This window comes from Pygocentrus nattereri, chromosome 27 (genome assembly GCF_015220715.1).
Source record: "Pygocentrus nattereri isolate fPygNat1 chromosome 27, fPygNat1.pri, whole genome shotgun sequence".
In the NCBI taxonomy this organism is placed as follows: Eukaryota; Metazoa; Chordata; class Actinopteri; order Characiformes; family Serrasalmidae; genus Pygocentrus; species Pygocentrus nattereri.
Genome location: NC_051237.1, coordinates 16834834 through 16941955, shown reverse-complemented (window position 1 = coordinate 16941955; position 107122 = coordinate 16834834). Strand labels below are relative to the sequence as shown.

General features: G+C 41.0%; 1 protein-coding gene across 1 annotated transcript; it reads left to right on the top strand.

Moving 5' to 3' along the window:
* Window positions 1–62503: 62503 nt before the first annotated feature.
* Window positions 62504–106678, top strand: shisa9b (shisa family member 9b). Its single transcript, XM_017719027.2, has 4 exons — window positions 62504–63015; window positions 64827–64948; window positions 97312–97458; window positions 101981–106678. The coding sequence occupies exons 1-4, from the start codon at window positions 62504–62506 to the stop codon at window positions 102376–102378; spliced, it is 1179 nt and encodes a 392-aa protein (XP_017574516.1). The 3' UTR covers window positions 102379–106678.
* The last annotated feature ends 444 nt before the right edge of the window (window positions 106679–107122 follow it).

Sequence of the window (107122 nt, the reverse complement as noted above, 5' to 3'; positions counted from 1 at the left end):
ATTAATGGCCTAGGAACATATATACAGTACTGGACAAAAGTCAGAAACAGAACTTCATTTATTAAATTTCCAGTTAAAACCACCAACAAGTATGAGTTATTCATTTTCTGCAGATGTTTCTGAGGAGATTATGTAGCACAGAACACGATCACCCTGCATAAAGAAGGGGGAAAGTAATGAAATAAACAGGATTTTCCAAAACTAGAGTGCATACAATTTCAATAATTAAAAGAATTAGAGAAAATGGGGCTCCTAACAACTGCGCAAGTGGACCACCAAAAATTTCACCATCAGGTGCAAACAGTACCTAAAGCTTTCATCTTTGAGAGAGAGGAGAAAATCAATCCACTACTGCTCCAGATCTGAGAACAGCCACAGTTGTTTCTGTCTGTCCTTCCACTGTGACAGGACAACTCAGCACTATGGGTTTGAAAGGATGTGTAGATGTCAAGAAGCCCTTAAAGGGCAATAGACTTTAAAAAATAAAAAAAACAAAATTTGCAAATCAAGCAAAGCAGCTGCTGGTGTTCTTACAACAATGGACTGACCACCCCAGAGTCCCAACCTCAACATCTTTGAATGCGTTTGGAATTATTTGGATTGTAATGCAACCAACTTCTAAGACTGAACTTGAGGAATATCCCTGCAGATTCCTTTGAAAATTTGAAAGCAAGTCACCTGAAAAGAATGAAAGCTGTAAAGCAGTAAAGGGTGGGCAAGCTATTTAGTTGTTGAGGCTTTGGTGTAATTTTCTGTTAAACATATGCTTTCTACTTTTTTTCTTGATACAAATTTAAACAAATGAATGATGGTCTCTGAGCTTTGCACAGTACCGGGTAGATCAGACTGCAGATAATTGTAGACCTGACTAACCAGGGCCCTGCCTGAATGGGGGGCCTTCCAAAAGCCTCCCAGATTAATTGTAAATACTGACTATCCATGAATACATGAATATAAATACAAATTCCGGGAAAGCTCATTGTTTAGCTGCTTCACACACAGCCTGTCTTTGGTATTCTTAACTAACTACAGATGCATCATTGGTCTGCTTTAGGGTGCCACTGTAGCAAATCAGTTCACCCAGTTGGTCTTTCATAGCCTTGCAACTGCCCAAGATACACCTAAAAAACTTCACAATATGCCACATCATACTTGTAAATCAGACAACTTGCCCAGTTTCCCACAAGATTAGTGGAGAGAGTGAATTGTTACTCATTTCTCAAACTGAGGACAGAAGAAACGTGTCACTAATGTGTGTAATAGCACATTAGCAAAACAGAAAAGAACATTTCCAGAAGAAGAAATGTTGAACAAACATTTTGCTGGCACTGAAGCATCAGCGCTGCTATCACGAGTGAGTTAGCAGCTGGTCAACACCGCAGTAGCCTGCCAACATGGGACCCCTGCATACCAGGGGGTATTTCGCACACTGGCTGTAACCTTATTTTAACATTACTTACCTCTATTTTTAGTTGTTTTAGGCTACTATTTGTCAAATCATCTCAGTATATTGGCAGATAATTTAGCTTGTTTAAAAAACATGCTGGAACCCAACAAAATTATCTGCCAGCATAGTCAAATCCTTTTACTTGATAAGATAAATAATAATCACAAACAATATTAACAGATAAGTGAACAGATAAGTGAAATAATCTTAAAAATAGGCTTGCAACAGTCTAAAAATCAGAAGCATTAGATATATACCAGATTTAAGGTCATTTCACTTGTCAAAATATCATTTTTGCAGTCAAAGCAAAAGCAGTGAAACCTCCCATATTGATTTTTAGCTGTTTTACCCTTAAATGCAGACCAACCAACCGCATAAAGAAATACAACATAATAAACACATTTTCTTCTTTTGTGTTAGAGTGTCAGGTTTAGAGTTAGAGATGTTCATTTCAAATTAATACTCATTTAATGTTAAGCAAGCAAAGCATCTACTGATACACTTTATCAAAATTAAGTGGTACTAAAACAGGAGGCCCAGTTTCTCAGAAGTGTGTTCACGACAGCTGATCTAGTGTGAGGTGTGTACTGTATCATCTAATGATCTTTGTTTACTCAAGTTTTACTATCTCAGCAACTGATCTGTATGTTATGTAACTGCGTAAACTCACAGTATGTTTTTTTCTTTACCCGATTTTCTCTCCATTTTAGTCGTCTCCAATTTCACCCACTACTTAGGACTCCCCCAGTTACACGATACTACCTATGCTGGGAGGGTGAAGACTAACACAGGCTTCCTCTGAGACCTGTGAAACCAGCCACGGCCTCTTTTCGAATTGTCGCTCACGCGACATCACGTTACATTACATAACACATCTGTTACGTCAGCTAACAGACGCCTGCACTGACTAACATTGCGTTGAGTGATGGGGGGGGGGGGGGGGGTGGGGGGTCAGGGGGGCCATCCTACCCACCCAGAGAGAGTGAGGCTACTTGTGCTCTCTTGGACTCCCGGCTACGGACGGCTGTAGCATCACCAGGGATCGAACTCACAATCTCCTGATAGAGCCAACGCTTAGACGGTTGCGCCACTCGGGATCTGTTACAGCATGTTTAATATCTTTGCACCTTATTCTCTGTCTGTATAATTGATCGTATTTATCGTTTCTAGCTTAATTTTTTGTTTGCACACGATGTCTGCACGTTTGCACTTTGTACTTTTTGCTCCTTGTTGCACCGAGATGTTCCTGGAGGAACTTAATTTCACTCCACTGTGTACTTGCACATAGATAGAATGACAATAAAAGCCTCTTGACTTGACTTGCCTTGACTTGACTGTGCTGTGAAGCTGTATTCTGAGGTGCTGATGGATGCATTGTAACTGATATGGCTAGTACAAAGAAATGAACACTTCTCACAAAGCAACATGCACTCTACTGCACCTCTAGCATAGCCATTCTACAAATGCGTCCTGTCATGGCTTTGAACTGCAACAGACTGGGATCTAGTTCTCCTGCACAGCATCCTCCTGCCTGATTCAGCTCACTGCCTTCAGGTCTCCCCGACAATCATATCAGCCCAAAACACATGACGATACCGTTCCTTGAAATTTCAGAGGGTCATGGCACAGTGTTATTCTGGCAGCTGTAAATATATTTTAGTGGCTGTAATGTCATGCTGTTCTGCATCTGTTTGATTGCAATCAGAGAAATGAATAGGGGCAAGTAGATGTTTCAGAAGGTTAGGACATTATGGAGGATATTAATTTGGCAAGTGAATAATCAGGAAAGTTTTTGAAAGTTTTCAAAAAATGAGGAAAAGCCAATGAGCTGTTTTGCTTAGGAGCATGCTGCTTCATTTAAGGAATGTTGCTAAATGGTGCTATATTGGCTCTCATTTTTTAGAAAAACTTGCAAACTTCAAATATCTGGCCTACACACTAAGATAAAGGTCTACCAAGTGGTTTAGAAGTATGCCCTGGTCAAAATGAATGTTGTGTTGCATGTAGTTTTGCTACAATAATAGTCATGTCATGCGATGTCATGTTATGGTAATGTTGGTACCCCACACTGCCAGATTAACCCCTTAAATGGACTGGGCCCAAAGTTTTATTACACACATCTATATCCTAGGAATAGCTCATCCAGTTTGCACTGAAGTCTGTGTAATTACAGAATAACAAGCCATACATAATCACACAATTAGTATGCAATAAGCCTGAGATTCCCTGTGGTTAAAAAGTGTATATATTAATATTTAAATAGAGGAAAGTAGTGAAAAATAAATAAATGGAAAAATCAATTGAAAGTCATTTTTAAAAGGGGAAAGGTTTTTGGGTGTTTTTGCACTTGTTCAAAATCCTAGTTACGGCCATGGCCACTGGAATGCCAGGGGGCGAGTGGACATTTGACCTGCCACTTTTCAAGGTATGAGGGCAATGACCCCTCATTTTTTGATTGAGTTTAGGACACTGCAATGGAGCAGCAGCTCATTAATTACATTTTTACTGTGGCGATAAAAAAGCATGGTTTGATATCACAGTGCGTAAAATTGGCCTAATGTCAGTTTCAGTACTTCTTACTGCTACTTTGCGAAATTAAGTCTTGATGCTTTCCAGAGATGTTAGTTAGCAAAGTCGGCTCTCTGAGCTGAACCCAGTGAAACATGCATGAGCCCATCTTCTCACTCTAATACATGCCATGAAAGGCCTATACACAGAAAGTGACATTCTCAGAAAGAATAGCCAACAGCTCCTTGATTTTTAAATAATGTAGAGAATATGCACTGAATGAGCCATGCACGCATGGAGGGTAGGTTTTTATAGTATCATGACCTTTCCACTCATAAAACTCCAAAAAAAAACCCCCAAAAACAAAGGTTTCTCAGAAACATTCAATTTTGCCCAGTTATCTACTTGTCTTTGTACTTCCCAGCAATATATATGCTTCCGTTCACTAATGAACCTCCTGGTAATTTCCCAGGCGTTGTAATATATCTCATGCACACAGATTACTTTGTCAACTTTACCAGGATTTTTGACGTGAACTTAATTATTTGATAATGCATGGTTTATGAATAGATTCATTGGTTTATAACTATGACATATGCTATATGTAGTGCTGAGAAAGTTAGACTTGGCCTATTTGTCTTTTGTCAGTTACACAGTCAGTAGTAGTGCCTTATTTTGCCCCACCACCAACTTGTTGCCTCTAGTGGTGACGTCAGAGACACTCATTAAACCATGAGCTCTAGAGGTCGTGGCACAATGGACCTTACATTGGTTAAAGTAACACATCACATGTGTCAACAGGAAGCAGTGATAATAATGGCAGAGTTGCAGAATCTACAATGCTGCCTCAGCCTCTGCCGCTGTTCTTGACCGATGCAGTGTGGCAGTTTCTGAACAAGTGTGAGCATGCATTGGGCTTGGAGTTCAAGTCATTAACAGCGTTTGCTTTGTTGAAGTAGTACTGCATGACAATCATCATTTTAGACTTAGATTAATTGGATTATTTTCATTAAAATATAACCACGTTGACTGCACTGAGATCACATTACTCAACAAGCATAAAAGGCAGAATTAACATTCTCTTTCTGTACAAAAGGGTTCAGTTTCTTACCTTCCTTGTGAGTGTCACACAATGACAAAAAAGGGTCTATCGCATGATGAGTCTCATAGAGGCATCATACTAGGCAATAGCTAATCATCTTCAAACTCTCGATTCAGAGCAGTATTATATTTCTGAGTCAGAGGCATTCAAATGGCATTTCTGCTCAAACAATGGCTAAAACTACAACCCATACAGGGCTCCCAGCTTCTGATTCCCTTCCTGACTGGGAATCAGGTCCAAATCCTACCCTCTCTCTGGGTGCTGAGAGGCTACTGTCATGTTTGGGGTGGAATAAAGCAGTACAGTGGCTCCCATTTCAGTTGTAAAGAAGGAGGATCAGTCTGTCCACAGAGCATCAGAGAGTGCATGAAATCAGCATTCTGTAAGACCAACTCTTCTGCAATTTGCCATCAAAACCTCTTTTGGCTGGCTTTTGGAACCGTATAAGACAATAACTTGTTTACTCTCCTAATGGTCTCTCTGTGCAGAAGAACGGGGGGAGTGTGGGTACTTTCTGCTGGATGCTGGGAAACAAGCAGTTGCTAAGGAAATTTAGGTCAGTCTGACAGACTGGCTTTGAGACGATCTCATGCTCATGCTGTAGTTTTTGGAACATGCCCTTTAGAGTCGGAGGAATTCTGAGCAAAATAAGAGTGAATTGAAATGTTTGGGGGAAATATGATATGATGTCTGACAACAGTAGCATACAGACATGATGCTACATTCATAAATGCTTCTGGACTTCAGCATATGGAAAAAATACATAGGAAAATATAGGAAAAAAATTCTGGTACGGACACTCACACAGTTATTTCACTCAAAAATAGCTCTTCAGGGACCACCAGTGGGCCTGAGGTTTTATTATACATTTCTATACCCTAAGAATAGCTCAGTTTGCCTCGAAGTCCCTGTAGTTACTGAATAATAAGCCTCAGTATATAATCAGCCTGGGATTTTAAGGGGCTAAAGAATCACTCACTGAATGGTTCTTTAGGGAACCAAAACTGGCTCACTTTGTGGTATTTCTCCAACAAACCCTTTTTTATTTTTATTTTAAACAATCATGATGTTTGTTATATTCAAGCTTTGCATATATTGTAGCTCTACTCTAATTTCATTAAGCTTTGTTTAGAAACAAAATGGTTAAATACTAAAATTCAGCAGAAATTACATAAGAAAGAAGAAGAAGAGTCCCACAACGGGGAAATTTCACCTCCGCATTTAACCCATCTGTGAAGTGAAACACCACATACACACTAGTGAGCACACACACACTAGGGGGCAGTGAGCACACTTGCCCAGAGCGGTGGGCAGCCCAATCCACAGCGCCCGGGGAGCAGTTGGGGGTTAGGTGTCTTGCTCAAGGACACCTCAGTCATGTGCTGTCGGCTCTGGGGATCGAACCGGCGACCTTCCGGTCACAAGGCTGGATCCCTAACCTCCAGCCCACGACTGAAGTGATTAATTATCCAATCATTTTTGCTGTGGTATCTAGGCAGATATAGCCAAGCAAGCTTTTCTATTTGTTGAGACTTCAGAAGCCAAAACACATTAAATTAGCCACCAACATTATAAGGAACTGGCCGTTGAATCAAACAATTATGTTTTGATTTCCAGCAGGTAGGACCAGTTTTGTGACAAAAAAGTCACTCTAGGCTGACTGCAAATATGAGTGGTAGACGGACTGATGCTTTTCAGTCAGATGTCAGAAATGAAAAACAGCAGCAGCTGTAAGCCAGAGCTCTTTATAGAACTGCTTAGTTAAAATACATGTTATACGTCTGTTACATGCTTCAAATGTTACTCTAGAATGGTAGCCTGCTTAAGACCAACATGCTAGAATCATATACTAGAATCAAATATAGGCACTAGCAGAAATGATCATTATCATAGAGGTCTTTTTTCCTTGTTTTTGATGTTTTGATGTTTATGTTCCCAGTGGAAGGCCTAAGTCGCACACTGTCATGGCTGAAGCTGACAGGAAATCACAGTGTAATTAAGCATGAACGTCAGAAATGAGCACTTGGGACAGGTAAGTACATCAGTGCTTCCAGCTAATTTGGCCCCATTGAGATCCATTGTTTGGCATCTAGCTCTTACATGGAGTGGGACAAGCAGTGTGGGAAAGCAGGTCATGAAAATGCTTTTCACAAGGACATTCCTAACATGGCCTTCTCGCCCATGGTTATTCAGACTAGTTTTCAGACGTCACCATGACAACCTCTCCCCATCTACTGGCCTTCTGAATGTTCCAAATAGCAACAGAAAAGAAATTTTGTCAGCTGAAAATAAGAAACCTTTGCACATCCAATGTTATTACTGATCCCATTTGTAATTTCCACTAAAATAAATGCCATGGCAACGCTTGCAGCCCCTCAATTTGGAGGTTTGTGATTTGAATTTCTAACCCGTCTGCGTTTGAAAAGCTCTGCGACTGCAACTAGATGTCAGCTACAACTAGATATCAAAGCTGGTAATCAAACCCACAGGCCCATTTTTGCACCCCTCAAAAAGCAAAGAAAGCAACTTCCTGTCACACATCATGACGAATAACCACAGAGAAATCAATAAAGCATTACAAGCAAAGTAAGGATTAGTCTGCAGGCAAATTCCTGCTATGTTTCAGCGTCTGCCTCTCCTGAATACCCAAGCCCACACCTTGCCGATGTTTTTAAGGAACTGCTTTTACTGCAGCATTAGTGAGGAGACAATTCAGCCTTAGGAAACAATGGGCGAGTGCTGTTGTTATCAAAGATCCTGGCACTCAGAGGAACAAAAGCCTGTTGCAGAGGCTCTCCACTTGCGGGGCCACGTGGGCCGAACACCCACTCACGCCCGGGATGTGTCATGCATGCTGAGCACCCATCTCTCAGCAGTCTTTTTAGCGAACAGAGCAGTCGTCATCTCAATCATCCTCTACATACATGCCTGGCCCAGCCTCCTACTGCTCCAAAAGCCTCGGATTGCGCAACAAAAACATGCGAGAGCATACAAGCCCTCCAACGCCACCTCTCTTTGTTGAAGAAACACTTCACAACAAAATGCTAACGTGGCTAACAATGAACGAATGCCAAGAGGATAAGGTTAGCATGATCTCATTTGCTAGCTGTCTCCCTGTTAAGCTTTTGTTCATTCAGCAGGTTCCAAGTAGGACACTACTTTAATCTGATCATGTCTGGTTGCGAACATCAAAGAATGAGATTACAAAATCTCATTTTGTAATTACGTTACGCAACAAGAGCAGTGGGTAAACTCAGGCAACCATCTAAAAGCTGGCATTAGCTCAGCAGACAGGCCAACCCAAAGCAGTTTGGATAACAAGTTCAGCAACATGTCAGCAATGCCAAATGGAGGTTAAAATGAAGGCGAATCTTATCTAAGGGAACAACAGAGAGAAGACAGCTCAGAAAAACACCCAACCATAAGGCGGAGGCTGAGAGGTTGTATTAATATTACAGCTGAATGGATTCAGATTGTAATTCTGTTCCAGAACATTAACTCTTACGTCTTTGCAGGGAGCTGAAGTAAAAGAAAAGATTCAGTTAACAAGTTCACGTGGCCTGAGTCCAGAGTAGTGGGCTTAGTTTCACAATAACAGCTTGACTGCCATGACACATAACACACTGCAGCATCTAAAATTTGCATCCACAGTTTTAGACTGCCTTACGAAAGTTTAAAATGTTTTGTGAGCGAAGCGCGTCTAACGGATACACCCTTAGCTGTGCTTTTCACTGACATTTGAGGGCCGTTTGAGTCTGGAACTCTATAATGTTCACTTTATTTATTTTGTTGGGGCAGTTGACGATTGATGTTACCAAATAAATGGCGGTTTGTAGGCGGTGCTTGCAGGTGCACTGCAGGTGGAGCAAATCTGGGGATCTCCATGACCTGTGATGATTGGCACCTTGTGCGAGGGAGGAAGCAACATGATGGACAGCCTGTTTAGGGTGAGGTGGCTCGTGGCTTTGATGTATGACTGTATCTGAGGAAAAATGTGTATGATTTTAGGAAGGAGAATTTGTGCTGCCTCTGGGTGGAATCTGCTTTGGGCTAGAAGTCTGGAGCTCGTCTGGATGAACACGAGAAAGGACTGAGAGATCAGCGAGGAACAGGGAAGGGAAGGAGGATGGTGGAAAATGGAAGATGGAGATGGAAACTTAGACTGGAATGAGCAGGAATTTCTGGCATGCTATCTTTCCAAAGTCAAGTCCATAAAAACTGCACATTCATGTTCTTTATTGTTCTCCTCCCCCCATTCTTCCCCAAGAATTCTCCCCCAAATCTCCTGAAAGTCAGTTTTTTGTGTTGGGCTTTGTGGATTTATCTTGAGTTGTTGAGTTGAACTGTGTGGTTTTTTTTTTTTTTAATATAGCCAAAAACAAGCAATGTAGAAATGAGCTCAAGCATTAAATGTAAATTTCCCAAAACTAAACAAACAGCCTGTAATGCCTGTGTAGCGACTATCACTGTTTAATGCAGGAGTAATTACCATTTCTTTCACCATGAATAAAATTGCAGGAGCTTAACAGAGTGTGCTACTTTTTAGTTAACATTTACACAGCGTCATTTTATACATTATATGGACAAACGTATTGGGACACCTACAGCCTACACCTACAGAAGCTTTTATGACATCTCATTCTAAATCAATAGGCATTTATATAGAGTTGGTCCCCTTTTTGCAGCCATAACAGCTTCCACTCTACTAGGAAGCTTTACACAAGATTTTGGAGTGTGCTTGTGGGTATTTCTGCCCATTTATCATGTGACAGTGCCACATTTAAAGTCACTGAGCTCATCAGCATGACTCATTCTAGTGCCAGTGTTTGTCTATTGTGACTGCAAGGCTGTGTGCTTAATTTTATCCACCTGTTAGCAATGGGTGTGGCCGAAAGACCTGAGTTCAGTAATTTGGTAGGATGTCCCAATACTTTTGTCCATACAGTGTATATCGAGTAAGTTGTAGAATATGTTATGATACAGCTTTACAGATTGTTGCATAACTATATTGACGGGTGAACAAGGTAACAGATCTTCTAAAAGAGCTGCTGAATCCAATCTGGGAGTTGCTGGATCAAGATCCAGCTTTTTCCAGCGTTAACTAAGCTCTGTTTTCATGGTTTTGGGCTCCACCCTTGATTAATACTGCTACCGTATGACGTTCAGACATGTTCCAAATAGAAAAGGTAATCCGGCACTTTCAAATCCACAGAGCAGTCATATCGATAGCCTTATGTTCTGATTTATGTACTCATTTTAAAAACCCATGGGGAAGAGGGGGATATTTAATATAGATAAGGAAGCATTCCCTCTATGCAAGAGAGGAAAAGAAAGGAAGGTGGGAGGTAAGAAAGAGTAGAAAATTCTGCACACACATTGCATATTTTTTCACAGCGGGTGTTCTGAGCTCAAAGAACAGCTTGTGTGCACATGGAAATGGGTCTCAAAACCTGTTAATTTGCTTTGCAATCCAGATTGCCTCATCACTTAATAGTCTTTAATTACAGTACACTCTGTGAAATTAACTAAAGAAAAAACTCTCTTATAGCAATCTTGTTGACTCAACAATCCAGACAAGCGAGCTGTAGTGGTAAATACACTCTAAACACTACGTCACATCTTCATATTTATTTCAGAGAAAGACTTTAATGTGCTGCAGTGGGTGAGTCAGCATGGGATGCTGTTAGTGCTCATTAATAATTGGCTAAACAAATGTAATATTTCAGAATAAATGTACAAAATGTCATTTGCTGGTGAAGATTGGTGAAACGACATTGTTATTAATGGGATAGTTGCTAAATTTCTTGTCATCAAAAGCAAATGTGTTACATGTGCTAATGCATGGATTTTCCAGCAAACCAAAAAAAAACAACAAAAAAAAAACTGAGCTTTACAAAATTTCACTCAGTATTTTAAAGTTTGGCTTTTGTGGCCTACACAAAGCCTCTTGACGATGCAACCCAACAAAGTGGAGCCAGCGATAAAGAGGTCAGGTGAACCTGAAGAGAAATGGGAAACAATTTCATGCGATAGAAATGGAATATGAACTAGGTGATCACGGGTGAAAGCAATTCCACCCCCGCCCCACCTTCCCCCCATGATAACAGCCGCTGGAGAGGGCTCACAAATGGCCGCCTCCGGGCCTCTGGGTTGAGCGAGGATGAGCCTCCCACATCAGCCTTATATAAAATCCAGCCTGCCTGTCAGAGGCAGGGATCTCACGCTGTTAAATGAAATCTGAGGCTTCCATTACAGTGAGGAAATTAGCTCGCTGGGGCTAATTCCAGTCCAGCAAAGCTAGGCCCATTTCACGCCTTTTTGTTACCCTGATTCCAGCGTGTTTAAGAATGCACTTGGAAAAAAAAATGTAGGAGGTGTTTCCTTCAGCAAGTTTCCTGATTGATGCATGAGATTTGGCCATGAAAGAGAAGCGCCTGACCCTCACCAGACAGAGAATCCATCACTGCCTCCTGATGTTAATAATCTGTCACGAAGCAAGAATCCAGCGATGGGCTCAGGAAACGATGCTCTGAATAGGAAGTGTCACCAGTCAGTCTTTCCCGCCGATTCCGGCATCCTGCCAGACAAGACAGGTCCATTGTCGGAGTCGGAGAAGCCGGAAAGGTCAGCTAATGCGAGCGGCTTTGGGAGACTGAGGGGTAGGGGAGTAATGGAGCAGTGGAGTGTCAGTGTGGGGGGAGCAATTTCGGGCAAGTGAAAATACCACCGACATGTGAAAAGATGAACAGAGACAACCCCCCCCTTTATTTTGTCGCCTCCTACTTGAAATTTGGAGCATTTGGCACAGAGACAGGGAGGGAAGGTGAGGTGAGGGAAACAGCATGATACAACATGAGACATTTTCAGAGAAGCCAGAAAAGGAGAGGAAGGCAGGGGAAATAGAGAAGCTGAAGAAGATGGAATGGTTGAGAATTAGGGAAAGGGAGGCAAGAGAAGTTGAAAAAGGTGGAGATATATAGACTTCAAGGTGGTGCATGTTTGGAAATATGCAAATTTGAATGGGTAGAAATGTAATTTTATCAATGTTTGAATAATGTGGGTGTGAATTATATGATGACATTTGTTTGGCACTTTGCTGGGAAATTTGTCATTTTGCGGCCTAACTACACCCAGTATTGAAGCAGCACAGTGTCACCTGGGGCAGTAGGGGGTTAACCACCCTGCCCAAGGGCACAACGGCATATACCTAGTCAGTTCTCGGATTTGAACCCTTAACCAATGATCAGAGTAAAATAGTCCCACGCGAGTTATAAGACTATTCTGCTTTCATCAGATCTTACATTGAGAAAGAACTAATAACTTTTGCAGAATACTGTCATAGCAACTGCCTCATTCTACGCTCTTTGCGAGCCCATGGGAGGGCACTTTGACCCCACATCCTAGAACCAATACTTGCGATAATGTTTATTTATTTTTACTAAATATTTCATCTTTAGGATCATTATCATACTTGTTAAATGTGATCTAGCAGATTAGTCACTCCTTTACATAGCTCAAAGTATCTGAAATACATATTAGCTAGCATCCTCAGCACTTTTTTGTGTATTTTTCACCAGGTGTCGGGTTTGGCTGGCATTTTGTTTGGGTTTGGGGTTTTGGTTTAATCAGCAAGTTGGACAAGCTGCCTTTAGTTTGAAGTTAATTAGTATTTCTTTTGGAGTTAGTTTGGGCTTTGTTTGTTGTTTTGGCCTTGGCCAAAGTCTGACCGGTGTTTGCACTGTGAATTTGTATAACTCACTTTGAATTTGCTGTTAAAAACTGTCTCATTATTACACACGACCCACATGTTCACAAAGCTTTCATGGTAGTATTGTAACCAAATTTCCAGTTCATAGAACCAGGCATGACACTAGGACGAGCTCTATGGAGGAAGTATTCAGTAAAGCTCACTCTGCTGCCATTGGAAGCTGTCATTTACAACTCCACAGCCAACAACAGCAGTTAGGTATTCACCACACAGAAATTCAGATTGCTGAAGTCCCTAAAGTCTGAACCCACTGAACCTCAGCTTGTGCACATGTACCAGTTTATCCTGGCATGGCATGTTCTGTTGAACCTCAAGATCTCAAGATTCAATATTCAAGAGTTTATTGTTGCATGCACAGAGACTAAGACAGTGACGATGCTCACTCTGCACCACCTGGACTACAAGTTTACTGTATAAACATGTATGAAGTAAATAAATAAATAAATAAATAAGCTTTGCAAAACTGAGAGCAGTGATCCATCTCAAGCAGGTCATATTTGGGTTTCAAAGGTAGCAGGGCCAGGCAGGTCTGGTTGGCCGTGCCCATGCAGCTGACCAGGCCTGATCCTCCAAAACAAAAATAAGTCCATGTCCTTTCAGTGAGTTGATCAGCCCTCATTAAGTCAGCTACCCTTGTCATCACAAGAATGGGCTGATGCACAGATACATTGAATCTACAATGACCCTTATTCAGTCCTGCATCTGACCATGGCATATACTCAAGGGCTAACAGTGTTAGCCTCTAGTGACTGCAACTAGAGACCAAGCCCCTGTGGTGGGCTAACAATTGTGCTGACATGCAAGTTGCTAGAAACTCCTTTCACATCTAGTCTGTGTGGCTAAACGAGAAGTAAAAGTAAAAGAGAAGTGTTTTCTACGCTTACATTTCTTGCACTGTACAGACACACAGCTGGACATGTGGATGCCATCTGTCTTCACTGAACCCACACTGCACCTATCTGTGAGACAATTTCCATATCCAGACCCATATGCCTGACACATATACTCTCCATGGGGGGACCTTCTCTCTGAGAACCTGCCTGTAGCTAACTTGCCTGTCTATTACCCCACAACCATCTGGTGCCCACCAACACATATAGACCCCAGCAAATCCTGAATCCTCAAAGGAGCTACATTCTTGAGTAGCTGTAAGAGGAGTGACAGTGACTACACATGGAGTACACACTGGGGAAACTAGTTGACTCTGGACAGGCGTACTATGCATGGCTGTAATTAGCCATTAGGACACCAAGGTTCAGATCCCGCTAGTTTTAGAGATTGAATTGGGAAACAATGCCATTATTATAATGCAGTATCCAGGGGTGAAGCCTTGACTACACAATCAAATAGGAGATAGAATATTTGCTATGCCAGATATTTCAAGATAATGAAATTTGATTTGTTTTCTTTGAGTATATTATGGCAATGCAGAAAATCACAAAATACACCAAATCTAATCACTGCTTAACACAGTTGCTATCCATCATTACCTCAAGCCTTCAGTTTGTTATCAGCACCCATCATGTTTACAGGAGTAATGTTCCTCAGAAAGGTGTTATGTGTGATTGAGTGTGGCAAAAGTGAGGAGACACACAATAAGGAGTGACTGGATCTCAGTTGACCTCAACGGCTGGACTTCAGCCACAGAAATAACGGCCCACTCTGTTTGTCTCTAAATGGGATACTATGTTACCCAGAGCAATTTAGATTTCTTGAAATGTTCAAGTATGCTGCACACATGCTATAGGCTAATATATGACATCGCTGAGATATTAACGCAAAGTTTATGAGGGTAATAACATATTATGCTTATCAAATGCAAACACAATTTATGTCATAATTACCACTCACAATGTTGTTGGCTAAATCAGCAAGCTTTAGTCTAGTTCCAGTATTTGCTCAGTTTGGGCTACCATCACTAAAGTTGGCTATATTAGTGATTACAGGAGCAGTTATAGTTGTATTGGGTTACCTACTAATAACAGACTACAACCAGTATGGGAAAATTCACTGTTAACTGGAATACTGATGGCATAGTGTCATGTAACATAATAATCCTGTAGTAATGTGTGTTTGAGGACTAAAATGCCCCTATATGAACATATATTTTTATACAATATTGTGCGAAAGTCTTAGGCACCAAAGACACATTTTCAAAATCTATTTCAATATCTATTTATTATTCTATATATATATATGTGTGTGTGTGTGTGTGTGTGTGTGTGTGTGTGTGTGTGTGTGTGTGTGTGTGTAAATAATAAATAGTGATTTTCTGGATGTTGGCGTGTTTGTGTGTTTGTTTAACCATTTCCATGCCTCTTCTCGAGGAAGCCCAGTATTATATGTAGTTATAAAGCAGCTCCTGGTTTGACCAATCAGTGCTCAGTAAATTGAGCTCATGATGTCACTGATGATATTAACGAGTCTCTGTGGCGGCTGTGAAGGTGTCAAGAAAAAATGGACCCAAGAAATTCTTTGCTTTGATGCCTAAAACTTTCGTACAGTACTGTATATTTGAAAGAACCTATATTTAAATTTAAATTTCAAATATATTGCAATCCATGTATTTCTGAATTTATTAACCAAATATATTTTAAGATGCATTTATTTTAAAATATGACACTTAGAAATGTATGATAGAAAATAAATGAATCTAAATGTATTCATCAAATACATTTGAAAATATATGAAATTAGCTAAAATACTTGTCTAATGCATTTTACTGGTCGGAATACATTTTCAAATGAATTTGTATTCCATGCATATACTCATATACTCATATACTCATATACTCATATACACATAATGATTGATGCAATGCAAAACAGAAGTCAATGTATTTAGATCTGTAACCTTTGTTAAAACTATGTACAATTGAAAAAGATTTTACAATGAAAAATATATTCAAGAAATCCATTCTTAGCCATTTTCATAAACTTCACAAATATATTTGATAAATACATATAGACTATATATATATTTCCATATAGAGCAAAAGAGAAAAACTGGTAAGCAGAGAGACACAGAGAGAGAAAGAGAGAGAGAGAGAGAAAGAGAGAGAGAGATAGAGAGAGAGAGAGAGAGAGAGAGAGAGAGAGAGAGAGAAGGAAAGGGGTAAATTAAATAAAATCAATGTGAAACTATCACCTGGTTTACTTTAACATGTATTTTCAGATGAAATAGTGTTAATTAAACAGTTTTAATCAGGATAACTGGAGTCAAATCAGTTGAAACAATAATATACATCATAGAGGAAAGGAGTGATAGAAAAGGAACAATAATAAGGGCAAATGATAACTGTGGATGATTAAAAAGGATTGGCAAAATAAAAAACTGAATGAGAAATTGACCGTTGGTTTAATACGCTTATCTGGCCGTTCTGAGATTTAGGACACTTTTTTGCAAAATTGACCTCACTAAAATTTTGGTCCTATATGGCCCTAGGACACATGTGTCAGGCCTCATGGGCCACTGCAGACTTCAGCACACTGCCTCATTAAACCCACCTGATTCAGCTCATCAGCTAAATAGCAAGGCCTTCATGAACTGAATTCATCACATTAGATGAGAGTAAACAGCATTTTGGCCCAGAAGCTCCCCAGTTTGATATGCCTGGTTTAGGACCGTGCAAAATTTCTATTAGACTGATAGAATAACTGGTCCAGAAGGCTGGCGAGCAGTGGGCACCCGATCAAAGCAGACGAAGCAACAGCATCAGACCGCACAGGATGGGCAGTTGTTCAGCTCAGCAAAGAGAGATGTTTCTTTCTTAGAGCCAGCTAAATGTGGGAAACCCAAATTCGGGAACTGTTTTATGTTTATTTTTTTGTGATTGTGATCGTGAGCTTTAAACCACCAAACACTAAATATTTTCAAATGAATATATTATATGTAAATAAATGAATTGATCTTAAGAAAAATGTCCGATAACATTGCGCAGATATTAATAGTTCGAATGCACATGGTTGTGGCTTCCTTTTTACATTTCCACACTTGTGAGAGTTGGGTTGCCTGTAACAGGGGAAAAAGAGGAATTATTTCAGGTGCCCAGCTACTAGCAGGGATACTCCCTTAACAGAAGACAGCAGTGATGCCCAAATCAAAATTGGAGCCAAAGCAGTCCAGAGCTCTGGCACCTTTGGTTCATGTGAACACTCCCCCCTCCTCAGGTTCAATTGTTTTTAAAGCTGCAGTTTAGGTGGTACATCTTCCTCCTCTCATTTGCTGATTTTCACAATCAAGTACACAATAAATCCCCCTGCTGTTTCACAAATTTGCTAAATAATTGTGTTCATAATGCCTCAACATTCAAGTAGCGTAGAATACTTGCTGTTATATATGCTGGTCAGTCAATTTGCATATTCAAATACAATTTGTGACAGACTTTTTCAGGGGACCAGGCCTATATCTGGAACTAGAGGTGTGAATCTTCCATTTAATCCATCAGTCACTGGTTTTTGACTTGATTTCAAAATGATTTTTGTGAATTAAGATCGATTCAATTTGATTTCATACACAAAACACTAACATTTGTCATTGATTCAAGCACCTTTAAGAATTATTACATTGAATCACAAGTGTTGATATGATGAACTTACAGACTTTCATTAAAATTTCTCAGGCAAATACTGTACCGTTCAAAATACTTCAGTAATATTTATTAATACAAGAGTGATTCCAAAAGAGCATGCTCTAAATTGCCTGGACAGAGGCTATACTTATACAATATAAGTATGCCCAAATCAATATGGGAGTCAAGGCAGACCGGAGCTCTGGCACCTTTGGTTCATGTGAGCACTCCCTGCTCTTCAGGCTCAGTTGTATTTCTAAAGCTGCACTTTAGGTGGTACATACATGTCTGTGTGGCATAGAAAAAAAAAGAATTTGATATGCACTTTTCTTCTACTTCATTCTTACATCATCAGCAAAAAACAGTCTCACTGCTGTGGTTGAACAACTGTGCTTTTAGCTAACTTCACTACTTTCTATTCATGTCAGCACTATGTCATTATTAGTTAGTTACACTACAGAGCATTCACACAGAGTGTTACTTTGCCGAAGTCTGACTAAATTAAATTAAAAGCAGAGTAGATAGCTGCTGGTTGGTTTATGATCAAGTGGTGTTTCTATTTCTTACGCTTCCTCCATAAATTGCATCCAGAGTTAGCTTATGGATGCTGCCTGAGCCTCTCATGCAGTGTGGGACTGAAGGAGAAAATCATATTCAATATTCAGCATTTCTTTTTTACAATCAATGCGGTTGCATTGGGATGAATTACCAATGACGCATCGAGACAACGAATGACTCGGTAAACCATTATGTGAGACACATAGAAAGCATAATGTGTCAGAAATAATACAGAGCAAACTAAAAGACAGGCAGAAAGGGAAAAAAATTTCAAAAGAGCAAGCCAAATCCCTGATTGATGTGCCTGTCAATAATAGTCCCCAGCACCTGGGATGTGCTGTCCTCTGGATGAGGCTGGATTAGCACTGCAGTCTTTCAGAACCACTGCCTGGAGTTTTCTGGCGCCGAAAACTAAGAGTGATGAAGGAAGTGGCTGCAAACAGATGGCAGGCTATCCAGATCCCTGTGGACCCCCTGATCCTTTTCAATTCCGCCTCGGAAAACCTCAATATGCACAAACCACGTTAAGGTGGAGAGACACAGGAATTATTGTTTTACAACTGATTGGCTCAGTAACAAAGGATTTACAATGTGTAGCCCTGATGGCAGGAAAAGAAAGAAACAAAGCATTGATGAGTTTGTGGGCTATGGCAAAGTTATTTAAAAGTGGTTTATGATGCAGGAAAATAAAGAACCGACAGTTTAATCATATATTTTTGGACTCTGCCTGGGCATTTGGTGTTAAGCTTAGAAATTAGGCAGAGCGGCCAGCAGCTCATGCTTCAGTTATTTTGCAGCTAAATGTAATTAGCACTGCAACGTTACGGCGACTTAATCAGAGCAAGATTGAAGTAATTACTTGATGCAGTTCCAGCATAAACATCCACGCAAAAACATGACAAAGGCCTTTCTGTAATTTTGTGATCTCAGCAAAACTGTTGGAGCAAAAGAAAGAAAAACCCTGCATATAACTGCTTTTTCTCAAATCGTCTGCAACTAATGCGCATGTCATTTCCGTTCTAGAGTAACATCGAAACAAGGCTGCAACGGGGCTGTACAAGTCAATTTGATTGAAAGGGTGCACATGAGGTGAATTACAATGAAGACAGAAAAGGGAGGTCTTTGTTATGAAGCCAATTTAGCATCAGCCAGTACATGTGGAGCATAGCGAAATTACAGCCTGTGCTGATTAGTTATTGTCATCTGCAAGGTGAGAAAACGGAGAGGTAGTGCAGCACTAACAGTGTGTGACACCGGTTAAGTTGAAGCTGACAGTCCAAAATGAGCCATGCGCACGGGAGCACACTCCTTGTGAGGCCAGATGGGGGATGGTAACATGGTCATGTTTGTATTTCACCTTGCAGACACGCAAATAAATCAAATCTGTCACTCCTGTGTGGTGGGAACATTTCTTCACTACGTTGCTAACCCAAAGGGAAGACAGATGGAGTATGGACAGACCCTGGTGTGAGGATTGGACCTTGGTAACTGCTGAAGCCTATAAAAAGATGGCATATGTTAAAAATGCTGGTGCATAGGACTGAACAGCTTGGGGCAAATGTGCACTATGTGGCCAAAAGTGTGTGGATACCTGACCATCACGCATAAATGAGCTTATTGGACATCCCATTCCAAAGCCATGGGCATTAATATGGAGTTGCCCCTGACCCTGTGTAATAGCCTCCATTCTTCTGGGAAGGCTTTCCACAAGGTCAGGCACTGATGGGCCTTGCTCACAATTGATGTTCCAGTTCAACCCAAAGGTGTTCAGTGGAGTTGAGGTCAGGGCTCTGCGCAGGCCTCTGGAGTTCCTCCACACTGAACTTGTCAAACCACGTCTTAATGGACTGGTGAAACTGTTATGATGAAACAGGAAAAGGGCCTTCCCCAAACTGGTGCCACAAAGCAATAACAATGTCTTTGTATGCTGTAGTATTTATACTATCCTTCACTGGAAGAGGCTGAGCCTCAACCATGAGAAACAGCCGCAGACCATTATCCCTCCTCCACCAAACATTGCTATTTCACTGCTCCAGTGGCAGTGTGTTTTACACCACACCAGTAGACACTTGGCATTGCACATGGAAATGCATTTCAAAAAGCTCTGTTCTTATCCTGATGTTGCTTCCAGAGGCAGTTTGTAACTCTGTAGTGAATGATGCATTAGAAGATTTGTACAATATGCGCTGCAGTACTCAGTGGCCTTGCTCTGTAAGTTTTGGTAAGAAAATTGTTGTCGGACTTTCCATACTTTCCATTTCTATCCACATGTATAACTTGTGAATACCAATGACAGTATTTGCATAATGTCAGCAGTATTGCCAAACAGTTCACTGCCTTTTTTTGGATAAAATTCTGTACAACATGTTAGGAGCATGCCGTTTAGCTACTTTCATTCACAAACTGGCAGCTTGCCATGCTGAGATGCACAGCTTGCTTCAGTGAAGGAGGGACGACTCGAATAAAGTTCTGATAAAAGTACACATTTGCTGTATCCATGCACCGTGTGTATGTTTTTAAGAAGAAGTCCTTGAAAAGTGCCTCGAGGAGCTTTGATGGTAAATCACGTAACAGGACTTCAGACGTTCACTCAGGGAAGAGTCCCGGGTTTACATGTTCAAAAGGCTTGTCAGTACAAGGACGGAGATGTCACATGAGACATCTGTGAAACTGAATGAAACAGATAGTCACTCCTTTGAGCATGTAAAAGTCCAAGTTAAAAGGGTCCATGTCATGGAAAATAAAGTTTTCCTCACTTTTGTGAAAGAAATTAGTGTGATATGTTTCAAGGTTCAAAACATGCCATCCGTGCCCGAGTCCATACATTCTATCATCATATATTCATCGTTATTTAAAATGAATTAAGACTTGTTTTCATTACATAAAACAACACAAAGGGAAGAAGTGGCCCTAGGTGCAAAGTTTGTACAATGTAAGAAAAAAATATAGGCCCTGTTATCAAGAAGACGTTAAGCAAGCATTGCTAATGCACTGTTCGTAGACGGCGTCTGTTCCCAAGATCACCTTTACAATCAAGCACAATTTATGTCTGAGAAGGGGACTCTCCGTTGCTATTGTGTGCAATCCATCAAAAGTTAATGAACTAAATTGACAGCATTAAATGGATAATAATTCTTAATAGAGGCCCGTTTTATGAATGTCTTTCCTCCATAAAGGGCTAGCAAGTGATCCTTCTCTGCTTTCTATAAGATTACGACATTACACACCACATTATTCGTGTTTCAAGAGCAGGCCTCTATACCTTGAATATATAACCATACCCTCTGATTAGTCACTCATGAGTTATCCATAGCTTGCTTGCAAACCCCACGTGCTATTTAATAGGTCATTAATGAATGACAGCAGTCCCACTCAGATCAAATGAGATGAATGCATAATGAACTTTCGAAGCTCTTTACTTACCGTCATCATGCAGGGCTTGTCCGCTGGGCTTCAAACCCGCCCTTTCATCTCTTCATTAGGAGGAGCTGGTCACAGCTTTGAGGAAAAGCAAGAGCAAACCAACATTCTCCTCAGAGATGGGAGTAAGCTTCTAACATGTGGATCAGAATTCCGCATGGTGGAGAGTCTTGAAGAGGCAGGGATGGTGCACATACTGAAATTCTGAGTTTTGCAGGAGGGACGTGATAGCTCATGTTTTTCAAACATCAAAGGGGCCAGGGGTGCACTGAGATGGAATCAAAATGCTAGATCTCTGTCTCAGGTGAAGCCATGTATAGCTGGGGGCTCTGTTTTCCCCAGGTCTATACCACTTGGTGTCGTTGCTGAATTTTTGGCCCAAAAAATGAACTCTCTTTTTGTTTCTAAATCAAACCAACAATCACAGGGAGTGTTAATGTCTTGCACAGACTTTCTTCTGAAAATGCCTGGAGATACCAAAAGTATTCGCTCATCTGCCTTCACATGCATATGAAATTGAGTGACATTCCATTCTTAATCCATAGGGTTTAATATGATGTCGGCCCACCCTTTGCAGCTATAACAGCTTCAACTCTTCTGGGAAGGCTCTCTACAAGGGTTTGGAGTGTGTTTATGGGAATTTTTGACAGTTCTTCCAGAAGTGCATTTGTGAGTTCAGACACTGATGTTGGACGAGAAGGCCTGGCTCACATTCTCCACTCTAATTCATCCAAAAGGTGTTCTATTGGGTTGAGGTCAGGACTCTGTGCAGGCCAGTGAAGTTCTTCCACACTAAACTCACTCATCCAGGTCTTTATGGACCTGCTTTGTGCACTGGTGTGCAGTCATGTTGGAACAGGAAGGGGCCGTCCCCAGACTGTTCCCACAAAGTTTGGAGCATGAAATTGTCCAAAATCTCTTGGTGCTGAAACATTAAGAGTTCCTTTCACTGGAACTAAGGGATGGAGCCCAACTTCTGAAAAACAAACCCACACCATAATCCCCCCTCCACCAAACTTTACACTTGCAGTCAGACAAGTACCGTCTCCTGGCAATTGCCAAACCCAAACTCGTTCATTGGATTGCCAGATGGAGAAGCATGATCCGTCACTACAGAGAACACGTCTCCATGGATGCAGCTGCTCAACCATGGAAACTCATTCCATGAAGCTCTCCACGCTGTTCTTGAGCTGATCTGAAGGCCACATGAAGTTTGAAGGTCTGTTTATTGGTGACCTCTGCGCACTATGCGTCTCAGCATCTGCTGACCCTGCTCTGTCATTTTACGTGAACTACCACTTTGTGGCTGAGTTGCTGTCGTTACCAATCACTTCCATTTTGTTATAATCCCACTGACAATTGGCTGTGGAATATTTAGTAGTGAGGAAATTTCACGACTGTTGCACAGGTGGCGTCTGATCACGGTACCATGCTGGAATTCACTGAGCTCCTGAGAGCGACCCGTTCTTTCACTAATGTCTGTAGAAGCAGTCTGCAGGCCTAGGGGCTCGGCTTTATACACCTGTGGTTCCATTGGAACACCTGTACTTAATGATTTGCATGGGTGAGTGAATACTTTTGGAAATATGGTGTACATTTTATCCCAAATTGACCCATGGTATACACGAAAACAGCCTCTGCAAGAGATTCTGAATGCTGTCTCCCTTCTCATCAGTGCAAATAAATGACCACTTTATGGCTCTTTCCGTTAGAAAAATGTTCTCTTTTCTGTCTTGATCAAAGTGGAGCCCCTGAGAGTCTTACCTCAGAGGTTCCTTCACATCCTGAAGACTAATAGAGCCTTGAAGATGATGAAAGAATACCTGCTTTCCAGCAGACCCACCTCCCTCTTTAACATTCCCCAAGGTTGTGTGTAGCCTACAGACACAACCAACTACAGAGAGAGCTGAGTTCAGTCACGTGAAAGGTCCAACCTGAGACCAAGCTTTAATCTGCTCCAGCCACATTTACCAAGAGTAACGGCTGCCCAAGGCGGCCTGCTGATCCGCTTTGGAGCACGCCTGTGGTTATAAAGCCATGCTCTGTGATTTAGAGCCATACGCAAATCTCCATACACTGGTTGGCACTTCCCAGGTTCCAGGTTTGTTTTTAATTCGCCAAAAAGGTTTGGCATGCTAGTCTTGCAACCATGGATAAGACCCAAGGGCCACAGTTGGAGGAACATTAACTAGATTAATCCTTATATATGGTAGCATTGAAAAAGCAGGGTACAGTATTGTATGAAGTAGGTGAAAGTTAGGGAAAGAGGCCATACACAATGTTTCTTTCAAAGGGTTAACAGTACAAGGATTATTCATGCCTTTGCACAAGAGGGAGTTTGATTCTACAGGAACGTGCTGTTTAAATGATTTCTTTCTTGAGATCAATTGATTAGTTTATGCGGTCCATAAGTAATTAAACCAATCACAAAAAAGCAGCTTGGTTATAAGCTATAAGCATTTTCAATACTCCTCAAACAGCAATAACTATGTGCACTGTGTCAGTGTATTCAAAAACATCCGTCCATGTTTTTTTTTAAGTCTCCACCCTGGAGAGCTTTTCTCTCAAAATCTCAGTTTTCAGTGACCTAGAATGCTGTTTTTGTGGGGGCAGGAGGCCAAAACACAGGGAAAGAAAGCACAGTCTCAGAAGAAAAACATTCATGTCCATGTCGACAAACAGGTCTGAGCACATTAGCGCAGCAGCAAAGAATATGATTTAGTCGTTTAGCAGTTTAGACAAAAATGCAGCTCATTCCTTCTTCCAACAGTCTTTTATTTTGCTAAACCTAAACAGAGCTCAGTGTGACGCAGACAACGACATGCTGACTTTAACTGTCTTTGACCACAGGTCACTGCGGTTAACTCACCATGCTGAGCATTTGACGTTTTGTGCCGTTTCTCTGGATCCACTCACATGACAGTAACCCTGCCGTCAAATGAGTTTTACACATCTTGCCAAAGAGACGTTTTCTCAGACTTTTCACGCAAGTCACGCAAAATCCTGTACTGCGGGGACTGCCATCTGTATATTCTTTCTTTCACTGAAATGTATCTTGAAGTATCTTAAGAGGATGTAAGCGAATGATCTACTGTTGTCATCTTATTCTCATTGGTATAAAGTTGATTGTGTATTTGAGGTTTAAACTTGGAGCGTGACCTCCTTTTTGAGCCTGTGTGTGATGTCAATGTACAAAAGACATGACATGGTGCAATAAATGTCCTCGAAACCTGACTCCAACTCCCACTCTGACAAAGGTAAACAGATCTACAAATCAATTTCAAACCCACTGATTAATAATAGCTTAGCAAAGAAGCTAGCTACTTAGCATTAACAGCATCCCCAGACTTCAGGACATCTCGTCAGCAAGCAGCAATTACAGTGCCGGAATTTACAGTCTAAAGGTTTGTGTAGCTGACTCCCTTGTGCGGGCTACATTTGTTTTCTGCTGTTTGCTGCAGCAAAGGTAATGAAAGGGTTTGAGGGAGATGAATTAGAGTCAAAGTATTCTTTTGCTTTCCAAAATGTGGTGAAGTAAATGTGCCAGTCGATGGGAACATTTACGCTCAACTGAACTCAAATATAAAATATATAATATAAAGTATTTCTACTTTCACTACTTTACAGTGCTGGATACAGTAAAAGTGATTTGTTTTCATAAAGACAAGAAAATCCTTAATGGTCTGAGAATTGTTTGGAACCTTTTCATGTGGGCCCTGTTCCCTCCACCCCCCCCCCCCCACCCCCCCCCCCCCACCCCCCAAAATGGAACTATACAGCACAGACAGAGCCAAATGCACCTTTGCCGAGTGTAATGACAGAGCTAAGGGAATTGGCCAGCAGCCACTGCTCCTTCAGGCTGTCTCCGTTCAGCTGAACCAGAGCCCAGGCAGACACAAGAGACAAATAACCACCCATCTGATCAAAGGCGTGTTGTTTTCGGAGAGTAGAGTGCTTGGCTCCAAACTCCCAACTGTTTGTTGAGAGCTACTTTAACGAGTGAGCAGATAAAGGTGACCCTCTGACATTGAGCTCAGTGACTCCCCCCCCCCACTTGTTCCCTTGCTTTTCCCAGCTCGCCAAAATGCTTACCATTGAGAACCACAGGTGTTACACGACAGCAGAGCTGCACTCCTTATTTGGGATTTCAAACAGAAACCTGGAAAAAGCAATTTACACTCAATTGAACTCCTGCCTAGTACATACACTGGTCTTCTTGACAACATTTCTCCTAGAGATTGCCAAAGATAAAGAGAGGGAGATGGTTCTTTCAGCAGCAGTGACTGATTGCAGTCAACGAGAGAAGAGTTGACACATTGGTGACGTTTGACCACAGCTTGGCTGCAATCTGCTGTGATGGAATCACTGGAAGACAGGATTGAGAAAAAGCACAGGGATTTTGCTGCTTTATCACCCCCATGCTTCAACATTGCAGATAGATTGTACAAATATGTACATATTTCTACTTGTATTATTCTACTGAATTGGTTCAGAGTTAAAAAGACATTTTAGGCTTTAAAGTCCTTTTGAGGGACCCTGTACCTTAAATGTGTTTACTTTATTAAAACAAATGATTGAACAAAGAAAGGGATTTTTGGAAAAACACCATTGAGTTTTATGGGTTAGGGTTAGGAACAGCCACCTCTTAATAGAAAGCACCCTGTAAATGATAAATTTGTATATATTTAGCTTATTACTCTCTATTAATGCAGTGGGTTTAAACAGATTATAAGATATTCCTTGTAAATATCTAAGATATGAATGCTTGTTTTTTTTAATTACTTTTTAACTGTGTTACTGCAGTTTGAACTAATTCAGTAGAATGGTCCATATATGGCTGGTGGGGTGGAGGAGTTGGTCTAAACTAAAAATGTCACTGATGCACTAATGTGTAGTAAAGCATTTTTCCCACTGCACAAAGTAGAGAAACCTTTGGCACCAGTACTAAAAGTTCCAGTTTAATGGTTTTTATTATGTGCTGAAGATTGGTACTAATAGGTCCTAATGGTCTTTTTAGCATCTGTGTCTTGGTCTTGCTGCTATAACTGTTACCATGTAAGGAGGTCTTCAAATACGGGCTCCGTACATACATGTATGAGTGAGAGAAACAGGTTTTCCATATTCATACTATGTAAACAGTGTATTTAGTGTCTTTAATATTGTATGCCAGTTTCAAACATGCATGCCTTTTCAGGCAGAACACCTCTTTTTTGAGCTTGAAACCTGATATAAAAGACTATTACAGATGTAAACATTATTGATAAATTTCAAATTTCAGGAATTTTTTTCAACTTCACTCATTTTCTGTAGATTAGCAGTGAAATATGAGAACTCTGGAATAATGAGCATATTTGCATTGTTTCTAGTCACAAGCCCCACAAACAACTGCCATAGTCCATGTGTCTGAGGTCAGGGCCTCTATTGTTTGGATGATGGAAATAATGTGGTTTCCCAGTGCATCAGGGGTGGCTTGGGTCAATTTGTTTTTGCATTACTGGACCAAGATAAGACATAGGTGTGAAAGAAGATCAGGTCTTGAGAATGAGAATAGCCAATTTGGGCTGCAAGTGCTGGACCTGTTGTGTCACGGTCAGCTGGCAGGAAATGGGCCAGAAGCAGGACAGCAATTTAGTGCTAGTTGGTTAGGTTGTCAATCAAATTCATTTCAGAGCAGTTAACAACAGCTGATTTAAAAATCCAGTAAATCGATTCAGGGTCTGCAGATGATGACCTTTGGACCAGAAGAATTTGGGGAGAGTTTCAGAAGGGGCGTGTCCTCGTTTGTGGCAGATATTGTCAAAATCCAGCGCCAAAGTTGTTCCCAGATTTGTATCCTCATTGCGAGATCACATTTGACCCCGCCAGTGGTGGACAGTAAGTAAGTAACTGTAATTCGTTACTGTACTTAAGTAGTTTTTTCTACTGTACTTTACTGAAATATTTTGGGTGACTTTTTAATTTCACTCCACTGCATGTCAAAGTCAAATATTTGATGTTTTACTCAACTACATTATGCAAAATCTATTGTTCTTTTTGGTTTATGTGTGTAAAAAGGTAACGTGTCAAGATGAAAGAAGCGCAAAGCCAGAGCACCAATCAGGGCCCAGCGGTCACTTTGTAGAGCTGGTTTTGACCTGTTGGTCATACCGACCCAGTGCAGCATGCGGTTCAACGTCAGCGCAGCAGCGTAAAACTTTGGGAGAGTCTGTTCAACATAAATGATGAACTAACCTAACTTTGTGTAAATAGAGCACAATATAGAAATATGTCCACATATACAGTCGAGACTGACGCGGCTTTTTTCTGAATTTCTACAAACACCATTTCATTTTATAGTAAATTAGTTTGGGCTGGTTTATGTTTATGAACAGAGGCCTACAGATCAACATAGTAAAGGAGCTCATCTGTGATCCTGAGTTTAAAGCCAGTTTTTATTCAACTTAAACTTGATCCTTAACTAAGTTGGAAATAAATCTTAAACCAAAAATTGTTTGCAAAAGGTTATTTCAGACCCACTAATGGAAACTGTTTGCCTTCAGTGTTTTGTGCTTCTGATCATTTTAATAGACGTCAGTGTAGCTAATTAATGACGTTCTATTAAAAGACTGGTTTACCAAGAGAGACGCTGGAGGACTTTCACCTGAAATGAGTTCATGAAGCCAGTCTGGTTATAAAATGATAACAGGACATCAGAGCCAGAATTAATTTTTCAGTACTTTCACTTTTGATACTTAAGTACATTTGAAGGTAAATACTTTAGTACTTTTACTCAAGTGGAGGTCTAAAGGGAGGAACTTCTACCTTTACTGGAGGAATATTTTACCTTGCTTCATCCACCACTGGACCCCATAAACTAGGGCATGGGCTGTGATGGGTATCATACTAGTACCACTTTCCATAAATAGAAAAGTTACTTGCTTCAGATAAAAGCAGCTGCTAAACTACTGAGTGGAATTAATTTTTTTAATAACACTCCAGCTGTGGGACCATTAGGGACCAAAACAATTAAACATGTTTTTCAGAATACACAGAGGCACATGCACATTAGCAAACATGAGCATACTTCTCTGACAGACTGCATTGCACTGGGGAGAAAAATAATATAGCTTACAGATGTTCAACATTAAACTTCAGTCACATGTTTCCCTTTGATCCAATGTCCATTTAAGCCTGCTGGGTTTGGAGCTCTCCTGTAAGTTCCTCGGACTCCGCTACAAGCTCAAATAAATTCTGCAGGAGTTCATTTAATACTGGTGACGTTGCTATGAATCTTAAACAGATAATGATTTTTACTGTGTTTTTGGCAGAGCAGCTTCACGCTTTAATTAAGATACCATAAGTCACACCAGCGTCGCCATGAAATCAAACACCTGAAGCTGCAGTCGTAGCATGCACTACGATTTGCTGAAAGCCTCTGAGCCAAAACAGTTCTCTCATTATGCTGAAGATCAAAACAAACTTTGCATTGCAGTAATTTTACAAATATGTTTCATACACATCTGTGCTAAAAAAAGAAAAAAATATTAGAAATAAATTGGTTGGCAGTGCTCACTGAAACATTTTTAAGCAGTGTTAAAAAAAAAACAACCAAAAAAACATCCAAGGTGGATGGCAGGCTCTAATGACTTGTTCTGAACTGCAGCTATTTTGTTTTAATCACAGGAAAAAATTATTTTCAGAAATCTCTCTTCTTGCCCATACAGAACAAAATACATTATTAGATATTTTTCAATGAAAAACACATAAGGATCATTACTCTGAACTGGTTACTATAAGAATCATTAAACTGAACTAGTTCAAAGAGTTGAAAACACATCTCAGACTGATCATCTTTTAACTGACTTTAGACTAAAAGCCTTTTGCTTTGAATGACGCTACACCTTAACCGTGTTTATTTTAATAAAATAACAAATTTAATGGCAATAACAAATGAATCATAATAATTGGGTAAAACTGTCACTATTGAAACATTTGGTAAAGTTTCAGTAGTGACTTTTTCAGTTGTGACCATTTTGAGCATAAAACCGTCAAACCTACAACTTTGAAAAGCTGAAAAATATTTTTCATTAAAACACAGAAAATGGCTAAATTGCAGAAATATGTGTTTTGGTTGTGACAATTCTTAATGTTACACATTTGTTTTTGCACTTTGGAACACATTTACTTCAAAACAATGGGATCTCCTTGCTCAATTTGTGGCCATGAGTGACAGGGATGCAGCCTCACTTCCTGCTCTAAGATTTCTGCCCTGGAGAATTTCAAGTGCTATTATTCAGAAACGGAAGCATTTAGGAGCAACAAAATCTCAGCCACAAAGTGGTAGACCACGCAAACTCACAGAGCAGGGTCAGAGTGTGTAAAAGATTGCCTATCCTCCGTTAGACCACTTACTACAGCATTCCAGCTCAAAAACTGTGCGTCCGGAGCTTCATGAAATGGGTTTCCATGGCTGAGCAGCAGCACCCAAGCCTAAGCTCACTATACTCAATGATAAGCATCAGCTGGAGTGTGAAGCATGCTGCCACTGGACTCTGGAGTGATTAATCACACTTCACTATCTGGCAATCTGGTGGATGTATCTGGGTTTTGCAGATGCCAAGAGAACACTACCAACAGCAAGGTTTCGGGATGGATAATGGTCTGCTTTTCAGGGTTTAGGCTAGGCCCAGTAATTTCAGTGAAGGATATTGCCAACACTACAGCATACAAAGACATTTTAGACAATTATACGCTTCCAACTTTGCTCTGACCTCAATCCCATTGGACACCTTGAAAAATTGGAAAATTGACTGAGATCCAAATCTTCTCGTCCAACATCAATGTCTGACCTCACTTTTTGTTTGAATGAGCACAAAGTTTCACACTCCAAAATGTGGAAAGCCTTCCTAGAAGAGTGGATGGGGTGGCGCAGCTGCATATTAATGTACATGTTTTTGGATGGGTTGCCCAACAAGGTTATTTATGTGTAATGGTCAGGTGTCCACATACTTTTGGCCATATTGTGTGTCTATGATTATTTTCACATCACAGTTTTCTTTTTAAACACATTCATCCATTTGGATGTGGTTGTTTCAATTCCATTCATGATCAGATAGGACCAAAGCCATCTGCTAGCCCTACACCAAAACTAAACTCTACTTACCTCCCACACGCTCTCCACCTTTTGTGTCTCTCTGGGCCACTGTGCATTTAATATCAGTGAGATATCAAGATAAAAGGCACCGCTGTGCCATAGCCATCATAAATCTCCTGTTCACAGGGGATTTGAAGACCATATTGACCTATTAAGTTCAAACAGACATCAGTCATCCATTACTAATGAATAGCTCTATGACAAGGTACTCTGACTAGGCCCATCTCATGCAGTGGTTAATCTATATTGATGATATGTATCTTTGGGAATAACATCTCACCAGTGGTGTAGTCTCGTCTGGAGAGGTGTGTACACTGTGATCTGATCATGATGAGAAAGACAGGTCTCTCTAGGTACTTAAATAGCCTACCTTGGGAGCCTACCTTTGTATCAAAGGCCCTATGTTCTCTAGATCCTGTACTCCAGGGGTCCTTTCTTGCTAGAATTCCTTGTTTCCAGGGCTGTTAATTCCCTTAATCCCTCAAACATGACTCTTATATGATAGATCGTACCTTGAAATGATACATGAAGGAAACCTATGAAATGGTTCCTGAGGTCACCAAAGCTAATACAGCTTAATGCAAACCATTTTTGAGAAGTCAGAGCATATACAGTTTTCTGAATAATTACTTCGTCATGTTAGTGTAAGGCATTGTTGCTAACCAGCAAGCCAGAGGAGTAAAGCAACAAACTTACATCAGCGGTGATGTAGAATACATGTATAAGAGATTATACATATAAAAAAGTAGTTTTTGAATGTAGAAAATGACAAATGATCATAGCTTTTACATATTAAGTACTGAACAAAATGCATCAAATAGCAATTATTTCTGGGCAAATTCTGCTCCTGAAATCTATATTTATATTGACTCAATCCATCGCTGCTCCAAGGGGTCACTTCAGCTAACAGTAATGGAATAGTCTCAGGACGTCATTCGGGATTTCCTAAAGGGAAACGGTGAGGACAAACTGACGAGGGCATTTTAAAAGCAATGTTAAAAGGGAGATTAGAAAGTGTCATTAAGGTTTTGCATCGGTAACAATTTACAATTTTGGTAATACTGTGATATTTAAATCATGAGGAAAAACACTAACCAGTGAACAGATTCCCATTCTTGCTCATGGAAATGGTCAATCAGAGTGTATTTAACCAAGGAATGTATGTGGAAGCAGCATGTACATAAACACAATTTCATTTTTAAATATACCTGAGGTGTATATATATATATATATATATATATATATATATATGTGGCTTTATTATTCATGTTGACAGAACGTGATTGATGAGACAATGTGGGGGTGAAAGGTCATGGGATGTGGGGTAAGGCCATTGGATTTTCCTAATGAGTTGTTTCCTAGGAATTTTTAATGAGGCAACATAGGACTCAATGAATATAGGTCTGTCATCATAAATTACAAACACAGGCCATGGAGAACATATAGGAAATATAGGACATGTTCCTAGAAATTTCAGAGTATTAAAAGGCCCTGGGTAGGGTTGAGAGCGCTTTTGTATAGAACTCTGACATGCTGACCCTTTCAGCCCTGTAAAAACCAAAAGTATAAATGGTAAAACTTTTATTTTTGTAAGGTAAAAGCATTCTCTGTAGTTATTTCTAATTTGTAATACCTGTAATACCATTGCAGAAACACCCTGAAGGTTCTGTGTTCCCTTTGTTAGCCAGCTTGATTTGAAATGGCGGAGAGGTTTATTACCATGGCAATTCAGAACTGAGTTACTTTCTTGTGTTAAAGGGCCCAAGAGATGGACAACCACAATTCTGTTGGATTTCTGATATAAAGGCAAATTAAGAAATATGTAAACATGGTCCAAATTTCATATCATAACATTCACTAGTCTGTCTATACAGTCCATATATGGAAATTACACTGCCTGTTTTTTATTAATTGAATCTCAAAATGCTCCCTGCTCCCACTGCATATGTCATAAAACTATACTATACTATACGATACTATACTATACTATACTATACTATACTATACTATACGATACTATACTATACGATACGATACGATACGATACGATACGATACAATACTATACTATACGATACTATACTATACTATACTATACTATACTATACTATACTATACTATTTCAACACTCAATAGTGCACTAAATATTAGCTGGAGAGTCGTACAGCTCATGGCTGAATATAAATCACTTTTTGTTTGACATGTGATCCACTATCTGAGTGTAGAAGCCTTTATTTCGTGACCTACATAGTGCACAACAGAGGGAGTAAGGAGTCATTTGGGATTCAGCTATTGTTTCTGTAATGTCACAAGAACCAATTCATTTATGTATATCTGCCTATTCAGCCTACAGCAGTTTAGCTCCACCTGTTCACATTGAAGTTCAGATCATTCATGTATTTTTGCTACATAAAATCTACTGAAAAAAATGTACTGTATTGGCCCAAATGTGAACCTCTTTCCTAACATTACGCATTTTAAGTAAGTATGTTCAAATGTTCAAATATGTTCAAATCCAAGTGGTTCTCCTACAGTGGTACATGTGTGTGTGTGTCACATAGACTAGACTTCCCACCAGTGTGAACATGCTCCTCTAATCCAGCCCTCTCACAGCATACTGCTTCACCCCTGGTTTTGCACCTGATTTGACTGCACCAGGGGAGAGTGGAGAAGTCTTCATCAGCGAGATCTGTTCTAGCTCAAGCTCTCCCCCTCTGGTACGCGTGTGGACTCACGCAGTCTGAGAATCACATTCCGTTTCCTTTTTCAATTACCAGGCCTGGCGAGAGAGGACTAGTGGAGGCCAGCTCTGATGATGTGGTTTGGCAGCTCAATCACAGCCGATTGGGAGCGCCCAGGCGCGGGCTGTATGCCAGATGAAACGCAGGCAATGATTTTCTCAAACGCTCTGGTTATGGCCAAGAAAATGGAGAAAAGAGAACTGGACAACTTGGCCTTTTTTTGACATTTACGCCAAGCAAGGGAAAAGTGAAGGGGCAGAATATAACTGCAAGAGAAACTGAGAGAAAAAGAGAGAGCGAGAGAATCGAATTTAATTTCAAAGGGGTGGCAAATTCAAACATCAGCTCTCACAGTCCACTCAGTGCCTGTCATGATTAAAACCCTGTCAATCAAGCACCAAAATAATCACTCCTGCACCATGAAATGCTGCAATTCTGCACATGATTACTGCAACAATTGTCTGGAGCCCTGGATTTGAGGATGCAAACACTAGTCTCTTCCATTTACCTGCTGACTATTGATCATACAACGTGGCAAATCGAGTACTATAAATATGCCTGAAAAGCCTGAATACCTGGTGCTCTGACAAGGCTTTTGTGATGTTTGCTCAGAGGGATGGCAACCTTGACACACAAGAGGGAAATAGCACATCAAATAATAATCTTTGAGCAGAATAGCAATGGGAACAGAGGCTTGGGGAAAGGTGTGCATTGCAGAATACATTAGCACTGAGATATTGTGTCTACATGGTTTCCACACAATTTCTTTGATTAGAGGTTTCATAGGCACCTGCAGAATGAAGTAACACTCCTCCACCACATGTTTTTCAGTGTACATAATGAAATATAAGGTCTTCTAAGGGAATTTACTCTGTTTATTTTATTGAAACTAGTTTTTAAGTGGGTATTACAGAGGGCTGTACAGGTAACTTGTTTGCAAAGAACAACAGGGATTAGCTACACTTTGTCTGAAGTTGAGGTTGATTATGGTCTGATAGTGTTCTTCTATCTTCCTCAGTTCAGCAAGAAACACTGCAACAGAGCAATGACTTCTAAACTTTTAGCACTAAACCTCTGATAAACAACAGCAATGTAAATAGGGAATCATAAAGCATTGCCCTTCTGTACCATGAAGAATTCCTTAAACATGGTATTAAGGGGCAGTCGTGGGCTGGAGGTTAGGGATCTGGCCCTGTGCCCGGAAGGTTGCCGGTTTGATCCCCAGAGCCGACAGTCCATGACTGAGGTGTCCTTGAGCAAGACACCTAACCCCCAACTGCTCCCTGGACACCGTGGATAGGGCTGCCCACCGTTCCGGGCAAGTGTGCTCACTGCCCCCTAGTGTATGTGTTCACTAGTGTGTATGTGGTGTTTCACTTCACGGATGGGTTAAATGCGGAGGTGGAATTTCCCCGTTGTGGGACTAATAAAGTATCACTTAACTTAAGAAGGGTCTTTAGGATAGCTGAGCATACTTACATTCTAATAATTGGGGGTGGAGGGATAAGGAGAAGAAACAACCTCTCCCTGGTTTTTTGTATGATATGACATGGTTAATCATACTTAAAGCTGCTCTATGCATGATTTTTTTTCCTTAAGGAAAGAAGCAGCATTACAGAATCAGGCAGAAAAGAAAAACACTCTGAAATATGGTGTAGGTGAGCTATTGTGAGTCTCCCTTTAAAACCTGAAATAAAGATTTAAGAGTCAGAGGTGACAAGTTGGATTTCGGGTGAGTTTAACGGACCACATCATATGCCACTACATATTAACATCCCATGCAAAGGCTCAGAAAGAAGGTCTGGCTCGATGTTTAAGTCTAAAATGCGAAATCAACATTACACTGAAAAGAACATGATGATAAAAGCACATCATTGACATACGTCCTCTGAAGAAACATCCTTCACCAAGATCTTTTTGAATATGCTTTCAATGTGCTTACAGTCATCAGATTCATTTCCTTGGGGAAGAGGTCTGAACCACAGCCCACGGTACAAATTTTATTCTACATGTTGCATACATTTCACATTTCAACCAGCGAGGTTTCCAAATCCCCAAAACTTAAGTAGTGTACTTTTAATATGACTAGGGATATGAGGTTTTAGCACAAGTTCTGCTAGGGAGACTCCAAAGCCACATCACTCATTACTTAGACCTATCACAGGTTTTCACCTGTCTTGAAAGTGACTCGACTGACTTTTGCTTTCAGATGCTGACGTTTCATTATTTTGATTCATATAGTCAACATGTCTCAGTCCAAAATTCTGAGATTGCATGTTTCTGACTCTGACAATGAGCTTGTTACCCTGTCTCCACTGAGATCTACATGGAGAAGTGTGCATATTCATGCCTGGGACTCTGCCTGGTCTCCTTTGCCATCTGGACCTTTTGGGTGGTCACAGCATTCCAGTTAGAAGCAGTTTGTCAAGGGATTCTCTCCTCCTTTCCACTGTTAATACTTTGGGCTGCCTGCTCCTCCTTTTGGCTATTAATAGCAGGAGCAGTGATGTAAATTGGAGAGGGCAGCCCAAAGTATTAACAGCCAAAAGGAGGAGCAGGAGCAATGATGTCAATCTGCGGCACATGCTCAGCTTACGAGAGCTGGAAGTAAATGGTCGGTGAAGTCTTTCTCTCCATGCCACTTAAAGAGGTCCTGCATGTTTCCTGCTCCTCAACTTACCCCCTCCATGCTCCCTGCCTCCAGTCTCTCAGGCGCTGACTGTCCTGGATCTCCAACTTATTCAACTTGTCCAGGATCTGCATTTTAGCCCTGCCTCAAGGAGTGGTCTGCTTTTGTATTTGGATCTCCCCAGCCCTCTGTCTGCTCTGCTGCATCCACCTTCATTTCTGCTCCCTCTGCTGCACTGCTTCCGAGTGCCTCTGCTGTCTCGACCCCATCTGCCTCCACTGCTGTGCCTCTGCAGGCCTTGGGTAGGCTTTTTGTTCCCCCTGCCATAGTCGCTGTTTCATCTCGCGTGCTATTTGATATCCTTCAGGGACATTCATTTGGCTTCTCTGCTTCTCCCCTCTCTGTCATTCAGCAAATGGTTGATTGTGGTGACATTTCTGTTTTTCTTAAAACATCCGATCCTCGGCTTCAGTGCAACCTCTCTTTTGGGGAATCTGTTACTGCCTTTGGTGTCTGTAGGGACGTTTTGTGCCAAGGTCATCCTGAATGTAGGAAGGTACTGGACTTTAGCTAGCTGTATGTAACTTAAGCCAGTATCATGGCAGTACGCATTTCTATGAGTATCACAAGGCTTTTTTGGCAAAGTCTGCCAATACTTTTCCCTCTATAACTCCAGACTGGGCTAGTCTGTCAGGGACACTGAATTGCTGGTTTGCCACTTCAGTGGCTGTCAGCATGCTGGCTTGTGCTGTTTGTAGTTCTTACAGTCTCTCCTCTGCCCTCTGCCCTCTGCCCTAGTACCTATATTGCTGTAGCTGTACCTGCTGTCCATGGTGCTGAAACTCTTTTGCAAGTAGCCTCATCAAAATTCTGTTTGTCCTCGTCGCTTTTGTCCAGCAGGGTGGGGAAAGGCCCCTCTGTCAAAGAAATTTTGATTGGCCATCTATTCACACCTGTTCTGTCCTCCTATCTTTTCTTCTTATTTTGTGAATTATTTGCTCACTGGGCTCTTGCAGGGGTTTTGGGTTCATGTCTGTCTTCTTCCTACGTTTGAGCCTAGTGTAGTTTCTTTTCTCTTGGCCAAGGAGGTTGGTAAAGGTTATTTACTCGGCCCTTTTAAATCCCCTCCTGTTGCTCTTTTTCATGTTAATTCTATTGGTGTCGCTATTTACAAATATTCTGGCACTCCATTCGGATCTTGTTGCTGTTGTTGACAAATGCATTCCTCTTCAGCCCTTTCCTTGTATTATGCTCCTGTTGATAACGCCATTTGGTTCATTAAGGCGGCAGGTCACAGAGCTCTGCTGGCTAAGGCTGATATAAGGGACACTTTTTAAATTCTGAATATTCACCCATTGGACTGGCCTCTACTTTGCATGGAGTGGAAATCTATGTTTTATTTTGCCATTAGACTTACGTTTAGCTGCAAAAGTAGCCCTTGTATTTTTGAATGTCTTTCCTTGAAAGGCTTTGTGTTGGATCCTGTACAAAATCTGTAAATTGCCTTTAAATCTGCATATCTTGGATGATTTTTTTGCTCATAGACTTCCCGTCTTATCTTTGCTCCATGCTGGTTGTACTCAAATGTGTCTGTGCAATTTAGGCTTACCTCTCTCTCCTGAGAAAACCATTGGTCCTTTACCACTCTCTCTGCATCATTTTGGATACTGTTAGGTTGTGTCTCTGCCAATCACAAGCTTGCAAGAATTAGATCTATTTTATGGGCTTTTCTCTTGTCTTTGTCTATCTCTAAGTGTGACAGTCTCTCTTTTCTTGGCCATCTCAATTGTGCCATGCGCATCATTCCCCAGGGGTTGTTCTTTTATTTATAGTTTGCTCCTTCTTGCTCACTCGGAAGGTAATTTGCATGATGTCGTGGCCCTTGACGATAACTGCTGATCCAAGCTACGGTTCTGGTCTTGGCTCCTCGTGCAGTGGAACAGCATCTCTATGTTTTACTCTGACGTGGTTGGTGGACTCTCTTGCTTTGTTTACTGATGCCACTCCCTCTGTTGGTTTTAGGGGTACTTCCAAAGGTAATGGTTCATGGAGAAATGGCCAGGTGAATTCTGAATCTGCCCTTGGATCTGCTTCTTCCACACTCACAAATTTATCCCATTGTCATTGCTAATGTTCTGTAGGGTGAGGCTTGGTCACTGAAAGATATTATATTGGTATATGTTCATTTCACCTTTTTGTTATTTTTGCTGCATTATGAAAAGAAAAATGTGACAAAGGAGACCCTGAACTGTTGAGCAGCTAAAATCACATATCAAGCGAAAAACAGGAAAACATTTCACTTTCAAATCTACAGCAATTGGTCTCCGCAGCTCCAAAATGCTTATCCATGGTTTTCTACTATCCTCATCGGCAGTTGCCATGACGTCTTAACAGTTCCTCTAGAATGGGCTAAACTTCTGTGTAATGCTTTTCACTGAGAGTAATTACGATGCCATTGATCTATCTCAAAAGCACAGAAACATTATGTGCTACCGAAAGCTTAAAATGATGTTGGAAAATAAATGCTACGAACACAAAGGCAAGCACAGATCAGATTGTCAGTGTCTGAGGAAGATGAGGCCGAAAAAGCATGGCTAGCAGCACTGAATTTAAACCCCCCATCTGAAATATTCCTGTGAATGAAGAATGCATACCTGATGGTATTTTAGTCAGCCTACAAAATACCTTGCTACTACAGTGCTAATACGGCTACTGTGGCAACATAACCAATTATGATGATTCTCAGAGTAAATGCATCTTAGCTCGCTGTGCATTCTACAGAGAGATTCACTCGAAAGAGGCCTCAAATATTCTGTAATAACTCTCTCTAGGATGAAGCAATCTGAACCAAACAATATGCATTGTGCTCCTCAGTATATGGAGCTTTGAACAAGCTGGGATGGCCCTGCGTCAGAATCATGAGGTTGGCCCCGGACAGCCATCATGACGTTTAACCTCCATTTGCAACTTCTGGGTGGATGCGGGGGGCACCCCTTTCTATGTCTGGCCAAAAACAGAAATCACTTCCAGCATTGCATGTAAAGCAATTGATTACACATTTGTCAAAGTATGTAGTGTATTTTTTGGTTCAGATTGCTTCATCCGAATGGGAGATACAACAGAATATTCGGGGCCTCTTTCGAGTGAATCTCCCTGTAGTTTAATTTAAAATCCCTTACTCACTTTCCACAAAACAGCAGCAACGTGGCTAAAAGATTAGCCTGGACCAGCACTGCAGGACCATCCTGCTGTCTCTAGTACACCTTTGTTTTGAACCTTAACCCATGCTGAGTAGTTAGGTTTCCCGATGGACTGGCCTGGCTATACCTCAGCTTGAGAAATGTGAACTGTTTGCAAATGTAGCGCAGAACCCTTCTAATTTTATTGCTGTGTAGATAATTATAAGCTTCTGCGCTTTTATCATTTCTCAGCTCCTTGTCTTCTTCACCTTCAGAAAAACACAAGGTAGCTGATAATGTCAACATACATCACGTCTAGCCAGAGTTTCATATCATCAACCCAGACTTGGGAACAGGTTCAGTGGATGAGGAACAGACTGGGAGACACCATTTACAGTTCTTATTAAACATTCTTATAATGATGATGCCACTGTGAACCAGCTGCCATCTTCTTGTATCCCAAAAGCGAAACCTAGCAAGCTACACAGTTTAATAACTGGCTAATGATAAATCTCTTTAGCCTTGAAGCTAATCCGTACACTATCAGTTTTTAATAGCAAACGTATACCAGAGATCGTGCCAATTCTCGATCCAAAGACGCACAAAGCGTAATGGTAAATGTTGTTCTCTAGGAAAACCGTGGATAGAGTGTTGTTAAAGGAAGAGTTGGTGCAACACCACAGTAAATATGCGCCTGTCATTTTTTGAATCGTTCTGCTGGCATCAAATTCAAAATGGATATATGTTTTTTGAAAAACAATAACTTTTCTAAATGAAAAAACTAAAATGTCCACATTTTATTTGTTGTTGCTGTATTAGAGTTAGATTTTTTTGCAGATGCACAATGTCCCAAATTATTTGGAAATGGAGTTATAAGTTTGAGTTTGAGTGACATAAAAACAATGCATTCAAAATAGGCTCTTTCTGCAGCATGGATTCCCTGTTGTCACGATTGGCCCCTCCTGTCCTGTCCATGTGTTCTTATTTTGTTTTGGTTTAGTCCACGTGTTCTTTGTCTTGGTTTCCTAGTCCGGCCCCTTGTTTTGTGACTCTGCCCCTGATTGTCGCCACCTGCTTTCTGCCTGTCCCTCGTTATCCCTGTATTTTACAAGCCCCGTGTTTGCCCTTTGTATTCTCTGGTCTTTGTGTTGTTTGATTGTGTTGGGTGTATTGGATGTATTGGGTGTATTGAGTGTATTGGGTGTATTAGGTGTATTAGGTGTATTAGGTGTGTTGGGTGTATTGGGTGTATTGGATGTATTGGGTGTATTGGATGTATTGGGTGTATTGGGTGTATTGGGTGTATTGGGTGTATTAGGTGTATTGGGTGTATTGGGTGTATTGGGTGTATTGGGTGTGTTGGGTGTGTTGGGTGTATTGGATGTATTGGGTGTGCTGGGTGTATTGTATTCTCGTGGTGTTTGGTTCTTGTTTGAGGTTCTGTGCTCATTTTGTCATGTCTGTCCCTCCTGTTCTCTGTATTGGCTGTTTGAACCTGGACCGTTTTGACCGTGACCCTGGATTTGCCCTTAATAAAAGTCGCTTATCTCACCGTATGCGTCCGCCTCCTCGCTCCCCGGCATTACACCTATATGGACTATTTGGACTGGGTAGTGAATGGTATGTTATGAGATCATAAAAAAGTGAGAGAAATGTAGTTTTTCATCAAAAGAGCTCCTTAAAGCTACACCCCTCTGTACCTATGGAATTATAGGACTGAATACTATCCATCACAAGCAACAGATTTTGACCAGATGTAGGTGTGGTACTTAACCTCTTTAATATATTATTTAAGAGTAGAATATGCAGTTTTGTGTCTGCATGACCTGGAAAAAGAAATCCACAATGTTGGAATCAGTCCTCCCATGTGGGGAAGCTTCATGTAAAAACGGTCAGGTTAGAAGCCGGTTGTTGTCTTTTAACAAAGTGAATAACCACAGAAATGTGATAAGGCTGGATTTACCTTCTTCCATTGCCCAAAGAACATGCAGCCACAAGCAACATACATGTTCCACCCTCGTTAATTCCACGTACTGAATTCAGATCCCAGTGTTTCCAGTGTGGAGGTCTAGATGGCTATGATCTGTATGAATCATCAAACTCACTGAACAGAGGTACCTTTCATTCAAACCCACAGCTATGAGCTCTGCGGTGTCCATGACCCATGATGTCCGTGCTTGCTGTCAAAGCAATTGATATGGTTGTACAGTCCTTCTGAGACCCTGTAAAATTAATTGTTTTATCTTGAACAGGCAGATGGTAAAGAAATGTTGGATATGGGAATTGAGGACCAATTGCAATTTGCTGTGTTTTCTGCCTCCTCTGTCACACAATCCCCTTCAATGTCACTGTTGTTCTGTGAGGCTTAGCGTAAGCTCGCTAGGTCAATGCTATAGCTTAAACAGACATAACACACTCATCTTTTACGCCTATAAAGGGGATTTTTTTTTGTTACGCTGAAAGCATTGGCAGTCACTTTCCCCAGCCCCAACTAAGTCTAAGACTAGGCTAAAAACAAATTACAGTGTTTATTCCCAATTGGTATTGTTTTCTAGTCCAGGATTAGACCTAAATCCATGACCAGAAATCCAACCATCTGCAGTATATGTCAGTATTAAAGTTGTACATAGCCTCAGTCTTTCATAACTCCAGATTTCAGCTAGGAAACACTGGCTTATACAATGGGAGTTCACCATCAGGGCATCCTAGTAAAACAAGACAAAAACTTGATTTTATGCATGACAAATCAATTCTAGTATTTGTCCTATGAAAATCTGGACTCACCATTCACCTTTTCAGAAAAATACCTTGTACTTTCACTCACCACTATGAGGTCCACTATACGAGTGTACAATGATCACAAAGAGGGATAACACCCCCTCTAAAACACCCCCTCAAATTCCTCTAGGGCGTGCTCTGTTGACACTTAGAATACAGTCAATAACACATGAAACAATCATTGTGAAGCATTAATAGTAGCTCATATTTATTCTTCAAAAATGATTTATAGTGTTTTTAAAATAATATTTGATTTAGTTTTTTTTTCTGATGCACAAAAATCAATTCATGAAATTAAAAGACTTTGTTTGAAAACATTAACACAAGGGATTTGGCTTGTTTACCAACAGAATATGATATGAGTTTTATTTACTAAGCCTGACCAGCTGTTTGCAGTTTGATGTTAAAAAATGCAAAGGAGATTCCCGGTGCATATGTAGGTCACAGCACAAAAATATCAGAATGACTAGTTGTTCAGATGTTTTCTACATTGTATTAGGAAAACTGGAGACTAAACTGTAAGCTAAGACAGACATGCACTTCAGAAACACTTATTCTGCCGGAGGCTTGTTGGAATAGCTGTGGACGTTGCTCAGTGGTGAGTCCATGAATTTGTGCATTTTTAATGTTATTGTTGTTTGCTGTGGATAACAAGTATCCTTTTCACATGCTTTGAACTGGCTATGAGAGCACATTGTTTAACTTGAGTACAAATCTGAGAGCTCATCGTTTCTCAAACATCACTGCTAGGTCTTTCCATATCACTTTTACTTTAGCTTTATGGTTGCAACTGAATAAAAGAGGCCATGTACAGCTGCTAGCAACCATTTATGAACTTTTATCACATGCAGAGTGATATCTTCTAAAGCTAATGTATAGTCTGGTTTAATTGAACTTTTATTAGGTCAAATTTTCAGCCATGCTAACTCACATTACATCAATGGTCTTGTGACCGGCTTGATATTCATTGTAGAGTGTGGACTGTTGACCCTCTACTTTGAGTTCACCCTCAGTTTGTTCCCACCCTAGAAACGTCTATGTTTCCACCTACACGGTAAATTCTCATGGTTGTACCCCTGACGTTCTCAAGATGAGCCAAGACCCACAACAAACTGAACCAGGGTTCACTTGGAAACACACTGAGACTGATTTTTTTTGGACCATGGTCAATTTATTAAATGTGTCCACCGAAATACAATCCAAATTAAAGATTTTTTAAAGTTTGATTATTCCACACCAAGCAAGGTAGGAATGAAAGCATCCTCAGTAAGGGTGCGGGAAAAGCTTGATTCTTAGATGCATCGCGATGCAGACATGAACGATTCTGAATCATGATTTTCTTTTTTTTTTCTTTTTTTTTAACCTGTCATGTCTGGCCATTTTTGCAATCGGAATGGTAATCCGAATGTACTGATGTACCAAACATATTTGTTTTCACAAGAAAAAGCTCTATAGGTTACTAAAGCCTATTCTTGTTAAAGTTTGTATTTTATTTGTTTGGCCAGGCCTGACAGGCAATAAAAAAGAGGACAGGAAAGAAAGAGAAGAAGGGAGGAGAGAGAAAAAAAATAAAATAAAAAAAAAAAAATCATAATAATGATAATTAAGTAAGTAAATAAATAAATAGAAAAAAATAATAATAAAAAATAAATAAATAAAAAAAGAGAAAAAACAAATAAAATAAGTAAATAAACAGACAACTAAATAAAAATAAATAGATAAATAAGTAAGTAAATAAAAAAAAAAAAAGAGGGGAAAAAAAACAATTATACAGATATACATACATATACATATTCACATATACATATACATATATACACCCAGACATAATTCTACTATTTGCTGCTACATACATACACATGTTTACATATCTATACATATGCCTCTATACATATACACCCACCCACCACACACAATTCTACTGTTTGCAGCAATGTGTATATGTGTGTATATGCGTTCACGTGTCATGTGTCATGGAATGTGCTCAGCAATGAGGGCAAGAAGCCGCAACCATGCCCCCGTGGTCCAGAGACAGATAGGGAAGGACCCGGGGGACCCGGACCATCCACAGCCCATTAGGAACTCAGGAGACCTGAGGCCACATGCTCCGACGGCCACCGCGTGCACGCCCCAGAGGACGAAGAATGGAGGCCCCAGACAGAGCGCCCACAGACAAAGGGCAAGTGACCGGAGAGCCAGAGGCAATGAGCAGCCCACCCCCCCGGCAGGCCAACATCCCCAGCATGAGCCGAGCATGCGGCCCCCGAGGGCCCAGGCGCCCGAGACCGGCCGACCCCCGGCAGGACCCCCCCCCCCCATGCCAGAGAGGCCCAAACCACCCTCAGGAAAACAACCGCCAAGGGAGCAGGGCAGGGACCACGCCAAGATGTCCAGCCATGCACCCAGGGACCCACAGGACACCCATACCCCGGGGGGGGGGGGAGTCGGCAAGCAGCGGGGAGCGGTGGGGAGGGGTAACTCCACACACACATGTTCTCATGCACCCACACACACCCACACCCACACTCGCACACACCAGTCACCCACTCATGCATACACACGGAACATACATGGACTCACAGTGTCGGCGGGCGGACACCAGCACGGGTCAGCGGTAACCCAGGGAGGCAGCCACCCCGGCCCCGAATGACCGGCCGGTCCCCCCACCAGGCAGGGTGCACCAAACCGGGGTGTGAGAGGACCCGCCCACCCACCACCCCCACCCCCCCCAAAACACCCCCCCCCCCCCCCCCCCCCCCCCCCCCCCCCCCCCCCCCCCCCCCCCCCCCCCCCCCCCCCCCCCCCCCCCCCCACTCAATATGTGTGAGAAATGAAAAGAATGTGTGTGAGCTACAGTGCAATTAAAATTGGAGGGACAGAGGCAATGTAGTACTGAATAACAGCACACTGCCACACTGCCCCCCAAGGCCCTCAATGTCTAATGTGTAAATAAAATTGAGGGGCAGGTAGCAGTGAGCAGATAAGTGAGGTCACATCAGCAGCGCCACCCACCATCCACTGAGTGACACCTGCCCCCCCAAAGCCCTGTGTGTACTGTACTGTGTCATGAAATGTGTCATTGTAAGGGGGGAAAAAAGGGGAGGAGTGGGACATCACGCATCACAGCGAGCAGAGCCAGGTAGGTGGCCCTACTCACTGCAGCATGGGCCCCCCTCCCCCAGAACCCCCATGTGTAGTGTGATGTTTGACTGAGTGGGAGGAGGGGAAGGGTCAGGATAAGAAAGACCGAGAGGAGGAGGAACCACCCCTCACTAGGCACCCCGGTTTCCTACACCCGGCCGCGGCGCAGGGAAGGCCGGCCCTTGGCCCGAAGCGGCCACGCCCCCAGGACACCACCGCGCTCCAGGCTGGCGCCACACAGCTGACACAGCACAAAACATACACACCCACACGCACACAAGAGACAACAATTATCACACATACACATACTCACGATTACAATACACATACTCACAATTACAATACACATACTCACAATGACAATACAAACACAAACAACACACACCCACACGCACACAAGAGACAACAATTATCACACATACACATACTCACAATTACAATACACATACTCACAATTACAATACAAACACATACAAACACACACATATACATACCAACACAAACACACTCACCCGCACAAACTTCACACACACCCAAATACACGCAAACACAGTGGTCCTGGGTCCAGAACCAACCGGCCCTATGTGGTTGTCCCCCTACTTGAATCATGATTTTCTAAATATTTAATTCATACCGTAATGTTGACGTGTAAAAAGCGGAACTTGGAAGTGGGTAAGGACAACGCCGGGACAGTCTGTGGCGGCACATAACAAAAACACAGCTGGATGAGCGAGAAATCCGGCCAGCTCCCTGTGCATTAAAGCCAGGTTAGGTCAGGAGTCACAACACAAATGTTAAGAAGAGACATTTTGTCCTTTCAACAAAAATCAAACCACCTTGGGAGCCACAACATTTAACGCCCAGTATGTCTCAGTCTGTGCTAAAGTCCTAGGATAGGCTAAAAAATATATCCAAAAAATATATACAGCTTCTTATATAATGTCTCTCATCGTTTGGCTGTTACGAGGCTGAAGTCACTTCTCATTCTCCAGATTCTTGTTTGAATGAGGCACTGTATGTAAATGCGGCACCATTTAAGCTGGAACGGGGGAATTCGAAAGAGAAGCAACTTCATCTTCGCAACTTTTTACTGTTTGACAGTGTCTTGTTGCAGATTTAACGTACCAGGAAACCAACTGCGCTGCTCATAAATGCAAACAAGTCCATTCATCTCCAAATGTTCATCTTTTCACAGCTACTAGTGAGGTGAGACTTCACTGCTATGTGACCTGCAGTCTTCTTAGTCATTGAGAACCAGGGCTTTCACGCCATGGTGCAAACTTTGGAGCTGAGATTCAGCGTCCAGTCTTGGAAACATTTTACTTACACAGTGACCCCTGACTCTCTACAACGAGACCAAAACCAAGGTTATAAAGTCACTAGGTAGGACGGCTGCGTGGACATCGACTGCCACTGGATCTTGGGTCACCCTAACTGTATCAGAGATTAGTGACAGCAGCGTCTCAAGCAAGAGCAGAGAATGAGAGCCTTCTAGATCACTTCCATTTGATTTGTTAATAAAAGATATTGGAAGAAAATGCATTATGGATCATTACAAACACTTTGCTTTAAAACTACTGAGTCCTCACACTGCGGGAAAATAGAAATCCTGTATAGAAAAATCCTGTATCGAATCGAATCGTGAGGTGTCTAAAGATTCCCACCCCTAATCCTCAGTGTACAATGGTATCTCTTTCTTGCAGTGTTGCACAGTTTAGCATTTCTCCTGCTGATATCCAAGATCGACTTATAAGGGGTCCGGAAGTTTGTCTGAATTGAAATAGGTTCTAAACATACAGGATGGTGCCATGTATGGAAGAGTTCTCCTTTACACCAGCCCTTTCAACTGAAAATACTCTTCCGTGGGAGGCAGCGAGATATCCTGACATTATCTTATCGCTCTGAATCACAGTTGGGGCTCCTCGTCACAGCACAGGGAGCGTCACCCAGCTAGCGTAACGAGGGCTCTCGTCACACTCCACATGGCTGAGGACGCGGGGCAGCCAGCCCTGACAGAACAGACTGCAACACGAGGGATGCCAAAGGGTGTGAAGAGCTTACGCTGCCAAACAGCCAGTGACCTCACCCTGCTGCTCTGTGCTGCACATGCTGCATTTATGGCGGGTGACGTGTGGGTGTGCATGTGTGGTGGTGGTGGTAATCGGGAGGCATGTTGGATGGTCAAGTCCATTCGGGTTTTGCGTCAGTTGCAAGCTGAAAATAACATTCCACTCAGTGGAGTCAGGCCAAAAAGACTACAATCACTGTAAACGGTTAAGATTAGAATTTTGTTCTCCGGGAAGGCACGGAAAAGAGCAGTAAAAGCTGGCAAAGCTCTGCAGCAATATTTCGCTTCATGTTCAAACCTTTATATACAAAATCAGTAACCTTTGATTAATCGTGGCACATGTACAATTTCAATCACAATCAGAACCAACCTGACTTGTATTTCCTACGCAGCTTGTTAATGGGCCCCAAATGGTTCCCTCTTATCTCTTTTGTTCTCTCTCTCTCTCTCTCTCTCTCTCTCTCTCTCTCTCTCTCTCTCTCTCTCTCTCTCATTCTCTCTCATATGAAGGAGCTGAGTGTGGTTGGAGTGGCTCACTGAATCACTCTTCTTCTCCAGGCTCAATGAGGAGGTTGATTTACGCTCTCCCCTGGGATGCCCTCCTTATCCGCCTCTTGAATGCTAAGCAGGAGCTGAGCTTTTTCCCCTGATTTAATGGATTTATGTTCTGTAGGTTTCACATGGCATCATGTTGTTTTACAGAAGAGGGCAAAATGGACTCAAAAGGTAAAAGTGCATTTGGCTTCAAGCTGAGTTACAGTGTGACACACCAAGACCAGTTTCATTTAGTGATGGTGGCTCCTGGGGTCATGTAGCATTAGTTCATAGCCTTAGGTGGAAAACCTGTGACAAGAATCAGTCTTGAGTTAATGTATCCTCCATCTCTATTAAAATCTACAACTGGTACTGACATAAAACCTTGAAGGTAAAGATCTAGTCAGCAGATGCAGGCCAGTTTTGGTGGCACCCTCATTTCTAGTTGTTTTGGGGCCTGATGTGAAGGACAACCATGAGAAATTTGGGGCTGCATTGGTGGGAATGTAGACTTATTAGTGTGGGACAAACTGGATGAAAATTCTAAAACCATCTAGATGGAGCTCAAAACTGGTGGTGATGGTGCGCTCGTCAACATTGTCAAATGAATAACAAACCTGCGGATGTAATGCAAGCATGCAGCATGCAGGTCACATGTGCTGAGAACACATTTCATGTGGTAAAAAGATACATTACCTTTTGCAAGGCAAAAACATTTCCCTTAGATAAAGATAAATATTTACATTGTTATTGTACTCCTGACATTACAACAACACTGACTTGAGAAACTTGGGGCAGGTTTGAGAGGAGACCTACTCTTGTTAATAGGAGATCCAGCACCACAAGTTGAACAGGTTCTCCCTATGTCTCCCTAACCCTAACCCTAACCCTAACCCTAACTCTTTATGGAAAAATGTCTGGCCCTGCGAGACTACATTTCTACAAGCCCCAGTCATCTGAAGTTCCACCACATCTTTGTAAAACTAAAGAGAAGCAGGGCTGGGTTTCCCAAAGGTTTCTCAGCATGAAGATGATTCTCAAATGGTAGACTAAGTGTCTACCAATTACGAAGGTCTTAACGCTAAGATGCTTTTGGAAAACTGGTCACTGTTCAGTTCCATGCTTGATGAAGGATGTAAGGGTCCTTGTCAGGTTTTTGTGGTTGTTTGAGTCACTAAGAAAATGACTGGCTTATATTTGAAATGGGTCCCCACCATTTCGGAGGTGATACTGTAGCATGGAAGTCTTCATCCTTTGAAGTCATTGTCCCTGCTCTTTCACAGTAAACATTGAAATCCAGTTTACACAGTGCAGGGAGCATTATACTAGCTTCAAACAGAGCCCTTCTTTTGGTGTGGAGTAACTCTCTGACCTCAGCTTTAGCCTTTTCTTTCATTATTATTGAATTATTATCACATTCATTCAAACATTGCAGATTTTTTTTTGTTTGTTTGTTAGTATGTTTCTTGAGATGCTGTGCTAAAAGCAGTTTCTCAGGGCTGCTTTCTCTTTACTGAACTAAACGGTAAATGTCTGTGTTTTGTCTCAGACAAATCTCTTTCAAGTTTTTCAAACCTCACTTTAGTCAGCAAACCAGACACCCACTCATTCATCTATAATGCTCAAAGGTAGATTGTTTTGCACTACTAATGCTTAGCCTGAGCTGAACCACACTATGAGTTTGTGATAAGCAGCTACGCTGGCCTTTTCCCTATTAGCCAGTAAGGCAAATTCAGTTATTCTAGTGTACTAGTGTCAACAGATACATGACTTAATACACAAGGATCTGATTGTGACTGGTGGAACTTTGGTTATTCTTTCAATATGGTAGATTTTCAGACAATCAAATCACTCAAAAAAAATAAGATTTAGGTTAGTTTTCGGCTGGCCGTCATGCTTCTGTCCCACAAACCAAAACGGTCAGGCTTTTAAGACCCGGAATTGCTACAAGTAATCTCCTCATGAAATTGAGCGTGGAACTAAGGAGGGACACATCAGCTCCATGTCCAGTGAAACAAGTAAACCTGGCCTTGTTATGTCTTTGTTGTAGTTTAATTCAATAAGAAAACTTTTAAATGAGTCACAATTTCAATTATTCAAACAGACATGATGGTTTTAAAAAAAATTAAATGGTACATTTTGAAATAAATAAATACATTTCTCATATGCAAATTATCCTCTGTCAACTAGAGGGCAGTGGAGAGGGTATGTCTAATGTTTTGGTCAGAACTTTATTTGTTTAGTCCAAAAAAGGAAGCACAGAAAGACTACTGCTGCTGACTAAAGGCTACCACAAGTCAGAAGAGAAGCTCCACACTACCATAGCATTTCCTCAGCCTTATAGGAAGGAGAGCAGAAAAGCACAGATAAAGCTCAAGTCCATTTTATACTCTACTCATATAGATTTAATGAAATGTAATAGTTTGTTTCATATAAGGATTTTGTACAGACACCCTTCTTGGTGTAAATTTCAAGCCACTTCCTTCTATTATGGACTTGAGGTCTGGCTCTGAGTTCAGTACAGTACAGAAATAGAAAAATGTTGAGTCCTGGCACTTAACATTTGTGGCATCTGTTCTTTTTGTTTATTTATTTTTTATTTTTCATTTCATAATGCGGCAAATGTTATTAGTGGGTGACTCTTTTAATACGGAGCCATGCTGTAACATGTACAGAATGTGGTTTGGCATCATGCTGCCGAAATACGCAAGGCCTTCCCTGAAAAAGACGTTGTCTGGATGGTAGCATATGTTGCCAAAACCTGTATATGTCATTCAGCATTAATGGTGCCTTCACAGATGTGCACATCACCCATGCCATATGTACTAATGCCCCCCTATACCATCATGAATACTGGCTTTTCAACTGTTAACACTGCACTGATAACAAGCTGGGAGGTCTTTACTGTGGAGGATGCAGTGTCCATTATTTCCAAAAAGAAACTCAAATTTTGATTCATCTGACCACAGGACACTTTTACACTTTGCCTCGGTCCATTTTAAATGAGCTTGGGCCCAGAGAAGTTGGCTGGAATTTTCTGGATCCTGTTTATATACGGTTTCTTCTTTGCATGACACAGCTTTCAGTTGCATTTGTGGATTGCACAGCGAACTGTGTCCACAGACAATGATTTCTGGAACCGTTCCTGAGCCCATGCCGTGAGTACAGAATTACACTATATTTCCAAAAGTATTCACTCACCCATGCAAATCATTGCATTCAGCTGTTCCAATCACTTCCATGCTTCTTTGCTTCTGAGAGACTCTGCCTCTACAAAATGTTCTTTTTATACCCAGTCATGTGAGTTAGTTGCTGATTGCTCCTCCAGCTGTTTTTTATTAGTACCACTTACTTTTCCAGCCTTTTGTGGCCCCTATCCCAACTTTTTTGAGATGCGTTGCTGCCATCAAGTTTTAAATGAGTTAAGTTTTCCACAAAGGGTAAAATGTCTCACTTTCAACATCTGATGTGTGTTCTGTGTTGTACTTTAAATAAAATATGAGTCTATGAGATTTGAAAATCATTGCATTCTGTTCTTATTTACTTTTTTTTTTTTTTTTTTACATTTTACACAGCGTCATGACTTTTTAAAAAAAAATCGTGTTGCAAATAACACACACACACACACACACCCACACCCACACCCACACACACACACCCACACACACACCCACACCCACACACACACACACAAACACATACAAACACACACACAGTCTAAGCCACTTATCCTCATGGGGCACAGGGGGAACTGGAGCCTATCCCAGTGGCCAGTGGATGGAAGGCAGGAAACACCCTGGACAGGTCGCCAGTCCGTGGCAGGCCAGACAGACAGACAGACATTCACATTCACACACACACACACACACACACATGGGAGTGAAATATAACTGAAGTTAAAACCTCTATTAAATACATGCTGGTGGTTTGAACAAGACTACTGTTACTGAAGGAGGCCCGAGTTTGATGAAGATTTAGTTGTAAAAGCTATGGATATGGCAAATTTACACTGATCTAAAATCACAGATATCATTGGTAACGCTGGATGAAAGAACCAGACACTCGCAACTGTGATATAAACCATAAGCGGACAATCCAGAAGAGCAGAGTTACCACCTGCCCAGGTAAAAATCAAAAGAGCAAAACATGGTACATCATATCAGCCAAAAAAAAACCAATTTTACAAAGATTTGTAAAAACATCTGAAAAACAACAAAAGCTAGCCTAGTCACAAATAAATGAGAAAGGCTCAGTACACACTGGTAAAATAGATGCAAAACCTGGCCATGAATGAAACTAACATAGGTATATATACAAGAGGTAACAGGTAACAACAAGTAGAATTCCAGTGACTGAGATTTGATGGCTGATGGATGATTGGTTGTCTTGGTCACATGACTGACTGATGCCTCCTGGGAGTTCATCTGAGAGCTGGGAAGCTTGACAGGTATTCGCTCAAATTATAGCATTTCCCCTGGGTAAAACTAATCCAGCCCAAATATGGCTTAAGAGTTGTGATTACAGACCTGACAAAATGATGAGAACATTATGTCATACATTTTAATATGGTGACAGTTTTCACTAAGGCAAACAAGGCAAGAGGTCCATACATTCATTTTCAGGTGGCCACAGAAATCCTACTCGTACCTCTGATATGTGTTAATAAAAAATTGGATATAAACTGAAAATAGTGCAACATTTTTATGGAAGGTCAAAACTTTCTAACCATAAATTTTACCGTTAACAACCCTGATAAAAAAACAGCATGGCTGGTCACCAGCAAAACCACATGTTGTGTTTCGGATACTGACATAGCCATGCTGGGTGACCAGCTATACCAGTACTAGACCAGCAAAAAACAAACGATTTTTTTTCGGTAGAGAAACTTGACTGAGATTTCTGTCATCAAAACAATCTTGGAATTGTGGGATTGTGGTGAAAACCACAGCATAAGGCTGTTCAAAACGACCGTTAAGCAAGCGAGATGTTTCTGCATGGAGCTGTGTGTGTGTGTGTGTGTGTGTGTGTGTGTGTGTGTGTGTGTGTGTGTGTGGAGAGCGGAGCAGTCGTAGTCTTTAGTCTCTTTGGTCGGCCTGTGTGATCAGGAGGCACCAGCTGTGCTCTCAGTTTCACTGCTCTAAACAAACTTTAGATGGGCAGAATCCCCAGAGAGCGAACAAACTATTTACAGCCCATCTTTAAAGACACAAAGAGTGAAAAAAGAGCCACGATTCCCCTGACAGCCAATTGTAAATAAAAAAGAGTAGCGTTCCGCGGCTCGGACGAGCTTCAAACGCACAAAAAAATGAGCAAGATTTCTCAGGTGGCAGATGGTGCTTTCAAAAAGCAAGCGCTCGAAATTTGAGATTAAAGTCGCCGCTCTAAAAATAAACGATCTGTGTCACAAATCCGTGCTTGTCAAGACCATGATGTTGATAATAAAAGACTAAAGAAATGAGTAATTAGTTGTTGAGGAAGCAAAGTGGGTCCAATGAGAGATGATGTTTGGGGGAGTGTGGAGGGGTAAAGCATTAAAGCACTGTCAATCTGTTTCAAGCTCAAGGAAACCACTCTGATGATGCTTCGGCACCAGTATTCCAAATATTCACTGATAGCTGTGCTGGTTGTAATTTTGCTCCTTAATATTGAGTTACTCTTCATTCATGTCATCGAGAAGAATTCTTTTTGTACCACGTGAAAATGCTATGGACACTTGCGGACACCTTTGCTCATTAGATGTGATGTTTCAGCTGGAGGTATCACCGCACAAAATTTGTCTCATTGACCCCAGAATACAGTTCAAAAAGCTTTAAAGAGAATCGATCATGCTGTGATGCTCTAAAGTGACAAATAACATACTCCACTGTATGGGATGAGTGCACAACATATGAATGTGTTGTAGATGGTTCTATATAAAACCATTTTAAAATATATAACACCAAAAGTGTTTTCTATTGTTACCATGTCAAGCTTGTAATAATAGAAAGAACCCTTTTTGGTCCTATATAGAACCCTTTTCAAAAAGGTTCTATACAGAACAATCACCATCAATCTGAAGACCTTCACGATGCAAAGAACCCTTTAATCATGCAAAGGGTTCTTTGAGGACCATCATTTTTAAATGTGTAGGAAGATTCTAGTATTCTAGTAGAACCAGGAGTTTCACAAAAGGGCAAATTTCAGTAATTCACGGAGGATGAAGTGTTTCTGAAATGACCTCAGATACTCTGAAAATTTCCTCCTGGGCATAAACATTAGCTTTAAGCACACAATAAAAGTAACAACATGTATTAGCTTCTATTATACAATTTTACCATAAATCTGCTAATATTATTCTTAATCATTATTTAATCTTTGTTTCTAGGGACTTTTATTTTCTTATCAAAATTTACCTGAAACTCTATGTTCCTATGGCCTAAGCTTGCCATACATTTGATATTGTTACAAAGACACATATTCCAATATTAAATGTAAATCAATGAATTGGATTTTGGACATGCTACTTTCATAGATTCCTTTATTAAACTGCACTTTGGTTATAAATTTTACCAAGTAAGAAAGAATAGGCTGGATTGACATGTTTTTACTTATGATTTTATTTGAACTTAACAACACCGCAAAACACCAGTGCTGCCATTTGTACTAACAACGGAATCATCTTCAGGAGCATCTACGTTCCATTTTAATTCTGTTTTTTTTTTTTATCAGTATGCTTATTAGTTTTTTACACCACTATATCACATTTATATATATCATAGATACAGCAGTACAAACATTTTAATACAGTTTTAACTTGCCCTCACTATTCCCCATTGTCATGATTGGCCCCTCCCAGTTATCCATGTGCTTGTGTTTTGGTCTTCCATGAGCTTTTGTTTACGTGTCAATGTGCTTTCGTTTATCTTCCCAGTCCAGCCCCCTTGGTTTCAGACTCTGCCCCTGGTTGTTACCACCTGTGTTTTCCACCTGTGTCCTGTTATCCCTTGTTATCTCTGCTGTATTTAAGCCGTGTGTTTTTCCTAGTTGTTTGTTGGTCTTTGTATCGTTTGTACTGTTTGATGTATTGTGTATGGTATTGTTTGGTATTTGTTATTCCGGCCGCCATAGTATGTTTCAGTCTGTGTTTATTTTGTTATGTCTGTACCCCAATCTCTCTGTGTTGGCTACCTGACCCTGGACCGCCTGGACCCTGAGTATGGATTTGCCCATAATAAATCTCGCTTGTTTTCACACATGTCCGCCTCCTCATCGCTCCACAATGTTACACCCATGCTGTCTTAAAGGAGCAATTTTTAGGCATTAATATGGAGTTGGTATCCCCTTGCAGCTATTACAGTTTCTACTCTTCTGGGAAGGCTTTCTACAAGAGTTTGGAGTGTGTTTGTGGGAATTTTTGCCCATTCATCCAGAAGAGAATTTGTAAGGTCAGTCACTCATGTAGTGAGGGCCTGGCTCACAATACCCTTTCTAGTTCATCCCAGAGGTGTTTGATGGGGTTGCGGTCAGGACTCTGTGCAGGCCAGTCAAATTCTTCCACACCAAACTCATCCAACCATGTCTTTATGGACCTTGCATAACGCACTGGAGCACAGTCATGCTGGAACAGAAAAGGGTCTTCCCCAAACTGTTTCCACAAAGTTGGAAGCACACAATTGTCCAAAATGTCTTGGTATGATGAAGCATTGAGATTTCCCTTCACTGGAACTAAGGGGTCTAGGCCCACCCCTGAAAAACAAACCCATAGAATTATCCCTCCTCCACTAAACTTTACACTTGGCACAATGCAGTCAGGCAGGTAATGTTCTCCTGGCATTTGCCAAACCATGTCTCGTCCATCAGATTGCCAGAAAAAGAAATGTGGTTTGTCACTCCACAGAATATGTTTCCAGTGCTCCATCTGACCCTTGACCTCATGCTTGGTGATGTAAGGTTTGCATGCACTTGCTCAGGAATGGAAGGCAATACTGTGAAGCTTCATTGCTGATGTTGATGCCAGCAGAGGTTTGGAACTCTAGTTATTGAGTCAGCAGAGTGGTCATGACTTTTATGCACTATGTTTAATGCAATCAAACCCCACCATGCACAGCAGACACAGAAAATCATGTACCCTGCTGTTCTGGACACTCGAGTGAAGAGAGGTGCTGAGCTGTCAACTGATCACCATCTGGTGGTGAGTTGGATCAGATGGCATGGAAGACTGATGGTCAGACCCGGTGGGCCCAAGTGAATAGTGAGGGTGTGCTTGGAATGATTGTCAGAGGCCCCTGTTCGGAATGGTTTCAACTCCCACCTCCAGGAGAGCTTTTCTCATGTCCCAGAGGAGGTAGGGGACATGGAGTCTGAATGGACCCTGTTCAAAACCTCCATTGTGGAAGCTGCCAGGCATAGCTGTGGCCAAAAGCTTGTGGGTGCCTGTCAGGGCGGTAACCCAAGAACCTCTTGGTGGCCACCGCTGGTGAGGGAGGCTGTCAAGCTGAAGAAAGAGCTATATATTGTCGGTCGTTGGAAGGAGCAACTCCTTAATCCGGGAGACATGCCCCCTCACGGGAATCAGGACCAGAGGCTTCTGGTGTGTCAAGTTCCATTTCCCTGATGGAGGTCACTGAAGTAGTTGGTAAGCTCCTCAGTGGCAAGCCACTGGGGTTGGATGAGATTCGTCCAGAGATGCTTAAGGCTTTGGATATTGTGGGGCTGTCATGGCTAAGATGCCTCTGCAATATTGCATGGACCGCAGGAACAGTACCCTTGGACTGGCAGACTGGGGTGGTGGTCCTTATTTTTAAAAAGGGGGAGCAGAGGGTGTGTGCCAACTATCAGGGTATCACACTACACAGCCTCCCTGGGAAGGTCTATGCCAATGTGCTGGAAAGGAGACTCCAACCGATAGTTGAATCTCAGATTGAGGAGGAACAATGTAGATTCCATCCTGGCCATGAAACAATAAACCAGCTTTTCACCCTCTCACAGATTGTTGCCAACCCAGTCTACATGTGTTTTGTGGTCTTGGAAAGACTTATGACCATGTTTCATAGATATCTTTTGGGAGGTCCTCCGGGGGTATGGGGTGCCGGGGCTACTACTCCATCCAATCTCTGTACTCCTGGAGTGACAGCTGTGTAGCATTGGGTTGTGCCCTATCTCCATGGTTGCGCCAGGGTTGTGCCCTATCTCCACTCCTGTTCGTGATATTCATGGACAGAGTGTCAGGGCATAGCCGGGGTCAGGAGGGCATTATGTGTGGAGGCTGGAGGGTGACGTCTCTGCTATTTGCAGATGATGTTGTTTTTTTGGCTGAATCACATAGATGCATCCAGCACTCACTGGAGCAGTTTGCAGCTAAGTGTGAAGCGGTTGGTATGTGGGTCTGCACCTCCAAGTCTGAGTCCATGGTCTTAGCCTGGAAAAGGATGGCCTGCCCACTCCAGGTAAGGGGAAAGGACTTGCCCCAGGTGGAGGAGTGTAAGGATCTTGGGGTCTTGTTTATGAGTGATGGGAAGAGGGATCGTGAGATCAACTGCAGGCTGGGACAGGCGGCAGCAGTAATGCGGTCACTGTACCGGACTGTAGTGGTGAAGAGGGAGCTGAGCCAAAAGGCAAAGCTCTCTGTTTACCGGTCGGTCTAATCCTGACCCTCACCTATGGTCATGAGCTGTGGATAATGACTTAACGAACAAGATTGCGAATGCAAGCGGCGGAAATGAGCTTTCTTCATAGGGTGGTGGGCTACACTCTATTTGATAGAGTGAGGAGCTCGTTCATCTGGGAGGAGCTCAGAGTAGAGCTGCTACTCCTCTGCATTGAGAGGAACCAGCTGAAGTGATTCTCGCATCTGATCCGGATGCCCCCTGGATGCCTCCCAGTGGGGGTGTACCAGGCACGGCCACAAGACCCTGGGGTCGTCCTAGGAGGGATTATATCTCCAAGTTGGCCTGGGAGTGGCTTGGGGTCCCTGGGAATGAGCTGGAGGAAGTTGCGGCAGACAGGGTCGTCTTGCATTCTCTGCTCTCTCAACTGCTACCATGACTCTATCTGGACTAGCAGTTAATGATGATGATGATGATGATGATGATGATGATGATGAACAAAAGTTAGCTACTAAAAGTTGGCTACTACAGTTAGCATGTTTACCAGCCAGCCATTTCTTTTGTTATACCACTTTGCACTTCAAGAGGTGACAGTGAATCACTGTAATGTTGAGTCTGTTATCAGTCCAATAAGTCCAAGAAACTAACTGCGACAGCATAGAAAAGAAGCGACATAAAGAGGCAAAACAAGAGTTAAAGCTGACATTGCTTTTGCCTACTTGAGACATCTCTAGACAAAACCTGCTCATGAATCTTCACTATTTGATGCAACAAAGTTTGCTACAAACAAGTTTGTTACTTTACTCAGTTAGTTAGCAAGTTAAGGACTACACAGCTACCAACAAAAGACAAAGTGCACCGTGCCTTAACTAGACAAAGCAAATCGTCACAAGGATCTGTATTTGACACTCTGACTTGTCAAAAAATTATGTGCATTACAAACTATGTTTAGCTAGATAAAAAGCTTACTAAGGCTACCCTAGCTGAAGGAGAGAGCATTTCAATTGCAAAATGTACTCATCCCCTGGATGTCCTTTGGTGACGCCATGACTCTAAACATAACCCTAGGGGCTCTTTCAGTGTTTTCCTTAATGTATCAGGACTTTCTAGTGTGACAACTATTACATGTGCTGTGAGAAATGTGAATATAAAATATGAGCTGTGTAGCATATTCAGTTCTAGTGGTTATTGTACTTGTAGTCCATCAGGTAATTATAATACTATAGAATTAATCAAAATTTTGTAAACAAAGAGCATTGTAATGTGCAAAATTTTCAGTTTGCAGCTGTAATGTCATTTGTAAAGCCACTGACAATTTAAGATTTTACTGTTTACATGCTGAAAAAAGTTAGTCAGCCCAACTATGTCTTTGGATTCACTGGCTGTGGCACCCTTTCCTGTGCCTACTGTCTTTGCTATCTTTTTGCCTATGTCTCTTTTTAGAATGAACTCACTAAGCTAAAACTCATATTAAATAAAGTTGAGTCTTATTGTTCTGTATTTTTAGTTTTGCTACTTGAATTGACCTCTTTTAGGGGTAATCTGAATTATTGTGGAGAAAAATGTTTCTACCAGAAAGACTCTAGAGATGAACGCCAGACAAGGAAAACAAATCTTTGACAGAGGGACCATTTCCTGCCTGACTGAATGAAGATGACTAGGGTAAAACGGGATTCTTGCAAAAGCTACAAAAATACTGCACAAAACTGACGAAGGGGCAAGCTTATAATTTACAGTTTCAGTACCATGGACAGCGGGTACAGCTGCAGCAGCATAGGTTCTAGGGCAGAGGAGTGTTTGGTTAGTGTAGTGGTTAACACCTCTGCCTTCTACACTGTAGACTAGGGTTCAATCCCCCACCAGGGTAAGCCCCCTACACTACAAGAGTCCTTGGGCAAGACTCCTAACACCACCTTGGCCTACCTGTGTAAAATGATCCAATTGTAAGTCGCTCTGGATAAGAGCGTCAGCCAAATGCCATAAATGTAAATGTAAATGTAGGAATGACCGTAAAAAATACAAACAGCACAAACTTGCACTGCCAAAGCAGCGAACCAACAATTCAGTGTCCGGGACAGAGCAGTCCAATCTGGAGTTGAAGAGGGAAATGTACAAGGCTGACTTACCTGAAAAAGCCTTGTGATACTCAGAAAAAAAAAGCATACGGCCTAATGCTGGCTAAAGTACACCATCATAGACAAATACAGGTCCACGCTCAGGTCTCTACGCTCAGAATAGACTTGGCACAACACATTCCTATAGATGCCCAATGCAACACCAAACTCCTCAAAAAAGAGCTTGTGCTCAAGCTGAGGATCGGACGTTTTATTGGAAACATTACCACAATCAAACATTTGCCGATTGATAGCTGGAAAGAGGAGAAGCAGAGAAGCCAAATGAATGTCCTTACCCTGAAGGATATCAGACTACATGCGAAATGAAACAGTGTCCACTGCAGGGGGGAGGAAAGGCCTACCCAAGGCTTGCACAGGCACAGCAGTGGAGAGACTGAAGGACGGCAGAGTTGAGACAGCAGAGGTACGAGGAAAGAGCACAGCAGGAGCCACAGAAAAAGCAGAAGCCAGAGCAGAAGCAGCAAAGGAAGCAGAGGGGCCAGGGAGAGCCAAAAGTGCTCCTGATTCACTTGAAACAGGTGGAGATCCAAGGCAGTCGGAACCTGAGAGACCAGAGGCAGGGAGCATGGAAGGGTGGGGAGCAGAGGAGCAGGAGATCTGCAAGACCTCTATGCCTGGTTAGGAGAGGAGGACATTGCACTGCATCCTTCTAGCTTTTGTGGACTGTGTAGGTATCATGGAAACAACTGGAGCAACACTGTCAATAGAAATGAGAGGGCAGCCCAACATAATAACAGCCAGGAGGAGGATCATTCCTCAACATTCCTTGCTGCTAACTGGAATGCTGTGATCACCCAGAAGCTCCTAAATCCTCACAAACAACCACGAAGACAAGGGAAATTCCCAGGCATGAATACGAGCACTCCTCGTAGGAGCAGAGTCATATAAAGGGCGGAGATAATATAGAGCCCTGGGAACATAGTTACACATTGTGAGGAGCAGAGGTTCAGTGAATCAGAAACGGTAATTCAGTCTGGAATTTTTATTGTCAGACTATGGGTTTCACAGTCATCCTGTGCGATTTGCTCTAAGCAAAAGTACACAGGGGCCCCCACGAGCCAAGGGCTCCATGAAAATGCAAATAAGATATACTGTAAATGTAAGCTACTCTGAAATGTGTATACATTTCAAAAATAACTATTATTTGTGATCATTTTCATTAATATCAGTGCAGTGGTAATAATGGACTACTCCATGCTTTTACATGATGACATAACTGTGTAAAGACAGGCTGACAAGAACAAGGCCATTAACCAATAATCTACATAATGGAGAGGAGGTTCTTCAGTGTGATTTTCTGGGTGTTGGGAGAGAAATGAAAACACAGCAAAATAATTGTTTCTATACACTCTGAAAGCTATAATGCTATTATCTGTTGCAAGTTACTGTTGCAATTTCTCCTCTCTAAATATAATGAGTGTTACTTGTTACGTCCTGAATAGTCTCAATTCTAATTACTTCTGTGATGCTCTGTACCAACTTATCTCTTTGTATGGGCAGATAATTGTCCTTGTTCCAAACATTATTTCTTAAAAGAATGAAATTGTCTGCCGGTGTGGTAAGAGCATTTCATTTAATAAAATGATTCGAGTAGGCAATGTCTGGAAATAAGTTAAATAATCCTAATCCCAGAATGAGATTGACTAGTTTTATGATGTGGATTTATATACAGTAGATATTATTGTTTGCAGTGTAGATGCTCGGGAGCCCAGATTCTTAGCTTAATTTAAAAATATGTAACCTGGGGGTCCCATTCCTGTTGTTTGCCCAGAGGCCTGCAATCACTAAATCCGCCCTTGATAATCACCGATCTTGTTGGTAACCAATTAAATGACAGAGCCTTCCCAAGTGAAACTAATCCAGCTCAAGCAGGGCTTTTGATTTTGTAACTAGCAGAATAAAAGTGCTTGATATAAAAAGGTGTTCTTTTCATGCTCTGTTCTATGTGGCCAATTGAGACCTACACTCCTAAAAGAGATGGCTCATCCTGGGTTCTTTGGTAAAGATAATGGTTCCATGTAGAACCAAGAACACTTAAAGGACCATTTGCATGCTTTAAGTGTTCTTTGCATGGTGGAAAGGTTCTTCAGATTAATGGACAATGTTGTATATGTTTCTACATAGAACTACTTTTGAAAAGGGTTCTATATAACACATAGGGTTCTGCTATTGTTATGATGTCAAGCTTAGAAGGACTCTTTTTGGTGCTGTATTAAAACATGTCCAATAATGTCCTACGTAAAACCATATACGACGCGTTGTTCGTCGATCTGAAGAACCATTTCACCATGTAAAGAAGTTTTAAGCGATTCTATATCAAATGGTTCTAAAAAGAACGGTTTCATTTACTAAAGAACGCTTGAAGAATATTTTTTTCAGAGTGAAAGTGCTAAATCTTACTTTGGAGGCAGGTTTTTTCAGGGGCTAATTCTGATCTAACCTGTCACCTTGTGATATGCATGGATTACGCCTAAAACAAGCCTGACGAAACAAACCTTTTCAGACTGACCATCCAGAATCAGAAGCGCTCTGCTGGACACTGTAAAGTGAACTTATGGTCGGATTATTAGAGGAACAGCCTTTCGTTAAAGGGCAACACGTTTATTTAAGACTGAATACACCGCTTACGCACACATACGAGCGTTGTGGGTGCGTGTGTGCGCGTGTGTTTCTCGCTTTTCTCCAACTCGCACCTACCCACACTCGGGTCTCTCTCCTCCTCTGTCAGCATTACGCATTCGGTGAGATGTTCAGTGTGAGTGTTTTTCCCACCCGTATTCAGACAGGCCCCACCTCCCCTGCCCAGGATTGGCTGGTTCCTCGTCGCGCTGGCGAGATTGTTTGTGAGTACGGACCGCTAGCCAATCCTCTTGCGCGGGGGGCGGGGCTTGTCTGAATGCGGGTGGGAAACAATAACGCGCCACAGAGCGCTGGAGCGCACAACGAGCGAGTGGCGCCGAGCGAAGGGATGCGGGCGTGTGGAGTTCGGCTTCACCTGTGACTCGAGCGAAGCCGTTTTTCAGCGCTGCCTCGTCGGAGAGCCGAGTATTTGATATCCGAGCATTCGACAGTCGAAGTGTTAACCAAACATGCCAACAGCGGCGCATGGCGCTGGTCCACTCGTGGCGAGCGAGCCTCGCGCCACTTCATGAGCTCCGTTCCAGTCCAACGTTGAAGGCGCGCGAAGAGGACGCGGAGGTGAGGAGAGGATGAAAAGCGCGGGGCTGCTGCTCGGCTACTTTCTGATGAAAGTTCTGGTGTGCGACGCGGGCGGAGAGCCCGGTAAGAGTCCGGACGGTCCGCTCATGGCTTCGGGCTCCAACGAGTCCAGGGACGGGAGGAACGGAGCGCCCGACGAGCCGCACATTGAGGACAGGTGCCGCGGCTATTACGACGTGATGGGTCAGTGGGACCCGCCGTTCGTGTGCCGCACAGGCAGCTACGTGTACTGCTGCGGCACCTGTGGCTTCCGCTTCTGCTGCGAATTCAAAACCTCGCGGCTCGACCAGACCACCTGCAAGAACTACGACACCCCGCCGTGGTCCATGACGGGCAGACCGCCGCCCAAAAAGAACGACCCCACGCACGACCCCACCAAGGATAAAACCAACATGATCGTCTATGTCATATGTGGAGTAGTCGCTATCATGGCCCTGGTTGGAATTTTCACCAAACTCGGGCTGGAGAAGGCGCATCGACCTCACAGGGAAAACATGTCCAGGTACGTGTGACCCAGTAACAGCGCACTCTTGTCTTAGGCTTGACCTCAGGCTGTAGTGGAACAAGAAAGAAAGGACACAGTGCTTGGGTTCCTGCAGGTGGCCAAGAGTGCTGGAAAAGGTGGGGGGCTTGGTTGGGTCAGAATCCGTTCACCATCCATGGGATTCTTTTCACTGATGGAACACGCCTGCACTGCGCGAGCCGCTACAGTAAAAGACAGCTCGTCGGTCATTTCTGATTTCTGCTCTGAGGTTGTGTATATCGGTGTCAGATCAAGTAACCTAGATCTTAATTGGCACATGAAGTTGCCCTGAGCCTCAGCATATGTGTGTCAGCATCTGAACTTTTTCCCCAATTCCACAAATAGGTCATTGCTTGAGATGTAAACAGAGATGGCGAGAACACACACACACACACACACACACACACACACACACACACACACACACACTGTGGCGAATGCAACATAGCCACTGGCCTGCCAACATCTGCAGCTAAATCAAACGTTAAATTTGTTCCGATAGCCGATGGGTTCAAATCTAATTTTCGGGAAAGTTTGGCATGAAAACCTGCTTGAGATTAGGGATGCACCGATATGGGAATCGTAGGCCGACGCTGACCTTTTCCATGTTCATGTTTAAAAATCTGTACCCCCCAATTTCAAAAAATGTGTATTGACAGTCACCCAAGTATATTTTGTCCCATTTTGAAAAATTCCAGTGTAATAAAGTCCACATTTTTTGTTATATGTAAACTAGGACACACTTTGTGTTATGAGATGCGATGCCAGCTTCTGTTGTTCCAATTACAAACCATAAATGCCTAATTTGAATATGCAATTAAATGGAAAGAATACCAAGATGAGCTTGGAAATGTGTGTATACTATTATATTACCTCAAGCCACCCAAACTCTCGCACACCGATGCTCTCCCCAGGTTCATTTCAACCCTGTATAGAAATTGGGACCATAATCTCCTCGGCTGGCTCAAGTGAACTGTAACATTAATTTCTGTAAGGTTATAAATGCAGTAAAGTGAATGGAATGCAGATGTTTTAGTGCAGAAACCCAGTGTTGCATGACCATTCTGCATATATAGCGTAGAAAAATACTCTAGTCCATAATCAAATAATGGTTTGAAATACTGGTCAAATCTAAACATCTGTCTGATTTCGATATTTTTGTTTTAAGCAAACATCTGCTGATACCGATATGATTCCTGTGTCACTGTACATCCCTTGTTGAGCATGCACACCAAACATTAGAACGAATTGGAAAAGCCTTCAGTTCCACCACGACGACAGCTGGAGCTCAAGGTCATTTAGTCTGAGGTTTTTATGTCTGCTTTTACTTTAGCCAGTCTTCCCAGCTGCAAGCTTGTCGTCATATACAATCTGCAGTCCCCTCTCCCTCAACTAAGGTACCTATTTCTTAGCAGTTTTTAGCCTTTTAAAACTGCACTTTTAATGCTTCACCTGTTCCAGATTTTATCATTTTAATTATTTTCAGGCACTCTGAGGTTTCTCACATCCCCTTGTGAGCATGTGCTATGATTAATACTCACTATGTCATGCATGGCTTGTCATTTCAGAGGCACTGCTGTGCTTATGAGAGTGCAGCACCCTACTGTTCAGCAGACATCTATCATGCTCATGAAAGGAGACTTCAAAATCTGACAGGGCTTTACGACAGTGCCATTAAAAACACATTGGGAAAGCAGTGCAGTGATTGATCTCCAATGTGTCGAACCCCAAAGCCATCAAAGCAGCGGGTTTACAGCTCAGGGCAATGAAAGTTGTGGGTGTCTCCACAGAGCACTGGCGCAGGTGATGCGGCAGACGGCTCCGGGAGAGCTCCTGGAGCGCGAGGAGAGTCTGGCTGTGCATGGACAGCCCTACGAGAGCATGCAGGCCAGGACCACAGCTAACAACATGCGTGAGTACCAGCACCATCTCTTTCTATGCGCTTTTGATCCGTAGTTCTGTGGAAAACATGTACACCTTTTTCCCCGTTGCCTAAATGCAGTTGATCAGCCGAGACATATTTGATGTCTGAAGTTTGCGTCTTTAGATCTGTGCAGGAGCGACAAGAAATAGAAGCTTATATCTCGCCAAAATTGGCACTGTGCAAACTGCATGCACAAAGCATTATACACTTGCCTCCAAAACTTGAGTGTTCAAGTAATCTCAAATAGCTTCTACTGTCTTCAGCTATGCTGATGACAATATTTCATGCGATTTAAGAAGACACTCCTCCTTTGTTATTTTAGGCATTTAGTCTGCATAGTGCTTACTAATGAGTTATAAGCATCCATTAGTAGCTGCATTAGCCTCATAGCTTCAGAGTAAATCTAAAGAAGCAAACTTCGGTGTCTTGGCTGGTCGACTACATATAGGAGAATAAGTGTGTACACTTGAATTTCCACCGAACTGACGGCTTCTGAGCCACTCTCCATCCATGCTGCTTGGAGAACACTCGCCACTTTGAGTAACCAATAGAAGCAGCTGGAGCTTATTCACAGCGGAGAGGCAGCTGCGAGGTCCCATGGCTATTCATGAGGTGTGCAGATCCTAGGCTGCTTGACTTGGCCCTAGCTCAGGGGGAAGTTGTTACAGCAGGCCATTTTTGGCATGTCCGGTGGGCTGCGGCGCCACTTACATCTACAGTGATCATTTAACGCGCTGGGGTGGTAATTACCACGGGCTCAGCGGCTGACTAATACACACAGAGATGCTCTCTCGCTCTCGCTTCTTTCTCTCTCTCTCTTTCACAAACACACTCAGAAGCATGCTGGCAAATGCATGCGTAAGCTGGACTCTAATCACCGTGATAACAAGCTGCTCGTGGTGCTGATGCTTCCACTGTACACACCTCCCGAGTGTTCCCCATCAACCCAGCCAGAAAGGTTTAAATGCTGCCGGCCTGGGTTTGACTTGCAGGTTATGCGTGGTGGTTTATATGGATAAATATTAGGCCTCAGTGGTTAAAAGTGCTGTTCTGTAAACTTCAGTCCATCTGTACGAATGCAGTCTTGTGGCATGTGTCTGTGTTACCATGGTGCTAGTGGATTTCCCTCAGCTGAGTTTTCTCATTGCATACAGGATGGGCAAATCAGTACGCTTGACTGACTATGCCTAAATGTAATATTCTAATGATTACCAGCTGCCTCTGTCACTGCTGCCTTCCTTGAGTGCCTTGTAAAGAAGCTGTCTTGGTCTTGAGCTGGAATGACTGCAGTAGATACTGTATCATGTGCCTTTGTGTTTATTTATACCTGCTCTGATTTGTGTGTGACCGGAATATTGGAAATGGAATAATCATTGGAGAAGCCTTAATGGCTAATTGGATGTTATCATTGTCATGTCCAATGTGTCAGTATTTGGCAAAGTGAAATACACTCTCCACAAGTTTGTAGACCACTGCTCATCCATTCTTTCTTCTTGGCTTTACACCACTGCTGTCAGGATCTGATTGCATGCAGCCACAAGTACATTAATGAGGTCAGGTACTGATGGTGGATGATTAGCTCTGGCTCACAAAAGCCATTCAGAGAGATCCCTAAGGTATTCAGTGGTGCTCCATCACTCAAGAGAACACTATTGCTAAGGAGCTTTATACCTCTCAGGCTGATGTTCAGCATTTCATGTTGTCTGTTGTCTATATAGTAAGTGGCCAAATAAACATAATTCAGTTTACAATTTTTGTCAGGGTGAGGGAGCGGGGTAGTTAGGGGTGGCTCACCAATGGGTGGTGTCACAATGCCAGGAAATACCTCAGAAAAACTGATGGCAGCGGCTCAGCATCAACTAACAACTACGCCCACCACATTTGATTTTAACTGTCACTCCAACACCAGTCGCTCGAAGTTACGCTCTTAGACGTGAGCCCTTATCCTATAAATGAATGTTATTTTAACATCCATTAGCTGGAACTGAGCCTGTACTGTTGTGTGTGGCACTTTGGCTTGCTCTTGTTGGCTTTGTCTACACTTGTGTCAGTGGAGCACCAGTTAATCGGAATGAAACCTGTTCTGTGGTGTGTGGCACTGTTCAGATCTACAGACTGATTGCTAATCTTAGTTGCTTGACCTCATGGCCTCAGATTTGAGTCATCATCTAAAATCATATCAGTGGTGCATTAGTTAGCCTAATTTAACCTATTCGGTGGTAAGCAGAGCTGTTATCATACTAGCTAACCTAATACTAACCAGCTCCTCCCTCCTGGTTAGCAGCACTGTTTAGTTTGTTGTTAGATAGATGGTTTGACATTTATTGAATAATTCCAACAGTGTAAGTGAGCTTTTTTTTTTGGTAAATACCTGAATTGGTTGTCTGCTATTCTACACTCGATTTCTAAAAGACAACAAACAATTTAACCCTCACTATGTCAGATTATTGTACAATTCAAACATGTCTTGGATATCTTACTGCCTTGGCTCGTTGGTACTGAGCAGATGAAGTCTGAATGCACATGTTGACAAAACCAGAAAGCATCATGCTTTGTCATTCAACAGCAGTCACAAGACGGAAAGTGCATCTCTTTATTTTTCACCCTCTGAGACTGAATGAAAGGTTTTTCTGTGAAAGAAAAACAAATTGGTCACTTAACAATAGCTGTCATGGGCATATCCAGGGAGAAGCACTCGGGCAGTGCACACCCTTTGGTTTGCGCATGGGTGTGTATGTGTGATATGTGTATGCACACATTGATGCTTGAGAGGTGAGGGGGGAGTGAGTGTTAACGGGTAGAGTGTGTGAGTGCACTCTCTCTCTGGGGGGGTGTGTTTAGGCACAGCAGAGTGCTGGAACATGCTGACCGCTTCTCCTTTTGGTGCGGGGTGGGGTGGGGAGAGTGGTAACACACTGTCTTCTGAGGGCTCTACAATCTCACAGCATAGGGAGGGTTTTTTTTTGGGGGGGGGGGGGGTGGGTGGGGGGCAGTAATTAGGGCTTTCATTATCCATTATTTAAGTCATCAAGCCATCGACTGATTCTGACCATTATTTAAGTAATCAGTAATGGGCAATTTTTAAAGGAAAGAGCAAACAAAGCACTAAACAGAGCAACAAATGATTATTAGTTTTTCAAAGATGTTAAGATGGTTTGAAGGAAGCCTTTAAAAATATGAATAAGATTTGTGGCCTAAATGTATATAAATGGACAAGTTCAACAGGCCCTGTCCTTACTGCTATTTCCCCTTGGTGTTTATACACAACATTTGTGTGGTTGTATGTACCATATTTTTGACATGACCATTTTCTAGGCTCTCTTTTTCCCTTAAAACAGTGGTTTCCAAGCATATCTAGCATATTTTGGATTTTCTTGCTCAAAACGTGTGATACAGCTCATCTGTTAGTTGCCAGGTTTAGTAGGTGTTTTTTAAACAGGACATTTACAAAGCTCTGTTGGACACTGGACCTTTAGGAGCTCTGTTTTGATTGGCTGCCCCGTATTGTGTCTTGTTCTGAAAGCACCTTGAAATAGACCTGGACAATATCTAAAAGTAATGATGACAGTATTTTCTAGTTTACAAATAGCGATTATCGATTATATAGCATAGCCCCCCCCCCTCCCCCACCTGCTGTAGCTTACTTTCTACTGTGTTTTTAGTTAATTTTTTAACATTAACTGTTTTATTGAAAATCTTTAAGAAAATGTACATAATAATAGAAATAATATTGAAAAACTACCACACTTAACACTTGTCATTTTAAGGGATGTTACTGGCAGCATATGCGTTCGTGTGCTTCTTCTGGTGCAGGTTCATGGCAACTTTCATGCTAATAATGCTCTAAAACTGCAAGTGATTTCCAAAGCCGTACCTACATGCATGACATTTTCCATTATAGCGGTGTCACTCTGGTTTTCAGAGTGGGACACTTACGCTGCACAGAAAATCCTGCAAATTTTTTAAATCTTAAAGGTTTTTAAGGCCTTACAACAGGCCTCAGTAATATATCTTCTCACTTTAACTTGGTTGTTTTACTGCAGTGAGTCACAGTGAAGCTGAAGTTCCAAAGCGTGTTGGCATTTGTTTTTGAGTTCTGTGTATTGAAGTTCAATTTAGTGTAGATTAAAATAAGAAGAAGGTGAAGAGTCATAGGTGAAGCTTAGTGGTACAGTCTGTAGCACAGAGAAATAACAGTCAGTGTTTTAACATATGCCTTTCTCTCTCTCTGTCTCCCTCCTACAAACAGAAAAAAACTGACTACTGGGTAGGAGTGAAATGATTATTTGACTAAAATCAACAACCAAATTAGTTGGCAACTGATTTAATAGCTGATTAGTTGGTAACAGCATCACTAGGAATGTTTTGACAATTACCGCTTACTGGGGACTTAACAAAAGCGCTTTGTCAGTCTCAAGAACAAAATTCTCAAAAGTGTTGGGAACATTTCACACTATACTCAGAAAAAATGGTTGTAAGTTGTACTATTTGTAAGGCTGACCTTAGCTGGCACGGAAGCACATCCTCCATGATGGAGCATCTGAAGAGGAAACACATTGTTCGAATTCGGCGAACAGAGGAGAGCATTTGCAAACAGTTTTCTGCAAACACGCACTCGCAGTTGTAGGAGGTAGAACATACAGGGTAACTGGATGAAGAGTTACCGCTGAAATGAATTGTTTACACAAAACAATTCAAATTTAACTGTTAATAGAGAAGTTTGCGACAAACATTCACCACCTTACCATCCACTCCGTCAGAGCGCTTCTTATCTGCCGCGGGGAATATCTGCACTCAGAGGAGAGTGAGAGTTCACATGAGCACGAAGAGATGATGACTTGTAGCATTTAGCTGCAACAAGTCATGTCAAAGTTTATTTATATGGGCCTTTTTACAGCAGGTGTTGTGGCAAAGCAGCTTTATGGAAAAATCCCCCATGAGTATCACCAATGGCAACAGTGGCAGGAAAAAACTCTCTAAAAGCAAGAGGAAGAAACCTTGAGAGGAAGCAAGACTCAAAAGGGGAACCCATCCTCCTCTGGTTAACACCAGATAGCAAACAATAACAAAAGAGCAGTATGAGGAGAGAATAAGGTTTTAATATTAGTATAAAATTAGATTAGGTGCTGTCTGTCTACACAGGTCACAAAGCACAGAATGTGCTGTTTAACATTAAAATGAAAATTTAGACTTTTACTTACTTAATTTAAAGAAGAATGATTTAGTTTTGTCGTATTTTATTGCTGATACTTTGCTCATTCTTGGATTTAAACTTTGAAAATATTGTTTTATTTATGTTTTGTATTAGCAGTAAGTTCATTAAAACAGTGAGTTTTTGAATCTTCATTGTCTTCATTTTTAGTTAGCAAATGCATAAAAACAACCTCAAACGAAATGTAAAATTTGTTATTTGGTATTTGAATGATTCATAGTCCAAATAATTGATTATTTGTTTCAATAATCGACAGATTGTATCAAATTAGTTGTTTATTAAGCAGCCTCACCACTGGGGCACCTTTACATTTCTTAAAGGAACATGAGACCCCAGTCGCCCTAACAGAAAGCATTTAGCAAGCTTTTTAATGGTAAATTTGTCCCCTAGTACTCTGTTGTCTTTCCCAACATGGTGATTATTGCCTGTGGTTAACTTGTCTATCGTTGATGAAATATAACATTGCTCTATCACCCAAGCCTACTCTGAAACACTCCTTTTAACTTCAGTACGAATGGACAGAGGTACATTGCTGTAGGCTGAATAGGTGGATACATGTAAATGAGTTTGGTTTTGTGACATCACCTAAAACAATGAATTTTTGCAGCGTAGTTTCCTTATATGGACTGTATGGACTGCGTTTTGAGACCATAACAGTGTTTCCGTATTACTTCACACTCTGTCATTTCAAATAAGTAAGAAAAAGTCTGTTTTCCTTGATGTAGGGCCTTTAAAGAGATCATTAGAAGAATGTAAAATATGCATTATCAACATGCAAATGCATCACCTTGATTCATGAAGAAGGTCAATGTTATAGAATTGTGGAATCGAGCTCAAGAAGTGTGCCAGCTGTAGTTGTAAAGAGAGGCAGCACCTCACTGGCTTCACTTGAGCAAAGCCATTAAGGTGTTTACTGTGTAACTGCTGACTGCTAGCCCTCTGGGCCATTGAGAAAAGCATTGTTTTAAAGCAGGGTTATACAAAGGGAGCATGCCAGGCCAGGCCAGGCCGAGGAAGTGGTTTATGTGTATGTCTATAAAAAAAGTGTGGAACCACAAAGAAACAGATGTACTGCTCTTATATAATGCTATTTCAAAACACCGAGTTGATGTGGCTACCTCGGACCCCCTCAAGTGTTTTATTGAGTAAAAGTACATGCAGCCACTGCCTGGACGAAAAAATAAATAAATAAAAAAAGAAAAAGACAATGAACCTGGATAAACTATATAAACTGATCCAGGAAGTGAAATAATGAGCATTCAACAGAGTGGCTTGAGGTGTGCTGTCGGCCCCAAAAGCAATCCCATTACTATACAGAAAAGTGGGCCAACTGAATCAATAGCTTTCCTCTCTTAAGCTGCAGTTTAAACATAATACCACACCGCACACGTTCCCCATCAGCGACTGCGAATGTGGTCCGGGTGAGGAGTAGCTTAGCGAAGAGGCGACAGCAAACGACACTGTAATTAATTCAGCCGAGAGCCTCTGTTTGTCTAGCTCCGTCCCTCCAGTGACAGCCAGCTCAGGGCTGCCAATCTTTTGGGCTCTGTTAGATACTAGAGGCTCATTACCATGGAGTAAACTTTCAATCAACCCAATCATCTGCTGAGAGTGCTCCTGGTTAGTAGATTGAGCAGAATTAAAACTGCGTCAAAAAGCGACGGGCTATAATGCTGTTCATCAAAAACATGGCCTGAGTTAGAAGCGGTGATGAAAGCAGGGTAATTATCATCAGCACTTTGTAATAATTCTAATCTGTTTGAGCAAAAACTCTTGAAGGTCTTCATCTTCATCTTATTTCACATTTGAAGTACCTACTGACACCTCAGACAGTTTTATATGAATTGCTTACATAATTTAAATAAAACTGTGGTGTATAAATTCCCATACATCTCCATTCAGTGGAAAAATACATATTACACACTTGGTGCACAGAAACCTTTTTGCACTCTTCAGTCGCTCAAGTGTATTCATCTGCTGTGCCGTGCTGAGTACTACTCTGACATACTGTACGTTCCTGCCTGTATCACCGCTCACTAACTTGCTGTTGTGTGGCGAAGAGAATGAAGGCCAAATCTTGGCATAATGTTCCTTAAGAACAAACTTATTTCCAAAGAGTGTAACTCCCATTTTCAGACTATTCCCCTGGTAATTCCCTGAAGTGATCATTACAGGCCCTCAAAGAGTTTTTTGTACTGCCTCACTTTCAGTGTCAGCACCATCTTGTAGCCATCATTTGCAAAACCCTCTGTGTCCTACTAGAATATGTGATTTGTGCTCTCAATGAACCATCTCCACGATCTACAGCACGCCTCATATTGCTAATGTTACTGAGCAAACTAACCAGCTACTGTATCCAAAACAAAGATGACTGTAGGCGTTTTTCCACTGATGTAATTTAGTTTGAGAACAGTCAGAAACTGGAGCGGTTTGTTGCATCTCCAGCCCCAAAATTACGAACCACAAGGAAGAGAATGAATCAAATCACCGTGGGAATATGCTGGCCTTTGTAAGTAAAAGTAGGTCTTTGGTTTTTTTTAACGTCTTATGTTCCCAAAAATGATGTTTTAAGGAAGTTGATGTTAACAAAAAAATTAGCTTACATGAAGGGAAAAATCTAATGATCATTTTTGCAAAGCATTCACTGCTGGATTGAAAACAGAAAGATCTTGAAACTGCAGGCATTGATATATATATATATATATATATATATATATATATATATATATATATATATACTGCTTGGTACATCTAGAAATCATCCAAAACACATCTATCAGGGTTCAGAGGTGCTTCTGGGTGACCTCCTCATTTAAATAACACTAATACAGAACAGCAGTTTTACTCTACAGGAAATTACAGTGATGCTGCTGCGTCTTAATAAGATAACTGTGTATATTTCCTTTATATCTCCATGGCAACAGTCGTACCGATGCTTTGAGCAGTCTCTAAGCAGTTCACCTTAACTCCATGAACATTGGCATCAGTGTAGCTACAGAGAACACAGAGCGCATTATACTATGAATCCATTTTCCTCCGTGACAAAGTCCTTGAGTTTCCTGGCACTCCAGTTACATGAACAGCTTCACCTGGTTAGCTGCGCTGCTGTTTCCATGGCAATACTACATGGTTTTTGCTGACCACTGTTTCACCTCAAAACAAGACTGATATCACAGAAAAAGCTAGATAGCCCAGAAGTGATTTCCCAGTTTACTGTATCAAACCACAAGCTTAGTAATATTTATACAATAATACTATGTGCTCTATTAGTAATTGGATACTGACCGTTTTTGGTGTTTTGACTCCAGCACATTGGATTTGAAATAAGACAAATGACTATGAGATTAAAGTGCAGAATGCTAGCTTTAAGTAAACATTAATTGAATGTCCATGTAGGGACTACAGCCCTTTATCCCAATCTTGATGTAGTACTTGTATCTGTAATCATTTGATGTTGTCTGTCAACATGAGAAACAAAGGAGAACTGATGTCAGTAAAGCATCGCAGGCTGAAAATATGAGAATAAATCAGTTAGACACAGAACAGAAAAGGCTGGTTAAACTTAATGTACTTAGGAATCCTGTAGAGTTCCTAAACAAAGTCTGTTGGACAGATAAAGACAAAGATTGGCTTATACACTATATTGCCATAAGTCTTCACTCACGCATCCAAATCATTGAATTCAGGTGTTCCAATCACTTCCATGACCACAGGTGTATAAAGCCGAGCCCCTAGGCCTGCAGACTGCTTCTACAGACATTAGTGAAAGAATGGGTCGCTCTCAGGAGCTCAGTGAATTCCAGCGTGGTACCGTGATCGGACGCCACCTGTGCAGCAAGTCCAGTCGTGAAATTTCCTCACTACTAAATATTCCACAGTCAACTGTCAGTGGGATTATAACAAAGTGGACTTGTTTGGGAACAACAGCAGCTCAGCCACAAAGTGGTAGACCATGTAAAATGACATCACGCGGTCAGCAGAATCTGAGGCGCAGAGTGTGCAGAGGGCACCAACTTTCTGCAGAGTCAATCACTATAGACCTCCAAACTTCATGTGGTCTTCAGATCAGCTCAAGAACAGCGTAGAGAGCTTCATGGAATGGGTTTCCATGGCCGAGCAGCTGCATCCAAGCCTTGCAGCACCAAGCGCAATACAAAGCATCGAATGTGCAGTGGTGTAAAGCATGAGCAGTGGAGACGTGTTCTCTGGAGTGACCAATCACACTTACGATGGACTAGTCTGGGTTTGGCAGTTACCAGGAGAACAGTACTTCTGACTGCACTGTGCCAAGTGTAAAGTTTGGTGGAGGGGGGATCATGGTGTGGTGTTGTTTTTAAGGAGTTGGGCTCGGCCCCTTAGTTCCAGTGAAAGGAACTCTTAAAGCTTCAGCACCAAGAGATTTTGGACAATTTCAAAACTTTGTGGGAAGAGTTTGGGGACGGCCCCTTCCTGTTCCAACATGACTGCCCACCAGTGCACAAAGCAGGTCCATAAAGACTTGGATGAGCGAGTTTGGTGTGGAAGAACTTGACTGGCCTGCACAGAGTCCTGACCTCAACCCGATAGAGCAACTTTGGGATGAATTAGATTCCTTCTTGTTCAAGAACAAGAAGTTAGATTCCTTCTTGTTCCCATAAACACACCCCTAACCCTTGTGCAAAGCCTTCCCAGAAGAGTTGAAGCTGTTATAGCTGCAAATTGTGGGGCTACATCGTATTAAACCCTATGGATTAAGAATGGGATGTCACTCAAGTTCATATGCGTGTGAATGCAGACGAGCAAATACTTTTGGCAATATAGTATATCGTTTTACTCGAAGACGAAAAAGTGTGGAAAAAAAAGGGATTTGATCAAGATCCAAAGCAAATTACCACACTGTTGAAACACTGTGGTATGAGAATTCAGTGGAGCTGGATCACTTATCTTCATTGATCACTGCAGCAGCAAGATAAATTCTGAAGCCTCTTAACTGCCTCAAAACACAGTGTATGGTGCCTCACCTTGCAGCAGGATAATGGCTCAAAACATACAGCTAAACAGTGAACTTTTTTGAGAGCCTTCAAGGTGGATATGTTTGATTGACACAGCCACTCACCCAGTCTGAATTTCGCTCAGCATGCATTTTGCTATCTGCGAAGACAAGACTGAAGGCAAACCTCCTGAAACAAGCAGAAACTGCTAAGCACCGCATAACAGGAGTGGTAGACCATCATCAGGGAAGACACCCAGCATTTGGTGGTGTGAGTGGGATTTCAGGCCGTCATTGCAAAGGACGTATGTTCCTCTGAAAATGGGAGTCTATAAATAAAAAGGCTGTCATGTGTCTATGGTTTAGCTATTTTGTCAGGTCCCTTTAACATATAGGTGCATTTAGTTGACTATAGTCCATCTTTACCTCTGCATATTTTGTTAGATCCCCTTTACCCCATTCATTGATGGTCAGGACCACCAACAGAGCAGGTATATTTAGGAAATCTGCTTCGTGTCATGCCTACGAAATGCCCTTCCCTGTGATAAAATCACAGTAATGCACAATTCGGTTTGTACATATAGTAAAATGCACATACACACAAAACACATGACTGAATATTGATGACTTGTTCAGAGCAGCAGAGATGGACACAAATGTCATGGGGCTCTTGTAAATAAAGACTTGTGCGCCTGTCCAATATCGTGACAATCCCTAGTTACACAGCCTCCTTGATGCACACCCTCTGCTGCTGTGAAAAAGTGGTTATATCATGATTTTTTTATAGATTCTTAGAAAACCTTTGTTTGGGTAGGCAGTCAGGGGGCACCGCGCTTCAGCTGATGGATAATTAAAAAGATGATGGTTGCTGTTGTGACCTTCTCCCACACTCACGCTGAACACCACACATTTTTTTACAGTATGAGCAATGTGTGGACTGCGTACCCCGCTTCACTGTGCAGTACAGTATCCCATGTGTTAAAAAGCATTCGTCATTCTGTCCATTACCAGCATGGCCGCACAATTCCCAGAGGATGCTCAGGATGAAAGAGGTGCGGACATTAGCTTCCGTCTTTTGAATAAAATTACTGCTCTAAATGTTAATGAATTTAAGCGGAAACAGAGAGGGAGAGGGCTCTGGCAGGTAGATCATTCATCCCTCTTTAAACAGAGATCTCTCCTTTTCTTCCCTCCTGCCTCCTCCTGGAATAATTATCAGTTAATTTCCTGCCAGCAGAAATGCTGACAGGTAGGTGGCTGTGTACAGCAGCAGCTCAGGTGGATGGCTGTGTCGATGGCTGGCAGTCAACACGGTGATCTCTATTTCACAGATAGCACGCTGCCATAGCTGTAGATGCAGGATTGCACCTTATAATTAGAAAAAAAGTGCACATACGCGCGATCAAAAAATAACCAAAACATATAAATAAGCATTAATTAGCGTTATGACACAAAGTCTGGTTTCAGAAAGGGAGAGAAGACTGTGATTCTTTGCACTTCTGAAGCCACTGTTGAGACAAGCGCAGAAAAAGGATCAGCGTTATGCGGGTGTGTGATGAAGCTCTATAAAGCGCTGTGGCCCAGCAAAAGGGGGAGGGGGTGGTGGTGGTGGTGGTGGGGTGGACTTAACTCAGTCCTCTTCAAAAAGCCCCATCAGTCAAACACTCCCACTGCTTGGTCTGCAAATGACTATGGGTGATTATAGGCATACACTTCCCCATTCAGTGCAATATTAATGTTCTGTGAGCCTGACAAAGAGCTGGAGGGAGATGGACTGAATTGTAGCCTTCTAATGAATACTGCAGAATCCCTGAAAAGGGATTGATGTTCACCTACAAGGGCAAAAACCATGCTGAGTTTAGTGAAAGTAAATCAGGGAAATTCACTTGAGCCCTAGATTTGTGGGTTAAATCAAAGTCGTTGTACTCTTATATGCGTAACTCATATATATATATATATATATATATATATATATATATATATATATATATATATATATATATATATATGTATATATATACGTGCTGATTTATTACACTTTTTAAATCTGCAGTTCAAGACAAACATTTAGGTGCTACTGGTCTTAAAAATATCGGATATCAGCATCAGAAGACAATTCCAGTGTTTCTCTGCAAAACAAAACTTTTCATCAGACTGAAACCATAAAAATATCCTCTTCTATTTACAAGCACTACTGTGTTTATAATCTGCATATCTGACAGAATGTCTCCTCTTATTTCAGTGAGCTGCAGGAGAGAACTTTGTTTTCACCATGTCTTTGGTATTGCTGGCAATCAGTACTACATCTAACTACATTGAAATGTATGGCTTGGGGTAGTTAATGAGTGATGTGTTCTATCCTTCATTGCTGTGTTCTAGCAGGTGAGAGCACTATCTGGACAAGATGCACCACTGAACTGGAATCAGCCCCTCTGCTTTGGGAAGAGGGTAGCATAAAATATAGCAGTCATTTTCTTCTGGTGAATCAAACCAAGAGAAACGTGACTGTGTGGGATTCACTGTGAACCATTTTTTATTAGATGCATTCCATCACACATGGTGAATGCATCTCATCAGACCTACATACGTTCAATTTTACAGTGAAATTGTAACAGCTCCCGCTGTCAAAGAGCTAGTATGGCTGGAATCGAAACTCAGGAAAATCAAATCTCCAGAAGGTGACAAGATACATCAGTGAGTTTCTGCTGTAGGCAATGGGCAAAGACATCTGTTATTTTTTTTAGTATTATATATTTTTTAATATGGTGTTCTACAGTAAGCAGGTGGAAGCATCTTACAAAGAATGAGCTAATAGAACAGCACATTATGTCTCACCAGGGGGGAATAATTATGCAGGCTGAATTTCTTAGGATTCCTTTCCTTTCACCTGTACTGCACTTATTTCAAGGTGAAATCTGCTAAAAATAGGGCACTAAAATATATGCACTGAATTTATGAAAACTACAGAAAGTGGGCTGGTTCCACATTTGCATATATATGTTTGGAAAATTAGATTATTTCTCTTCCTGTCAGCATGACTGCTGCATAATTTACACCATTTGTTCACATTACTGTACTCTATGACAAAATAATTTGTTGTTGGAGCTGTGCTCCTGAAATGGCAGTGGAGCAGAGCTGCTGTTTTGGTGTCAGTGCTGTAGAAACACTGTAAATGAAAGCTGCATATATCCTCGTACCTGGGACATTCTCAAAACAAATTGCCTCAAAACATAAATCTTTGAGCGTCAGTTGTCATGCAGCTCAGAATACATTCATGTAATCAATTGGAGCGCTACATGGTACATCAAAAAATTATTAGTATTTTTCTATATAGTTTTTTTTGCCCTTTTTGCCGAAATTCTGACTTCTATGTTGTATATAACAAAATGTTATGTGGTATGAGTAAAAAGAAGAACCTCAATGGCTGTCAGTGTGTTGCAGTAATGAGATAAATTAGCAAATTAATATATTTTGAAAACTAAATATGTTTATTTTTTAATCATTAGCCTTAAATAACTTAAACAACAGCATATAGATACTGAGAAGAGAACGTGTTAAACAAAAAAACATTATTTGCACATTTATTTTGAAATCTTACTGTGTTCTGGTAATGAGAGTCATTGGTCACTGAAGTGTTTCTATCAAATCTAATCTAAATTAACCCTTGTATTGTGCTCGGGTCTGTGGGACCCATTTTCACTGTTTACCAAAAGAAAAAAATGATGCGATTTATTATTATATCAACGTCAGATTCTTTGGCCTTTGCTCTTTTTCTGTGGAGAACGTATGCGACACATTTTCAGTGACCTCACACTGCACAGCCCCTACAGATTTATATAACACATGTGGTGCTGGGGTGAACCTGCAGGGAATAAAAGACGGGATGTGCAGTGTCCCTTAACTCCGTTCTCCTTCTGCATGGCCTGCTGTGAGTGTGTGTTTCTGTATGTGTATATGTGTGCATGTGTGTGTGAGGGTGGACAACATGCACAGGCTGCTGACTGACTACGGCTGCTAAAGGAGATCCCTACGCTGGCCACATGTGATATTTTAAACACACAAGGGTTAAATAAATCACCCGGTCTTATTTCTGATCACTCTAACAGGCAACACTGTGTATTAAAAAAGACTTTTCCTTTTATTTTTCTCAAGTTGGATCTCAACATTTTTCATGTTTGTGAGAATAAGCCACTTATGAATAGACCATCAGAAGACTTCACAGGCAATGTTGTAAGCTGTGACATGCTTCTTAAAGTGTTAGCTTTACACAATTAACCTTTCATGGAACTAGTTGCATGCTGTGAGTTACCTCAAGATCATTTATGCAGCTAAGCAGTTTCACAAATCAATTCAAAATCAAAGTCACTTACTCCACTAAAGCCTAAATAAATTGATGTGTTTCTTACAGCTGTCATCGACATCAAGGTCTCCTTTTCAACCACTAAACTTTCTTTTCCCATTTTTCGCGTCCACTGATCTTGTGAAAGCAATGATTTGAACACATGCCACTCGGCATGATTGTGTGATGTGTTATTGCTATTTTGATCTGCTGTTCGGTGAAGTTTCATGTAGATTTAAAGCAACTAAAGTTGCATGAAAGTTTCACCTTGTAAAAACAGCCTAAGGACTCATCAGTGGGTCCCCAGTTTTTGGTTTCGCTTTTATTTATTTCTTTCTTTATTTATTTTATACCGTTTGAAAGCGACAACTGCCCTGTACATCGTGTGAACATTTCATGAAGAATGAACCAGTAGAAATGGCTGGACTCTCATTACATTAATGCACATTCTAGTAAAGATTTTTATTTCTACTGTAAAGTAACCATTTTGGAGGTACTTTTTGAAGGCTTTGTTATGACAGTGAGGTGTCTTTACACTCGTCTTGTATTTGTTATATTGTTTATATTTTTATATCTGTTGTTAGGCTCTCTTTTCCTCTGTTAACGCGTGTGTGCTCTGTTGAGGGCCTCTCTCGCCCCCTCCCTCAAAAGAGGGAGCTAATGTATAGAATAAGCATGCCGATGTTATAAGAACAGTGTTTGCCGGGGGTCTCTGATTGCGTTAGAATAAGCTTTTCCAGATATTTCCTTATGGGAATGTGTGGATGTGTGTGTGTTTCTGTGGCCATTCACCATATATAAAGCATAGGCAGCTTTTACAAGTGGGGGATCCCACCTTCGGGACTCTCACGGGGCTTTAACACTATCTTGTTAATTTGAAATAAAGTTGTTCATGTTTAAATCCAGAGAGTGTCTACAGAGCTTTCGTCTCCCCACCTACACAACTGAGAATAAACAACAACAGTGACGTATTTCCCATTGTGCTGTATGGTATAGTTTGTACATGAGATATAGTTCAGATTGCTGGACTGTAAAGAAAAGTTCATCCTTTATCCGTGGTGATCCAGGAGGAACTTTGACTCTGTGTAAACGACGCTGTGCTTTCAGATGGAGCTCCATGCTGGCCCGTTGACAGATGGCTCTGTGCTGGAAGTGTGCTGGCACTTGTGTGGATCGTCTCTTTGGCCCAGGCCTCCACACGCAGCTGCAGCACTTGTGGCTTTGTGACCTCCTTTTACTACAGGTGGTCAACCAGGGAAGCATAACTGCTCTCTCACACACTCACCCACCAGAGAGCGGCAGACAGGCATGCACTTTTCTCTGCGCTCATACAGGCCTAGTGGAGCCATGCACTGAAGAAGCTAGTCCGCCAAAGTGAAACTGGCAGTTCTTGTATTTATCATCTTTAAATCGATCTAAACAGACTTTAGCTTCTCATCTGCTGCAGCCTCTGTGCGTCAAGGACATCTTTAGTGTGCTTCCAAACTTTCTGTACATGAATACAACATAATTTCATTGCCAGCAGAGTTACTGAATGATTTACTGAGGCTCATTTTGATGCTGTATTTTGAGGTGCCTGATTTATGCGATATGCCAATGGCACAAAACAGCTTATTTTCTTCACATAGATTCAGAGTTAGCCTAGACAAACAGTTTTCATTACTTACATACTTAGATATTGTTTTCAAAATGCAATTTAACCACTATTTTACTAATTACATTAGCAATATCTTGAATTGTGGAAAGTTCCTGTGCTAAGTGTGCTAATCTTTATTTCCACACAACACATTTGGTCTCTTTCTTGATTAATCCAACAGTTTTAAGTGCAGAGCATAATTGTGAAAGGGCTTTGGAGCAGTAATGCCTCGCCTCTAAGCTCCTAGCAGAAATAGAGCAGACTCAGTTTTCTCTTAAAGTGTGCTGGAAAAGAGCTGGGTGTCTGCATGCATCCGGACGTTAAATATAATACGTGTTAGATTTTAATGCCGCTCAAAATTTGAAGGCTAAAATCTCTATTTAGATATCAATGCAAGTCAAGGAGAAAACATAGCCAACAATTTGGACTTTGAAGACTATAGTTTTGCTTGTATTTATGATTAAGCTAATGTTATAATTGCATCTGCACACAAACACATCTGTAGTCACTGAATACAGTGTGGAAAAAGTCAGAGGCGACTTTCAACATTTCAAATGTTTTGCCATAAAAATGCAATAAACACATATTCACCAGAAAATTACACAGAAGCCTCAGCAAATAAATAACTATAAAGATAAAGTGAAGTTTTTCAGTATCTCGTGCTTTCACTCTTTATTACAGTTTCTGTTCTTGGTGTGAGTTTTTAAAAGAAATCTGCAAGGATAGGTTTCCACAACACTAAAGCTCAGTCTTCTGAGCCAGCAGCTTCTTTGTTTTATGAAAATGCCTTGATCTTCTCAGCGTGGTGCTTGTGGTCGTTATCATGCTGTAGAATGAATTTCTTTCTGTTTACCTGATGGTTGTGGACATGGTTTGAATAGTCTTTCGTCGCTTTGGTGATGTACATACTGCCTACTGTGACTTCCCCAGATCTCGTATGTCTTCTTTTTTTGTCTATTCCCTTTTCTCAGTAATGGCTTTCTGTCAGTTACATATGCTTTCAGTTCCATAGCATTTAGTTTTCTCACAGTGAAATAATGGCCTGAAACACCTGTGGGTTTTTTTTTTCAGTTCTCAAGCAAGCGTGGAACTTGATTTACTTCTACCTCTCAAAGACTAAAACTTCAAATACTGATGTCTTGTCTGATGGTGACAGTTTTGGTGGTCTACTTGGTACTGCACAGTTGTATGGAGTCAAATTTTTAGATATCTCTTAACAAGCTTTTGAACTCTTGTGTTGGAAACTCCAGTTGTTTTTCCTTTCCTTTCATTTATTTATAGTTTTTTACTTTCCTGAAGCAAGAGGACTGTCTTACCTGATCTCAGAAATATCTAGCCATTTTACTCAGACATGAGAAAGAAGCTGAGGCAGCTGAGGTGTGTTTGGGTGGTTTCTTGTGTGAATGAGGGAGAACCTAATGTTAACAGCTTTTGTTGGGGACACATCTGTATCTGGATGGTTTTAAGATTGGAAGGACAAAGTGAAAATGGTAGTAGCAACACATTAAATACTGATAGATTTGATATTAAACTTTTTGTGGGTGCTTTGGGAGAGGGGGGGCAGCTTTTGAGCAATTTTCAGATTTTTCTGCTTTTCTGATCCCGAAGAATGAATGTATTGTACGTAATGGCCTTTTTGACTGGAAACTGAATGAACGTGGTGGTCTCTGATTTTACACAGTACTGCTTTTTTAATGGCGTAGGTATTTGAGTATGTGTGGTTCTACACATAAATATGTAATGTTTTACATTATGTCTCACTTTTTTCTTTAAAGAAAAAGTCATTCCTTGACTGTAAACATCACTGTAAATTGAAGTTATATTGACGATTTCTCGCAACAACACTAAAAGTCATTATGTATTAATATTGGGATATACAAAAAACCTAACGCATGTTGAAAACGTGAGAGACCCCACACATAATAACACCTTTCACTGATTTTCCTGTCCTTGATCATTGCAAGTCATTAAAATCCCCACACTACATGGTTTGCCCTGAATAAAACATCACACACTTTCAGATTATGCACATGAACAAGAGTCCCAACCAGTGGTTTTGACTCAAAACCTCACAGGAGAAGTAACATGACTTCAGCTCTAAACAAACACTGTGGGCGACAGTGAGTCTTTTTTGCTGCTTTTTGCACAGAAAAACCCAAGAAACATGTGGATAAAGCCATAGCAGAAAAGAAGGAGTCAACAGGGCTCATACAGACTGCAACACAAGCTTGATGTGAATACGTATATGTACACACTAGGTATCTAGTTCTCAGTTTAGCTGCCATGCTTACAACTTCTTCCACACACACTGACAATTTCAGTTTAGCTCGGCTCTCATTGGTTGCCGGCCTTTCAGGCATGATGTTAACATCACATTTCACATCAGAGAATAGATGTCCACCCCACACTACAAGACACAAAGTCATAAATATTATATTTACAATCAAGACTGGGCTGGCGATAAAGACTGGATTACAGACACCCCACACAGCAGATTCATCTAGAAATATCATTGGTTAAGATGACCCTGATATTGGGAGACCTTTTGCGATTGTGGGAAGAAGCAACTCTGCCTCAAAATCTGCCCAATTATCCTGAAATGTGTGCCGGCATAAGTGGCCATAGCACTCGTTTTCCATCTGTCCGATCTTTATGTATTGCAATGCTCTTTCATTATATGTACAAAGAAAAAAAATCTGTACATAATGTAGTCTACATAGAGAAAGAGAAAAGGATAATAGCCGTCCAGTTTTTACATGTATGCCACATACCTAGAAAGCATATGCAGCACTGAGGTTAATCTCATGCAACCTTTTTGTGAATTAGAGTGAGGGGAATACTGAATTAAGGGTAATAACAGGGTTTGTTTATGTGGGTTGGAAATCATGGCTGATTTTCAGTCTGAAGAAAAGTCTGTTTTAGCTGTGGAGTGTTTTGCTTTTCAAACCGAATGAAGGCTCTTCCAAAAACTGGTGAATTTCTTTCGAGAATTAAGGAACAAACATTAGAGTGTACAAAACGTACCCTCTAAAACAATGACTCCCAAAGGTACAGCAAACCTTGGCTGTAAAAGAGCATTAATACAGTCAAGCTTCCAGCAGTTTCTGGAAATATTGCCCTACAATCTGGGATTTCTTTGTGACCATGATGTAACATTGCAGCACACTTCACTTTTGGGCTCTTGTTTCTCAAACTTGCCAAAACATTGTGAGGAAGGTTGGATATCAAAACCACATTCTCGTTAAGGGTTTCCTTTTTTCACAGCAGACTGTTTTAATGCATTTCTAGGCTGTCCAGGTACAGTGTAAACCATTTACATCAAGGAGCCTGACTGCGCTATTGAGTAATAGCATTGGGAATATTTGAAGGTGCGTTATGGGTATTGCTGTGTGGATCTTTGTCCATTAATATTTATAACATTTCAGACTGAGGCAGTGTATTGAATATTTATAATAACCGCATGAGGCTGTATCATGCCGATGATGACTGGGACCTTTTTTGGAAGAATTCCATAGGAAAGCAGAGGAAGAAAGACATCTTAAAGCCACAATCAGGGATGGGTAAGCGTTGTTATGTCTATATCAAATGTTTGGCTCATCTCCATTGATTCCGTTTACCTTTTAGATGTCTCATTTTCTAAATATAACCCATCTCCCATCGTCAGCCAAAATAGCGGAGATTTTGATGCCTCTGTTTACGGACCCTGCAAATATAAACAAACCCGTTTAGAGCTTTTAAATCTGCTTCCTTATGTCAGTGACTGTTGGTTCTTGCATTCAAAGCACATGTTTTCACAGGCTGTGAAATTTAAAAACGCAGCAGGACCCCAGAACCTTCTTTCAGTGTTGTAACGTGATGGAAATGCAAGCCTATTGTAAAAACATATTTAGGCCAGCGAGAATTCCCTTCTCTAAAAAATGCATCAAACACCAATCCTCTTGCTTCAGATTCAAACATATTTCACTGTTCATCCAAATATCAGAACAAAACATAATTTATTTAAATGCACAGTCCTGCTGTGGTTTGATTTAATCTCTGGCCACCTCCCTCTATCCCTCAGAAAGAGGCTGAACATTGAAAATGCTGCAGTATCAGCTGTGATGACTGCATCATTGACCATGAGGAGAATATGGCATCAGCTGCCAGTGTGAGGCAGTGGCGTAGCCAAACGAAACAAATGCATGTCATTAAATAAACATGCGTGTACTAAATCTGATCCTGTTTAAACGTCCTGTGGCAGAAGTCACTGGATACAGTAGATGTAAATTAAAGATAGATTTGGATTTGTGTAGTGAACTGTATAACAACGTATCATATTCACAGCAGAATAAGTGTTTTAGATATTGGTTGTTGAGTCATATGCTTGGCAAGGTTGTCAGATTAAATATGCAAGGCAACAAAGAACAGCATAACTTTGTCTTTCACATGAATGCATTTGGACCTTTTGCTCAGAAGCGTGTCTCCACCTCCAGTTGGCAGGCAAAGAAAGTCTCAATTTTGATCTGGTCTAGGTAGAGAAAAGACAGAAAGTGCCTTTATCAACAGACGGTTGCCAGTTCCTGGGTTCACCTTTTAAAAACACTCCCTTTCTGGGTTTTTCTGTGCGTGTTTGGTGATTAGGAGAGCGCAGACACTGAGCTTATTTTAAATTAACATTCTTTTGAGCCCCTCAAGAGGAGCTTCGATTTCATAAGACTGTGCATGAGCTTGGTAAAGCTTGTTACATGGGTTCAAAGCCACAAATGGGGATTTGTAAAGCTGATATTGTTTACAGAAAATTAACATTGTCTACCCATTGATGCCTTAAGATAACACCTATGAGATGCTTCATCTGCTAAGTACATTTCTCATGCCTTATTGACAGCCAATATAAGACGGTTTTTGACTATGGTGTTTACCAGCAAACAAAACTGTAAACAAAGTACTTAGAACCTGAAATGTTCTTTCAAAAACTGAGACATTATTTGTTGAGGGAAAAGTCAGTGCTAAGGTTACTGAAATCCCTGATTGTGCCTATGAAGTGTGCAACTGTATTAGGTCCAACTGTTGACATTTGCATGTGTGAGTACAAGACTAAAGTCAAGTCAAGCCAAAGTTTATTTATATAGCGCTTTTTACAACAGGCACATAAAGCAACTATACAGAAAAATTTGGGTCCAAGCCCCCAATGAGCAAGCCAGTGGTGACCGTGGCTATAACTACACTAAAACTCCCCAAGAGCAAGAGGAAGAAACCTTGAGAAGAACCAAGACACAAAAGGGGAACCCATCCTCCTCTGGTCGACACCGGATAACAAAAGGACCCAACAGAAAGTTCTTTGATCAGAAACCAAAGTCAGAGGCAAAAGTTTAACTGGTGGAGTCCAGCCTTTAATTTATTTGATTTACAGGACAGGCTGTAATTCAGGAAAAAAGCAGAAAACATATTTAACAGAAAATATTACATAGAAGCCTCAACACATAGATACAATATGACATTTTCAGTATTTATTGTGTCCTTTGCCTTTATTACAGCTTCCATTATTTTGGGGAGACTTGCTTTCAGTTTTTCAAAGCTGCAAGAATATTTTTCTGCACCATCAAAGTCCAACTGTATTAAATGTTGTGCTCCTCAAGACCCAGAACACCAGCAGATTATTTGTTTTATAATACAGCTTGATGTAGGGCGGCACAGTACCACAGTGAGTAGCAGGGTTGCCTCACAATAAGAAGGTCCCCAGTTCGATTCCTGGTCGGGGCCGTTCTGTGTGGAGTTTGCATGTTCTCCCTGTGTCCGTGTGGGTTTGCTCTGGGCTCTCTGGTTTCTTCCCACAATCCCAAAGACATGTGGGCAGGCTGATTGGACACACTCAATTGACCTCTAGCAGGGAGTGCACAGCTACATTTTACGATTGTATTTGGTGAATGGAGGAAGAGTTTCATTGTACAGTGTAAAAGCCTGTTATGCTGTGCATATGACAATAAAACTCCTAAATCTTGAATATTCTGAGCAAATCACTTGTGGTCTTTATCTAACTGTAGATTTTCTTCCCAGTCAAACATTTTAGAGGGTATTACATCAACAGAGGTTATCAGCATTCATGATACCCTCACACAAAAATAAAACATCAACTCGTAACAAATGGTGTTATGCATCCCTAAACTTGCACTGATGCTCCACAGTGGTTAACTGATGATTGTAGACATAGATCAGAGTCTTTCCTTGCTTCACCGGTGTACATACTGTGCATACAGTGTACATATTTTATATGCAGGGATCCTAAATTTACTTATCACGGACTCATCAGTCCACAAAACCTTACTTTTGTCCAGTCAATGTTTCCTGTTTTGTCATTCTGGTGCAATTCTTCTTCTTTTTTTGTCTATTTCCTTTTTTCGTCTCCTACAGCTACACATGCTTTCTGACTCGTAGCATTTAGTTGTGGCTGGATGGACAAAAACATCATTTTTCAGATCTGAAGCAAGAGAGGAGCTGGATTTTCTTATGCAAGTGGATGATCTTTTTCTTCTTCAGCTGCATTTCTGTTTAGAGAAAGACGTTTTTAAGGCAGCTAAGGTGTGTTTGGTTATCAGCTTATGTGAAAGTGTCTCTTTAAAGTGGCAGAAAGGTACACAAATGTAGGAAGTGGATAAATTAGGTACTCATAGATTTGATATTACACTTGAAGTTGGAGGCTTTTGATGGATGTTAAATATGTTTCCTGCCTTTTTTCTGGCACTGAAAAAAAAACTTAATGGCCGTTTGGAAATTAAGCGACCCCCTCGTCCCCCAAAAGGAATTATAGAAAACCCCTGGGGCAAAAAGTTCCTCCAGACATGAGGTCAAATGCCTCTTTCAGCATATTGCCCAAAAATATTATTTAGAAAGATTTTGTCTCAAAGACATAAGGACATCCGGTTGTTCACTGAGGTTTCACTGGCTAGCTATCATTATATATAGCTATATTACATGCTTCTCGGGCGATCATTAGCATGGCTCATTAACGAAGAGTTTTTGAGCTTTGCAGGTGTGTGTAAGATGATGTAAGATTTCCCTGGGGGGCTTCTCACCCCAGGTAGGGTCAAGATGCTTGTACTATGTTGTGCTATGCTCATGTCCAAATACGGTTTAATTTTATAGCCATTGGCCCATACTGCCTGTATGCAAATTTTATACCCTGATTTAATGACAATTTAATGACAATAAATAGTGAGTTTTATTAATAGTCTTGCAGGGTAAATTAAGACTGGACTAGACTGGTGCTTGGGTGTGAAAATGGCACTGCCCTTCTAATAGTACAACTGCACGGGTATTGAGCTCCCAAAATACTGCTTTGCATTTTTTATGAGATCTTGGAGAGCATCTGTATCTCTAGTTTCCACTCACTTTGACCCAGTGTCTGTTGCTTGAGACAACCTTTGTGTCCTTATCTACAGTCAAGGATTTTCTTTGAAAACAGATTCCTTTCTGAGCTGTTTGAACTGCCATATGATGTTCTTCATAGATTGTATAAGTGCCTGTGTCCCTGGTGGATGTGATTTAGACATTACTTTCTTAGATGTTATAATAGCCTGTGACTTCTTTATTAATGCTCTGAAATCAAATAAGGTGACATTGGTGAGTTAATGTAAGGAGAGTATGTGGTGAGCAATCTGGCAAAAGTAAAATGTCTAGATACTTCACCACATTTTCATGATACGTAAAATGCTTCCAGTTATTTTGTTTTTCTGAGATTTGGTGATGAAACAGACAAAAAAGAACCATTAGTGCAACAAAAAACCATCAAAAACAGTGAATACAGGGATTCATATTAAATGATTCACACAACACACTGAACTAAATCCATCTAAACAGGCATAATTATTCATAGCCTCTGCAATACCCTCAGAAAAGAGTATGATATGAATGGATGGTTCTACTGAAGTTGTTCTAAGTCAGAGTTGAAAACACATTTCAGACTAAAATCCTTGTGATTTTAACGACCCTCTGTTGTAATTATATTTATGTCATTAAACATTCCATTCTGTCACTACCACAGCAGTAATAACACCTCCGTAATAACGGTAATAACACCTTTACCAAAGGTTACAGTAGTGACTGTTTCAGTAGTGACTATTTTAGTTCATTTTGTGCATCAACCTTTGTACACAAATAAAATCATAATATTTTTCTTAAAACACAAAAAGGCTCAAAGAGACTTAATTGCAGAAAGTACGTGTTTCGTTAGTGACAGTTCTTAATGTTACTTACTGACTTTCAGTCTCTGGGACACATTTTCTTCAAAACAATGAGCTCTAACTGCTCACCATGTGACTATGAGGGACAGGGATGCAGTCTCGCTTTCTGCTCTAAAATGCAGGATATGGCCTATGTACTGAAAATCCTGTGCTTTGGTAGTGACATGAAAACATGCTGCAGCATTTTTTGAATTGAAGGGTTTTTTTAATTTAAAAAGCTCATGATACATATAAATCTTTTAACTTCACTTAAAAAATAAAAGTAAAACATAGCTTTTTAAAAAAACAATGCAAGAAAATGTAAGCAGTGTTTTCACAAGTTGAAATGTTGGGGTTAAGGTTTGGGACAGCCACCTACCAGTAGCAAGTAGCCTATAAATTATGATTTTGTATATATTTAGCTCTTTACTGTCTTCATTAAAGCTTTGAGTTTAAAGATTATAACACATTTGTTGCAAATCGGTAAAGTCTGAATACTTAGTCTGAACTAATTCAGTATATATATATATATATATATATATATATATATATATACAGTATATACTTCTTCTTCTTCTTCTTCTTCTTTCGGCTGCTCCCTTTAGGGGTCGCCACAGCGGATCATCTGCCTCCATCTTGCCCTATCCATTGCCTCCTCTACTTTTACACCAACCATCTCCATGTCCACCTTCACTACATCCATAAACCTTCTCTGAGGTCTACCTCTTCTCCTTCTACCCGGCAGCTCCATCTCCAACATTCTTTGCCCAATATATCCACTATTCCTCCTCAACACATGTCCAAACCATCTCAACCTGGCCTCTCTGGCTTTATCTCCAAACTGCTCCACCTTCACTGTCCCTCTGATCTGCTCATTTCTAATCTTATATATACAGTATATACTACGTATCTTATATATACAGTATATACTACGTATCTTATATATACAGTATATACTACTTTCAGCAAAATGCACCATTAGGTAGTACCAAATTTGAGAACTCATAAGACCTCATAGTGCTGAACTCATAATGCTGTTGTTTTTACTAAATATACTGGATAATGATTGTGTATGGCAGTGATAAAACTGCCAAAAAATAGGCTCTTCCATGAAATTATTCAGTAGCTGAGCTACGTAGGAGACATTTCCAATGAGTTGTTCCGTGGCCTCACACATTTAATCAGACACAACAGATCATTTCAAGCTCCTCTTCAAAAGTAATTAGCTCAGAACTCATATCTCTTTTGACCAGTGGGAAATTAGGCCCTAATTAGCCTAATTTATCTATTACTTTCTTTTTTAGCATTGAGATTTTGCATTAAAGAATTGAGAACTCCCCCCCAAAAAAATAATAATAACACTGTTGGAGAAAATGTTCTCCTGATGTTGTTCTAAGTTTTATTATCTGCCTTTTACCTACCACCCCCTAACCCTCCTGTGACTGACCTCAAAGAGCTTCTGCCCTCCACTTGCTTGACTGATGACCTCCTTGTTGAATAACTGTATGTTCATGTATGAATAAGCTCTGAGAAACCTTCTCTTCTCCTTCAGAAACCATGTATTGCTCTGTTTTACAGGTTAAGTGTGCTGTATGTGGGCTTTGGCTTTCTCCTGCTCTGCTTGCTCTCAGACTTGCTCAAAAGTTTCAGTGGTCATTATTAATTCATGGACCCTTCTGTCAGGCTTCATTCTCCCCTCTGGAGAGCTGCTAACTCCCCTGTTGTTCACTCCGGCTTTTCTTCAGGTAACACTCTGAGGGACTACTGCATCTCCCTAGAAGAAAACTTCATATCTCTCAGGAATGTTAAATCTTCCCACAAAAACTTGCTTTAAGAACAACAGTACTGCAGTGTGAATCTTCGCTAGGAATGGCAGGAAACCAACAAATATTCTTAAATATAGAGAGTAGAAACTGGTTAGGTGTATTGAAGTGGTGAGCTCACTTTCCAGCCCAGGTTTTTGTAGAATGAATTACTAAGGAAAATGTGCTGGCTGAAATGATGCTGTTAAGAAAGAATATCTGTTTATTACACAGCAAGAGCAGTGGGCATGAAATCTGTGTGTCTGTAGTGGGCATCAGGGGCTCACTGGCAGAGCTAGCATGAACATCAGCAGTTAATATCTCATTTTCTATGCTGGATATTGTATTTAAGTTTCAAAAATCATCGCCAACGATCAGGCAGATGTATTGGCAATGTTGAGACGGTGCGGTCTCGACCTTTGTGTTTCCCACACAAGTCTGAGGGCTGTGTTTGCGTAGCTCAGTAGAATCAAACTTCCATCGCCTAGAGCCTGAAACAGTTGCTATTAGAATTGATAACAGAACCTCTAACAACACCAGTAAGACATTATGCAACTGGATTCTGAAAGACAAGTCTAAAGCTATTAGCAGTTGCACATGTCAAAGCATTTCTTTTCAATAACAAGTATTGATGATGGACACATAGACTAACAAATAGAATAGGCCTCAGTGCGTCTCATGGAACACAGAAACCCAGATTAGTGGACCAATAAGGCTGTGTGTGGAAAGACTGAGATGAGCAGTTATTTTCTAGCGTTATTTTCTGTAAAAACGTTTGACTAGTGTTAGGCCTGTTAATGAGACCAGATAAATTAATTTTAATACTCACTTTTAATGATGTCAAAATGAACGTTCTTACTGGCAATGAAGCAACCGTACAATGGAAATGCATTTAAGCAGACCTTAGATTGTATATACAGCTCACAATTAAACTTGACGGTTTTGACACCAGCTTAATTCTAGTGCCAGAGATAAGCTGTTTAATAATGGTAGAAACTATTTGCTGCGAGTGACAGTTACATTATCTGTTAGATACACTACCCAGAAGTATCCAGCTACCTTTTTATTTAGTGAATTCAACTGCTTTACTGACACAGTTGCACATAGATTGTACTTCTATCTGCATAGAAATTCATTTCCAGTAGAATGGGACACTCTTGCGCAGCTGCACATGAGCCTAAGGCCATCATGACCAGTGCCAGTGGTCAGCTAGAGGGCTGCACTGGGCTGCGGTGCACTGAAACTGTTGTTTTCTGGAATGGCAGCATGCAATCTAATATTTTTGGATGGCATTTGTGATAACAAACTTTAATCCAAAATCAGTACCTCAACTTACTCTTGCTCTTGTGGCTGCTTTGAGTGTAAATCTTTCCCAGAAGAATAGAAGCTATTACTGCAGCAAAGGGCAGCAAAGTCCCTATTAATACCATTGATTTCAAGAGAAACGTTGAATGAGCAGGTGTCTACAAACTTTTAGACATTCTGCTTTCTAGTGTAATTCGACATGCTTTCTTTACTAAAACAAGTATTTCAAGAGTTAGAAATGTGCTTTAGTGCCATCCGTAATCACCCCGTGTCTTGTCTGTGAGATACTGACTAGAAGTCCTGACTCCTGGCTTTGACAGCAAACTGTAATCGTGTTTAGCAGCTGCATGAGGTGCACTGTCTGCGGGGTGCAGAGCCACAGGCCAAGAAACATGTGTAACTAAAGCTGGCATATTCATTAAGTTGCTGTCTGCCGAAATGGCCTAAAATCCAATCAAAGAGTGTGTCAAGGGAGAATGATGGGAAGCGAAGCTGGGGTGACATTTCGGCGATAGCCGACATCTCCTCCCCCCAGACAAACGGCTATTCTGTTCTAGAGCCGGTCACAAATTACAGCAATTTCTGTCAGCGTGCCACTTGGTTTTGTCGCTTGAGAAATAATTTTGACCCAAATCCGAACAGCTTTTTTGGCCAATCACCCCGTGACTAACCACTTGTTCATCATCATAAAGACACCACATCAACAGCAAACAGCGAACTGATGATTTACAAACAGATGATGTGCAAACAGAGCAGTCTGGCCTCACCCCAGATCCAACTGTGTCCAATCAGGGGAATTAAGGGCAAGGACAATGAAACAATGCCATTCTTGCTGTAAAACCTGCATTCTGTGCTTGAGTGAAGGTTGCATGGCAACAGTGTATTGGAGGACATCCCAAACAAAACTGAAAATAAAACTGGGTGAGAGAGAGAGAGAGAGAGAGAGAGAGAGAGAGAGAGAGAGAGAGAGAGAGAGAGAGAAAGAGAATCCAATTACGTGAAATCCAGGGTTGTACTGTATGTGGGGCAGAAGTATGGGTAGTATATTTTATCCACCTCTTCACCTTTTCCCACAAGTTACTCAAGTGTATAAGCACGTTTTTGGCAGATAAAGCTCCGTATGGAGGACATCTGCTGCCTGTTTACTTAGCAAATACATGGTGCATATTGGACAAATAAACCCATAATCAATGCTTGGCGTTATGAATGGCCTTACATAAACAAATAAGAACCTAAAGAATGTTTGTGCATGGATTTCTGGATTTCTGAGAGTACGTCTCAACATTAATGCTAATAATATGGGGATCAATGCGAGTGTATTGTAGAGCCAAGACTGTCTTTCAGATTCAGTTCTAATAATCCAGGGGTTGTATTATTCATTTACTTGAGTAATGATTGTGTCAAAGAGATGATATGTCATTGTCAGCGGATATGAAAAACCATTATGTACCACTGTGCCTAGAGCAGACGTAGCCCGACCACCAGCCATAGCGGGTCTTCACGGCTGGGTTAAAGAACTTCAAAGATCACTTGACAAAAAATAAAAAATAAAAAATCTGAACACTGCAAATAATGAATGAAAGCCAGTCACGCATCTTTATGCATCTGAGATCAGGCCAGTATCTTGTATGGATTGCTAACATTTGTGGGTGAGGTATTCTTTTTTTAAAGAAAAACATTGAGATTTGAGTGTCTTGGTTCTTAAAAAATGTTGTTTTGTTTTTGTTCTTCAAGGTCAGTGTTTGAAGGATGATTACTGAAGGGACTGATTTCCATATTCTAGTAGGTTTCTCATTTTTCTAGCCTTCTTCCTTCCTCTCCTTCAGACAGCAAAGACCTCTACTTATTACAGCCTCATTGCCTCAGAAACAGGATGTTTTTGTCATCCCTTCTGATTACACAACGGCAATGAATATTACTTTTCGAGCACTTAGGACTTTGGCACAGTTTAATTACTTTTCTCCAATTTGATTCCAATTTGATGTTTTCCACACCTGGTATATCAAGTCCATTATCAGACTGCGACCATGAATGTGATAATTAGGGAAAATGTTCTTGTGTGGATAAAATACTGACTAGGATGATGGGATTTAAATAGCCATTCCTTTCATTCAGGCTAAATCTACATGCAGAGCACCCTTAAGCATGCTTGAAGGTTGTGTGTCCTTATGGGAAAAAAAATACTGGGAAAAAAAATAGGTCACAAAAATGAAAACAACTTTCATCTTAAAGTAAATCTACAGTATATGGCAAAAAGAGTCCAAATAATTTCTTTTCAATGTAGATACTAATCTTTCTGCAGGGGGGAAACTCTCCTTTAGACCAACAGTATGTACTGTATTATTTCAGGTTTCACCCTCTGTACTGCATAGACTGTGGATCTCGTAGCGCTAATCACAAGAAATGGGGAAAAAATAGGCTAATGTTTCCAAGACAACACCCAGTAGAGTTCAATAGGTGCACCTATTTCTGAAGAATGAGTGCACAGTAGTGCATGTTCTATATTATGTAAGCCATAAAACTCCCTCCTGTGTACCTATGCCTAAGGGTGTGTTCACACTTGGCAGGTTTGTTTACATTAAGACAAGCCCTGATGTGATTGCTGTACTAGTGTGGTTCATTGGAACAGGTGAGAATGATGCTATTCGAACACCGTTGTGCACTAAATAATCGGACCGAGATATCAGTCTCTGTCCACCTCCAAACAAACTCTGGTCAGTTTCTTTGATGTGTGATGGAAAAATGAAGCAGATGTTTTCACTTGACCGAACACAGAATGAGCCATCATCTTTCCTCTGTATATCTTTATTGGTCTATGCAGCAGATGAAGTTCTAATGCTGTTTTCACACACGTGTCCTTATGAGCTTCAAATCAGTAATTATAGAACAGATAGTTTCAGTTTTTCATGGCTGAGGCATTAAAGCCAAAGTACAGCATGAATCATAAAGTTTATTGGATTTTATTCCCAGTTATTTTCAACAAATGTTGCTGGGGGAAAAGGTATTTAATTTATTCTATATAAGACTATGACAATCCGAGTACCGACACTTGATTATAAATAGATACTGTTATTGAAGTTATTAAAATGTATCACCCTGGAAAGGTTTACAATGCCATTTCTAAAGCACTCCGGCAAGCCACAGTGAGAGGCATTATCTCCAGATGGAGCAAACTTGGAACCGTGTTGAATCTTCCCAGACGTGGCCGGCCTACAAATGTTCCTCCAAGCACATTAAGGCAACTAATCCAGGAAGTCACAGAAGAACCCAGACGAACATCTAAAGCCCTTCTCGCCTCAGATAAGGTCAGCGTTCATGATTCCAACATTAGAATAAGTCTAGGAAAAATGGTATCTATAGAAAATTGCGACAAAAATCATTGCTAACAAAGAGCAACAAAAAAGGAATAAGGAACAATATTCAATCAAAAGTGGAGTTTCTTGGAAGACAGGGGTGCCTCTACTTCTGGGATAAAGCTAAGAGAGCATTCCACACAAAAAAAAAAACCCATCATATGGACGGTTAAACATAGTGGTGGTAGTGTGATGGTGTGAGGATACTTTTGTTGCTTCAGAGTCTGGGAGATATGCCATATTAACGGAACCATGGATTCTGCTCTTTACCAGAAATACCTGCAGGATAATGTCGGTCATCATTCCATGATCGGAAGCTCAAATCACTTGGTTTATGCAGCAGAAATGCTGTTCTCAAGCACAAGAGCAAGTCTAACCCCATTGAGAGACCTACAATGGGCAGTTTGTGCTTGAAAACCCTCCGAGATGGTAGAAGACAATGTTTCAAAGAAAAGTGGACCAGAATTCCTCCACAGTGATGTGAAAGACTGATCTTCTGATATAGGAAGTAGTTATTGTAAGGTACCTTTTGTTAAGTTTAGGGGGCAAAAACATTTTCACATTGGATGATATAAATATAGAACTTTTTTCCTTCTAGAAATTAAATGATCATTTTCAAACTGCCCTCTACATGGTGATTTACTGTTCCAAAAATCTTCATCAGAGTTTGGGGAATCACTCCCAGACTCCTTTGACTCGTCAGGGCAGTTAGAAATAATGGCCACAACATCTGTCTTGTGTCCTGTGCCAGTATGCAGAGGGCCAGGCAATTTGCCATGCTACCCTACACCCTTCAATTGACCATCTGTCTGCTTCTGGACCGGTATGGTCTCCTGAATAGTTTCCTGAGTTATACCAGCTGTGTCTCTCGAGATGACATGCTTTGGCAGCTTCAGGTCAGAGTAATGTAGCACCAAATGTGGAAAGAAATTCAAATGTGTCCTTATTAAGTATATCGAGCTCTATCTCAGCAAGAGTGTGCCATTGCTTTTCACATTAACATGTTTTGACATTAGCAGTTCAAAAGGATTCGATCGGAGGGGGATTAGCACAAGAAAGCCTGGCTGAAGGTCCAGAAATCCATGGCTAATGATCAGCTTCCTGGGGATGGCTTGCGCAGAAGCATTAAAAAAAGGATTCCAAAGTTGTGTTGCTGGGTCGATGAGACAGACCCCACACAGGCCATTATATTGTAAGCTGTAACTCAAAGAGCATTGATGGAAAACATCCCTAATGTGTCCTGAAAATAAATGAAGAATCACTAAGAACATGTCATTGAAACCAGTAAGATTGTTAAACTGGGATCTGAAAAAGGCAGGGAGCGCTTAAAAAGAAATATTTCATTATTTTTTCTTTGGTGAAAGATTCCTTTAATGTCTTGTAGAACCTTGAAGCACCATTGAATCCATTCGCTGTGGCGCCAGACAGCCTTGCATTCTTCTACATTAAAAAAGTTCTGTTTGCAGAAAAAGAATTATGAGTGAGCTGAGTCGAATCCTGTTCTTGATCCTTTTGGGTTTTCTCTCTTTCTTCTCTTCAGAGGGCGCCCAGATGAACAATGTTGGTCCAGGATCAGCTCTGATGCAGGCTATGACACAGTACCCCCAACTGGGACAGGTGTCCCATGCCTATGAGCAGCCACAGCCTGGCAAGGAGCTCAACAAGTATGCCTCACTGAAAGCTGTGGGTAAGACTGCCTGCATTCTTCATTAGTGATGTAGGTTCAACCATAACTGCATGGCTATTTCTACCAACCTATTATACATACCTTGGGTTTGTTAGTAATCCAGCATTTATATCTGACACAGAAATATCTACAAACTGCCATAGTGGAAAAAAGCAAAACAATGTAATGACAGTGTAAATTTTTTTTTCTATTTTGATATTTTGCTTGTCATATATCTGTAAAATATCTGAAAAACATAAAAGGTGAAGATATACAAGGTGAAGGCGGGGGAGAGGGTAGTTTGGATGAAGTCATGGGTCACAAGCGACCTGAGGTATGCATTTAAGGGCTGATCAGGGTTTATGCACTATGATTATGATCTTTTATGGAAAGTGTAAGGACTGATCTACCTCTGAGCACCACGTTTCATCATGTTTAGTTGAATAATAACTTCAAGGCTGATGCAAAAACCTGACTATAATATAATATAATAATTCATTTTAATCCACTTTCCTCAGTTAGTAATAAAGTTCTGTTTTTGCATTTATTTATAGATTCGTAGAAAATTCAGATTCATGGATTTTTATTTATTTAAATTTTCAGCAAAATTCGTGATTTTGAATGATGAATATGCCATTTACATGAGTCATGTAGATTTATGGGAGCGCTCTACTGCCAGCAAATGAATCTTCCTGCCCACCAAACACAGCACAGCAGCAGCTCACAAGTTCATATTCCAGAGATATAGTATTTCATTTTTATGGGCCAATCAGAAATGAGATAACGTTATCAAAACAAGACAGGAACATTTTCACATATTTAGACTTTTTTTAGTAGCTAGCAAATAGTACAGTTTTTGGAACTGTATTTGCGCAGTTGTTGAAATCAATGACTGTGTTTTCATGCACCTAATAATCCGATAACTGTAGAAAATGTGATTTTGCCAGTAATTTGTTCAACACGTTTGCATGCAGTTGAGAAATCAGATAATGGGAAGACTCTGGGTCTATGTGAGTTAGGCAGCAATTGGATTTCTGCTTTGCAATCAGCTAATAAACTCACAGAAGAGGACACAACATAAACGTGATGTAAAATTCAAATGCTGTTTTTTTTTTTTTTACATTTGAGTTATTTTAGCTGAAAATACCAACATGCATTATCTAGGAGATAAAGAATATTCAAATTCTTCATTCCATCAAGTATGAAGTTTCAGCATCGCTCCAAAAGGATTTGTTGGCGTCTCACCAGTGCTGTGTTAAATGCTGTTTCTGGGAGAGTGGTCAATTTTTGCACACGCGCACACTGAGAAGACTGAAAGAAATCAGAGTAAGGGTAGACATGTGCTAAAAATCCTGATTCAGCGTGCACCAGAATTTTATGTTAAGCTCATTACAACTTTCTCCCCAGGAACAATGCTACCAGACCCTGCTACAGGGGCTTGATTTCTGAACTTGTCATCTTTTCACTGCTCTTGAGTTTTCATCTATATTAGTCTCACATCTATTTTTTTTAATAAAAGTAAGCAAATGATTAAGAATAAAAGACATGGATCAGTCACATCTAACTACTGCTCTGATAAAACCAGACAAATAGTAAATATTTATCGATCTAAATTGCATTCTGCATGAGCTTGCACATCTGCTCTGGTGAAATCACAGCACATTCAGCAATAAAAGAAGCCTGATGTATTTTTAGTACATGGTGACACACATACTCTACACATTCATACATTTCATTGTGTCCAAGGTGGATATGCATGCACCGCAACCTCTCTGGCAGCAGATTTAAATACATTTAAGGGGCCATTACCACATTCCCAGAATGAATAATTAATGACACAGTTTGAGGGTTAACAGTGCTTTATAGAGAAATGCCTTGATTAATCATGACATATAAAGAGAGATAAATGCAGAGGTTTCTTTGCAATGGATATTCAAAGAATACCTCACTGGCCCACCAGTGGCCTTTGATTAGTCTTGCAATATTGTGTATTTCAGTGCTTGTTGTAGAGGCATGGCCCCAAATTTTGAAATTCATAGCCCCTTATTAACTTTTGTGAAAGGAGGGCAAAAATGCACTGTGTAAGTTCATATCATTCAATTTTGTCCAGGCCTTGGCAAGCCCAAATGGGCTTTTGAGGAGAAAATTATTGCTTCAGTCTGAATGTTTTTTATTTATTTTTTGGTCTGTTGCATTACTCTTCTGATAAATACATTACATGAATTCTGCTGCCAAGCTAAGTAACAAATATGAGCTGAGAGGCACTGCCAGCACTGTCAGTATGGTGCTTTCCATCTGAATTGCAATTGACATATCTCAATTATAGTGGCTGCTTGCTTATTTTAGACAGAAGGGACAGAATAATCCTATGCTTTGAGGGCCACACTGCTTCCTCTGAATTTTCTCACATAAATGAAGCGGTGTGCTAGCATGTACAATGCAAACTATCATCTTATTTGTTTTGAAAGGCTTAATTTGGTGGATATTTCTGAACACAGACAGAAAAGGGCTTTTTTTTCAAGCCTGCCTTTCACATTTATTCAGTTGCAAAAAATGAGTCTGATAGTTTGTATCACAGCACATAAAAGGGGCCAGTATCAGACATTCCTATGGGAATGAACTCCCCTTTAGTGAGTTTTCTGATAACATTTCATTTGGACTAAAACTTGGACTACTCTGCATGAGCTCAGCCAAAATCAATTAATCTGTATCAAAGCTCGCCTATCAGAACCCTTCAGTTGTCTGACTACTGTCTGAGCATGAAGAAACGCTATGCATAATGGTGGACTTCTCCTTTTGACGTTCATCCACAGCTGAAACTTCCCGCTGGTAATCCACTGAAGTACTGCCTGAGCAGCCGGATCATTAAGGAAACAAAGAAGCAAAGCTTTTCAAAGGAGGCTTGGGAGTTAGAGAGACGGCAGCAGCAGCTACAGAGCTAAACAGTTTGGGCCACCACTGCCAGAGACTGGGTGGTCACCCTCCCTGATGTATGTTAATCTTGGGGTATCGACGTGTATGAAAGGGCCTTGTTCTCCCTGTGCGATCAGTCTGGTCTCGCCGCTGCTTCACTTGTTTGGTGGGGCTGCTCTCCCTGTAGCAAGGTGTTAGATCCATGCTAGGGACTCAAGAGGCTGTCAGTACTGCCAGAAAGGTCACCTGAAGGATATTTAATTAAGAAGTCTAAAATGTCATGGACAACCGATGAAGACTTCAAGCGTGTGGAGGTTATCCCAATTAGGGCTTTACACAGTTTCAAGGTGACGCTCCGTGGGCACTGGTGTGTGAACGGTAGGAAAATTACATCTCAGCTCTGAATGGCTGGGGACAGGCTAAGAAAACACAGAAAGAACAAGATTAAACCCTAACGACAGATGATCAAGGAAGCACAAAACGCCTGACACAACTGCACGAAAAATTTGGACAAACAAATTCATGTGGATTTGACAAGTTCAAAAGAGACCTGAAACCCTAAGCCATTTTTGACGACTGATCTACCAATTGCCAGAGGGCTTCATGTTTTCACGTAACGATAACATTCCAAATATTAATTATTTAGTGCATGCACATTAATAATGGAAAAAAGAAAAGAAAAATCTAGGGCAAAATGAATTATTCAAAAGACATTTCACACCTTCAGACCATTTAAGTACCTTTATGTAGAGCCTATTAAAACACTTGCCATATCAACATTTTTTTCCCCCAGCTCGCCCAGTTTTTTACCCCCTCCCCTTGTAGCTATGTAAATGAAAACCTTTCATCATGCATCCAGATAAGAATACATGTCTAGGGGTCTGATGTGTGCAGTGTTGGCTCCAAGGAAGTTCTCATTGGAGAACCGCTGCATGTTTGCATAAAATGTGCTTTTGTTTCTCCATTTGCTTTTTCAAAAACTGTTTATCATAAGGGTGGAGTTTTTTTTAAGACAGTCCTTCATATCATACACTGTTCTCTTTTGTTGAATGTCAGTTTGATTGAACATATGCAGTTAATGGACTGTTATATAATGGCTGGCACTTTTTATGTTTTTATGTTATTACATTGCAGGTAGTAGTAGTAAGGCAGCAAGGTTCTTAACTAAAATCCTAACTGCAAATAGCCTTGTATGATAGATAGAAAATGAGAATCATTATGTGGAGTTTATTTTTATTGTTAATGACTTTTTATTGTAAACATTACACACATATTTGCCAGATGCTCTTATCCAGAGCAACTTGCAGTGTTACAAGGTACAAATGTAGATGAATGTAGCATTAGGTGTCTTGCCCAACGACTCTTATTGACGTAGCATGGTCATGGTGTAGCTTACCTAGACAGAATTGAAACCTAGGGTGCCACTATACTATGCCGCAGTACACTACACCACAAACTCCTGTGTATCATATATCACATCTTACTTTCGTGGAAGCAAAGATAGGTCCCACCAAGATTTATTTTGTAAGTGACATCTTCTTAAAGCAACCTTAAGGCACTATGTACAAATCAGACCTATTAATCTAGCCATTTTTTAACACTAGCCTGTTTTATCCGTTTACATTCCCAGCGGAGAAAGCAAATGAGAACTTCTACGCAAACCGGAGGCACATGGCAGAGTTGACGGCCAAAGGCACGCTTCCTCTGCAGCCGGTACGGCTGGAGCCAGAGCCGACCAACCCGTACAGCCCTGAGATGCCGTGCCAAAAGCAGAACGGACACAGAGCCAAGAGCACCAAGGTGCACAGCTCACACCCACTGCCCTACAGTTCCAACACCATCGCCACGACGGGCATGCTAAAGGGCTGGGAGGCCTCAGAGACACTGGGCCGCCGCCACACATACGGCCCCAAGAGGCACAGTGCACTGGTGGAGCAAGTCAACGAATTAGCCTCCTCCCAGAGCCAGCACTACCTGCCCCCACACCCCTACTATGTCACCAACAGCAAGACAGAGGTGACCGTGTGAGGGGCCCTGATGGAGCCAGCTGACCCCTAGCCAGAGTAGAGGATTTGTAAGAGAGAGAGAGGGATTTGAGAGCAAAGAGGAGCAAAAAAGAAGAGGCGTGTCAAAGCCCTGCATTGGCAGAGGTACATTCAGCCATCTGCATGGCCCCGTGCGTGTAGGGTGTCTGTGTGCTTTTATTCCCTTTCGTCCAAGAACAGTTGTGCACGGAAGAGGATGGCACTGGACTTCTGCCTCATTCGGGGGGGGGGCAACCATTATTTTGTTTAACGGTACTCTCTCTGTCCATTACTTTAATCTCTGCATTATAATGCAATTTAACAATATGACCTATAGTAATGAGCTTATGACACAAAAATGAGCATAGTAGAGGCTGTCCAGCAGGGAGCAAGTGTTCCAAATGAAGACATTCAAATGCCAGATATTCAATGCAATTAGGTTCTTCAGCAGCTGCAATGTTACCAGTGGTCCTCTGTGCAGCAAGTCTATGAATACTGTAATTCGGACTACGCAATTGTGGAGCATGTGGTCAAGAGCCCATAGTCAAATGTGAAAAGTTTTGAGAACACCAAATGGATGATTTTGGACATGACGAAGCCATGTTAATGGCGATATAGGTCTCCAGACAAACTGCATCAAAACCTCTCTGTAGTGAAGCAGCACATTCTAATCTGACGAAACTCTGGGCCTGTGCCTTTCCATGAAACCTGGCATCTAAGCGCTTTGCGCTTTTTAAAAAAGCACATACGGTGTTTCCTAAAGAACAAAGATGACAATATATGCTCACCTGTTGTTTACTGCTGTCACATTTCAATAGAACTTGTTGATGCCTAGTGCTCTGAAACACATTTGTTACTTTTTGCTCTTCATTACTGTAACTCACTAGCTTCTGATGTGATTGTCATCTATTTTTGTACCTGCAAGCTCAAAGATAATAGACTGTAGGGCTCCCCGAAAATAAATGAAACATGCTGTATGTTTTTGTTCCTTTTTTTGTTTATTGTTATTGTTGGAATTTTTAAGAGTATAGTGGTAATGCCATTACAGTTAGTGAAGATTGTAGCCCAGATTTGATAAGCCCAAACGAACAATGGAGACTTCATTACTTCCTACCATTTGGTGTTTTAGAGCCCCATAATATCAAAATGTATTTCAATCAGATATACCCTGACAATAGACCACCCGTATGTACTGCACTGGAATTGTTATGTGCTGTAAATGAAGTCACTGGACATATTAGGCCATGGGCTCTGCACTAAATCCATCTAAGATTCATGTTTCTTTACATAATTCTTCCAGCAGCACAGTGTCTCTTGTCTACTTGTGAGCCTCTTATTTGTAGTGAAGGAGTGCTCAGTGGTATTGAATAGGGTTGAAACACTGATCTGGTGACACTTATTACTAGAGAACAAGGGCCAACCTGTGTTCTCTAAACTGCTCTCTAAGTTACACCATATTTGTTTAGGTCACGCCAGTATTTGTACGTGATCCTGTTAGGTTTATAATCCACATTCTCTGTTCTTACTGCTCTACATAGATAAGGCCTTTACAGTGTTCATCAGAGAATCCAGCAAGGCTTTCCCAAATCATGTTTGTTCTTGCTTTTAACAAAATAAACATATTAATACACATTAATACAGCCATTAAGTACAATTTATTCATTTTTAGTATCTACAAGAAAAACACAAAATCTATATTTAACAGAAATTTACACAGTTGCTTCTACAACTAAATATGATATTAGTATTTAGTGTTCACGCTTTCTTTCCTTCTTTCTTTCTTTGGGAGAAAGAATGAAGAACTCTGCAGGGATATTTTTCCTCACCTTGCATTTTCTGTTTTTCACGATCGAAGTAAACACATAATTCACGCATGTTGACGTCTGGACACTGAAGTGGTCAGTTCATTGCTCTGAGAACAACAGCAGCTTCTTTGTTTGATTTGCAAAGATGTTCTCCAAGAGATGTTCTCTTTCTCTGAGTAACTGCTTCTTGACAGCTACACATCCTTTCAGACTCATAGAGTGGTGTTGTCTTCTCACAGTGGAAGGATGGACATGAATACCTGTGGATGTTTTCAGAGCTGAAGCAAGAGTGGAGCTTCATTTTCTCCTCTCTCTCAAAGATGAAGCTTTAGGTTCTGGTTATCTGATGGAGACCGTTTTTGAGGTCTTCTAGGTCTTGTGTGTTTTTTCTCCTTCCTTTATCGTATAATTAATCTCCTTTCAGAATCTTCTGAAAAATGGCTCACTTGTACTTAATGGCTGTTTAGTTAAGTAAAAGGAGTGCAATCTGTGAGTTCTGCACAGTTCTCCGAGTATTTTATATATGATTCGGAAATAATTGAAATTCTTCTTTATCGGAAGATGAACAAGCATTAAAAATAAGGAATTAATGTCATTACGTCAACTTAAATTTGTACTTATATGTCTGAATGACTGACTTGCGTTATTCCAAGAGTTGAACTACTGCATGACATCAATGAATGAATGAACATCAACATGCACACTTACGCATTGGTCTTCAAATGGTGAGATTGCGCACATCTCCAGAAACATGAAGGAGCTGTGGAATTGTGAAAGATTCGTTGTATTTTTCCTTGAGGAAGTTACTCATTACGTAGTGTACCAGCTCCATGCGATGATGAACTCCACACACTAATGTTCTTTCCCATGCTAAATAAAGCACCACTGATGCGATTTGCCATGTGTTGCGCTGAGCCCCCTGCCAAATGATGCAAGGCTTGCCGACACTTTAACTGCATGTCTTCATCATGCCACTCAAGCCCCAGCTCTGTGCGTCACCACCACACTCCTGCAACAAAGTAGCACTTAAAGCTGAAATAATGGCTGCTGGTTTGACATCCACTCAGTCCACTTAACGTTTATTAAGATGTTCCACTGTTGGTGACCTAATGACTCACAGTACACCTTAGAGTCATTCAAGTATAGGAACATTTCTCTGAATGAAAAATTACTTCAGCTTCATGGCTTTTTTGTATGGTTCCTATTCCCGGGTTTAGAGGAATATAATGAAAAGGCTTCTTCCACTCTTATTTATACTGAGTTCAAACAGCTATTCTCAATAAATGCAGAAAACTTTTTTTTCTAACAGGTTGAGGTCAGTTAGATGAAAGGTAAGAGCCCCTTTAACATAGTTTCACAGTGTTAAGCTGCTCATTGCTTACTTTCTCTTTTATTTCTGTGTTTTACTGATTTGCCATTTATTAGCGTTCATCAAACAGTGACAACCAAGAAGAGCCAGTGCAAGTGGAATAACAAACTATGTTAAATAAGACACATTACTATGTCATTTCTTTTTCCAGAGGATGACACCATGATTTTTCATAGAATGGGCTACAACATTATCAATGCATTATGCCATTTTGCAAAAGGGCTGATATCAATAGAGAAACACTAGAACTGTGACCCATTTTTTCAAGTAATTAAAGTGCATTTAAAGCATGTTTGGAAGATGAGGGGCTTGCACAGTAAATGGCTGTGTATTTCATGGTTACAGTCTTGGCAATTATGTTATGTTACATTTTGTGGGTTGCCACTATCTTCTGTAAAATGCGCCAGCCCCTTAGTTTACTCAAGAAAAACAATAGCTCCAGTCTTTGGTACAGCTGTTGGCTTGTTACATTATTTCATTGATTTTTTTAACAAAGTCACTTTGCAAAATGTGATACCTCAAGAACAAAATGTAGGAAACCTTTTTTTTTTTTTTTACATTCTGGATATGTGACCCATGACATACAGTACTGATAACATATTTCCATATGGTATACTCTGAAAACAATGCCGAAATAGTGATACAGTAACTAGATATTCCTTAAGTAGCTTAGTAGTTGCTGAACAGAGTAAGTTGTCAAGTTTAGTTGTCTGTTTTGTAATTGACATATCAAAAGTGAAATCCAATTATGCATTGAGAACAATCATAACAATAGGCATATTCGAACCAAGCGCTGGAACTAGCTATAACATGAGTGTAATCTAATGAAGGATTATTTGTGGTCAGTGTCTTTTGCAGAAATGTACATCCATTCGATATTCAATAAATCACACGCCTATATGGACCTAAATGTGTTCTTGATAGAGACACTATAACACTATGGGCAAACCAGAGAACCATGGGATTCCTTATCTCATCCCACTGCCTGTGGATAAAGATCTTCTGTACTGGATGACAGCCTTTTTTTAAGATAATGTATGTAACATTTCTATGTGCAAGTTGCAAAATGAAGCACTGTTGTATTGTTCATGTCACAATACTTCTTTACAATAAATGTCTTCTCAAACTTTTCTGAATTTTGCTTTGCTGTACATATCATGAGAAAAACAGATTTTACAAGGAATAAAACAGATCAGAGTTTCTAAAATATGCTGCATAGCTTACCTACAGTTGTATGTGTGTCCTAAGTTTGAAGGTCAAATGACAAGTTTTGTTGATTTTCTAGGTGAAAATACACCATATGTCCAAACATATGTAAACACCTCTCCAGGTGTTTGAGCCACATCCATTGCTAACAGGTATATAAAATCAAGCACATAGCCTTGCAGTCTTAGACAAACTGGCGGTAGAATGAGTCATACTGAAGATATAATGAGGCACTGTCATAGGATTCCACCTTTGTCAAAGGTCAGTTTGTGAAATTTCTGCTCTACAAGATCTGCCTGTAAGTCAACTGTAAGTGCTATTATCGTGAAAAGGAAGCATCCAGGAATAATATCAGCTCAGCCTCTAGG

Coding starts and splice junctions, on each gene's coding strand:
- shisa9b (XM_017719027.2), top strand. CDS start 62,504: ATGAAAAGCGCGGGGCTGCTGCTCGGCTACTTTCTGATGAAAGTTCTG. Junction 63,016..64,826: donor CACAGGGAAAACATGTCCAG/GTACGTGTGACC, acceptor GTGTCTCCACAG/AGCACTGGCGCAGGTGATGC. Junction 97,459..101,980: donor TGCCTCACTGAAAGCTGTGG/GTAAGACTGCCT, acceptor TTACATTCCCAG/CGGAGAAAGCAAATGAGAAC.